The sequence below is a fragment of the Microtus pennsylvanicus genome, chromosome 5, assembly GCF_037038515.1.
Source record: "Microtus pennsylvanicus isolate mMicPen1 chromosome 5, mMicPen1.hap1, whole genome shotgun sequence".
NCBI classification, from domain to species: domain Eukaryota; kingdom Metazoa; phylum Chordata; class Mammalia; order Rodentia; family Cricetidae; genus Microtus; species Microtus pennsylvanicus.
In genome coordinates, this window is record NC_134583.1 from 62,039,444 (window position 1) to 62,181,159 (window position 141,716).

General features: G+C 46.7%; 3 protein-coding genes, 1 non-coding gene and 1 pseudogene across 9 annotated transcripts; 4 read left to right on the top strand and 1 right to left on the bottom strand.

Moving 5' to 3' along the window:
- The first annotated feature begins 1,153 nt into the window (after nt 1-1,153).
- On the top strand, nt 1,154-59,094 carry Eef2k (eukaryotic elongation factor 2 kinase). Of its 3 annotated transcripts, none has more exons than XM_075972076.1 (18): nt 1,154-1,424; nt 15,232-15,547; nt 32,061-32,161; nt 34,865-34,925; nt 37,896-37,933; nt 38,334-38,505; nt 42,463-42,612; nt 43,378-43,510; nt 43,711-43,838; nt 44,303-44,504; nt 46,607-46,674; nt 47,823-47,900; nt 48,788-48,850; nt 51,165-51,299; nt 51,445-51,633; nt 53,000-53,124; nt 54,939-55,117; nt 57,927-59,094. In XM_075972076.1, the coding sequence occupies exons 2-18, from the start codon at nt 15,308-15,310 to the stop codon at nt 58,034-58,036; spliced, it is 2,172 nt and encodes a 723-aa protein (XP_075828191.1). In that variant the 5' UTR covers nt 1,154-1,424; nt 15,232-15,307; the 3' UTR covers nt 58,037-59,094. The 3 variants fall into 3 exon arrangements, with proteins under 3 accessions (XP_075828191.1, XP_075828193.1, XP_075828192.1); XM_075972077.1 differs by lacking the exon at nt 1,154-1,424 and adding an exon at nt 1,437-1,748; XM_075972078.1 differs by lacking the exon at nt 34,865-34,925 and having other exon boundaries at nt 1,177-1,424.
- A 6,020-nt stretch (nt 59,095-65,114) lies between these two features.
- LOC142851326 (1-acyl-sn-glycerol-3-phosphate acyltransferase beta pseudogene) lies at nt 65,115-66,403 on the top strand (annotated as a pseudogene).
- A 5,096-nt stretch (nt 66,404-71,499) lies between these two features.
- On the top strand, nt 71,500-71,581 carry Trnal-aag (transfer RNA leucine (anticodon AAG)). The gene has a single exon. It is a non-coding gene; the product is annotated as a tRNA-Leu (tRNA).
- A 153-nt stretch (nt 71,582-71,734) lies between these two features.
- Nucleotides 71,735-99,929, top strand: Polr3e (RNA polymerase III subunit E). 3 transcript variants are annotated; one of them, XM_075972079.1, is made up of 21 exons: nt 71,747-71,874; nt 76,756-76,825; nt 78,218-78,268; nt 81,625-81,702; nt 82,323-82,438; nt 82,807-82,889; nt 84,926-85,033; nt 85,353-85,402; nt 86,226-86,345; nt 87,140-87,225; nt 87,502-87,546; nt 87,628-87,719; nt 88,555-88,675; nt 91,767-91,848; nt 93,078-93,137; nt 93,227-93,384; nt 93,864-93,925; nt 94,408-94,928; nt 96,632-96,709; nt 98,573-98,698; nt 99,585-99,929. In XM_075972079.1, exons 2-21 carry the CDS (start codon nt 76,790-76,792, stop codon nt 99,639-99,641), a joined length of 2,130 nt encoding a protein of 709 aa, XP_075828194.1. In that variant the 5' UTR covers nt 71,747-71,874; nt 76,756-76,789; the 3' UTR covers nt 99,642-99,929. The 3 variants fall into 3 exon arrangements, with proteins under 3 accessions (XP_075828196.1, XP_075828194.1, XP_075828195.1); XM_075972080.1 differs by having other exon boundaries at nt 85,356-85,402; XM_075972081.1 differs by lacking the exon at nt 78,218-78,268 and having other exon boundaries at nt 71,735-71,874.
- Nucleotides 99,930-112,534: 12,605 nt separating this feature from the next.
- Nucleotides 112,535-136,378, bottom strand: Cdr2 (cerebellar degeneration related protein 2). Of its 2 annotated transcripts, none has more exons than XM_075972082.1 (5): nt 136,029-136,378; nt 123,412-123,540; nt 116,490-116,638; nt 116,081-116,245; nt 112,535-114,368 (listed from the first exon to the last, which is right to left on the bottom strand). In XM_075972082.1, exons 1-5 carry the CDS (start codon nt 136,062-136,064, stop codon nt 113,507-113,509), a joined length of 1,341 nt encoding a protein of 446 aa, XP_075828197.1. In that variant the 5' UTR covers nt 136,065-136,378; the 3' UTR covers nt 112,535-113,506. The 2 variants fall into 2 exon arrangements, with proteins under 2 accessions (XP_075828197.1, XP_075828198.1); XM_075972083.1 differs by having other exon boundaries at nt 112,552-114,368; nt 123,412-123,524; nt 136,029-136,313.
- Between the last annotated feature and the right edge of the window lie 5,338 nt (nt 136,379-141,716).

The following is a 141,716-nucleotide window of genomic DNA, read 5'->3' on the forward strand; positions in this document are numbered from 1 at the left end:
GTAGCCTCAGTGTTCTATGTACAAAGTGGAGTCCGATAAGGTTGTGATGAGAATTCTAAGGGGGTACTTCTACCTGTGTTTCAGGTCCCTTTCCGTTACCAGTACCGCAATACCTCAGGCTGCCCTAGGTGGATTTCTGCAGCTGTAATAAAATACTATGACCAAAAGCAACCTGGGGAGGAAAGGGTTTATTTCAGCTTACAGCATCAGTCCATCATGAAGGGAATTCAGGGCAGGAACCTGGAGGCAGGAACTGAAGCTGAAGCCACAGAGTAATGTAGCCCAGTGCTCTCTCTGCCAGGCTTCTCAGCCTGCTTTCTTAAAGCACCAGACCACCTGCCTAGGGGTAACACTGCCCAAAAGGAACCGGGCCCTTCCAAATCAATCATTTAATTAAGAAAATGATCTACAGGCCATCCGGTGCAGGTATTTTCTCCGTTGCGGGCTCCTCTTTCAGAAGAAGCATGTTTGTGTTGAATAGACAAATCTAAACAGCACACACTAGGTGATTAACAAAGACAGAAAGTTTATCCAGACGGCAGCTTGGCACACAGAGGTAGGAAGTTTACTGGGAGATAGAGGCCAGGGTGTCTCAAATAACAACAAAATAAGTCTATGTGGGGTGGGTGGAGAGATGGCTCAGCAGTTAAGAGTATTGGCTGAGCTTCCAGAGGACCTGGATTTGATTCCCAGCATCCACACTGCAGCTCACAGCTGTCTTGTAACTCCAGTTCCGGAGGATCAGAAATTCTTAGGCACACACAGAGACAAAACAACCGCTGTCCACGGTCGCAAGGATCCCGAGTTACCTACCACACATTTGGATTCATCGTGGCATTTTTCAACAAAATTTTTGTTTCTCCCCCTTCTTCACACCCCCCCCCCAGCCTTGTGAAGTGTCTGAAGTTTCTTCAAAGCAGAAGAAAACCTAAAGATTATTTGATAAAAGTATTTTAAGTTATGCTCGGCACGCTCTGCCACCGAGCCCTGTCCTGGGCCTGAAAGACAAAAAGAGACTCACACAGCTGAGTAACCGGCTTTAGACCCAGACTCTCGGGAAGCGTTTAACAGGCGGGAAGCCAGGAGACTAGCAGCAGCTAAAGGGAGGTGGTGGCCACCCCGAGGCGGTCACGTGAGCCCTGGCGTGCGGCCCGTGCGTCACCCCGCCCCTACTCGGGTCCTCGCTCCGGCTCCAGCCCCACTTCCAGCTGCAGCCCCATCCCTAGCTCCAGCTCGCGCTCCGCTCCTGAGCTCGGACGTCTCCACGCGTCCCACTGCGACTCCCGGAGCGTGGCTCTCAGTTGCCTGCGCTCGTGCCCCGGGATCATCCACAGCCCTGCACTCTGGAGCGCCCGGCCGCGAGCCTCTACTCGGGATCCTTGAGACAGTGGGCAGCGGCTGCCGCGCCTGTCCCCCTGTGGGAGGTAGGTGACGCTGTGGTGCGGGGCTGGATGGGGAGCCGGGCCTGGGCGCCCCTCTGTAGCGGCGCCCCGAAAGGCGATTGGGGAGCTTCTCTGGTTGCCAAGCTCCTTTGGGGCACAGTGTTTGCGCCTGTAAAGTAAGGGGTGAAAGACTGGCAAGTGACGGGCTCCGTTCTGGCTGCACCAGGCAGTGCATGCGGGCCTCAACCCTGGTCTCCTCTATGTCCCGGGGAGCCTACCTGTCCCCGGCAGCACCCAAGCGGCATTCCGCTCACCCGTTTCCCTACACTGGAGGCCTGTGCAGTTCTCAATTCCCAGAACGTCCAGGTTTGTGCAGTGTATGTCCTTGCTGGTTGGAGGAGTTGGGGTGTTGGCAGGCGTTGGAGACATGTGTGCCAAGGGGCTGAACGTTAATATGCAGTTGGTGGCGCGGGGGCGGGGACCTCCCGGGTAAGCCCCGCCAAGATTAGCTAGTGTTAGCCAGGGAGGTTGGGGGAAACCTGCCTAGTTGCGCCCTGAGTGTGACCGATCGCGTGTGTTGCGGAGGAGTGAGATCTGACTTGGGGATGCTGTTCCCTGGGGACGTATTTATGGTTCCTCCGTGATGGGGCACTCCCTGTCTTGGGGCCACAGAACTAAGAAAGCTTATTTTTCGGAGGAGAAAACCGAGGTCCGGAGAGGTCTCTAGACCTCCAAAGGCTAGGTGGGGAAAGTAGAATGGGTAGACAAGGACTGTGCGTGTAGGGGATTAAAAATGAAGTTTTGGGAAGACTTCCCGAGGAGGTGGCGTTTGAGCTATGTGGAGAAAGGAGAGGGCCCAGGCTGTCTTCAAAGCTCAACTTTAAACACTGATCTTCTTTCTCTGCAGGGCCAAGAGATACTCAGAGAGGAAGGCAAGCGGTAGTTGTTGGGGGAGGGGGGGAAGACGGGACGCTCCCATTTATCCTGGGGGTCTTTGTTCCAAAGAATGAGGCCCCACTCAGTTCTTAGAGTCTGAGCGCCTTGCCTGTGCCTTTCCTCAATGGCCCTGCCACGCCGTCCACACACAGGATATTTTTCAGCCTCTTATCTTGCCCTGGTCAGACTAAGAACCAGAAGGTCTTGACTTCACCGGGCTGGCGGCTGTTAATTCCCACTTGGGAACTGCATGGAGGAACTTGGGGGTGCGCAGTAGGATCGAGGCTCAGGCTCCATTTCTGCTCTAATTCCTGTTGTGAAGGAGTAAAACTTCAGGATCCGGGCAGAGAAACCAAGTAGTAACAGCTGGACAGATTGATAAAGAAGGAAGGCTTCAGGTGCAGATGAGGCCTCCTGTCTAGGCAGCTGCAGGAATCAGTTGAACCCAGGAGGATCCCGGGTTACCATAGGCTCTACACCTGGGATGACCTTGGGTTTGAGCCCTAAAGCTTGTTGGAGTTGGAGAGGACCTGTGTGGGGGAGGGGAGCACGGCTGGCTCAGGTTGAGAGCACTTGCCCCTGAAATTAGGGGGGGGGAGGAGCTGCTGGACCATGAGGACTAGGTCGCCTTCACCACACATCTGGTGGCTCACCCATGCCTGTGGCACCATCTCCAGGGGATCCAGTGCTCTCCTTTGGCTTCCACAGTCACCTGTATACACACACACGCATGCATGCATGCACACACACACCACATACATATATACATGAATTAAAGAGTATTTGATTAAACTCTTGCAGCCAGGACCTATAGGTCCAGACTACGAGGCTCCAGAGGAAGGGAAGGGTGAGTCACTAACACAGTACGGTAGTAAAACGCAGAGAAGCATTTCACAGGCTGGAGAATCGGAGGTGAATGTAGGCTGTGAATCTAACCACTGGGCACATCATTGGCCCTCTGCAGGGCTCGCCTGCCTCTGATTGCTGGACCACACTGGAGTTTCATTTAGCAGGTCTGGAGTGAGGGTCCCAGTTTGCGTTTTTTTTCCCAGGGGTGGCTGCTAGCCGCTGCTGCTGGTTGAGGAAATGAAGAGTACATCAAAAGTCCCTGAATCTGGCCAGCATTGGTTTTAAACCCAGCTTCCCGGCTTTCTGGCTGTGTGATTATAGGCTAAATCTCTCTGTCTCTCAGCTTTCTCACCTGCCACCTGGGAGTCGGAGGCAGCGCTGAGGAGGGGCTATATTCTTAGATCTGATAGAATAGTGTATCGCTTGGCCAGGAGTCAAGTTGGTGAAGGATTGCATAAGGAGAAGAGCTTGGGACAGTTGCCTGATGGAAATCAAGTGTGCTGTGCAATTGTGCAATTCTAGTGTGCTAGAATTCTGTGTGGGGAGGGAACCGGTGTCCTCCCTGAAGCTCAGAGAAGGTATACAGCAGACGCTCTGTAATGGCACAGAAGTGAGTGAGCAGCTGAGTGGGCCTGGACCCGGTGCAAAGTTATTTAGGCTACCTTTCATTGGCCCGAATGCTATCATGTGGTCTCACCAAGGTGCAGCAGATGCTGGGAGACACGGTCACTGGACGGGCCAATCAAGGCTGCGCTAGGCAGCACCCAGTTTGTCCATGATGTCTTGAGCACTGGGCTCATTTCTCAGTTTCTTTGGAACAGAAAAAAAAAAACAAAAACAAAACAAAATACAGGCCTAGGGAGGTAGCCCAGTTGGTAGAGTGCTTGCCAAACAGACACAAAGTCCTTAGCCCTGATAAAACCAAGTATGATGGTGCATTAATCCCAGAATCCAGGAGACAGAGGCAGAAGAATCAGAAGTTCAAAGTCAATCTCCTTCATAGGGGACTGTAGGCCAGTCTCACTACAAAGGACCCTGTCTCAAAAGAAAAACAAACCACAGGCAGAGCCATAATTGGAAGCCCAAGATAGGCTGCGCTGTGTATGCCTTGGCCAGGGCTTGGCAGCGGAGTTCTGCCTGTAGGAGTGGACCTTGTCCTAAACAAGAGACTTAATGGAGGAGGCTATGATGGCCTGTGCCTGGACCCCTGTGGCACCTTTACTCTGTTGTACCTGCCGTGACTCAGACACATTTCTGCATTGTTCTATTTCTGAGTAGGGGAAGGGGGTAGGATCAGGAACCAGAAGTGAAGCATCAAATGAGGGTCTCGTTAATATCCAGAGCCTTGGCATGCACTAAGGACTCGCAGACGAACTGTTAACTATTAAGAGCAACAGTGCTTTATGTCAGAGTAAAAGGACCAGGACGTCCACACTGGCTTCCTCCATCGGATTGCCAAGACGTCCACACTGGCTTCCTCCATCGGATTGCCAAGATGTCCAGACTGGCTTCCTCCATCGGATTGCCAAGATGTCCACACTGGCTTCCTCCATCGGATTGCCAAGATGTCCACACTGGCTTCCTCCATCGGATTGCCAAGATGTCCACACTGGTTTCCTCCATCGGATTGCCAAGATGTCCAGACTGGCTTCCTCCATCAGATTGCTTGTCTCCCACTTTCCAGGCCCAGATCAGTTAGCTTCCACAGGAGTTTGCCTTCTCCCTGATCTCACACCTCCATAGGTTCGGCTGCTTGGAGTGCCTTGCCCACAGGGCCCAGAGCTGTCTGTCCCCTTCAGGATCGGGCTCACCACTCTCATCTCCCCCAGAGGGCCTCCTTTCCTGAAAATCAGCAGATAACAAACAGTAGGGGTGACCAGCCCCCAGCCCCACCATGCCTAGCATAGGATTGGTGCTGGGAAATACCAGCTGCTGTTCCATTCTGACCACCCCCACTCTCCTCGTCACCCCCACCCTGCACTTCTTCCCAGGTCCCATTACACCCAGGAGCCCAACAATAACAACCCCTCTAAAAGTGTCCATATCCTCACCCTGGGAAGCTGAGTATGTGTGGCCTTATACAGCAAGAGGGCCTCCTGAGAGACGAGTAGTGGGGACATTGTCCTGAGTCTTCTTTATTATACTGCAGGGTCCTCATAAAGAAGAGGTAGAAGCCAGGCATGGTCACACACACCTTTAGTCTCAGCACTTTGGAGGCAGAGGCAGGTGGACCCCCAAGTTTGAGGCCAGTCTGGTCTATAGAGCAAGTTCCAGGAAAACCAGAACTACACAGAGAGACCCTGTCTCAAAAACAACAGCAACAACAAAAATGATAGATAGATAAAGAAAGGAAGGAAGAGAGAGAGAGGAAGGAAGGAGACATGAACAAGGAAGCAGAAATATTTAGGGTTAGGTGTTAGCTCAGGGTTAGAACTCCATTCTCACCACTGGGAAGGAAGGAGTGAGGAAGAAGAATAGAAGGATGAGGAGGAAAAGGGAGGAGAGGAAAGAAGTCTGGGAAGACAAGAAAGAAAGGAAGCAGGCATAGACCCTTGATGCCAGGCTGTTGGTTGTGGAGCCCTTAGGACCCTGCCCCCCAGCTATGAGACAGGAGCTTGGGTCCTTTGCAGCAGCAGCTACCAGTTGCCACGTGACTGGAACAGGCTCCAGCCTGGGGCTGTTCCACTCCATCCTGGCTCATGGCAACATCTGGAGTTTCAGTTGTTCTGATTCAAATGCAATTGACATTTAGTAGGTGGAGACCACTGATGCTGCTAAACGTTTGACTTCCCACATGACGTGTTGCCCCTGTGAGTAAGAATTGTACTAGCTCATTGTCAGTAGCACAGGGGCAGAGAAGCCCGTACTTCCTGGGGAAGAGAGCGTGCTGTGTAAGCATGAGGACTGAGTTCAGGTCCCAGCACCTACCCTGGGATGTAGCCAGGCATGACAGGAGTATTCCTGGGACTTGCTGGCAGCTGGCCCTGTTCCAGCCTCATTGAGAGACCCCATCTCAAAGGAATAAGGTGGTGTATGATAGAGCAGGAGACTCAATATATATATGTAAAAAACACAGGGGCACAGGCATCAGCTTCCTGGCTGGCAGGCACAGCAGCCTGTTTGGAAAGCCAAGGGCTAAGTTAACATTCGTTCTGCTGAAATACAAGCGCTGCAGCCTGGACCCTGCTCACACAGATTTGTCCTTGTGCAAGAGTTTCTTTGTTTAAAACTCAGCAAATGACATTTTAGAGTACAAAGCAGAGAAAGATTGTCCTTATAGCTTCAATGAACAACATGCACAAGGGGGCTTTGGGTTTGGGTTTTAGTGTTTAATCATCTTCTTTGCACTGGCTCGGTGTCCCCAGGACTTGGTGTACTCCTGGCTGGTCACACCAGGGCTACAGTGAGCCTCACTTCTCAGGACATGCTCTGTGTTTACTCTGGCCAGACTGTGTGAATGTTCACACAACAGGAATGGTGTCTCACTCTTCCAACTACCGCCCAGAGAGAGTGCCAAGCCTGGCACAAACCATCTGTGCAGGTCGCAGGAATGAACTACAGAAAAAGGCAGCCATCTCCGGCTGGCGTATGGGACACTGAGGTGTTACCACCCGGGAAGTCAGTGGCCTGGTGACATGGGTGAAACCCCAAGAAGGAAAACCAAGTCACGAAAAAATCAAAAAAGACTATAAGGTGACCTGACGAGACCTTTGAGACAAACAGATCTAAGTTCAAGTCCTAATTTTGCCATGGCCAGCTGAACAACCTTGGGCTAGTTACTAAATTCTTCTGATCCTCATTTTCTCTGTGAAATTTATTCACTTCCTAGAGGGAAGCAGAGCAGGGTGGGAAAGGGGTGACAGTGGCTCCTGTCATCGTCACACACATGCAAACATGCTGAGTGGAGCACCTGGCATGCAGCCAGCCCTTCAAATGTCTGGTTTGTCTTGTTTCTAGAAAAATCCTCTCAGGATTTTTTTCTTTGCATCTTACCCATCTGCAACAGCAAAGTCCCATTATCCCGCTGTCTCTTGGTGGCAGGAACTCACGCTAGACTCTGAGGAAGGTGCTGACAATTCTGCTGGGCAGAAAGTTCCTGCCTGGTACCTGATGGATCAGGCAGAGCCACCAGTGGGGGTGGAGCGGGGGTAAGCCCTGATGATCATACCAAGAAACCCACGCTGAAAGATCTTAGGACGTAGAAGTCGGGTGTGATAGTACAGCCCCAAGCCCAGCACTGAGAACCCGGTCAGGCAGGGTGATACAGAGTTCGAGAAATAGATTTAATAGGAAACAACAAGGACCGGAAAGTATGTGATTGTAACTTAGGTGGTACCCAGCAAGAGGGCCCCTGGGATAGTGGGAAACATTGTAGCAACATCTGAGTGTGGGAAGCTTCGCTCTAAGCACAGTTGCAAAGGTTGTTCACAAGAGTTGAGAAATACGTGATGACCTGTGGCATTACAAGTGGCCCTGACAGGAAAGGGGGTGTATTTTTTAACCATGTGCTTTCCTTTTTTCTAGTGTTGGGATGGAGCCCAGGCCTTGCATATACTAACTAGGCGAGGGTTCTGTCACTGAGCTACAGCCCAGCACTCCCCTTTGCCACTGGTGTCAGGCCCACATTATACACAGTAGGTGGATACTATATCCCCAGCTCTGCCTTGTATGTTTAGGGATTTGTTATTGTTTATTAGTACTTTGTTCATGCATACATGTATGTGTCTCGTGCCCTTGGAGGTCAGAAGAGGGTGTCAGATCCCCTGGAACTGGAGTTATAGACAGTTAACGAGTCACATGACCTTTGAAACAATCACTGTGATTGAGCCATAATGATGCTAACCAATGACGATCAATCATAGAATCCAGAAGCAAGTGCAGGTATGCTGGAAAAGCTTTGATCCCAGCTCCTCTAACCACGTGTTCCTGGGTAGAAGCGAGTACATCTTGAGAGCAGGTGTTTATAGTTGTCTGCATACCCTGGGCTGTGGGCAAAGGTTCCTAGACATATCCTACATGGGCAGTAGTCAGACCAGGACAGTAGTAGCAGTGGCTCTGGGGTGCTGCCCCAGAACGGCAACCCCAAGCACTGAGGGTGAGCCCCAAGGAGATCCAGCTGCCACTGTGGTTTGCCCCTTGACCTGTAGGCCTTGCTTTGGGCATTCCAAGCATAGTCTCTTACGTCCACGGCTGTTTGCTGTAGACCCCTGAGGAAGCCTGGTTTTGCTGCTTCCCAGACATCCAGGTCCCCATCTGGCTGGGACTTAAGGCTCAGCCTCCCAATTTACACAGATGAAGATGATTGTCGTCCCTGCGTCTTGGCCTGTACTAGTGTGCTGACCGACGGTTACGATTCTGCACCCCAGGTTGATGGCGGTAAGAGAGGCAGGAACAAAATCTGAGCCAGCTACTTCTCTGCAGACACTTCTCCCCAGGTGTGTCAGGCTGGGAGGGGATGTTGTGAGTACCTAAGTGAGCAGCTTCTAGAAAATTCTCATGTCGTGTGAACTAGGGTCTTTCTCCTTCCTTGGATTTGGAAGCCCATAATAGATTGAGTTTGCTATGGGACTGGGGGCCAGAACTGGAGTTGGAAGCTGAGGTCAGGCCTGCTGGAGTTTCTTAATATCTGGAGAAATCTGACTTGCCCCAGGTGCCTGTCTTCATGTGCCGAGGGGAGATGAAGCCACCAAGTTCCAACTTTGCACTGTGGCTAGTTTTCCTCAAGTGTCCCCAGCCAGGCATCTAGGCATATGGAAGTGTGGTTGGAACCAATACAATTAGCAGCTTGTAAGGGGAAAAGGAACAGCGAGTGCAATAGATTATGATCTTACAGGTTCTGATATCAAAGTACGGTGTGCACGAGCCCATGACTAGGATGCTGTCCCACGATATGAGACCTGTGTGTTGTGTCTGTCAACCTTGGGGTGTGGCTTGTACCTCATGGCCTAACAGAGCTGCCTAAACTCAAGCAACCACACCTGCATTCTAGCCAGAATTCTAGCCTTTAAACATCTTTCCCTAAGGGGCCAAGGAGAAGGCTCATAATGTAGAGGGCCTGCAGCCAAGCCTAATGGCCTGTGTTTGGTCCCTGGAACCCGCGTGGTAAAGGAGACTCCCGCTAGTCTCTGACTTCCCCATGAACTTTGTAGCGTGCCCCCAACCCCAGCTAAGCAAATCAAATAAATGTTAAAAACAGCAACCAACCCTTCCCTAAAGTTGTATACGGCCTTCTGCTTCTGAGTCAGTAAGCTCAGCCTGGGTGTATGGTGTTGTGAAAACATTTCCACAGAACGGAAACTTCCCCTCTGGAGGGAGAAGCTCAGAAAGACTAATCGGGCTCCTCCTGCAGATGTATAGACAGCGAGCAGTTGCTGGGGAACAGACACTCTGCAGCCAGGAGAGCTGCCCACAAGGTAGGCACGGAGCTCCAGGTTGCAGCTTTCTGAGTTCTCACCGTGCTGGGGCAGGCTGTAGACGATGAGCTGCCTCTGAGTCACCCCTGTTCCTGGTAGTGAGTAACCCCTTTGGTCCGCTTGGAGGGACATTTCTTTTGTCTGTCATCACCGCCCTGTTAGGAGAGAAAGGACAGTTGTTCGTGTCTCCCCAGGAGAAGTCTCACAGCTCATGGTCTTGCCTGGCTGTAAAGTAGTCTGGAAAATGCAGCCCTTGTCTGAGAGACTATGTGCTTAGCTCTGTAGGAGCAAACAGCTTTGACAGTTGACAGGTGCTGTCTCAGCTTCCTTTAAGAGCAGATTCGTAACACATTGAAACTCAGCAACACCAGGTTCTCTCGGTTCTGGATGCGTACCAAGCGCCTGCTGGGTATAAGGCATAGTGCCAGGCAGTCACAGCTGCTGTCAGCAGCGGTTCCTGGTCCCCGGGGTCAGGAGGGTGTTTATCTGTGGTTCTGTCTCAAGGCTTCTGTGAGCTAGCTGTGGAGGCAGACGGACCACTTCCCCTCACAGCGCTGCCGCTGTCAAGCAGTGGGGGAGGGGTGGGCAGGTAGGGGCTGGGAGCTGAGTATGACCACAGAGCCCTGATCTGTGCCAGTGCCCACGTTCCGCATCTCAGCTCCAAGCCACACTTCTTGGTGTCACAGCTGACGCTGTGGGTGTGGCACCATCCTAGCTCCCAGGGCCACTGACCTGGTTGAGTCTGTTGGCTTTATGGGCACCACACTGTCCCAGTCTGTAAGGCTGACTGGGGACACAGCAGGCTCTGGGTTTAGGAGCTTCAAGCCCCAAAGAGGATCAGGTGGCTCTGGCATCTGTCCCAGGCTGGTGACTCTCCTGCTCTGAGGGTAAGAAACAAACTTGGCAGCTGACATGAAGTTTCAAACTGGGAGCAGAGAAATCAGTGTGTGGCCAGCATGCTAAGGAATCGAATAAAAAGATAAATAGAAGATCACTGAATGCATTTTATCAAGGAAGGCTAAGTACAGGGTTTTAAGATTCTAATTTCCATTTTAGGAGTTTGTACTGAGTTGTTAGAATGTAAATGTATGTCCTGTTTCAGTAGCTGCCAAGAAAGTGTCAAGGCCTCGGAAGAAAGAAATGGCTGAAACAAAACTAAACACTACGCCGGACGTAGGGACACTAGGAACATTTGTGTAAGGTTTTAAACATTTGCTTAATTGTGCGCGTACATACATAGTGTGTATGCGAGGACACACGTGCCATGGTGTGCTTGTGGCGGTCAGAGGACTCTTTGAGGAATCAGTTCTCTTTCCGTCATATGGGTTCTGATGAATTCTCATTGCCAGGCTTGTGCAGCAAGCACCTTTACCCACTAAGTCTCTTGGCAACCCCTCTCCCCTTCTGTGTGCATGTGACAGGGTCTTCCTGTGTAGCCTAGGTGGGTCTGTCTGGAACTCACTATGTAGTCCAGGCTGGACTCGAACTTGCAATCCTCTCACCTCAGCCTTCAGAATGCTAGAATTACAGACGTGAGCCACAAGCCCAGCTTGTTTGCAAGTGGCTGTAAGGACATATTTTCATTTCTTTTGAGCTGCATCCTGGGAGCAGAATTGCTGGACCATAAGGAATTGTCCGGCTTTTCTGTAGCAGGTGCACCATTTTGCGGTTTCACTAGCAACTGTGGGTTCCAGTTCCTGGACGTCCTTGCTGACTTTTATTATGGCCCAGCTTTAAAATTATATCCTAGTGGGGTATGACTTTCACTTGCATTTTTCCCTAATGATACCTTTTCATGTGTACACCAGCTATTTGTGTGTGCGTTTAAAATTCTTTTTGCTTTCTCTCTCTCTCTCTGCATATGTGTAGGTGTATATACGTATATGTGCATGTATATACATATGACTGTGGAGGCCAGATAAGGTCAGATCACTGAATCTGGAGTTACAGACAACTGTGAGCCACCCAAGAACTCAAGTCCTCCAAGAGAGATTGTTGCTTTTTTTTTTTTTTTTTTTTTGGTTTCTCGAGACAGGGTTTCTCTGTGGTTTTGGAGCCTGTCCTGGAACTAGCTCTTGTAGACCAGGCTGGTCTCGAACTCAAGAGATCCACTTGCCTCTACCTCCCGAGTGCTGGGATTAAAAGCGTGCACCACCACCGCCCGGCTTGGCCCAGCTAATCTTAAGCCTATGATCTCATTGCCTCAGTTTCTAGAGATATTTCCAGAGGCATGCCCTAGCCAAATGAGTGTCCAAATCCTTTGGCTGTTTTTATTGTGTTTATTGATTGTAAGAGTTCTTTGTTGAGTCCCTTATCATATGAGTTCATGATTTGAAAACCTTTTTTCTCATTTTCTAGGTTGTTTCTTTTTTTTTTTAGGTTTATTTATTTATTATGTATACAGTGTTCTGTCTGCATGTGTGCTTACAGACCAGAAGAGGGCACCAGATCTCATTACAGATGGTTGTGAGCCACCATGTGGTTGCTGGGAATTGAACTCAGGACCTCTGGAAGAACAGTCAGTGCTCTTAACCTCTGAACCATCTCTTTAGCCCTGTAGGTTGTTTCTTTATTTTTGTTATTTGTATGTGTGTGTCTCTTCTGTGTTTGTCTCTGCCATGACAACCCAACATAGGCCGGAGAAGAACGTGGGGGCCTTTGTGTTCTCTCTCTCTCTCTCTCTCTCTCTCTCTCTCTCTCTCTCTCTCTCTCTCTCTCTCTGTCTCTGTCTCTGTCTCTGATTTCATTTATTTATTTATTCAGTTTTGAGACCGGGCTTATCTAGCTCTCAGAGTCTGTCCTAGAACTCAGTCTGTAGACCAGGCTGGCCTCGAACTCACAGAGATCCGCCTGCCTCTGCCTCCCAAGTGCTGGAACTAAAGACATGTGCCCCACTGCCTGGCTACTTTTTATGAGTATTTTGCCTGCCTGTGAGTATGCATACCCCATGTGTGTCTGGCCAGAAGAGAGTGTCAGGTCCCCTGGAATTGGAATCATGAATGCTTGTGAGCTACTGTGTGGGTGCCTGGTGCTCTGAAGGAGCAAGAAATGCTCTTACCCACTGAGCTGTCTCTCCAACTCCCCTCTTATATGACAGTATCCTTCATCACACACAAGCTTTTTATTTTAACTATTTATTCTTTTGTTACTGGTACTTTGGATTTGTTGAAGAAATCCTGTTGAGTATGGCCACAAATTACATATAATCTAGGCACCTGAGAGATGGTGACAGCAGGGACATTGTGAGTTAAAGGCCAGCTCGGGTACACAGAAAGTTAAAGGACACTATATAAAATAAAACTTATGTCAAAGAAAACCGAAACACCCGAGGGCTAGGCTGGAGCTCGTGCCTAGCATTTGCAAGTCCCTGGGCGCCATCCCCAGTACCACCCCTACTGCCTGCACCCAAGTCTCTGTTTATTATGAAGATTCTGAAGGTGTCCTGTATTTCCTGAGTTTGGCTCTTATGCCTTAGTCTGTTTCCATGGAACATTTGCATACACTGTAAGGAAGGGATTCAGGGTCTCTCCAGCCCCATGTGTTGAAGATCATTCTTGATGAATTCAGTCATTTTAGTATCTGGCTGGAAGTCAGCCCTGCAAGTATAAGACTTCCTTCTTTACAGTCTTGCCGCACTGTCCCCTGGCCGTGTTGGTGTGTCCCTGGGTGCTGGACCTCCCCACTTCTAGCCATCACATAGTACCTTATTTCGTAGAAATACTATAATTTATATAACAGGCCTTCGCTGATGGATATTTGGGGACACTAGCAATTTCTTGCTGTTATTGAGTTATTGGAGTTCCAGGGGACAATTGCAGGGGTGTTCATTTACTGAGGGGAAACACATCAAATGCCTTGTCTGTGCCAGGCACTTCTAGGCCAATCAGTGGGCATGTGGCTAACAGAAGGAAAAGGGCCTGCAAGATGGCTCAGCAGGTTAAGTCATCCGCTGCAAAGGCTGATGGGAGTCCGTCAGCCTTTGCGCCTGCTCTGTGACGGGCACATAGCTGTACATGTACACATATGCACACACAAAATAAGTAAAAGACTTATTCCATGAGGTGGAACCCATACCCTTCACTGCTTGGGTGACCAAGAACCTGAGACTAGGTAGCCCAGGGACCTAGAGCAAAGCCAAATACTACTATTCTTTAAAAAAAGACGATTCCTAATGACATTCTGCTATACTCATGGGTCAGTGCCCTGCTCAGCCATCATCAGAGAAGCTTCCTCCAGCAGCAGATGGGAATAAATACAGAGACCCACAGCCAGACATGCAGAGTGAGAGACCTTGGGACACTCAGCCCTAAATGGGATGTCTCCATCATATCCCTCCCCTCAGGGCTTGGGGAACCCCACCAGTAGCAGTAAGAGCCAGAGGATAGAGGACACCAAGAAAACAAGGCCCTCTGGATCAGCGTGAGCTCATAGAGTGAGGCAGCATGCCCAGGGCCTGCAATGGTCTGCAAGGGTCTGCACCAGGTACTCAGTGTATAGATTATGTAATGCGTGAAACAATCCCCCATCAGTTTGGATTTAAAGAGGTATTTATTTTAGGGGTAAAATTTACAAAACACCAACCATCAGGAAAGGAGTCTAGTCGCTGGAGCAAGAGCTGGAACCAAGAGAGCTAGCCAAGGCTTGCCACTCTTTTTTAAAGAACCCCCCAGTGGGCTGGTATTTCAGCCGCTATTGGCTGAAGGAGCAGAAGGCGCTCCCGCAGCAATTATGGCTTCCATATTAGTGATTCTATGGGATTGATGGGTGTGCGAGTGAGTGTCTCTGATTCTTATGCCTTCTTTTGGGCCCTTTTCCTTCTGTTTGTCTTGTCCAACTTTTATGTAATAGTTTTGTTATATTGTATTTTATCTTGTTATATTTTGTTATTATCCCTTAGAAACATTTTCTTTCCTAATGAGAGACAGAAAGGAAGTGAATCCACGTAGGAGGGGAGGTGGGAAGGAACTGGCGGAGTAGAGGGAGGGGAAGCCTGTAATCAGGATATATTATGTAAAAAAAAAAAATCTATTTTCAATAGGAAAAAAAGTGTAAGAAAAGAAAGTACAGAGGACGGTTTAAACTCAGGATGATCACTGAGAAGACAACAGGGAATCTGGAGTTTTCTCTGAAGTGTCATCCTTTGGACTACAGCCCCCATAACGAAAAATGAGACAGACGGCTGTTCCAGGCTCAGGGAAAGAGTCCAAAGGCCTTGGGGTGGGGACGCCCTCGATGTGCTCACTGAGTGGAAAGAAACCAGTGTCCCAGGAAGAGCGGCTAAGGCCTGAGGATGATGGGCGGGGTTCCAGGGGCCCAGCTGGTGTAGCTTAGAAGGATTTGAGTTCTAGTCCTTCTGTGAGGGGAGTTGCTGGAGGGTGGGTAAGAGGAGAGATTCGATATGGTTTATGTCCTTAAAGGAAGATAGCTGTGACTCTTTGCGAGGCACTTCTGGTTCCCAAGCGTTCAGAGTTCTCTGAAGTGAAGGGACTGGGCTAGCAGGTGTGGACATTTGAAATGTTCCCACCTTATTGCCAGCTTGTTGCTAACAGCCTTACCACATGATTGCTCTGGGTTTCTGCTGGCGTGGCCATCTTCAGCATCATGCAGGTACCCCGACCACCCTCATGCCCTCCACTCTGCTTTCCCCGCAGGACTGTCCTTGCTGCTCCTGCACAGTAACTCTGGCTGCACAGCAGACCCCTCGAGTAACACAGGCTCCCCTGAAACATGGCAGACGAAGACCTCATCTTCCGCCTGGAAGGTGTTGACCGTGGCAGGTCCTCCCGAGCCGGCCACAATGGAGAGTCTGACAAAGACAGTGACGATGATGAGGACTACTTCATCTGCCCCATCACTGATGACCGCATGTCCAACCAGAATGTCAGCTCCAAGGCCCAGAACTACAGCAACCGAGTGAAACCAGAGTGTAGCTCCATAGGGTCACCGGCCAGTTCCTTCCACTTCAAGGTGAGTGGCCACCTGTTCTGCGCCTGTGTCCAGCTCACCTATTATGAGGGATGGGGAGCTGGGGTCTCTAACTGATGTCATAATCGTCTTCAAACCCTGGCAGTGCATCTCATTCCATGGACATTATACCTGTGTGCATGAATCTGGTGAGTTTATTAATAGCTTAGGGACAGCATCTCAGCATTCAAGAAAGAATGGAGCAGGGTACAGTGAAAAACATGGAAGAGCGTTAGGAAGTATAAGGATCTTATGTTATAGTTCATGGTTTGCTGTTGTTGCTGAGACAGGGTCTCACTAAGTAGTCAAGCTGATAATGAACTCATCATGATCTTCCTGCCTCAGCTTTAGGAGTTCTGGGATTACAGTCTGTGCCTGGCTCAAGATTATTTCTCTCCTTCCTTCCTTCCTTCCTTCCTTCCTTCCTTCCTTCCTTCCTTCCTTCCTTCCTTCCTTCCTTCCTTCCTTCCTCTCTTTCTTCATTATGATTTATTGAGACAGAGTCTCATGAAAATCAGCCTCATTATGTTGCCAAGGATAACTCTGAACTCCTTTTGTTGTTGTTGTTGTTTTGTTTTGTCTTTTGAGGCAGGGTTTCTTTCCTCTGTGAAACAGTCCTGACTGTCTTGGAACTCACTTTGTAGATCAGGCTGGCCGTGAACTCACAGAGATCCTGCTGGCCTCTCCCTCCCAAGTGTTGGGATTAAAGGCATGTACCACCACTGCCTCACAACTCTGAACTCTTTATCCTCCCACTTCCATCTCCAAAATGCTGAGCTCATAGAGCCACCAGGCTTGGCTAAGATCTTTCTTAGAACATATGTACAGGAATCCATTCTTATCCATGAGCAGTGTGTTCTAAGCTGCCCAGGATGTGTGAGACATGACTAGTGCCTAATCTTCTGTGTGCTATTTCCCTTTGTACACACGTGCGTATAATAAAGTTTTAACTCTTAAATTAGACACATTAAAGACTAACAGTCACTAATACTGTAACAATAAAAGCTGTGTGCTGGGAGATGTGGCTCAGTGGTAAGTTCTTGCTGCCCATACACAAGGCCCTGGGCACCCTTTCCAGCACTGCAAAGAACCAAACCGGAACAAACAAACTGTAAAGTTGTGGAAGTGGGATCTCGCTCCTTCTCAAGATAACATACTGTGTACATGTAGATACGTCCGTGCTCTTTCTCATTGGCCACACGTAACTGAAACCACAGAATGGGAAGCCACAGATAAGGGGACCACTGGCCCCACGCTTCACAAATACAACAATACAGTGGCTTGGTTTTGGTCTGTGCTTCCAGTAAAGCACTCGTTATTTTTTTCAAGTCTGGAGAGACAGCTCTGTTGGTAGAGTGCTTGCTGGCACACATCAGGCCCCAGGGGCCATCCCTGGCATCAGGAAACATCCCAGCACCTGTGATGTGGTGGCGGTGGCAGCAGGATGGTCAGAAGTTCAAGGTTACCAGCCTGGGATAAGAGACCCTGTCTTTAAAAAGACAAGCAGGCTGGAAAAGTAGCTCACCCGGTGAGAGCGCATACAGCTCTTGCAAACAACTCAGGTTTGAGTCCTGGCACCCTCTTCAGCTGGCTCATTACCATTACTGTCTGTAACTCCAGCTCTAAGGGATGTCATGCTGTCTTCTGACTTCCCTGGTCACCCTTATCCACACATGGCATACACACACATGCACACGTGCACACACACACACACACACATACACATATGTGTCTATATATATGAAATTTTTGAAAATCTTAAAAGATACATTTTTTAAGACAGAACAGAAAAACTTGTATCGAACCTCATGCTTTTATTGAGGTATTATTTAAACAGGTATGAACTTAGATACTGAATTACGTGTTTTAATTCAGTTGCACTTGTATATGGCCTACTAGCATTTCTGATAATAAGTAACCACGGAGGACAGCGAGGCAAACTGTTGTGTGCCATTCTCTTTGTGACTTCACCTGTGAGGGGCAGGCTGAGTTCTTGTTAACCATTGTTTTTGGAACAGCACCAGAGATTGTGTGCACACTGGAGGTGTTTAGTAAGTACCACTCAGCTTTGGGATGTGACAGCCACATCCCAGCATATGGCCTTAGCTGTTTACTACTGATGGAAAAATAAAGGCTTTTGTAAAAGAACTTTTACATGCTGGAGGTAGAGCGCATGCTGGGCACGTCCAGGGTCCATTCCCAGCACCACCACCTACTCAGAAAAAAAATCCTTTGCAGTGATTAACGCCCCCTCCCCTACGTTTGCTCTCTGCCTTGGATATTGTTGGTGTTTGAGGGTCCAGGGAGCTACACTTCCACTGTCACTCTTGGCCTCAGGGATCCCCTGATCCTTAAGGACCTTAACTCATGAGTCATGGCTTCAACACAGAGCGGAATGTCAGGACTAACCAGTTCATGAAGCAGAGTGGTTTGTTTCCTTGTCTTTAGAGAGGGTCTCACCATGTAGCTCTGGCTGGTCTAGAATTTACTGTGGAGACCAGGCTGGCCTCAAAATCACAGATCTCAGACCGCCTGTGCCTTTCCCATGTTGGGTTTAAAGGTGTGCCCCCACCATGGTTTTTTGTGTTGTTTTGCATATATATGTGCTGTTTACATGTTCTCATGTGTTTTGTTTGTTTGTTTGTTTGTTTATTTATTTATTTATTTATTTATTGGGGGTGGTGGTGTTTGAGACAGCATAACAGCCCTGGATGTCCTGGAACTCACTCAATAAACCAGGCTGGCTTTGAACTCGCAGAGATCCACCTGTCTCTGCCTCCGGTGTGCTGGAATTAAAGGCACGTGTCACCACTGCCCAGCACATATGTGTGATTGTATGTGTGTGTAGTGTGTGGAAACCAGAAGTTGATGTCTTCCTCCATCACTGGCCACTTTATCTATTGAGGCAGGGTCTCTTTATGCAGTCTGCTGATTTCTGGCTAGCCCAGTGGCCCTGAGGATCCTGAGTTCTGAGATTACAGGTGGTGGCCATGCCTGCATGATCTTTGACGTGGGTGCCGGGGGTCCAGCTCTAGGTTCCTGCACTTAGTCTCTGAGTCATTGAGAGCATGCATGTGGGCGTGCTTCTTAGAACAGATCAGACAGATGGGGTGCACACCCTGCTGCAGGCATCAGCTGCTTGGCTCCCGGTTTTGTTTTTTTACTTGTTTTGTGTATTTTTCACAACAGTGATCATATGTTGGATTTTGGCGAGGTTTGAAGGGTGCTGAGCATTGGAGGTTCCTGGGTGTTCCCTCAGGGGTACCTGCAGGATTACAGGTGATAATGTAGAAGTGTCTCACAGGGGTACAGAAGACGGGCATCATTGTAAACAAAGTTTTCTTGGGGATCTTTAGGTGATGGTTGGGGAGGAATGGAGGCACTAGCCAAGATTCTCTGCGTTCAGGCCTAAGCTTGGGACATTGTTATTTACCATAAAATATCTATGGAGGCCGGGCGGTGGTGGCGCACGCCTTTAATCCCAGCCAGCACTTGGGAGGCAGAGGCAGGCAGATCTCTGTGAGTTCGAGGCCAGCCTGGTCTAAAAGAGCTAGTTCCAGGACAGACACCAAAGCTACACAGAGAAATCCTGACTCGAAAAACAAACAACAACAAAAATCTATGGAAGGAAAATTAACCCTGTGAGCAACTTGTATAGGAAATGTTTATTGTTGGGGAGGAGGTTCATGGCTCTCAGTTGATGAGTGGCTTTATTTTTTTGTTTTGGTTTGTTTTTTGTTTTTCCGAGACAGGGTTTCTCTGTATAACAGCCCTCATTGCCCTGGAACTCCCTCTGTAGACCAGGCTGGTCTCACACTCAAAGAGATCTGCTTTCCTCTGCCTCCCAAGTGCTGGGATTAAAGGTGTGAGCCATTACCAACCGACCTGAGCGGCTTTATTTTAACCTAACTCCTGAGTGAGGGCTCCTTTCCCTTCCCATGTCCCATAGTTTCCCTGTCTTTCTAGAATGCCTCAAAATCTGTATTTGTCTAGTTTTTAAAAAGTACTTTAATAACATGTTACATGTGCGTATTTAGGTGAGGGGATTTGTTTTTTATTTTATTTTATTTTATTTTTTGAGACAGGTTTTTCTCTGTAGCCCTGGCTGTCCTTGAACTCACTCTGAACACCAGGCTGGCCTCTAACTCAGAGATCCGCCTGCCTCTGCCTCCTGATGCTGGCATTAAAGGCGTGCGCCACCACACTCGGCTGGGTGAGCAGATTTGTGATGTCAGATGTAGTTCTTTGTTTGTTTTGCTCAGAAAGTCATCACCTTAGGGGTTGGCTGAGGAAGGGAGAGCGTTTGTCTCAGGGGCTCTGCACACCCTGGCAGTGCAGTTGCAAAGGAGAGGGAGGAAGGTGAGCGTTACTGGGCTTTGTCTAATAACATGGAGGGAAAGTAAAAACACTGTTATCCTTGTTTAATTTGGGCTTTACAGACAGTGACTTAGCATTATAAACAAAATACCTGTTACTGTATCAAGATTTAATATTAAAGCCATCCTCCATGCCTTCAGAATTTGTCTTAGAAAATTAATAATTTTAGTTATTACAGACACTGGGTTATGTTGGGGTTTTGGTTTTTTTTTTTCCTTCCCAGGCTAGAGTTCTAGCTTATCTTGTTCTCCATCACCTAACTCCAGAAATAACTCAGTCTCTTCTGGGTCTGTGGGGACCCTGAAGGGCAGGTTCCAGTTTATCCTGCTTGCCATGGAGAAGCAGCTTTGGAGCATACTCCAGGACCCTGAGCTCCCTCTTTTCCCAGCTTTCATCTCCAGAGACAGCTAGAAGGGCTCAGTATGCAAACAGTTCCAAAGCCCATGCAGAGATCTCTTTAAATGGCACATTGTGATTCTAACAAAAACATTTCTACACTAAATGAGTGATGTTGCTAGGTAATTGTACTTAAAAAAAAAAAAGTCTAACTATTCCAGGGCCTGGGGATATGGCTCAAAGGAAGACTGCTTTCCTAGTATGGCTCGGCCCTGGATTTCATTTCCAGCACCACACACTGTCTCATGAGCTCGACAGGTTAGGCTAAGCCACAATCCATTCTTGATACACCAGTTAGAAAAGTAATAACAAAAAACCAAGGAAAGATAGTCACTCTGTGTGGCCACAGAGTACAGAGGAACAAATTAGAGGTCCAGCGCCCCCCAAGTCTACCTCTGGGGCACTGACACATGAGGCTGGGTTTAAACAGAAGGCTAGAGGTAGGCATAACAGCAGTCTTGGTCAGGTCAAGGGTCACCCCTCCCATCACTGGCCCACTGTGTCTCATCAAGCCAATCTGACGTCAGAGCTGTTGGAACTCTCTTCCTGGGAAGCAGCCCCTCCCCCGGCTGGCACCTGGAATTTAACCTTTCCCTTTTCCCAGCGTGGGATTCCTGGGAAGTTTTAATTCTTTGGAGTTCATTGTTTAGATAATCTGAAAGCCCAGCGTCTCCCCGTGAATTATCTTCCCTCCCCCAGGACAGAGCCTCAAGCTTGGCTTAGGAAGCACTCTGCCGCTGAGTTCTGGCCTCAGTCCCCAAATGCAGTGTCACCAGGTCACATACAAATCTCCACACAGCCTAAAGCTCCTCACTTCTTCAAGGCTGAGCTCAAAGCCCTGGTAGAGGAGCTGGGAGCAGCTCCTGGCATAGGCAGCCTCCCTTCGCATGCCTCTGCCTAAAGCTTCTTCCCATTGAAGCCTTGCTCAAGGAAACCTCCAGTCTAAACTCTGCGGGGGCTCCCTCTGTATTCCTTTGGGCTCTGAGCAGATTCCTCAGGTACCTGTCACTGCTCAATGTCACTCCATGAGCCAGCTCCTCGCTGCAGGCTGGGGGCTGTCGATGACCCCACCATTCCTTAAATTACATGTAAGTAAGAAGCAGTTGGTAAAATATTGAACCAGGCATGAGGTGGTTCAAGTCTTCATTGCTCACCGTCGGACCTCGTTGAAAGCAGGCTCTGATTTTATGTGTGTGTGTATGTGTGTGTGTGTGTGTGTGTGTGTGTGTGTGTGTGTGTATGTATGTGTGTATGTATATATAATTTACTGTTGACATGGTAACCTGGGTTGTTGAACCAAAATGGCCATCTCGCCTTCCTCCAAATAACAGGCCCCAGCAGGTGCTGGGTATGTATTGTGAAATGTCTGGTTCTGCCAGCACCCATGTTCCCAAGGAATTGGGCAGAATCACTGAGAAGGGTCTCAGTAGCTACCATCCTTCCCCTCAAGGGAAGTTTGCCCTATGTGAGGAAAGGCCTCAGTAAAGTGTTGAAACCATGACAGGGAGAGAGGTTTTGAGATGGATTGACTAAGGAAGAGTGTCACTATCAGGGATCGATTTAGGGCAGGATCAGATGGGGTGACTGACTGTTCTTTTCTTTTCTTTTTTTTTTTTTTTTTTTTTTTTGGTTTTTCAAGACAGGGTTTCTCTGTGGTTTTGGAGCCTGTCCTGGAACTAGCTCTTGTAGACCAGGCTGGTCTCGAACTCAGAGATCCGCCTGCCTCTGCCTCCCTAGTGCTGGGATTAAAGGCATGCGCCACCTCCGCCCGGCTTGACTGTTCTTTTCTTATACCTTGGACAGTTCTATAGTTTTTGGTTTGTTTGGTTGATTTGGTTTTGAACTTTTCATTCTTTGAGAATTTCATGCATATCAATAATTTTGGTCATATTTATGCCCACTCCCCCTACCATCTCCTTCCAGATAAATCTCTTCTGCCATACCTCCCCACAGTGGTTTGAGCTTTTATTTTTGTTGTTTTTTTCAAGACAGGGTTTCTATGTGTGGCCCTAGCTGTCCTGGGACTCACTCTGTAGACCAGGCTGGCCTTGAACTCAGAGATCTGCCTGCCTCTGCCTCCTGAGTGCTGGGATTAAAGGCGTGCGCCACCACTGCCCTGCTTCGAGCTAGTTTTGAGCTACCATGCACATGCTGGGAATCAAACATGGGTCCATTGCAAGTGCAGCCAGTGATCCTAACCGCTGAGCCTGTCTCTGCAGCTCCTACTATATAAACTTAAAAAGTCAATCTTTATAATATATATAATCTGTGCTTAGTGTACGTACAGATAAAACAAATCTGAACTGTAGACAAATGAAAATGTGCCCCCCCCATCTCAGCGCAGAGCATGCCCTCCAGAAAGGTCTGTTGCTTAGGCCAGGCTATGTTCACACGCCCTGATTTTCTTCCCTTAGTTTTCGTGGAGACGTTATAGGCTGGTTTCCACCCTTATCCATCATCCCTTATCCCCTTGGGAGCTGACATGAACTCTAGCTTCCGTAGCTTGGCTGTGGTCTGGGCAGGCTCTGCCGAACGTGGCTCACTCAGTACGGTGTACACAATGATCCCGATAGCCCCAGACAGTGGGCAGTTTGCCAGATGGTAAATTGAAGTCGTGTTCCTGCGAAGCAACAGGACTGTGTTCCCTCCCTGGAGATCCTGTCTCCGAGTGGTGGTGTTAATGCCTGCAGTTTGGATCTCACTATATTTTGTGGGTTTTTTTTTTTTCATTGTTTCTGACCAAGCCCAGGGCCTTGTGCTTACGATCTTTTATTTGTTTGTTTGTTGTCTTTAAAAGCTGAATTTCTCTCATTGGAGGACAGTTTCCTTGTACATACGGCTTTGCCTGTGCGGGGATACACTTGCCCGAGAATGTCTTAACTAGCAATGGAGTGGCTTGGGTAGAACCTGGAATTTAAAATCTTGTTGTATGGCTGATTGCACCAACAAACTGCCCTGCTGTATGGGGTACCTGGCTTCCCACGTCCCATATTCAGTTGCGTAAGTGCTGTTCATGCTGTTAATGTTCTAACAGCTTGGTTTAAAAACACAAAAAACTAGTCACTCCAGAATGAGACTGGAGAGCCAAGGTGTGATGACTCACTGAACAGAGACGTGTCCCTGCCTCCTGAGCCTATGAGGCTCCACCCTGGCACCTCAGGCTTCAGACCCATGACCATAGGAAGCCAGAGGCAGTTAACTGTGTTTTGTGCTTTGAGAATGCAATCAGAAAGCAAAATTTGCAGGCTTGATCTGGCTTGATCGGTGGCTCAGTGGCTAGAGTTTTCCTAGCAAGCCTGAGGACCTGGGTTCAGTCTCTAGCATCTTAAAATAATAAAAAGAAGGATACCTAAGACTCTTTGATCTCCTGCAAGATGAAAGCCTGTTGGCCAGTTGAAAAAAAGTCCTGCTGGCATAGGAAGGGAAGCTGTCTGGTGACGTAGGTGCCCCACAGGAGGAGTTTAAGAAGGTTGTAACCCTGTTGCAGGGGCTCACGCTACCAAGGAATGTGCTGCAATGTCTTGGTGCAGTGTGCAAGGGTGTTGATTGACAAGGGCTTCCTCCTCCCCTGCTTTCTCTTAGTTTCATTTTTTTCCTAGCAATTTTACGAAAATATAACCCACATACCGTATAGCTTACCCATTTAAATGTACCATCCAGTGTCTTTCAGTATATTCATAAAATTATGCATCCATCTCAATAGCTGGCTTTGTCGAAAGCTGTACCTCACAAGCACCGCCTCCATCTCTGCTCTACCCAGCCCTCAGGACCACTAATCTACTCTCTGTCTCCATGAGTTTGCCTTTTTTAGACTGAAGAAGTTTTTGTTTGTATATCACACTATGCATACAGAAGTTGGAGGACAGCTTGCGGAAATTGGTAGAAGGAGGGATCCTAAGGTCAAACTCAGGTCGTCAAAGTGAATGCAAATGCCTTTAGCCCCCCCCCCCCCCCCGCCCAGCCATCTCATTGTCCCATAGACACTTTGTGTGCATAGACCCATTCTGAGGGGTGGCCTAAGAAGGTCTCATAGTGGCCATGTTTAACTCCTTTTGCCAGCCAGGGCAAAGCTTCCTTTCCACATATCCAAAGTTTTCCTGTTCTCTGAACCTGGACCTCTCCTACTTATCTCTCTGTCCTCCCAAATTGCCATGAGATGCCAGTAGAATGCAGTGTGGGCCTTGATTTTTATTATTCCCATCTTTACCTTTCTTCCTAACCAGGGCTTTGAACGCCCTAAGGTTACAGTTGTAGCTACTTCTGCAAACAGAATTTTCTTTTTTTTTTTTTAAATATTTATTTATTATGCATACAATATTCTGTCTGTGTGTATGTCTGCAGGCCAGAAGAGGGCACCAGACCTCATTACAGATGGTTGTGAGCCACCATGTGGTTGCCGGGAATTGAACTCAGGACCTTTGGAAGAGCAGGCAATGCTCTTAACCACTGAGCCATCTCTCCAGCCCCTGCAAACAGAATTTTCTTATGGATTTTTGGTTTGATTGCTTTATCCTGAGACAGGACCTCTCTATGTAGCATTGACTGGCCATGAGCTTGCTATGTAAACCAAGCTATCCTTGAACTCCCAGCCTTTTGAGTGATGGAATTAAAGGCATCTGCTACCACATCCAATTATTTTACTTTTCAAACATTGTTTATATATAAACATGCATATTTGTTTATATATATTTTGTGTATGTATATATATATATATTTGTATGTATATGTTGTGGGGGAGAGCACACACTGTGGCACGGGTATGAGGTCAGAGAATAACTTGACTCATTTCTTCCCTTCTACCACACGGGTCCCGGGAATGACACTCCTATTGGCAGGCTTGAGCAAGGACACAGAGAGAAGGCTAGGGAGATAGTTCAGTGGCAGGATGCTTCCCTAGCACACAGGAAGCCCCAGGTTCAATCCCCAGTACTGGAAGAAGAAAAAGTCACCTTTCTGCTCTGTGGTGGCCTGTCACATGGATGTGCTTTAATATTGTAGTTTCTTCAGTTTCTTGGGATTTGTGTGCTGCTTTGATGGTCTCCAGTATTTCATGGAGTGCTGGAATCCACGGATGCACATAGAAAGCTGCTGAGTGTGTGTGTGGCAGGGTGTGAGGCGGCCACACAACACTGTGGGTCTCCTCCCAACCGTGCTTCCTGCTTTTCACGTTTTCTCACAGAGTCTGGTATGAACCCTCTGTTTTCTCCAGGAAGGAAAGCCTGGACTGCCTCAAAATTGAATTTCTTGGACTCTCCAGAACAACAGAGAGACAAAACATTTATAATGGAACAGTTGGTCATGGAAGGAAGGCTCGTTTGGTCCCTGGATGCTTCATAAAAGGCTACAATAGCTGTGATCATGGAAATAATAATAATGTTAAAACAAAGGCTGCAACTCAGGAGGCAGAGTACTTGCCTAGCACCCGTGAAGTCCTGGCTTCAAGCCCTGCATTAACCCAGTGTGGTGGTGTACACTGTAATCCCAGCACTTGGGGAGGTAGAGATGAGATGGTCAGAAGTTTAAGGTCATCCTGGACTATAACAAGTTGGAGCTTAGCCTGGGTTACACGAGATTCTGTCTCAAAAACCAAACCAAAACAAGAACAAAAAACCTAACACCGTTGTCACTTGTACCAAGGGCCTCAAAGACACTTTACATTTTTTCTAGTGTTACCCCCGCATCTTCCAGGAAATGTGTTCATATTTTGAGATTCTGTTTATTTATTTTATTTTGTATTCTTTGACTTAGAAGAATCAACCCTCTCTATTCCCTTTTTAGCTTTGCTCTGTGTGGGCTTGGGCATGCTCTGTGTGTGTATATGTGTGTGGGCTTGGGCAAGCTCTGTGTGTGTATATGTGTGTGGGCTTGGGTGTTCTGTCATCACACGCATGTGGAGGCCAGAGGATAGTTTGTGGGAATCTGTTTTCCCCTTCTTCAGTGTGGGTCCCAGAGATTGAACCTACATTGTCAGACTTGGGGTCAAGTACCTTCTTCACCCATTGAGCCATCTCTCCTCAGCCCTCTAAGATTTATGCTATTTATGTGTATGGGTGTTATGTCTATTGTACATCTGCACCATATGCTTGCCTTGCCTGCAGAGGTCTAAAAAAAAGCATTGGATCCCCTTGGAACTGGAGTCACAGATGGGTGTGAGAGCTACCAATGTGGGTGCTGAGAATCGAGCCAAGACCTCGGGAAGAGGTCTCTGAGCCTCTCTGTCCCTTTTCTGAGACAAGGACTTGCCATACCGCTAGCTGTCTCCTGCTAAGGCTGGAGCTACGTTTGTCTGCCACGGTTCCTGGCTCTTTACTCCCGTTTAAGACAAACCTGCAAAATCAACTCACCTGCTCAGCAGCTGAGATTTAAGATCATTTGAACTAGAGACTATTAGAGCTGATTTAAGAATCTTCTAACTGCTGGGAGTGTCACTCAGTGGTAGAGCATGTGCCAGCATGTATGAGGCCCTAGCAGTATCAACAAAGACTCCTTTAATAGTGACTTTGGTTTACACTTTTCAGGGCTGAGAATATAGTTCAGTGGTAGAATACTTGCCTAGCTTGCATGAGAACCTAAGTTCAATCTCCAGCACCACACACACACACACACACGCACACACGCACGCACGCACACACACGCACGCAATCCTGGAGTATGTTCTCATTGTAAGACATATGTAGGTAGTTTTCCTGACCTGATGGTAAAATATCACAGCAGTGACAGTGAGCTCAAATGGAGTCACCCCTGATCTGTATTGCCATCTCAAAGAGCTACTTTCTGGTGAGAGCATCTGTCCTGTGTGCAGAGTCCCCAAAACCTTTATTCTTACTTGTCAGCAAAAGCATGAATTCCAAAAACCAGCAGTAATGGGACCAAGATTAAGGGGCCCAGATGTTAGTGCTAGATCTCATTCATTCATTTGTTTGTTTTGGTTTTTAAAGACAAGGTTCTTTTTGTTTTGTTTTGCTAAACAGGGTTTCTCTGTGTAGCCACAGCCACCCTGGAAATCACTCTGTAGATCAGGCTGGCCGGTGCTATCACCACCCAGCAGGATTTTTTTTTTATTTAATATTCATTTATTTATTTTGTGTGTACCTAGCATTTATGTGGAGGTGAGAAGACAGTTTGCCAACTTGAGGGAGCTGTTTCTCTCCTTCTAGCAGGTGGGTCCCAGGGATCGAACTCCGGTTGTCAGAATTGGCAGTAGTAGCTCCTGCTCAACTATCACCCCAGCCCAATATTAGACTTTTTATACTGTGCTTTAAAAAGGAAAAGCCAGTTGCAGCTACATATGGTGGTGAGCAACTATAATCCCAGCCCATGAGAGGCTGAGGCAGGAGGATAGCGAGCTTGGGACCAGCTTTACGTAGCGAGACCCTGTCTTAGAAACAAGCCAGTTGTGCTAAAGCCATCTGTAGCTGGTGTGGAGTGACTCCTGAGATTGGAAAAGGTGATTTTTGTCCCCCTGCCCCCATGCCATTCCCGCACCTATAAAGTACTTTCTTCCTCGTTTGCTGTTTGTTTTTGTTCTTGGTGGTATTGGGATGGAACTTGGAACCTCGTGTGTGCTAGGCAAGCTGTGTACCGATTATCCGCAGCCCCAACCCTTTAACTGTGGTTTTGGTTGTAGCTACTGAGTCTAGCCAGATGACTTCTGTTGATAATCCATGCCCCCCCCCCCGACAGCCCTTGTCGCTGGCACTGTAGGCAGTGGTAGAGTCATTCTTCAAGACAGACACAGCCAGAGAACCATGTCTCCACAGGTATAGACATGTGCGGAAGGACAGGCAGCCTCCACCTCCCCAGACAGACAGATGAGCCATTCCCAGCTGGAGTATAAGACAGTGATGTGCCTCTTGACGTACAGGGATTGAGTTTCAGAAGCTATTTTGGATGTCCGCTTATCTGCTGGGGAGTCATTCATAAGAGGGGGAAAGATGAGCGCAAGCCAGTTCTGTAGTAATAAACTCAGATAGTTTATTACTCTGTACAGTTGCAAATGTGTAAATTCTATACTTCCTTGGCATAATCTCCCACTAAAATTTGAATGACATATTTACTGCGGCTTGGAGCATAACTTATAAGAACATTCTGGGGCAATTTCTGATTTTTTTGTTTCACTGCTGAGGACTGAACCCAGGGCCGAGCCCTCTGCCACACTGACCTGTTTCCCAGGCCCCTAGACTTTAAATCTGGCTCAGCAATTACATTGAAAAAAAAAAAAAGAAAGAAACAACAATTTCTCCTACTGAGATCTTGCACAGTATGCAGAGTTGTAGAGACAAAAATACTAGAGTCAGCACTGTGTGTTCTGGGACGGACTGGAAGGCATCCAAGTACGATCTCCTGGGGGCACATGAGTAGGGTATACCTACACAGTTCTCTATCCCACGGCCCTGGGAAGGATGCGGTCTGTACACACAAGCCAGAGGGCCGTCGAAGACCGAGAGTTACGTGCAGAAGAGAAGCAGGGCATGCCGCTCGTGAAGCACATCTTTTAACAAAGGCAAAGAAAACTTGCTCAATGTCTGCATCAAGCATCAGCCCAGGAAGGGCTGTTGGGAGGACTCCGCTTTCTCGTTCAGAATTCTGCAGTGTGCGTGATTTTCATGTGAAGCAGATGATCCTTTTGGAGTGTGGGGAGGGTGGTGGTTAGGACCACTAAAGCATGAAGTCCCAGGGATCTGCTCCCCCAAAAGGATGTAATGTGTGTTCGCTGTCTGTTTCCAACCATATTTTAAAAAGTGTATGGAATGGAACTCACTGAAGGCATGCACGGTCAGTGGCTGCTGGGGTCTTTTCTGTGTTGGCCTAGTAGGTTCACTAATCATAAATTAGCTTCCATGCTGGAAGAAAAAAAAAAACATGGGCTTTGCAGACATTGGAGAGCCTCATTCTTTCTGTCTCTGTCTCTTTGTGTGTGTGTGTGTGTGTGTGTGTAAGGCGGGGGGTGGGGGTGGGGTGTCTTAGCTCCTTTCCCTGATGACTTCTATTTTTAACAGGGTCCCAGTGAGGGGTCCATGCTAGGAGGGTGGGCACTGGGCAGCTCTGCTGAGGCCTGGTAAGCTGGACTTTTTCTAAGGTTAGCTGGGGCACTGAAGGAACTAGTGGTACAAAGCTGATCTGAAATTGCTGTCCCTCGACTGCCCCTTCCCTGATCCAGAACTCCTCCTGGCCTGTCTCACCCAGATGATGCCCAGTCCCCTACCAATTATCTTCCCCACAGGAGAAGATCTACAGGTCTGGAAGGGAGTTTGGATCTTGGTGATTCTGGAGCAAAGATTTAAGTTCCTTTGGGGCAAAGATTTGAGTTTCTTAGGAAGAGAGCAAAAGGGTAGTGAAGATTCAGAGTGCCGTGGACTAAGGATATTGGTTCGGAAAGGGCAGGGAAGTTTCTGCTGTGGTCTCCTCAAAGCATACAACAGACTGAAGACAGCTAAAATGGGAAGCTGCTGAGTCGGTCTGTTTTCTGTTGCTGTGACAACACAAACAAGAATGGATGGTTCATGAAGAATAGTTGCTGGATGGGTGTCTTGGCATACACCTCTAATCGCAGTCCTCGGGAGGATCTTTGTGAGTTTGAGGCCAGCCTAATCTGCATAGTGAATTCTAGAACAGCAAGGACTATACTATGAAACCCTGACTCAAAAGGAAAAAGGGGGGGGTGATGGCAAATATAACTGAAAAATTCTTATTAAATAGAAGCTTATTTAGTTTATAAGAACGGATCCTGTGTAGTCCAAGAGCACTATCTGGTATCTTCCTGACATCTGGTGAGAGCCTCATCCGGCTGAGTCATAGCAAGGCAGAGGGCATCACATGATGTGATACAGTGACTGTATTAACCCTGTTCTCATCTCGTAACACCGCCGGTGCCATCGTGGGGCTGGGAGGGGGCTCCATCTCCCTGGCCTCCTCTGCTCCTAGTCAGCTCCCAAGGATCCCATCTCTGAATACCATCTGCATGGGAGTCTAGGGATTGAGTTTCCAACACATGAGGCTTGAGGGACTCAGACCAAAAGCACCTACCATAAAACCATTTAGCAATGTTCCTTCCTCTCCCTCCTCTTCCTCTTCCTTCCCTTCTCTTCCTCCTCCTCCTCCTCCTCCTCATTCTTCATTCTTCCTTGCTTTGAGCCAGATCTATGTATTCCTGTCCATCCTGACACGTTCTGTGTAACCCAGGCTGACCTCAAACTCTTGGTAATCCACCTGCCTCAGCCTCCCAAGGCTGGGACTACAGGTTGTACCACGATGCCCAGCTTCCTTAGCCTTCTGCATGAAGATAAGAACATGATTAAGCAGTCCTTGCCTTCGTGCTTAGGTTGAGTTCATTTTTGCCAGATCGTAGGATGAATCTTGAATTAGTATGAGAGTGAACTTAGTTCTCTTTCTGTGGGGTTGGTTCCTGGATGCAGGAGCTGCTGGGTGAAGTTAAGGAATGAGGGTTTGTTGTTGGTTTGCCCCCATTCTAGCTTTTTAGTGGGTTGCTGTGTGCACAAAGTGTTTGCAGTGGGGCTGGAGAGATGGCTCAGTGGTTAAGAGCATTGCCTGCTCTTCCAAAGGTCCTGAGTTCAATTCCCAGCAACCACATGGTGGCTCACAACCATCTGTAATGAGGTCTGGTGTCCTCTTCTGGCCTGCAGACATACACACAGACAGAATATTGTATACATAATAAATAAATAAACATTAAAAAAAAAAGAAAGTGTTTGCAGTGGTACTGCATTAGGAGGTCAGGGTCCTGGTAGGCACTCACTAAAAAACGCTTAAACTTGTTTAAATGGGAGAAAGGAGCATTTCTGGGGGCCAGAGCTAGGGCCTTGTGTATACCAGGCAAGCACCCTATCACTGAGCTATACTCCCAGTCCAATATCATGTTTTATTTTTTAATATTTTTGAGACGGGGTCTTAACTGTGTCCTGTAACTGTGATGGCCAGGCTGATGGCAAACTCACAGAAGTCTGCCTACGCAACACTCATATTTTTTAATGTTTGTTTGTTTGTTTGTTTTTCAAGACCGTGTTTCTCTGTCGCTTTGGAGCCTGTCCTGGAACTAGCTCTTGTAGACCAGGCTGGCCTCAAACTCACACAGATCCATCTGCCTCTGCTTCCTGAGCACTGGGATTAAAGGCACGTTACACCACTGCCTGGCTCAAAAAATTGTGTGTGTGTGTGTGTGTGCGCGCGTGTGTGTATGTGCGCGTGTGTGTGTGTGTGTGCACATGTGTGTGTGTGCGCGCGTGTGTGTATGTGCGCGCGTGTGTGTGTGTGTGCGCATGTGTGTGTGTGCGCGTGTGTGTATGTGCGCATGCACATGTACACACACACAGGCTTCAGTGCCTGAAGAAGCAGGGAGAGGGCAACAGATCTCGTGGAGCTGGAGTTACAGGCAGCTGTAATCTGTGTAATGTGGGTGTGGCTGTTCATCAAACCAAACTCAGGCCCTCTGCAAGAACAGTACATGCTCTTGACCACTGAACCATCTCTCCATCCCTCAAAAGTCTTATTTTCACTTTCAGCTTTTTGGCAGCAAGTGAAGAAATCTATAATTAACATGTCAGTGACTTCTATCTTTAGGCGAAGCCCATGAGAATTCTCTGGGTCCCTCCAGGACTGTTCTTGGGAGGACAGCGGATGGGAATCCTTTCTTTTGGATGCTGTGGTCTTCCCCTGGGGACATAACTGGGAAAGAGGCAGCTGGCTGCCCCTGACCTGGGCCTAACGCTCCCTTTGCCTTCTGCAGGAAACCTGGAAACAGGCGATTCAGAAAGCCAAGGGTATGCCTGACCCCTGGGCCAAGTTCCATCTTGAGAACATCGCCACGGAACACGCTACCCGGCACAGGTTAGCAGTTTGTCCCAGGGGCTTTGAGGAGTCCTTGTGGGTTTGGGGATGGGAGGTGTCATGAGTCCTGCTTCTGGCTAAAGAAAGAGAACCAAAACAGTGTCTGGAGCAGGTAGGATTGTCAGAGAGGCCCAACCAGCTAAGTCTGTACTAACATTCAAAACTGGGAACAATCTGAACCGTGGAAAACTTTTGGTCCTGGATATCTTAGATAAGGAGAGGGGGACATTTCATGCAGCAAAGGTGTGTCTGTCATCCATCTGAAGTAGGTTGAGAGTTGAGCAGCTCCTTAAGGCAGCTCAGGGACCCAGGCTCCTCCTGACTTGTGACACCATCCTCCCAACACTGTCCTTGCAAACAGTAGTAGAGGCAGACAGTATCGAGAAGAGCAGCCGGTTTGATGCATGGTCACTGGCTGTGACATTTTTCTCTGGCTAACACATTCTGCCCTCTTCTATGTTTCTACTCCTGTCCTTCAAGGAGATGGCTGCAGAGCCCCTCGTGTGCCTCCTCTCCTCAGCCGGAGGTTTACCTTCCAGGGCGGGGGCAGGATAGCTCAGCATGGTCTGGTTCCCAGTCTGTGAGGTCTAAGTAGAGACTAGGTTAGTAAGCTGATGACACTGCCCAGATCCTCGAGTTAGCCAGGGAAAGAGGGGCCCTACGCTGAGCTGGCTCTGTGTCTTGAAGCCCAGCTGGGGTCTTAGACCAGGCTGAACTATTTATTTCTCATGGCTGAGTTTATTCTACCCAGGCTGCCAGGAAGAGGATGCCAAGCATGGCTGTCTAGAACATTCTGATTGCTGGAGGCCAAGCGTGGCCGTCTGAAATCTGAAACATTCTGATTCCTGGAAGCCAAACTTGGCTGTCTGAAACATTCTGAATTTTCTAAACCTGACACTTCTTTCTCTGGCCATCGCCTTTTAAGATTAAAAGCCTTGCTACAAGCTGGCCGTCTGTTTAGGGCAGTTTTTCCTGTCCCTCTGAACTTTCCAGGGTGGTTAAGAGCTAGATTCTGCTTTAATCATACCTGAGTTTGAATCCCCATGCTCAGGCAGGAGACCTCACCCCTGAGCCGGTTTCTGTAAAACAGGCACAGTAATTGTCACCATCTTAGGGTCTCTGTAAAGATTAAATGAAGCCGTCTGCTTAAGAGCCCAGCATATAGTGAACTCTGTGAACTTTGGGCACACTAGGCATTCAGTCATTTATTCATTTTCTTACCATGTTACTGGGGACTGAGCCCAGGGCTTCCTAGATACTAGACGAATGTTCTGCCTGTGAGTTACGTTCCCAGCCTTCATATGAGATAGAGTTCCCCCCAGGTTGGCCTAGGCTGACTTTGAACTTACTATGCAGCCCAGACAGTCCTCCAGCTTGGCTATTCTTCTGCCTCACCTTTGAAAGTGGCTGGGGTTACAGGTCTGTGTCACCAGTTCTGGCTGGCTGGCTCTTACCTTTATGGTGTTGGTGGTTGCTAGCAGCAAGCAAGACCCTTTCAAGGTTGCACACTGACCCCCTGCCCCAGCCTCTGAGTGCCTCTCAGAATGGAGGTGAGGGAGTGGTCCATCTCTCTATGTAGAACATAGTGCTTGCCTCCCACTGGCTGCAGCCAAACTGACTGCCTGGCAGAGCCCTCGTCCTCCTCTGAGCCTGGGGAGGTAACCTGCCAGGCTTCTGTTGGTTCCTGACAAACCTGTTTTCCCAGGTCTGGTGTTCTGAGAGAGAAGGCTGCTGGCCAGAGATAAGGGTTGATTCCTGCTGTAGTGACTCACTACAGGCCTGGGGCTGCGAGAGGTGCTCTGGAAAGAGGGTGGGGGGTACTCTGGGACCACCCCTCCCCCACCTCTTCTGTCATCTGTAGTTCTACTTCTCCGTCTTTCTGTCTTTCCTTACCGTTCTCTCTTCATCTCCCTCTCTCCTGCAACCCGTCTCCCCCTTTTCCTCTCCATCTCTCCATATCACTCTCTTACACTCTCCCTCTCTCTCTTAGCCTCTCTCCACCCCATCACTTCCTCCACGTTTCCTCCACACTCTTTCTTATCTCACCTCAGAGGCAGCTCTTCCCTTCCCTGCCCCCTACGTGCACTGTGACAGTCCTTACCTCTTGGGAGCTGTGTATCCACCTGTGTGGGCTGTGCCTGGTCCAAGTACTTGGCAAAGTTGAGACTGCTACCTCCCTCCCTCCCTCGCTCTCTGGGACCTGCTGTTTGCTACTGTTAGGTCTCAGGCAGCCCATATATCCAGAGATCCTGCTATAGCTCTATAGGGTATATGGACTGCCTGAGACTTAAGTTATAGATCAATTATAAGGATATATATATCTTCAGTCACCCACTCACTGTGTGTTTATTAAGCATCCACACACACTAGGCCCTGTGGTGAACAAGACAGACACGGGCCTGCTTTGTGGAGCTGTGGCCTGATAACAGAGCAGAGCAAGTCAGACAAGAGTCCAGTAGGGAGTGCTGGTCTTGGCAAGACCACACAGAAGGAATAAGTGTATCTGAGGAAAACCAAGGGGAGGGAGGGAGGGAAGGAAGGAAGGAGGGAGGGAGGGAGATGTCCACAGCCCACCCCAAGACTCAGCAAGCTGTTGGCCCAGGTGCCGAACAGGTGGGTCCTGAGGCCTATAAAGAGCCCAGGAGTGTTTGAGCTAGTGAGGGGCAGGACCAAGATGCTCTAGGTGGGCTCTGCTCTCTGTAGGTACAACGCTGTCACCGGGGAATGGCTGCAAGATGAGGTTTTCATCAAGATGGCACCTGAGGTAAGCAGAAGCTCTGAGGGGCCAGGGCCGAGTAGGGACTTTCCCAAACCACTCTTACTGCCCTCTTCCCATTTCTGTTTAATTTAATTTTGTCTTTTATTTTCACTCATTTATTTATTTATTTATTTGTTTATTTTTTTATTTATTTATTGTGTGTTTGAAAGACAGACAGACAGACAGAGTCATCCTTTGCAGGCCAGGCTAAGCAGCATCATGCTCACTGTGGCTGGCCTCCAACTTACAACTTCTTGCCCCGGCCTCCTGCATGCTGTGAATCCACTTTAATTGTGTGTGTGTGTGTTTGTGGAGGTCAGAAGACAACTTGTTTTCTTTCTTTTCATCATGTGGATCCCAGGGGTCAAATTCATGTTGTTAGGCTAGGTGACAAGCACTTTTCCTTGCAGAGCCAACCACTGGCCCTATATTATATTTTTAAATTATTATTATTATTGCATTTATTTATTTTTTTTATTTGTGAGGACGTGCATGCTGCAGTGCACCTGATGGGTCTGAGGACAACTTGTGGTATTTGGTTTTGTTTTCGCCACATGGGTCCTGGATGCTCATTTTTCAGGCTCGGCGGCAAGCTGTGTTGCTCACTGAGCCATCTCACCAGCCCATGTTTTGTATTTTTAAATACTCGCTTATTAACATGTATCTCACATAGCATACACATTGCTCACTGCATTTACATAGGCCAGGCTTGGGATGCAGGTCAGTGGTAGCATGCTTGCCTAGCATGCACAAGACCTTGGGATGCAGGTCAGTGGTAGCATGCTCGCCCAGCATGCACAAGACCTTGGTATCCACCCTCAGCACTGCAAAAAGAAAGAAAAACGCATACAATGCAGTGACTTTTAGCTGTTTAACAGTCACCATTCAGTTCCAGAACTCCCCCACTCCCGGTTTAAAATTTATTGTTTTAGAATTTCATATATGCACATACATGTTTTGGTCATCACCCCGCATACAGGCACAGCTTCATACCCTCTGTTTAAATCCGTGGAGTCCGCACGTCCTGCTCAAGGTCAAGCCAACCCAGATCCTGGCCCTAGCTGTTGTCAGAACATTCCTTCATCACCCTAACTCCTGGAAACCCCTGACCCACTTTCTATAATGTAGATTGCTCACCTCTAGGCACGTCCTACACAAAGAGGTCATGAAGACTTCTCAGTGGGTCACCACCAATGTCCTGATTGGCTTGGCACTACCCTCTGGGTTTTGTTTGTTTTCTTTTCGCTACTAAACACATTCAGTGTCTGCAGCCAGCATCCTGCAAACAAAAAAGAGAGCAGGAGCGGAAAAGGGGACTCTTCCCGCAGAGTGAGGGGACCTTTTACAATGTAACACACTCACAGAAGAACAGGAAAGGAGCTGTTGAGTTCCATCCCCACACCAGGCAGCAAGCAAAGCATACATCTTGATGAGTGTCCCCAAGGCGGGCACACGGGCGTGGACCCAGAGAGGCAGAACATAGCCAGCGTTCCCACAGACTCTCACTGCTCACCCACCCCAGCGCGACACTGTCCCAGACCCTGTCCTAAGACTTTCATTCATCTGTCATTGTGTCCTTTGAGTGTGGCTTCTTTTACTTGACATTTTTCATTTTTTTAAATAATTTAAAAAATTATTTTATGTGCATTAGTGTTTTGACATGGATTTGGGGTTCCTTGGAACTAGAGTTATACACAGTTAGGAGCAGCCATGTGGGTGCTGGGAATTAAACCCAGGTCCTCTAGAAAAACAGACAGTGCTCTTAACCTCTGAGCCATCTCTCCAGCCCCAACATTTTTCTTTTTTTTTCCCCCTTTTGCTGTGTAAATACTTCATTGAACAAATGGACCTTGTGCTTTGTGTGGCAAATTACTGATGGATGTTTAGGTGGCCTCCTCTCTCTTCCCTTCTTTCAGTTTTTACTGTTTTTCTTTTTCCTTTCTTTATCTTTGTTTTTGAGGTTTTTTGTTTTGTTCTATGTTTTTGGTTTTTTGAGACAGGGTTTTTCTGTGTAGTCTTGTCTGTCCTGGAACCACTCTGTAGACCAGACTGGCCTCAAACTTATGGAGCTCCATCTGCCTCTGCCTCCTGAGTGCTGGGATTAAAGGTCACCACTGTCTGGCTTATCTTCATATTTTTAGTGTGTGTGTGTGTGTGCGCACACACACACAGAGATGAGTACAGTGCTTCCAGAGGCCCAAAGAGGGCCCTGGAGCTGGAGCTCCAGGTGGTTGTAAGCCCGACATGTATGATGCAAGCTGAACTCAGGTTCTCTCAAGGCAGAAAGTGTTCTTAAGTAACTGCTGAGCCATTTTTTCCTTTCTTCTGTTTTGAGACAGCATTATTCAGCTTTTCATACCTGTGACACAAATTCCCTATACAGTCATCTTTTTGTTGTTTTGAGACAGAGTCTTTCTAGCCCTAGCTGTCCTGAAGCTCAGTGTATATGCTGGGCTGGCCTTGAACTCACAGAGATCCTCCTGCCTTTGTTCTAGGGCCTAGACAGTGCTGGGATCAAAGGCAGGGGTCACCACACCCACCTTTCATAGTCACCTTAAAAAGAAAAGGTTTATTTTGGCTCGTGGTTTCGGAACTTTGAGTTGGTGGTCTGTTAGCCCTGTTGCTTTGGGCCTGTGTGGGTGGAGCACATCCCAGCAGGAGCATGTGGCAGAGGAGGCCTGTTAACCTGATGGTGGCCAGGAAGCAGAGACTGAAAAACAACCTTTGCCGTGCACTGCCCCTCCCAGCATCATGGCCCCACAATGGCTCGTCCATGGGTTTGAGATGAGGTATGGAGTCCCCCTCATCCCAGCAGTCTCCAGGCTGAAAAGTCTGTCTGACTTTGATGCTGAGGCCCAGGAGGGACAGCCTAGGGCTGTTAGGATTGAGGTGTAATGTATGGGACACCTTGCTGGGTGGGCAGCAACAGAGGGGCTCATGGGTTGCAGGTACTGATGACTCTATCCTTTCTTTCAGCCCTTCGGCCGCGGAGCAATGAGGGAATGCTTCAGGACGTAAGTGACTTGGCTCGAGGCTTCTGCCAAGACTCCTAACAGCTAGGACATTAGGGTATTTTCAACTAAAGGCTCATGACAAGTAATCTGTGCCTCCAAGTAGCCAGGTTCCTTTCCACCCAGTGCTGGACCCCAGCTGACCCAGTTGTAGGGGTCTGAAAGGAAAGGGAATGGCCACTCACCTGCTTGAATAGGATGGGAGGCCACGGACATCGATCCTTAGCCCTTCTGGCTCTGGCTGGAGGAGTGGGCTTGTTGCCTTTCCTCCAGCTCCTGTACCCTGCTCCTTCTCCATCTAGCCATCCGTGCCAGACAGGCGTGGTTGTTCTGAGATCTCACAGTTGTGTCTGCCATGAACCTGCTGAGTTGTAGACGGGCTCCCCCTTGTCTTTCTCCCCAGGAAGAAACTCTCCAACTTTTTGCACGCCCAGCAATGGAAGGGCGCCTCCAACTATGTGGCCAAGCGCTACCTCGAGCCGGTGGACAGGAGCGTGTACTTTGAGGATGTCCAGCTCCAGATGGAGGCGAAGCTCTGGGGGGAGGAGTACAATCGGCACAAGCCCCCCAAGCAGGTGCGTGTGCCTCCTTCCTGCACCACTGGCCAGCTGTAAGAGGGATGGGGAAACATGGAGTCCTGTCTCCACCTCTTCTTTGCAGTACTGGGGACTAAAACCAGAGCTTTGCCTATGGAGCACACCTCAAGCCCCTGATGTTTTGAGACAGGGTCTTTCTTGCTCTGGCATTGAACTTATGCTCCTCCTCCCCCAGGCTCTGGAATTTGGGGATTAAAGGTTTTCACCACCATGTCTAGCCCTTTACCGTCTTACCAGTTGCCAGTAAGGATCACTTTTTTTTTTTTTTGACATGGTAAGCCGTGTACTTCATATGCAGTGAATTTATTCCTAAAAACCAGGAGCTCTGTGATTGGCGTGTTCTTCTGTCTGTTGATAAATGGGATCTGTTGTTATGATCTTTATGGAGTGGCTGGTACACACACGCCGTATCACATGTATGGAGGTCAGATGACAGCCTTGGATAGTTGGTGCTCTCCCTTTGCTGTGCAGGGCCCAGGGACTGAACTCAAGTCATCAGCTTGGTGGCAAGCTCCTTCATCTGCCGAGCCATCTCATTGTCCCCTTCATGAGTTTTGTTTGCAGGTGATAGAATCCCATCTAGACTGGCTTGATCCAAAAAGGGAAGTCCTTGTTTCATGCACTTGACAGCTAGATCCTGCTCTAGGCACGCTGGCACTGGCCATGCTGCGGTTATTAGGAATCGTCTACTCTGGCCTGAGTATCTGGGTTGGTACCACTCTTCCGGGTGCCCTTTTAGTCCCAGTAGCTACAGGCTCATTTCTCACCAGCCTTATTGGGACGACCATGCCTTGTTTCTTTTCTTTTTGTTTGTTTGTTTGTTTTTGGATATATGGTTTCTCATTGTAGTAGCCCTGGATGTCCTGGAACTCACTTTGTAGACCAGGCTGTCCTCAAACTCACAGAGATCTGCCTGCCTCTGCCTCCTGGGTGCTGGGATTAAAGGTGTGTGCCACCACTGCCCAGCTAACAGTTCTGATGAAAGTGTCAGAACTAGGTGTCATTGGCTCTAATTATCAAGTGCCTATGTCTGAACCAAAGTATTCGGGGGCAGGGGGAGTATGTAGATGGGGGAGCCTGAGCCCTGTGCTGGCCTTTGCAGTCAGGATTAAAAGGCCTTCCACCCAGGCCATATGGACGATAGCTCCAAACAGTAGCAGTAGGTGTGGGGATGGATGTGGGCTTCCAGGGTTCTGGGCTCAGTGAGGTTAACCAGCCTGACCACCCAGGCAGGGATGGAGCCTGTCCTCCACCAAACTGCCTCCTCCTCTTGACCTCTGTGATATTATATGACCTGGTGCTAGCCAAAACCTCTTATCTGTGGGCATTTGAGCAAATCGGCTCTCCGCCTCTGTCCCAAATACCTGGTTCCTCAGGAAAGCCGTCCTTCCAGGCCGCCAAAGAATTTGTCAGTCGTCTGCTCATAAGGCCCTTGGTTACACACGCTCAAGAGACCAGAGTCTGCTGGATGTGGTGCCACACACCTTTCATCCCAGCACTCAGGAGGCAGAGGCAGGTGAATCTGTAAAAGTTTTAGGCCAGCCTGGTCTACATAGCAAGTTCCAGACCAGCCTCAAAGACAACAACAAAAGAGGCTCCAGCCCCCAGAGCCTCAGCAATTTAACTCACTCTGGTCTGGCTTCCCTTCTCTTGCTTCCTGGCTTATTTCCTGCCCCAGGATCTTTGTTCCGGCTGTGCCCTCAAATCTTTATCATTTCCATAATCTTTATATGGCGAGCTTCTTCTCGCAGTCCAGGCCTCAGCTTACACATCACCTCCAGAGCAAGGCCATCATCCCGTCGGACATCAGATCTCCCTTCTACCCAGTCAACCTTTGTCATGTTATTCTGTGCTGTTTCCCCTTCTTGGAAGTGATGTGATCTAATAAGGACCTATCCACTTAGTTAATATTTTAATGCCCCCACCCCCACCCCAGGGATTTTGTGTCTTGCCTGTTTCTGTCCCCTAGTTCCTGGGTATCAAGTAAGTAATGACAAAGCTAAATTGAAGACAGCAAAAGAATATGATTATCTGAGCAGGTGCTGGTGGCCCGCTCAACTGTGCACTGTCCGCTTACCCAGCAAGCCCTCTAGCTAGCCCTGCCAGCCACTCTGTCTGCGTGGAGACATGACTTTTCCCGGGACTGTCCGCTCTTCCCCCCAAGTTCGTTCTCAGAACTGCAGCTGTCTTTGCTAAAGGTCTCAGCTGTCACCTTTGGGCTCAGGTTGCTTCTGCAGTTGCTGCCTGCCTGTCTGGTGACCCTCTTCCCTAGAGGGTCATTGCTTTTGAAGTTCAAACCTGGTTCTTTCCATGTTTTGGGTCATACTGAGAGAGACAGGTGCCATGCAGAACCCTCGGGAGTTAAAAGCCACACAGGTCTGTTACTGCAGTTTAGAAACCATACATAGTATTTATATTAGCACCTGAGTATAACATGCCATACATAGGGCCTATATTAGCACCTGAGTATAACATGCCATACATAGTATTTATATTAGCACCTGTGTATAACATGCCATACATAGTATTTATATTAGCACCTGTGTATAACATGCCATACATAGGGCCTATATTAGACCTGTGTATAACATGCCATACATAGAGCCTAAATTAGCACCTGTGTATAACATGCCATACATACGCTATAAAAATCTAGCCAGGCACAGTAGCATGCGCCTTTAATTCCAGCACTCAGGAGACAGAGGCAGGCGGATCTCTGTAAGTTTGAGGCCAACCTGGTCTACATAGTTCCGGGACAGTCAGAACTACACAGTAAGACCCTATCTCGAAATCCCCAACCAAAATAAATTAATTTTTAAGAAATTCAAAAAATGTTGGCATTTCTTGTAATTCCCCATTGCAAAGAAAAAAAAACTACTTTTCTTGTCCGGGCCAAACTTAGAGAAAAGGGTTAATTTTTGTTCACAGTTCATAGGAAAGGCCTGTCAGTAGGAACATAAGGCAGATGGTCAAGCAGACAGATAGTGGACCAGGCTATAAAACCCCAAGGGCTGCCTCAGTGATTCATTTCCTTTGGTGAGACTTCACTTCCTAAAGGTTCATCGGCATCACCAGTTTAGGACACATGTCTAACCACAACTTAATAATAGCATGAACAACGACTCCTTTGTGTATCAATAAATTTTATCTTGGTGCTGAGCCCGACATCCCTCTATTTGCATCAAGAAAACTAAAACACAGTGACATGAAATAACTTGCTCAAACTTACAATATTAGTGCCAGGCCCAGTCTGAGTTGGTAGCAAAGAGATCCATAAGTTTACACAGACATAAAATGGTCCCTTTCTGATTTATATAAAGATTGTTCTGCCGGGCGATGGTGGCGCACGCCTTTAATCCCAGCACTCGGGAGGCAGAGGCAGGCGGATCTCTGTGAGTTCGAGACCAGCCTGGTCTATAGAGCTAGTTCCAGGACAGGCTCCAAAGCCACAGAGAAACCCTGTCTCGAAAAAAACAAAAAAAAACAAAAAAAAACAAAAAAAAAGATTGTTCTGAGCAGGCTGATAATCAGTGTCTTTGAAGACATCCAGAGACCTGGTTCCTTCTGTCCTGTAACTCTCTCGCCTCCTAGGATCACAATGACCATGGTTCCAGTGAGGGTTCCCAAGCCATCCACCTCACAGGGCATGCTGCAGTAATGGCATTGCTGGTGGTCATTTCCCATTGGCTAGGTGTGGTCACATGGTCACACCTAGCTGCAAGAGAGTCCAATCAGTGTGATTCCCTTTGTGATCCTGCCTATGTATCCTGCCACAATCCAGAGATGGGGATCTTCATATTTAAAGGAAAGGAGGAGAGTGAATTCCAGGTTCAGTTAGCAGTTCTACTGGCTGGTGAGAGCCAGGTCTGTGCCCTAAGACTAGTATGCACCCAGCCCAGCCCTTCCTCTTGACCATGCTCCCTGCTCTTCCACCAGGTGGATATCATGCAGATGTGCATCATTGAGCTAAAGGACAGACAAGGCCAGCCCCTCTTCCACCTGGAGCACTACATTGAGGGCAAGTACATCAAGTATAATTCCAACTCAGGCTTTGTCCGTGATGACAACATCCGACTAACACCACAGGTGAGATGCTGAGCTTGCTCTGCTCACATTTTCGTCCTCCACCCACTTGGGAAGGCTCAACCCTAGACAGGGAGATTCCTGTGGGTGGAGTCTTACCTCCTCACATCCCTGGGAATGTGTGTGAACCCAGGGCTCCAACACGCTAGGCACCTGTCCCACCACACAGCAGTATTCCCAGTCTCCCACCCCTTTCCGTGTGTTTCCGTGTCTGCAGTGTGTAAGTGTGTGTGTGTACCTTTGTGTGTCTGCACCCGTGTGTGTCCCTATACGATGTTGGGGATCATCCTTGATCATTCTTCTGCCTTACTCAGAGTCTCTCATTCAAACCCAGGGCTCACTGATAAAGCTAGTCTTTCTAGCCAGCTTGCTCTGGGAATCCCATCTCCACCTTCTAAAACTGGACTTAAAAGCAGACCTACATCTGCACCCAACATTTACATGAGTTCTGTGGAATCCAAGTTCTGGTTCTCATCTTTGCATAGACATTGTCTATGCAAACCACCAAGTCATCTCCCAAGGTTTTTTTTTTAAAGCAATACACCTGCCACCCTGTGCTGGTTTCCTTCAGCAGCCCTAAGATGACAGTAAGCTGTAACCCTAAGGGCTCTGCAGAGCTGAGCATACCCTTCTTTTGTCTTTTACTCTACAAAACTCTGCTTGAAGAGACTACCTTTATCAGGGCGACCCAAGTCTTACAGCCTCCTGCCCAGCATCAGGCCAGCAATCTGGCCTGCTACAACTTCTTCTCTTCCTGCCCTGACACAGGCCTTCAGCCACTTCACATTTGAGCGTTCTGGTCATCAGCTGATTGTGGTGGACATCCAGGGTGTGGGGGACCTTTACACTGACCCACAGATACACACTGAGAAAGGCACCGACTTTGGAGACGGCAATCTCGGTAAGTGGGGAGAGCCAGCCCATGTCCACAGAGACCGTCCGTGCTCCCCTGAAATCTTAGGGAACACACTGAGACACTGTTGGGCCTTCCCTGAGGTGATGGGGCGGGAACTTGTTTTGTCTGATCTACCACCCCTCCAGTTGAGCGTCCTTCGTCACTAGGCAGAAATAAGACCCCAGACACCCTTGTTCTGCCTGCAGGTGTCCGGGGAATGGCTCTCTTCTTCTATTCTCATGCCTGCAACCGGATTTGCCAGAGCATGGGTCTTGCGCCCTTTGACCTCTCACCACGGGAGCAGGCTGTGGTAAATCAGAGCACCAAGCTGTTGGTGAGTACCCAGCGCTGATCAGGCTCTGCTTCCTGGGGGATGGCATTTGCTTGGCTTTGGCCTATTTGTGACCAGAGTGAAGAAAACGGAACTGACAGGAATCATGTGTGCCCAGGTACACGAACAGGCCTCTGGGCCTGCCAAGTGTGGACAGTGGGACCAGCCAGCTCACTCTTTTTAGGAACCAATTCAGGAGACAATTGGCAAAAACAAATTTTGGCCTCTGGGTGTGCATTGGGGTGTACTTCCAGCTCAAACTGGAAATACAGACTAGCAGCCCCTTTGAGCTCCATCCATGTACCCCTTCTTGGACACCATAGGGTTAATCCTGAACTGATTTCTCAATAAGATTCTGTCTTAGGCGTGTATAAAAGCCATGGATGGAGAGGTTTCAGGGTTCAAAGGAACCCTCCATTCCCTACAGAGTGCTTGCTTGACGTGACTATTCCCATTAATGTCCCCAGCAATCAGCCAAGACCACCCTGAGGGGGACAGAGGAGAAGTGTGGGAGTCCCCGCATAAGGACGTTCTCTGGCAGCCGGCCTCCCTTGCCCCCTCGCCTTTCAGAGAACTCCGGGGATGAGAACATGAGCGATGTGACTTTTGACTCTCTGCCTTCCTCCCCGTCTTCAGCCACACCACACAGCCAGAAATTGGACCCCCTCCGTAAGTCCTGGATATAGAGATCACAGGGGCAGGCACCAGGTAGAGCAGAACTAAACCAGTTTCATTCGTGGTAGAAAATGAGACAGTTTTGCCGGGGTGGCGTTCCTGGCGAATTCATAGGACAGACTTCCAAGATGCAGCCAATCGGTATATGGAAATAGACTCTGTGGTAGAAAACGAGGCAACCCACCTCGGTGTGGTCTGTGACGCTAGCAAAGCTAGCATCTGACAGAACACAAAAGAGGACATTCCATCTCAGCGTCCTTAGTCCTTATAGTCACAGTTTACAAACTGTGAATAAGTCAGTGATGGTGGTCCATGCAGAGGCAGAGGCAGGGAGAGCTCTGAATTGGAGGCCAGCCTGATTTATTCCAGGCCAGCCAGGGCTACCTAGTCAGTCAGTCTCTCTCTCTCTCTCTCTCTCTCTCTCTCTCTCTCTCTCTCTCTCTCTCAAAAACTAAAACAAAACAATTACACCTCCCATAAGACAATCTTTTTTTTTACAAAAAAAAAATAAAGTACTAGCAAATAAAAACTACCGGCCCATTTTGGTCGAATCTGAGAATCATTCAGCATTAGGAAACCTGTCAATATCATAGCAATAAGTCAAGAGAGCAAAGCTGAGGCTGGCAGGATGGCTCACTGGATAGAGGCACTTGCCATAAAATAACTTCATTTTTTTGAGAGAGGGTTTCTTTGTGTACCTTTGGAGCCTGACCTGGGACTGGCTCTGTAGACCAGGCTGGCCTCGAACTCACAGAGATCACCTACCTCTGCCTCATGAGTGCTGGGATTAAAGGTGTGTACCACCACAACCCAGCAAACCGTGAAATACTTTTTAAAAAATATTAAAAGCTATTTAAAAATGTGAAAACCGTTTTTATGAACTGTGTTGATGTGGATGTATGCTGGGGTTGAACACAGGCTTCATTCTTGGTTAGCTTATTCTCTACCACTGAGATCTCCCCAGCCCGCACTATTACAGACTTAATAAAGCTGGTCTTGAGTATGGGGGACCACCTGTTTATTTCAGCGCTCAGGAGACTGAAGCAGGTGGATCTCTGTGAGGTCAAGACCAGCCTGGTCTACAGAGTGAGTTCCACAGCAGCCAGGGCTACATAATGAGATCTTATCTGAAATAGCAGCAACAAAAGGTCAGCCAGATGGGTCAGGCTGCAGCTTGCTTAGGACAGGAGAGAGATGACTGCCAGGAGACAGCTGGCTTGGAAGCCACATTGTGGCCCACACTGTGGGCCCCCCATGGACAGGTGGCTTCTCTTCCGTCAAGTCTGCACTTTCTTCAGAGCTACTCAGCCCGTTAATTACATGTACTGCTCACGTTAGTTACATGTACTGCTCACGTTAGTTACATGTACTGCTCACGTTAGTTACATGTGCTGCTCACGTTAGTTACATGTGCTGCTCACGTTAGTTACATGTACTGCTCACGTTAATTACATGTACTGCTCACGTTAGTTACATGTACTGCTCACGTTAGTTACATGTACTGCTCACGTTAATTACATGTACTGCTCACGTTAATTACATGTACTGCTATCTGTGTATGTGATAGACAGACACATCCATGGCTATCAAGTGGCGGACTTGGAAAGAATTGAGAAAGAAGTGTAGCTCTTCAGGGTGACAGTATCTTTTCCCCATGTGGTGCTTCTCTTTAAGAATTAAAAGTAACCAGGTAGTGGTGGTGCACACCTTTAATCCCAACACTCGGGAGGCAGAGGCAGGCGGATCTCTGTGAGTTCGAGGCCAGCCTGGTCTACAGCGCTAGTTCCAGGACAGCCAAGGCTTTATAGTCAACCCCTACCTCAAAATAAATAAATATTTAATTAATAATTTATAGTATATATTAAATAATATATATTGTTAGTGGTGAATATATATATATATATATATATTTAAAAGTAAAATGCTGGGCATGATAGTACACAACTGTAACCCTGGCTCTTGGGAGCCTGAGGCAGCAGGATTGCCAGCAGTTGGCTGCAGGGTGAGGTTTGGTGTGGGTTCCGTGTGCTGTAGGCAGGATATGTGTGGCTCTTTGATATGTCCTACATCAATCACCTTTGCTTGTCCCTGCTCAGATTGGCCAGTGTTTGGTGATCTTGATAACATGGGCCCTAGAGACCATGACCACATGGACAATCACCGGGTGAGTGGAAAGGAGGGAGGTTGCCGGCTGCCATCCCCCAGGGTGGTGTGAAAGAGGGTGTTAGGTTGAGGGAGGCAGGCAGCCCAGCCCAGGTCTGCTTGGAACACCTCTCAGATTGTCCCGCAGGTTCAAGTTCACTTTTGGCTGCTGTTTGGGATCATCATCTTGGCCAGATGGTATTTTAAAGAGCTTTACTTTCTCACTTAACTCTCAAGATGTACGAGGTAGAATTTTTCTTACAATAGATTTTATTTTAGAGCTTGAATGGGGGCTGGGGATGGTAGAGTGCTTGCCTAGCATCCATGAAGCCCTGAGTTCAGTTCCCAGAACCACAGAAACTGGGTATAGCAGTGCACACCTGAAATCCTAACACTTGTGGATGCAAGAGGATCAAGATCATCCCTGGGAATACAGTGAGTGTGAGGCCAGCCTGGGCTACATGAACCCTTGTCTCAAAACAAAAGCAGACTATCTAAATACGCGAGGGAAGACGTATTACACTCACTGTTTCCTAAGTTTCAGCCCTGTGTTATTGGCTTCTTTAGTAATGTGTAATGAGGCAGAACCTAATAGCAGAAGGGTGTGACTGAAGCTGCTCGCCTCGTGTGTTCTGCAAACGGGGCAGCAAGGAGACCAGAGGGTCTGGGGATAAAAGCTATTCAAAGATGTGCTCCAGTAACCTGCTTCCTCCAGCCAGGCCCCACGTCCTGATAACCCAGTCAGCTATGAACTCATTGCTGGGTTACCACATGGATGAAGTTAGCACTCTTGTGATACACTCACCTCTCATAAGTACAACTGACTGGGAACCTTTGGGGGTGTGGGGTGCATTTTGTACCAAACTGTAACAGTCCTTCAGGTACCAGAATGGCTCCCACAGCTAAGAGAAGCTCAGATAAGTTGAGTCGTTATCTAATAACTGATACTCAGCAGATGAGTATAAAGCCAGGGGTTGTGTCTGGGCATCCGGTTCCAGGGCCTAAGTTCTTTGCCACTACTTTGTACTGCTTTCTGGTCTCTCGACCAGCAGGAGGCAGGAAGACTGTTGAGTGAGGTGATAAATCAAAGGAGAGAACAGATGGCTAGGATGTCCAGATGTCACCACCACCGTACTGGGATCACCACTAGAACTATTGTCCTCTCTTCAGGACTCCGAGAACAGTGGGGACAGCGGATACCCAAGTGAGAAGCGAAGTGACCTGGATGATCCTGAGCCCCGAGAACGCGTGAGCACCCCGAGACCCTAAGACTGGAGACCTTTGTTCCTTCATCTGTTATCCGTTGGGATAGGAAGCTAATAGGCAGATAAGAACTGGTCCTGAAAACAAGAAAGATTAAGACAACAAACTAGACTTCAGACGGCGGCAAATGCAGGAGAGACAGTGAAGCAGACAGGGATGAGGAAGGGGAAGAGAGAGAGGATTGGCTGTAAGGTTGAACATAACAAGCAGGCTGGATGTGGTGATACACTTGAGAGGGTTATGTTCAGGGCCAGCCTGGGCTAAGGATACCCTGTCTCTAAGAGAACAACCACCATAGAACAAAGACAAGAAAATGGCAGGGAAACCTTTGAAGCTGGAACCTTTGGCTGCTGAGCAGGAGGATGCTGGATAATGGTTTCGCTGATGTGGCTGGGAGGGCTCAGGGTACAACCCTGGTAGCCCTGGGAGGGTCTCAAGCCTGCTTCCTCAGTCTCCCTCCCAGCACTCTCTGGGTGGAGGTGGCTTCCATGCTCTCAGCCCTTCAGAAACTTCCCCGTGCACTGAGATAGAACTAGCGCAGTAAGGCCTGTTACATGGAAGGCCCTGGTCTCATCGTATAATTATGAACATGAAGCATAAAGGAGGAAGCTAGGCCAGAGGAAGAACTAACCACCGTTTCTCCAGTGGCTTCATGCCAACTCTGGTACCCTGGGGTCAGTTCAGTCTGTTCACACAGGCTTCTGTGTGACTGTGAACTCATCAGCTCTGCGGACGATGGTTCCAGCTTCACCTAGGGAGTGGTAAACTGGTGTCCCTAGAGCAGGGACCCCGGGAGGCCTGGTCCTGCTCCCCGGGAATTGGTTTCTGGAAGGAAAGTCTCCCCTTACAATACATTTTCTGTTCCCTCGCAGGGCCACTCCAATGGCAACCGAATGCCTGAATCTGATGAGGACAGCCTGGGCAGCTATGGACGGGTATGTGCCCATAGGAACAGGCGGGCAGCTATGGACGGGTATGTGCCCATGGGAACAGGCGGGCAGCTATGGATGGGTATGTGCCCATGGGAACAGGCGGGCAGCTATGAATGGGTATGTGCCCATAGGAATAGGCGGGCAGCTATGGACGGGTATGTGCCCATAAGAACAGGCCTGCCTCTTTTGGCTCTTGTGTTCTGCCCTCCTCCTGGCACACAGCCCACCCCTCCACCTTCTGCATGTCCATTTTGCAAAGGGCAGGTTGGAGGTGATGTCCTGGGCAGGGTGCCAAGAGACTCCTGGGGAAGGGGAAAGAGATGGTCCTGGATAAAGGTCACCAGGACAGCCTCATGTTAGAGAGTTTGACCAGAAGGTCACAGCATCGGCCGCTTCTCCTTGCCACCACCCAGTGAGACATTTGCTAAGTTGCTCATCACCGCTTTTATGTGAGAAAACTGGAATCCTGGGCAACTTTTCCCACTTACCTGGCTACTCCAGGGTGTGTGTGTTCCTTATTTGAAATGCTTGGGCTCAGAAATACTTTGAATTTCAGATTATTCCTCCATTTTTTTTTTCTGTGTGTGTGCATGCAAGTGTGTGGGTATGCGTGTTTGGCCATGCACGTGGAACCCAAGGTTGATAATGGGATCATCCTTTATTGTTCTTATACCTTAGTCTTCAAGGCAGGGCCTCTCAATCAAACCCAGAGCACACTGATCTGGCTCATTCTACTGGTCAGCTTGCTCTGGGGATCACGCCTCTGCCTTCTAGGGCTGTAATTACGGGCTGGCTGCCGTTCCTATCAGGCTTCTGGGGATAGGAACCTCACCCTCATGCTTGTATAGCAGATGTTTTAACCACTAAGCCAGCATCCCAGTCTCACAGTTAGATTAAAAGAAAAAAATGGGGGGATACTCTTGGCATATACACAATTTGAGAGGGACCCAAAGTCTAACCGTGAGATTCATCATGTATGTTTCATATACACTTAACATGAGCCGAGGGTAATTTTACCTGCTGCTTTGAATGTGCTTGTCCTTTGGCCACCGTGTGAATGACAAGTGTCTGAGTGGTGGCAGCTGTCAGGCATGCTTAGGAAAGGCTGACCCTACTGCCTCATTATTCTCCGATTCTCAAACACAAGTATGAACGCCACACCTCTCACTGTTTGCTAAGTGGGTCCCTCCTGCCTGCAGAGTCCCCCCCCCCCCCCCCCTGAAGCCTGGTGCCCATATCTGGAGCCCAGAGGCACTTTCTAACCCGGCCACCCCAGCTGGCTGGATTCTTTTTCCTCAGCTGGTGGTCAGATGAAGGCTTCTCAGCCTGGAGCAGGACAGAGTTGCCAGGCTGAGAAACTGCGGGCGCTCTGGGCTGGGTCCTTCTTGCTCCAGGGCTGCAGAGAGTTTAGCTGCCTGTGCTCCTGAAATACCTCCTGGCGTTGCTCACTTTATCTTGGTTGAGTCACAGAGAAAGCCAGCGTGTTTGTGGGAGTCAGTCTTTGCTGGGGCCAGGCGTGAAGAAGCTAGGAGAGAAGGCTTAGCGTCGAACCTCAGCTGCAGCTTCAGGCAATAAATGAGGGGAAGTGTTTCTTGGGGCCACTGTGGTCTGTTCCGCGGGTCATTGTGTCCTGTGGCTGCCCTCTGTCAGTACCCATGAGCTGGTGGCAACGGAGTATGAGTTTAAGGCCAGACTGATAGTCAAGGCTACACAGATAAACTGTATCTTAAAAACAAAAACAAGGGGGCTGGAGAGATGGCTCAGAGGTTAAGAGCATTGCCTGCTCTTCCAAAGGTCCTGAGTTCAATTCCTGGCAACCACATGTTGGCTCACAACCATCTGTAATGAAGTCTGGTGCCCTCTTCTGGCCTGCAGACATACATGCAGACAGAATATTGTACACATAATAAATAAATATTTTAAAAAAAAACAAAAACAAAAGCGAAAAGAAAAAGAAAAAATTGGAGCCCTGGGGATGGGGCCAGAGGATTGGGGGGGGGGGGTGCTTCATTGTAATCCTAGCACTTGATAGTCTGAGGAAGGGAGTTGGGGAGATCATGGTGCAAAGCAGCCTAAGTACATAGTGAGTTCAGAGTCTTTCTGGACTACATAACAAGGCTCTTGTTCAAATTGTCAGGAACAAATCAAAAGAATTGGGGGCCACTCTTGTCCAGTAAAGTTAGATGCCACTGGGGTTCCTTCCCCTCGCCTGCCAACCTGCCTCCCGTTTTTATGATGACTTCTTTGACAGCACACCCAGCCCCAGCCCCTCACTTCTCTGGCCTTTAAACTCCATCCACCTGGTCTCTCCCATCAGGTCTCTGTGGAGACGTGGAACCTGCTCAATTCCTCCCGTCTGCATCTGCCAAGGCCCTCGGCTGTAGCCCTCGAAGTGCAAAGGCTAAACGCTCTGGACCTCGAAAGGAAAATCGGGAAGTCTGTCTTGGGGAAGGTATGGGGGATGCCCGTTCCAGAGCCCGCGCAGGGCTCGCTCCACTCCTCCACTAATTGCTTCTTCTTGCAGGCTGGCTGGGCTGCCCTTAGGCATGGCTTTGACCTCCTAGGGAGCCAGAACAACAATGCCGTCTCTGTGGCAGGTCCATCTGGCCATGGTACGATACCACGAGGGTGGGCGCTTCTGTGAGAAGGATGAGGAATGGGACCGAGAGTCAGCCATCTTCCACCTGGAGCATGCAGCTGACCTGGGAGAACTGGAGGCCATCGTGGGCCTGGGACTTATGTACTCTCAGCTGCCCCACCACATCCTGGCTGATGTCTCTCTGAAGGTGAGGGGATGTGTGTCCCTGACCTAAAGTGGAGTACTCAGCCAGTCCATCACTTACTACCCCCATTCCGGTGGTCACCTCCTGGAGGATTCGTTTTGTTTGCTTTTTTCAAAACAGGGCCTGACTATGTAGCTCTGGCTGCCCTGGAACTCACTCTTGTAGACTAGGCTGGTCTCAAACTCAGAGATCCGCCTGCCTCTGCCTCCCAAATGCTGGCATTAAAGGCGTGCGCCACCACCACCTCGCTCTCATTTTCTAAATAGTAAGTTAACTATTTTGAATGGCTACTCAGATGTAGTTTCAGAAATGTACCAGTTACCTGAGACCCTCATAACAAATTCCCACATCCTGGTAAATTACCACAGTTGTCTTTTGGAGGCCCTGGGGAGATTCCTTCTTTGTCTCTTACAGTCTCCACGAAACAAACAAAACATCTAAAGCCAGGCATGGTGATGTCCCTGTCATCCCGGTGCTCAGAAGGCTGTGGCAGGATTGTGAATTCCAGGCCAGCCTGAGCTACAGGCTACGATCCTGTCTGAAACAGCCAGCTGGTATCCGCATGTATGTGTGCGTGTGTGCACATGAACGTCACAGCAGCAGTCCCTCTCTCGGGTGTGAATAGAGACAGGTGGAGCAGTGTTTGATCAGGAGAATGAAGCACAGGCATGTGCTCCAACCTGTGTGACAGAGCCAGACAAAATGCCACATGTTAAATCACTCTAGTCCATGTATATGACACATTCAGAGCCCACAGAGGCAGAGAGTGGACGGGTCATTGCCTCTAGACGGGGTAGGCCGGAGAGATAAGTGTATAGAGAAAATCTGTGGTTTGTGGAGTCTGGTGCTTCTTTTTTGGATTGTTTAAGATATTTTGAAATTGGGCCAGCATGATGACTCGGTGGGTAAGAGCCCCTGCTGCAAAGTCTGAGATCCTGAGTTCAATCCCTGGGTCCCACATGGTGGAAAGAAAGAGCCAACTCCTACCTTAATACATAGACTGTGGCACATGCAAGCTGACACACACAATAAATAAATAAGCAAACACAATACAAACGTAGGGTTTTGTTTTGTTGTGACCAGGTTTCTCTGTGTAGCCCTGGCTGTCTTAGAACTAGCTCCAGACTGGCCTCAAACTACCTCTGCCTCTTCCTGAGTGCTGGAATTAAAGGTGCCTACCACAAAGCCTGGCAAGCATTTAGTTTCCTAAACCCATGGTGGGGTAGCTAAACAAGCTCATCGATATACTGACAGCCGTGGACGTGAACTTCCCAGCCCAGAACTCTCACAACGACTTAAGAAACTGGAGGTTGACAAAGGAGCCCTTGCGGTCTCCCTCAGACACTCAGGTGCTGTTTGTGTTTGACAGGACACAGAGGAGAACAAGACAAAAGGCTTTGATTACTTACTGAAGGCGGCAGAAGCTGGTGATAGGCAGTCCATGATCCTAGTGGCCCGAGCTTTTGACACCGGCTTGAACCTCAGCCCAGACAGGTACTATGGCTGTCGTGTGATTGATGTTGGGATAATCTGGGCCACACAGGTTGCTTTTTCTTTTTTTTTTTTAAATAATTCATTATGTATAGTGTACTGCCTGTGTGTATGCTTGGACACCAGAAGAGGGCACCGGATCTCATTACAGATGGTTGTGAGCCACCTTGTAGTTCCTTGGAATTGAACTCAGGACCTCTGGAAGAGAAGCCAGTGCTCCCAACCTCTGAGCCCACCCCCTGTTGGCAGGTCACTTTTCTTTGGTTCAGGACAAACAGACATGGGTTCTAGCCTTAGCTCTGCTTAGCTCTGAGTCCACCTCAGTTACTTTCAGCAAGTCACTTTACCTCTCTGGCCTCAGTTTCTTCTTTTGGTGAAATAGGAATAATGATGATAGTATCTCTCTAATGGCGCACCCATGAAGATCAAATACCTTTCCCACAGTGCCTCACACATAAAATATACAATAGATGGAAGTCTTTACAGCATATGTAAAGATTTGATTGGAGCAGGGGGGAACCAGAAAAGGTTATGCAGTTCAGTATGATTGTCTATCGAAAATAGAATTTTGGGTGATTGTGACTGCTTTTCCCTACTCTTGTTTTAATTTGTATTCTTATGATGATGCAGTGTTTAAACTTAAGATTAAACCTAGGACTTCAGCCTGGTCTACAGAGCTAGTTCCAGTACAGCCAGGGCTACATAGAGAAACCCTGTTCCAAAAAACCAAGGGGGACTGGGAGATACATTCTTCAGCAGGCACCTTCTCTTTAGTATCAAGAATTCATCTCCTTTGCTGGGGAGATAGCTTGGTCAATAAATTATTTGCCTGGCACATGAAGACTTGACTTTGGTTCCCAGAACTCATTTAGAAAAAGTTGAACAGAAATCAGCGGGGCCCTGGGGTTGTTGGCAAGTTTCAGATGAGTGAGAGACCCTGTCTCAAGAAGAAAAAAAAACAAAGTGGCTGGCACCTAAGGAATGACACTCATTTGTCCTCTGCCATCTGGCTCTCCTCACACCTTCCCCAAGGAATTCTCCTTCCACTGGTGAAGGGTTTTTCACACTGTGCCAATTTTGGGTGTTTTTTTGAGACAGGGTTTCTCTGTGGCTTTGGAGCCTGTCCTGGAACTAGCTCTGTAGACCAGGCTGGTCTCGAACTCACAGAGATCCGCCTGCCTCTGCCTCCCGAGTGCTGGGATTAAAGGCGTGCGCCACCATCGCCCGGCTACTGTGCCAATTTCGCTAAGGAGAGATCCCTTCGAAATAAAAATAGAAACTGAGCCAGGCGGTGGCGACGCACGCCTTTAATCCCAGCACTCGGGAGGCAGAGGCAGAGGCTTTCTGAGTTTGAAGCCAGAACAGCCAGGATGACACAGAGAAACCCTGTCTTGGTTTGGGTGGGAAAGAGATTATCTATATAGGGGCTGGAGAGATCACTCAGGGGTGAAGCACTCTTGCTGCTCTTCCAAAGGACCCGAGTTCAGTTCCCAGCACCCGCAACAAGGAATTCACAACCACTTGTAGCTCCAGCTCCGTGGATCCCTTTCCTCCTTTGGCCTCCTTGTACATCTGCACACATGCAGCATACACACTCACGGACACATAAATTAAATTTTTCAGAAATGAAACAGAAACATAGAAAGTCTGCAACATGAAGGTGTCCCTTATATGATGTGGCCATTGGTGCTGTAGTTTGTGGACCAGAGGTGGTGGTCCCACTGGAGTCCCAGGCTTGCCTCTCCAACTCAGTGGTCCTCTGCCTCCCCACACCTTGCCATAGTAACATCCTTCTCCCCTCCGTATCGCCTGGCAAGGTGCCGAGACTGGTCAGAGGCTCTACACTGGTACAACACGGCCCTGGAGACAACGGACTGCGACGAGAGTGGGGAGTACGACGGAGTACAGGACGAGCCCCAGTACGCGCTGCTGGCCAGGCAGGCTGAGATGCTGCTCACCGGAGGGTTCGGGCTGGACAAGAACCCCCAAAGATCAGGTGAGGCCCACAGACCTTCCCTGGGGTAGGATGGGGCTGGGGAAGGTCTATAGTTCCCAGATGAGCCACTTTCACCAATAGGGGTCTTTATAGAGATGGTACGCAGACAAATATTTTATTTTTACTTTATCACATGTTATTTTTATATGTATGAGTGTTTACCTACATGCGTGTATACCGTGTGTGCCTGGTACTCTCAGAGGCCAGAAGAGAGTTGGATCTCATGGAACTGCAGTACAGCTGGTCGTGAGCTACTATGAAGGTGCTGGGGATTTTACTTTATTATTAGTTGTGTGTGTGTGTGTGTGTGTGTGTGTGTGTGTGTGTGTGTGTGTGTGTGTGTGTGTGTGAGAGAGAGAGAGAGAGAGAGAGAGAGAGAACACCGAGGAGGCCAGAAGAGTATGTCGGATCCCTGGAGCTGAGGTTACAGGAGGAGGTTGGGAGCTGCCCAGCATGGCTCCTGGGAACTGAACTCTAGTCCTTTACTGTTAACCCCCGAATCATTTTTCCAGTCCCTCACATTTTTGTTTTAATTTTATATTATTCTCTGTTTCCTTTTTAACTATTTATTTACTTTTAAAAGCAGGATGTGATATTCATACGTATAATCCCCATCTTGGGATGGCAAAGACAGTGGCTCCTAAGGGCTTGCTGGTCGGCCAGTCCAGCTGAAATAATAATTTCTAGGTTCAGTGGGAGAGACCCTGCCTCAGAAAATAAGGGGACAGCAAAAAGGGGGTTCCTAGGCCACCCTGATAAGCTAAGTTTGATTATCAGAACCCATGTAAAGGTAGAAGAGACCCCACAGAGTTGCCCTCTGACCTCCACACCTCTGCCCTGGTACATGCACCCCCTCCCAGTACTTTAAAAAAATAAGGGGGGGGGGTAGCGAGACAGAAGAAGACATCAAAATTTATGTATATAAATCAAATAAGGATGCAGCCAGTCTTCCCAATTTACGAGTTTTGTGTTCATACACAAGAAGGCTTACTATCTTTACTTATGTTGTGTGTTTGTGAATGCGTGCACACACCATTGCATATGTGGGAGTCGGTTCTTTTTTTAATATTTATTTATTTATTATGTATACAATATTCTGTCTGTATGCCTTCAGGCCAGAAGAGGGCACCAGACCCCATTACAGATGTTGTGAGCCACCATGTGGTTGCTGGGAATTGAACTCAGGACCTTTGGAAGGGCAGGCAATGCTCTTAACCTCTGCGCCATCTCTCCAGCCCCCCCCCCCCCCCCCCCCGGTTCTTTCTTCTACTACGTGGAACCCAGCCATCAGGCTCGGGTCAGCAGATTTGGCAGGAAATGCCTCTACCTGCTGAGCCCTCTCACCGGACTCCCCCATTGCACCTGTAAAGCTGTTGTGATGGTGTACACCTGTGACCCCAGCATTGAGGAGGCTGATAAGGAAATTCCAAGTTTCAGGCTAGTCTGGGCTACATAGACCCTGTCTCAAGGAAACATATTTGCCTCTGTCACTGAGTAGTCTTCTCCATGTTTGTTACTTTTCTGTTGCTGTGATAAGAGTTCCCCAACAAAAGATAACTTAAAGAAGGAAGAATTGATTTTGGTTTACTAATCCAGAGAGGATTTGGGATTAAGAGTCCGTTATGGTGGGAAAGCTTGGCATCAAGAGCCAGAGCCTGACGCAGCAGGGAAGCAAGAGGACCAGATTTCACCCCCACACAGTGTTTGGTCAGGGTTTCTACTGCTGTGAGGAGACACCATGACCACGGCAACTCTTAGAAAGGAAAACATTTAATTGGGGCTGACTGTCAGTTTCAGAGGTTTAGTTCATTACTGATGGCAGGAAACATGGCAGCCTGCAGGCAGAGATGGTGCTGGCCTGCCTCCCGAGTGCTGGGTTAAAGATGTGCACCCCTGCGCCCAGCTAAAAGAAAATATTTTTATCATCTATGTATGCGTGCATGTGGAGATTAGAGGACAACCTTTGAGGATTGGTTCTCTTGTTCCACCATGTCACTCCTAGGGATGGAACTTATGTCATCAGTGTCTTTACACATTGAGCCTCTTCATTTCTTTTATTATTAAATAATATGTCACTGAGTGATTATATCACTTTTTTCTACTATAATCTGATGGATATGGAAGATTTCTTAAAACTTTAAAAATGTTATTATTTTTTATGTATGTATATGTGTGAATGTATGCTGTGTGTATATATACCTGTGGAGGCCAGAAGAGGGTGCTGGATCCCCAGGTGTTACAGGCAGTTGTGAGCTGCCCAGTGTGGATATTGGGAACTGAGCTAGGATCCTCTTGAAAAGGATCACTTTTTCTTTTTTTAAAGAATAATTTATTATGTATATAGTGTTCTACTTACATGTATGCCTGCACACCAGAATAGGGCACCAGGTCTCATTACAGATGGTTGTGAGCCACCATGCGGTTGCTGGGAATTGAACTCAGGACCTCTAGAAGAGCAGCCAGTGCTCTTAACCTCTGAGCCATCTCTCTAGCCCCCAATTTAGATACTTCTTATCAGTTTTGAGTCTGTCATATAGACTGGTTGCCTTGGACTTCAGAGTGGGGGTGTGGCTCAGCGGTAGAACTCTTGCCTGGCATGCAAGCTCTTGAGTTTCACAGCAATACCAGAGAATTGAAGAGCACTCTTGACTGGCCAGGTTTAACCATATGCTACCCTGAGCGACTTGAATCATACCGTACAGGCCAGGTTGCTATAGAAACCTCAGATGCTCTTTTGAGTGAGATGAAATTTGCTTGCTTGATGAAGACAAATGGCTCACCTCCTTGTGCCCGCTTTGCTGTCTTTCAGGAGACTTGTACACCCAAGCTGCCGAAGCCGCGATGGAAGCCATGAAGGGCCGGCTAGCCAACCAGTACTATGAAAAGGCAGAAGAGGCCTGGGCCCAGATGGAGGAATAACTGTCCCATAAGATCACTGCCGACTGGTCCCAAGCAAAAAGGCTGGGAGAATGGGCTGATTTTTTTTTTTTTTGGAAGGGGAAAAGCAGTTTTAACTATGCTATAAATTCACTTTTGTATTTGACTCTTGACAAAGTCTTTGCACCTGGCAGAGACATTTTAACTGCCCTTTAGGGGTGATACCTTGAGGGAGTGGGGGTTGACTATGCAGCCAAATGAATCACCTTAATTTTTTGAGGTTCCGTTTTCTTTCTTTTTTTCCCCCATTTTTTGTCATGAGATCTAAGAACATGTCTTTCTGTCGGAATGAACAGACAGTATCAGGGCTGAGCCTGTGCAGTCTGGACTCACCCCAATGTCTCCAGGCCCTGCGTTAGGAATCTGCGTAGAGAACATTCTGTTAACTTCCCATGGATGTCTGTCATTAGGTTTGGGGAAGTGTATGGACTTTTTTTTTCAGCAGGTGAGAGATCACTCAAACCCAGGTTCCTCCACACCCTAGGGAGATTATAAGGTTTTTCATTTGATGGCCTCCCACAGTGTACCTGATTTCTTGGTGTCCACCAAATTCCGTTTTTTAAAAGCATGCTTCCTACTGTAGACTTTACAAAACAGGTTTGGTTTTTTGTACACACATATTTGCTACCTCTGAGTCCTGCATTGGTGGATGCGGAAGCAGATGAACCTCAGAGCTTTCACAGGAAGACCTTGGCTTAGGAGCTGGGCAGCTTTCCTCCCAACAGAAGTGCCTCTGCGCCCCCCATGGCCACATCCACGACGGGACTGAAGCATCCTTGTGCAGATTCCACGGTCATTTCTTGATGTGGTGACGTTTTATAAACTCTGCCCTCAGCCTACTGTCCTTGGCATTTTCTGCCTGAAGCTGGATTTTTCTGGTCGATTGCAGCAAGTGGCCTTCAGCTACAGCCCTTTAGGAAATGTCTTAAGATGTCTGAGAACAAGAAGGCAAGAGTGTAAACACTCATTAGTTTTGGGTGTTTCCCCAGGGCCGGGTTGTGACTTAATGAGCTTTTTCTATAAAAGGAGTTCCGATTTAATGTGTGTATGATTTCTGTTTGGGTTCCAAATCGCCAAGGGAACGGCCTGCTGTGGTCCACCACAGATGTTAGAGCACCCTCTATCTTTGCTTTAAAGAACAGAAAAGCAGGGCACAACATACAAGTCATTCTCACCTCTCCTTAAAACAGGCCTTTTTAGCCCGGTGGTGGTGGTGGTGCTCACCTTTAATCCCAGCACTCGGGAGGGGGAGGAGGCAGAGGCAGGTGGATCTCTGAAGTTCCAACTGCTCTACAAAGCGAGTTCCAGGACAGCCAGGGCTACATAGAGAAACAGGCGGGGGGGGGGGGGGGGGCGGGGAGGACACACGACAAAACAATAACAGCAACCCAGGCCTTTTTAGGATTTTCTCATTGAGCCTGTCCAGTGAGGAGCTTGTAGAAGCACTAGTTTCTAAAGTCAAGAGTGTAGGTACTTTGAGGGCTAAGCAGAACCAATTTAACCCTGTGAGCTCAGACTGATGGTGCACATCTGTAGTCCCAGCATCCAAGTGGTAGTGGGCAGAGGTGATCCAGGTTTGAGGTTAGCCTCGGCTGTATAGTGAGACCTTGACCCAAAACAAAAAATCAAAAACCAAACAAGAACCAAAACAGAGCTGGTGCTGGTGTGGTACTAGCATGGCTTAGTGGGTAAAGGTTCCTGCCCAGCCTAGCCCAATAACCGAAGGCCAGTTTCAGGGAGCCAACTCCTGTAAGTTATCATCTGCTCTTCACTTGTGTGGTGTGGCACGGGCGAGCGCACGCAAACATCGATGAAAGTGTAAAAGAAATGAAAAAGCAAGAATTATCCTCGACAGCTCCTTTTCACCCACCGCAGGTCGTGAAGCCCTGGGGTTTGCATTTGACACCATCACAGCTGGTTTTCTCTGAGAGGCTGGTGCTCATCAGTTTCTTGTCAATACCAGAACAGTCTCTGGCTTGCCCCATCCTGCGGATGTTTTAAACTGGTGCATTTGTTAGCTAGGAGAAGCAGTTTACTGTGACAGTCTCTCAGGGTAACTGTCCTGGAGTCTGGAGTGTGTGTGTTGGTTAGCAGACGACCTCGGATTACTCAGATGCTAGCCACCTTTTTCTTTTGGGATGGGGCCTCTCGCTGGCCTAGAACTTGCCAAATAGGCTATGCTGGCTGGCCAGTGAACTCCAGGTATCTATCTGTCTTACCCTTCCTAATTCTGGGATTTCAAACTCACATCCTCTATCCATTGATTGGTCCCTGTCTGGACACTTACAGCCTCAGGCCTGCAAGTTGCTCCACCCACGTGGCCTTAATGCCTGGAAGTGGTCTCTTTTTCTCCTGGAGGCTGAGCTAGCCTGGAACACAGCTGAGCAAATGCTCTAAGGCCTTGTGAATGGAAAGTGAGCTGTGAGAGCCTGGTGTGTAACACGTGCACTTGGAGACTGCGGCCAGAAGATTATGAGTTTGAGACCAGCCTGAACTATGTACTAAGACTCTTGTCTCTTAAAAAAAAAAAAAGGCTATCTGTGACTCCAGTTCTAGGGGATCCAACACCCTCACACACAAACATGCAAACACCAATGCACATAAAAAAAAATAAATTGTTTACAGGTTTGAGCCACTTTTTTTTTTTTTAATCATAGCACAGCTTAGGAGGTTGAGGTGGAAGGACCGGTCACTGTGAGTCTCATGCCAGCTTGGGCTACATGATGACTTCCAGTCCAGCCTGGGTTACAGAATAAATTTAAAAAAAAAATAATAAAGTGATAGCTAGTGCCTTTAACTGTAGGCCCATATTTCTGTATGGCACAAGAGCCGTGAGCCCCGGTCTGAGGTGGTCACGAACTCTGCAGACAAGCTGTCTGTTTAACAATAGCCAGGATGTGCTGCTCCTAATTTCTTTTGTTATAAATGTAGATCACCTGAGAAGAGGTGTTGGCTGAAGCTGATGACTTAGGAGGTTTGGTGCTTCCTTCCTTTGTAATTTGGAGGATGTCTTATGGAGATGCTAATTCATGGCCTACCTGACTGCTAGCATACAGAGGCGGAGGTGACTAAGGCCCATTCCCCTGGTTGCCTAGGAGACAGCCTGATGTGTGTCATTGTCCCCCCCCACACTCAGTTTATGTGAGGATATATAAACTGCTTGAATAATATAAACAAGGGAGAGAGCCGGGCGGTGGTGGCGCACGCCTTTAATCCCAGCAGATTAAAGGCGCACACCCGAGATCCAAGGTGGAGGCAGAGGCAGGCGGATCTCTGGGAGTTCAAGGCCAGCCTGGTCTACAAGAGCTAGTTCCGGGACAGGCACCAAAGCTACAGAGAAACCCTGTCTCGAAAAAAAAAAAAAAAAGAAAGAAAAAATAAATGAGGGAGATCTTGCCCTTGAAGGATGACCGTGTAAGCTGCGTCTGATTATTCCTCGCAACTCCGTTCCAGTCCAGTTAGGGAATCTGTGTTGGACCCACATGGGCTTCAACATTTAACCCAAGCACTCGTGAGGCAGAGGCAGGTGGTGGATCTCTGTGGGTTCGAAGCCAGCCTGACCTACAGAGGAAGTTCCAGGAAGGTTCTAAAGCTACACAGAGAAACCCTGTCTTGAAAAACCAAAATAAAATAATAAAAATAAAAGACAACTTGCAGAAATGGTTATTTCTCCTCCCAAGCCCACTCGTATGTCTTCAAAAGCTGGTAAGGGTACCTTCTCTCCCCATGTGCTGGGTCCAGCTCAGGGAGGGTAACAGCAGTGCCTGGCACTTGTAGTCAGTTCTGTCTAGATCAACTGAACAGATTCCAGTGGCACTGCTAGCTAGAGGCTCAGCTGGAGCTAGGGCCCAGAGAGCTGCTGTTTTCCAGAGGGTCCTGGGAATAAAAGCATTTAACTGATGTGACAGTCCACTCAGTCTTACTACAGGTGACAGAGACGTAAATCAAACAGGGTTGGGGTGAGTATGAATATAGCATGTAGTTGAGGTCTTGGGTTTGGGCCCCAGCACTGCAAATCATACATAATGCAGGCTTCATGGATGTAAGAAAGAACATCCTCAGGCTTCAGTGCTTCAAAATAATCCCACTCCCTGCCCTCTAGACCAGCACACCCACTGAGCTAATTCCCCTCCAATCTTTGCTGTCCCTCATCCCAGCACCTTTGAATCACTAAGTGTGGTGTGAAAATTCACAAGTGTTTACACAAGTGTGTGCAGCTTGAGATGAATGGGAAGCAGGGAAGCGAGACCACGCCATTCCCTGCTTGGATTTGCGCCTCTTACTTCATCTCTGACCGTCTCAAGGCAACTGGCCGGAGCTACAGGTGCAGTTTGGGGTACACTCCAGGTTCCAGCTCGCCTCTCTCAATATTTTTTTCCCTACTATGTCAAATTCACACTCACTCTCAAATTTTCCCTCCCTATAAAAAAAACATACAAATCAAAAATTAGCCACACGGAGGCTGAAGCAAGCCACAGGCTTACTGAAGGAAGGACAGCTCTCTTCCACCTTCAACATGAGCTGCATCGCCTGGAATGTGGGCCCAACGTGACCCTGGGCCGGCTTTTCACACAGCGGAAAAAAATGTGATCGATCCTGATTTTTAACTTTTGTAATAAATTCTAATAAAGCAAGCTTTCCCAGATCTGGCCCTTACACTGTCAGTTTGTTTTAGATAAAATCTATGAATGCTTTTGATTTGCCCATCTGTCAAACAATGATCATTGCCCCTCAGAGTTGACTGAGAAGACCATGTGAATTGGGGCTCTTTTATGTAGGGCTTTAGAAGTGTCTGGTGTGAGCATTTGGACTCGAGATCATAGTGTTTTGGTTTTAAAATTTTTGAATGTTAGCTGGGCAGTGGTGGCACATGCCTTTAACCCCAGCACTTGGGAAGCAGAGGCAGGTATATCTCTGTGAGTTCAAGGCCACCCTGATCTACAAAGCAAGTTTCAGGACAGTCAGGGTTGTTACACAGAGAAACCCTGTCTCAAAAAAACAATATTTTGAACTTTATCCTAACACTGCATTGGCAGTAGGTTGATCAGGTATATGTAAGTCATCCTGACTCTTCATCTACAATGATAGGGAACTTTTTTTTTCTAAATATTTATTTATTTATTATGTATACAATATTCTGTCTGTGTGTATGCCTGCAGGCCAGCAGAGGGCACCAGACCTCATTACAGATGGTTGTGAGCCACCATGTGGTTGCTGGGAATTGAACTCAGGACCTTCGGAAGAGCAGGCAATGCTCTTAACCTCTGAGCCATCTCTCCAGCCCGATAGGGAACTTTTAAAAGTTTTATTGTATGTTTTTGCGACGAGCTCATAAGGACAGTGACAAAGGAGTCAACAGCAAGAAGTCTGGAGATTGGGAAATGTATGGATTGCCACCAAGTCAGCAGACCCAAGGAGCCTGGATCCCAAATCCACAGGCTGGATATGGTGGTTCATGTATGTAACCCCAGCACTTGAGAAGCTGGGGCAAGAGGATTCTGAGTTTAAAGCCAACCTCAACCACACAGAATTTGTCACAAAAGCCCTTTAAAAATGACTAAGCCGAGCTGGGCGGTGGTGGCGCACGCCTTTAATCCCAGCACTCGGGAGGCAGAGACAGGCGGATCTCTGTGAGTTCGAGGCCAGCCTGGTCTACAAGAGCTAGTTCCGGGACAGGCTCCAAAACTACAGTGAAACCCTGTCTCGAAAAACCAAACCAAAAAAAAAAAAAAAACAAAAAATGACCATTAAAGCAATGGACCAGCAGAATGAACGCAATCATCAAATCATCATCAGCCAGACCTGTTGGCCTGTAGCCTTTGTGTTGAGGGCCAGTGTCCTCAGTATCCTGCTGGGATACCAGGCACAGCAAAGTGAAGTCCTTTACTGTGGAGAATTGTAGTTGAAATGTGTTTGGCACCCATAAAATCATAGGGAGGGACACTATTAGGGGTGTATTAGGGGTGTAGCCTTTCGGAGAAATGTGGTCCTGATAGAGGAGGCTGGATGATACATGCCTTTAATCCAGATTTTGACTCTAGAGGGCACACCTTTCATCTGAGCCATGCCTTCTGTTGGAAGTGTGTCACTGTGGGGGACAGGCTTTGAAGTATTTTTCTCAAGCTTCTCTCCATGCAACAGTTGACTTCTTGTTGCTTTGGAGTCAAGGTGTAGTGCTCTCCACCCCAGCACCACGTCTGCCTGCTTGCTGCTGTGCTCCCCGTCATGATCATAATGGACTGAACCCCTGACTGTAAACGAGTTCCCCTCAATCCTCAATTACAAGTTTTCTTTATAAGAGTTGCTGTGGTCATATTGTCTCTTCGCAGCAATAAAAGCCTAAGACAGAAATTAATAGAAATTTCCAGAGTTAATATAAAAAATGCTCTACCAGCCTTTTCTGCATGCTAGGCATTGTGTAATGTCCAACTTAATGACAGAAAGCAACTGTAAGAACCTGTAAGGGTATCTGACTAATTAAAATTAATGAATGTTCTGACCCCTAAGGAAGGCCACAGCCACAACCCTCCCACACTCAGAACTCCCCAGACAATTTAGAACCCTGTTCTCAATCTCTCTGTGTGTGTTTTTGTTTTTGTTTTGCTTTTTGAGACAGGTTTCTCTGTAGTTTTGGAGCCTGTCCTGGAACTAGCTCTTGTAGACCAGGCTGGCCTTGAACGCACAGAGATCCGTCTGCCTCTGCCTCCCAAATGCTGGGATTAAAAGCGTGCACCACCAACCGGCGAAAGCCCCATTCTCAACCTGAACAGATAGCTAAAGACCAACATGTGAAAGTCGCACTGAAGAGCTGGACAGTGGCTCCTCAGTCAAGAGCATCTGTTGCTTTTGCAGAGGACCCAGATTCAATACCCAGCACTCACTGATGGCTCACAAGTATCTATAACTCTAATTCCACAGAATTCAAGGCCGCTTGGGCACCAGGCACACGTGTGATGCACATGCTTGGAAAACACTCAAACATATAAAATACATCTTTAAAAAGTGTTTTTTAGGGCAGATGGCAACACGATCCGGGCTGGGGTGCGAATATTATGGAGCTATGGCCATGGCTGTCAGCAGCGCTGCTGCTGTTGTTGCTGCTGCTTGTGCAGCTGAGCCACACCACCAGGTTCTATGGCAAGGTCAGCCTCTACTGTGTCCATGCGTCATCATTTCTAGTAACCAGAATATCCTGTGTTGGACTCAGGAGTCCAAGCTTCAGGGGGGAGTTGCTCCAGACACCACTCACACAACCACAATTGATGCAAAAGCAAGAGGATTTTTATTCTGTCATGACAGGGCCCTTCAGGTTCAGGATATGAAGGACCTCGATAGCTGTTATAGCCCATCTTTAAAAGCAAAAGAGCCATAGAAACAAGGAGGGAGCCTGAGGGTTGTTTTCCAACTCTTTGGATTGACTTATTCAATGGGCTACTAGCAGTGATTGGTCTGTGCCAGGGCAGGAGAATAGCTGCGTGATCTGGTGAGGTAAGGGGGAGCATCCGTGGGTCATCCTGACCTTGCTCCGGTGACTGAATCAATACATCAGGAACTGAGTCAACCTCCATGGTTGTCTTGCCTCAATAGAGTTATGTTTGGAGAACATCCATGAGAACACAGGGAGATGGAAAGTCCAACATTCGTGTGTGGGCGACTGTCACATCTGTGTAATGCTGAGAGGCCTCAGAAATGCATTTAGAGTCTTTCACCTGGACTTCATGGGCATCATGGAGATACTCCCTAAACGCTGTGAGCAGATCACCAAGCGTAAGCTGCCGTTCACGGGGGCCTAATCAGTAAGTACCACTGGGGTGTCTACTTTATCAACCGCCAACATGGTGCCAGAACTGCCATGATCCTGGTGGTCGACCTGGGTGACCTCATGGTCAAGGACAATCTCAAAGTGTGGATCTACCCAGAGGGTACACGTAACAACAATGGGGACCTGTAGCCCTTTTAAAAAGGTGCCTTCCACTTGGCCATCCAGGCCCAGGTGCCCATCATCCCCCGTGTGTACTCATCCTTTTCTTCCTCCTACAATGTCAAGGCTAAACTTTTCACCTCAGGAACAATCAGGGTACAAGTGCTAGATGCTGTTCCTACCAACGGCCTTCCAGAAGCTTATGTCACCATGCTTGTGAACGCTTGCTACCAGTCCATGAGGGACACCTTTCTACAAAATGCCCAGATGCCTCAGAACTCTGCCATTAAGGATCTTGGGGTTGTGCCAGCCTAGTAGCCCAGTCCACAGAGGCAGGGGAGCTGGGGGAGGGCGGGTGAGAAGCCGAGGCTGGAGGATGGACAGAAGGCCATACCCTCTCACCTACCAAACATCATCTTGTCATATTCCCCTGCTGGCCTGGCTCTCATTGGGGCCTGGAAACAGGAAGCCCTTTCTGTCACAGGCCTTAGACCCCATGCAACATCCCACCTCATGCCTGTGTCTCCAGAATGTGGCCATTTGGCAGGTGGGCTGACCTGCAAGACCAGGAGGCAGCTAAGCATGGGCAACACAGTGCAGGATCAACACTCAGGAACCTGGTCATGGCTTGCATCAGGCCATCAGGAAGAGGAGGAATTTGGTTCCCAGTCTCAAGGAAACCTGGGTCCCACAGCACCGGAGGGCAGAGCCTGCCATCCTCACTGACCGATAGTCTCAGGCACAAATCACTGCTGTACTTGGCTCCTTTTTTTTTTAAATAAGTGAACTCTAAGAAGTGAAAAGACGATGTTTTTAAAAGAAGCATTGAATGTGAAAGAGCAGACAGCATTGGAGAACATTTCAGAGGAAACTGCATTAGGAATGAAGTACAGGGCTCGCACATTTAATACAGGCTAAAGCAGTGAACCTCAACCTTCTTAATGCTGTGACCCTTTCATACAGTTCCTCATCCTCTGGTGACTCCAACCATAAAATTTTTATTATTATTATTATTTATTATTATTATTATTTGGTTTTTCAAGACAGGGTTTGTCTGTGTAACAGCTCTAGCTGTCCTGGAACTCACTCTTGTAAACCAGGCTGGCCTCGAACTCATGGAGATCTGCCTGCCTCTGCCTCCAAGTGCTGGGATTAAAGACGTGCGCCACCACCTCCTGCTACAAAATTGTTTTGTTGCTACTTCATAACTGTGTAAATTTTCTCCTATTATGAATTATAATGTAAATATCTGGGTCTTAGGTAACCCCTGTGAATGGTTCATTTGATCCTGCAAGGAGTCAAGACTCATAGGTTAAGAACCACTGAACTAAATGATTAATTTAGGGAGGGCAGGTTTAGCTTTTTAACTTTCTTTTATTATCTGAGATTATAATGATATAATTGTGTTGTAATCTTAAATGACCAATTTTAAAACTTGTTGTGTCCATGGAAAAAACTCACTTTAAAGGTAAGAGTTATTTTTTATTATTTAAGCAAAGTTATTGCTTATTGTTGTAGACAATCTTTGGTCACACCCTTTGGTGTATGGCAAAAGATTGTTTAATCTGGAGCTAAATATGAGTGACCATGAACACAGGTGTAGGTGTAGGCCATCCCAAATCCCAGCACTCGGGAGGCAGAGGCAAGCAGGTCTCTGTGAGTTCGAAACCAGCCTGGTCTACATAGTGAATTCCAGGCCAGCCAGGACGAGGGGGGGGGAGAAGGAGGGAGGGAGGGAGGGAAATAAAGAGGGAGAGAGAGAAAGAAAAAGAGAGAGATTATAAAATTTAAGGGCTGGGCTGGAAAAATGGCTCAGAGGTTAAGAATAAGAACACTTGTTCTTCCAAAAACAAAAGAAGCAAAAACTTAGCTGAGTTGATGGAGTATTTGTATAGCACAAATCAAGCCCATAGTTTGATTCCCAGTAACAAAGAGGTGGGTGAAGTGACACATGTCTTTAATCCCAGCACTCGGGAGACAGTTGCAGGAGGATCTCTGTGAGTTCAAGAACAGTTTGGTCTATGTAGAGAGTTCCAGAACATTCAGGACTTCATAGAGAGACCCTGTCTCAACCACCCCTCACAAAAGAAAACAGGTGCTGGGCAGTGGTGGCACACGCCCTTTATCCCAGCACTCGGGAGGCAGAGGCAGGCGGATCTCTGTGAGTTCGAGGCCAGCCTGGTCTACAAGAGCTAGTTCCAGGACAGGAACCAAAAAGCTATGGAGAAACCCTGTCTCAAAAATCAAAAACACAAAACAAAACAAAACAAAACAAAAACAAAAAAACAAAACAGGTGTAGTGGAGACAGGGAGATCAAAGGTCATTCTTTCTTTCTTTTTTTTTTTTTTTTTTTTTTTTGGTTTTTTGAGACAGGTTTCTCTGTAGTTTTGGAGCCTGTCCTGGAACTAGCTCTTGTAGACCAAGCTGGCCTCAAACTCACAGAGATCCGCCTGCCTCTACCTCCTGAGTGTGAGTGCTGGGATTAAAGGCGTGCACCACCACTGCCTGGCTAAGAAATGTTAAACTTTGCAGGTATACTTTATTGCATACATCAAAATTCTATTACAGCCGGGCGGTGGTGGCGCACGCCTTTAATCCCAGCACTCGGGAGGCAGAGGCAGGCGGATCTCTGTGAGTTCGAGGCCAGCCTGGTCTACAAGAGCTAGTTCCAGGACAGGAACCAAAAGCTACGGAGGAACCCTGTCTCGAAAAATCAAAAAAAAAATTCTATTACAGTTTTGCTGCAAGTGAGAAAACAATTCAATGAGAACCACCGAGGAAACCAACCTCTGGGCTTGTCTGTGAGCGAGAGCCTAGATAGGTATTGTAGAACTTGGTCCTCCAAGCAAAGCGGCCGCCATCATCCTCAGATCAGCTGTACTTGCTTCTAAGAGGGACTATTGACTGACGTCCCTTCCCTCGGAAGATGGAGCAGATGGAGAAGGTCTTGAACCCTGGCATAAGATTCCAGGCTCTCAACCCAGCAATTTGTATGCAATTCTGTCCTCATTGCTAGTGGTCTTGGGGTCTGGGGAGGTGCTAGAGCTTACAGACTGGGGGAGGTTAGCGGAGGAGGCAGTTATGGGAAACCCATCATCTCTTTGGGGTGAAGACTTTCTGCCGTGGCAACCCCAGACTTACCAAAACTCTTCAGAGCAATCCCTCACCCTTGCTCTGTAAGTTATGCCCAATAAACTCCCTGATTCCCAGTGTGAGCTTTGGTGAAATTATACTTCGGTTTGTTCTTCTAAGAGTTGGGAGATTGAGTCGGGAATATTCATCCTAACTGTGGGCAGCACCCTCCCATGGGCTGGGGTCCTGGGCTGAATAACAACTCCTTCACCTGCCTCCAGCCAAGAAAAGAAAATGTACATATGATTCAACAATTTCAATTCTGGGAGAAAACACGGAGGAAAGTCTATCTAGAAGCCATGTACAGAGATAGTTCCCATAATACTGCCCAGAAAACTTAAAAACAAATATTGCATATTTATAGTATGGGATGAGTTAGTATAATAGATCTCAAAAACACAGTAATGGGGTGGAAAAGGCAATGGCGTTGGTATCCTTCGAGAACACAGAAGAGCACTCTGTATATTTCTCATGGATTTACAAATGTAAAAGCTTGAGACGTTATTGGAAGGATACATATTAAATTTATATTAGTTATAAGCTGGAGTGATATTTGTAAGAGGACACCCAGTGTAACAGATCTGGCTGTCCTGGAAGTTGATTTGTGCACCAGGCTGGCCTCGAACTCACAGAGATCCAGATCTGCCTGCCTCTGCCTCCCGAGTGCTAGGATTAAAGGTGTGCGCCACGACACCTGCCTGAGAGGGCCTTCTAAATGTAGTGCTTTTAACTCCTCATAGTCCAATATATTTTTTAATATTTTAATCATTTTGTTTTGAGACAGAGTATCCCTATGTAGTCCAGGCTGTCCTGAAACCTGCTCTGTCACCGTGTAGACCAGGCTGGCCTTAAAGCTGTGAATATTCCTGCATTTGCCTCCTGAGTACTGGGGCCACGAATGTGCACCATTATGCTCAGCCCATATTTTAAGATATAGTTTTACACTCGGTAGGCAGAAGCAGGTGGATCTTTGTGAGTTCAAGGCCAGCCTGGTCTACATAGTGAGTTCCAGGACAGACAGGATTATTACACAGAGAAACCCTCTTGAAAAACAAAAAGTATATTAAATTATATTAACTTAAATTTATTCATTTATTTATTGTATGGGTATGTGTGTCAGAGGACAACTTGTGGGATTATTTTCTTCTACCTTGTGGGTTCCAGGGATTGAACTCAGGTTCTCAGACTTAGCGACAAGCACCCCCACCCGCTGAGGCATCTAAGAGACCTTACCTGTTTAACTTTTAATAAAAATTATATACATGAGAAAATAATTAGAAGCAATATTAACAGTAATTAGCAAGAATCAGATGGGACCAGTAGAATCAGAAGTTCAAACACATCTTTAGCAAGATAGCACATTCAAAACCAGCCTGAGCCCAATGAGCCTTGACTCAAAACAACAAATACATGTGTATGTGGGTACAAATGTATATGCAGAAATGAGTTTAATTCTAGATGACGGAAATATGGGTCTTTTTCACTGTGCTTTTTTCAGTCTTTTACAGTATCTGGGCTGGTGAGATGTTTCAGTGGGTAAAGACTACTTGCCTTCAAGGCTGACAATCTAAGCTGCCCCCACGTGGTGGAAAGAGAGAATAGACTCCAGTAAATTGTCCTCTGACCTCCGCGACATGCCGCCCCCATAAACAAATAAATAAAATAAATGTAAAAGTCTATATGTATTCATTAGCGTACACAGATACTTAAAAAACAAAGCCTGGTAAAAGCAAAAGAAAAATAAAAAGTCTGGTGAAAAAGCTAGCCAGCTGTGTATACGTTAGCATGTTAATAAATATTTATATACCAACCCATACACAATATGAACGAAATTATTTTTCATGGACATAAACATCCATAGGAATTGACAGCAAAAGATCTGAAAGGATGTATAATCGGCCGATAATAGAGGTTACGAGGGAACTAGTGCGAGTGAAAGGTTAAAGAACATTATTTGAAATATTACAAAGATTTTATTGTTTTATCTGCAAAGTTTTTATAGGAGTTGTGTACTAAAAATTTAAGCATGTGACTTTTCAGCTAGACCTGGGCAGACCTGGGATCATGGTTCGGCTCTCGGAGCTCGGGTGAGAGCTACTTTTAGGATCAGTCACCTAATTCGGGTTATGTGGGTAACGGAGAGGCTTAACGGAACGCCTTAACCCTCTTGACTCTGAACGCAAATTAAACTGTTTGTTGCTTTAAAACTTATTTGGAACAAGCTTGGATTTAAATAATTTTCTTTCAATAGTTGGCGTTTTAACAATATTGTTTAAGACGATCTCTGTTAGGGGTAGAGGAGATACAAATCCAACTCCAGAAAAAATTCGAAGGACGATATACATATGTAACAGCATTAAGTAGCTTCTTAGAAAGCCTCGCCGACATCTGGGTAGCGTGGCCGAGCGGTCTAAGGCGCTGGATTAAGGCTCCAGTCTCTTCGGGGGCGTGGGTTCGAATCCCACCGCTGCCAGGATCAGTGTTCCTTTTAGCCTTCGCTCTTGGTTCCCTTTTGCGACCCCTGCAGTCCGTCTCCGCTCTCTGCACTACGAGCAGCGAAGGGGCGGGCCTGCGCGCGCCGGGGCGGGGCATTGTGGGTAAGAGGAAGCGCGAGGCGAGGGCCGGCCCCGCTCCCCCCACGTGTCCGCCGGAGTTTCTCCAGGAGCAACATGGCTGCTGCCTAATAGAAGACCCGGCCGCCACCGTCTCCGCAGCCCACCGGTCCCCGGGCCGTTGCTGCCGCTCGCGCGCGGCCCTGGCGGAGAGGTGAGTGCCGACTCTCCAGCCCCTGGATTCCGGCCGCGGCCGTCGCCCTCGCCCGGGGGTCTGGGCCGCTCTGCCGAGTAGGCCGGAGAGGCCCGCGCCGCTGCGTGCCGGGGGCCCGCAGCTTCCCGGTTCCCGGGCGGGGCGTACGGGCTACCGCCCGGCTTTCCCAGCCTCCCCCCGGGCCCGGGTCGCTCCGCACGGCTGGTCATCGGGGAGGCGACGGCCGTGGGGCCCACGCTGACTCAGGCCTCGGCCGCGCTGCCCCGCCCGGGCCTGGCTCCGGAGCCGCACCTGCGAGGGCACTGGTGCCCGGTGGCGAGGCGGCTCTCGGAGGTGCGGGAAGGGCGCTTGAGCACCGGCGACGCCGGGGCTGCCCGCATGGCGGGCCCTAACTGTGCCCTAGCCGAACCGGATCAATTCTTCCTGGTCCTGCCGGGCCGGGGGTACCTCATTCATTGATCTGTGCTTGACCAGGGTCGGCGTCTCCTGCGCGAACCCTGGGACCCATTAGTCACGGGAGCGGCGGTACATAGCCCAGGTGGTCCTGGAATTCTACCTTTAGGGTTGCTGGGTTTTGGAGCGAAAAGATAAGATTTTCTTCCCCTTATCCATGAAATAAGGATAATAGGATTCCTGTTACTAGGTTTAAAGAGTTTCTTTCATTTGTGGTTGTCATCGTCCCATCTTATGTTGGAAGAAAACATGTTGCCACGTAGCAACAGCCCTTCCTATAGGTTCCACTTACCCCCTTTGAAGTCGGTGCTTTTTTTTTTTTTTTAATTGTCGGTTTAGGGATGAAAATAGGAAAGGACACAAGGTTATGCAATTGATGCTTCTAATCATGGTACATTGCAGAGGTGGGATTTGAACCTGTAAGGTTTCGCACGGGAGTCCAACCTCTTACCCACTATACCATACTGCCTTTTATCAAGGATGTGTGCAGCGTAGTGGTTAAGAATAAAAATGAAGGTTCTTTGACATCAACTAGACAGATTTCTTGATTATACGCTTCCCTGGGGCTGTGCCCTTGGGCAAATCATTTCTAAGTTGGGCGCTAAATTTTGACTTGCAGAGCTAATGAGAAGGTTAAATATTTTTTTGGTACTATATTGGTGCCAGGCGGCATTAGGGGTTAGAAGAGCCGTGAAGTTTTTAATTTTAAAAGCAATGCTCCTAGAACATCGATGAAGTATAATTACCATGTCCACTTTATGGTTGAGGACTCTGAACCATAGAGAAGCCTTCCTGGAGTTTAAAGTCTAGTGCAGAGGACCGCCAACACCTGAGCCGCAGATGGAGAAGTTCCAGGTTAGGAGCATTTGGGAAACAAGGACTTGTGCTAATGATGGAAGGCGGTGGAAGCAGCTGCTCATGTTGGGTTTTCGGGGAAGCTTGTCTAGTCCTGGAGGAAGTGGCAATGGTTATGTCTAAAGAAAATGAGCATCCCAGGAATGACCTGGGGTTCTTGTGCAGAGGTTCAAGGTGCTAGTGGCTTGGCCTGTTGGAGGCTCAGTGATAGATTCATAGGAGTTGGTTATGTAGAGGCAGGGGCAAGATCATGTGAGGTCTTAGACGCCAATGGAAGGGAGTTTGGATTTTGTTTTATGGGGCAGTTGAAGGGTTGGGCGAAGGCAACATTGTGAGTAGTTGTCGTCTCTGGAGAATTGGAGATGAAAGAGTGACTCTGGAGAAGCATTTTTGTTTGTTTTGTGTCTGTTAGTTTTTTCAGATGAGGCCTTGCTATATAATAGCCAGGGATGGCCTCAAACTTACCTTACTCCCTCATCCTTACTAGAGCTGGTATTGTAGGCATGGGCCTCTACAGCTGCCTCAGGAAGCTTCTTGGATTGTTGACTATGAAGATCGCAGGTCAAGATTTATTAGTGAATGATGGATTGGCTTGAGGGGGGGGGGTCTTGTCACCAGCATTTTTATTTTGCACCGGTTAGGGTGGAAAACATGACTGTGTGGCATGTAACAATCATGTCACACTAAGAACTGCTTCAGTTGTGGCATTTCATGTGTCTTCTGCATCATTGATGGGAAAAGGTTATTGTTGGGCATAGGCCTTTGAAAGCCACTGAATCGGATCCTGTTGGCTGGGAGGTAACCCAGTCAGGTGTGGTGTCCAGAGGGAGGAGCCTCTGTCATTCCCCAGAGAGGGCCTGATTCCAGGACTGGGCAGAATCTCAGCCATGAAAGAGTAACTAGGACTTGAGACTCTCTTAGGCCATAGCCTCCTTTTGCATGCGCTGTGAAGTCCTGTTTCAGTTGGTCACCAAGTAGGGCAGGTACTTGATGGACACATAGACCTGTGACACTTGACAGCCAGTGCAGGTGCACGGTGGCAGCTGCTGGGAACTTAAATGGTTCACACCGACTCTCCTCCATGGCCCCCATTATGTTGTGATGGCCCATTTCCTACCAGCCTGTCTTTCTCTCCACCTCAGCTCTTTGCTCGGAACCCTTCCGGAGCCCCTGTTCCACAGAATCCTTGCAGTGCACATGTTTAGGTGCCAAGAGGCTAAACTGTACCTTCTGAGTTCTAGGGGGCAGGGGTACAGCAAGGCACAAAGTAGTAGCTTTGTGTGTAGCTTACAGTTTAATGGCAGGAAGGACAGATACAGCAGAAACTTTCCCATAAACTGTGATAATGTGCTGTGGAGGCCAGAGAAAGGAAAGGAGTTGGGGGGTGGGGCTTTTCAACTTTGAAAAGTAGGAAGAGAGTCCATTTTAGAAATGAGGTAACATTTGAACAAAACCCTGAAAAGGGCACAGGGCGGAACCTGAAGTTAGGTAGAACAGTCCCAGATGGATTGGGAAGAGACAGGAAGGTCAGAGGTGGCGGGGAATGGGGTCAAAGGTTAAGAGTTGGGTCTGATTATGTTCACTGGAAGGCTGAAGACTCTCTGAAGAAGATGAAGTATCACTTAGCATGGTGGCATCTGAGGTTTGAACAGTGATTGTGGGGCAGGAAGGACCCAGGAAATCAGCCTGGAGACTGAGCTGACCCAGAAGGTCAGGTTCTGGCTTCTTTTGAAGGCAGAACCAACAGGATTAGAGGTAAGAAGTAAGAAGAGAGATACCAGATGCCAAGGATAGGGCATGTGTTGGTACCCGGACAGTTCAAGTGTGGGCTGTGTCTGCAGCAAGCAATGGGGCCTGGGCTGAAGGAACTGTTATGTACCTTTAAATCTTTGTGATTTTTTTTGTTTAATTAAAAAAAAAAAACAACCCAGAGTTTTACTGTATTGCCCTAGCTGGCCCAGAATTTGCTTTATAGGCCAGGCTGGCCTTGAACTCATTGAGATCTTCCTGCCTCTGCTCCCAAATGCTCACATTAAAGGCACCACCATGCCCAGCTAAGTCTTTTTTTTTGAGACAGGGTATCCAGACTTGCCACCAACTTTGTGAAGCTGAGGTTGGCCTTGAACTAATGATTCTCCTGCCTCTACCTCCCAAGTGCTAGGATCACAGTCATTCATTGGCTCACCTAGAATCTTTTTAAATCTTAAGTCATTCAATATGAGATGGATTGGTGTGGGACAATGGTCTGTATTCTGTCAATTATATTTTAAATAAATGCTGATTGGCCATTAGCCAGGCAGGAAGTATAGACAGGGCAACCAGGTGGGAAGTAGAGGCAGGGTGACAAGAACAGGAGAATTCTGGGAAGAGGAAAGCTTATTCTGCAGTCCTGATCCAGTCACAGAGCAAGCAAGATGTGACTGCCTTGCCAAAAAAGGTGCCAAGCCACATGGCTAGCATAGACAAGAATAATGGGCTAATATAAGTTATAATAGTTAATAAGAAGCCTGAGCTAAAGGCCAATCAGGGGACCAGGTGGGACAGAAACTTCAGTCAACAATGGATAAAGTTGGGGTGCTCTTACCCAGGAGTAGAGGAGTGGGAACAGCTGGAGTCTGGGTGCTCAGCTCTTTTCTTAGCCATGAGCACCTCTGCCCTTGGGTGCAGAAGAGCTGGAAGACTGCAGGTGTTCCTCTCAATACCCCCCATACACATACGTTGTCAGGCTTCTGTTCTTTCCATCCTTTAACCACACCCACACAACTGGGGGGTCTCACCCTCCACTGAACTTCCCCAGTCATAACTGTCACCCAAATCCCAAGGCCTGGGTTTGAAGTCCAGTGTTGTCTCGATGTGGTGTGACTTTCGGTAAGGCCCTATAACCTGTCTCTGAATTCTGTCTCTTTTTGTAAGATGGGGACAGTCATATCACTCAGAGCCTAATGCCTTGTAAACCCGAGGGAAAAATACTCAAATAGGGTCATTTTGTCACCAGAGCACAGAAAATGAGCTCACGGGATTAGGATGAGAGCCTGACAATCTGAAGAGACGCCTGGGAAGTCTTTGGATCTTGTGACAGCTGGCTTTCATCTTATTGCAGGACCCTCAGGACGCCGGTGTTTTAGCTGTGGCTGGGAGGTCTTTATTTTTTTGCTTTTTTGAGACAGGGTTTCTCTGTGGTTTTGGAGCCTGTCCTGGAACTAGCTCTTGTAGACCAGGCTGGTCTCAAACTCACAGAGATCCGCCTGTCTCTGCCTCCCAAGTGCTGGGATTAAAGGCATGTGCCACCACCGCCTGGCTGCTGGGAGTTCTTTTTGAGTGGGCAAGAAGTCTATAAAACTGCTCACTAACTTTCCCCCAGCGGTGCAGTTGACATGTGTTGGCTTGGGTCGCTTGCTTGGCACCCTTTGCCAGCTTTGCCTCCCCCCTCACTGCTGCCTTCACCACAGACACAGAAAGCAGGTTATGTCTTCCTCTTGGGCTCCCCTTCCTCGCACCTGTGGAGGAATAGGTGCCTCAGAAAGGTTGATTGAATGGCTTGCTGATTGCCCAGGTCTCTTGCTGTCTTTGCAGATCGAGTTGAGGACTGTGACAGGCTCTCCCTAGTATGGCCAATGAAGAAGATGACCCAGTCATACAGGAGGTAACTGCCGCTGTCAACTCTCTATTGCACCACAAGCCACAGGTCTTTGTACAAGACCAAGACCTTTCTATGTGTCTATAGGCCAGTCTAGGGCCTGTCGATGATCTAGGGGCTCTAGACCTTGCCTCTGTTGTCCCCCAGATACCTGTGACTTTCTCCTTCAGGGCTGTGACCTAGCGGCCCCTGATTTTGAGACCTTACCCAATGTTCCTAGATTTCAGCTATTTGTTCTCTCTCTGTCCCACTCTCTGTAAAGCCAACTGCAGGGCTGGACACTGAACAGATGCGAGTGACTGAAAGGAGATTGATGGCTCCCCTGTGTGGGCTTACCAGATTGTGTCATTCAGCAGTTCTTCACTCCGTTCACTGCACCAGGGGCAATGGCATAGTAGCAACCAGGCTGTGTCCTTGTCTCTAGACAGCCTCTGGCCTATGGAGGAGATGGACTAGGAGCCTCAAAATATAAACAGGAAGACAAAATTGTTCATTATTATAATTACTCCTCAGGATCCTTCCAGTCCAGGCCCTAGAGCTTTTGGAAAGCAAATGGTGAAACTTGATGTTTTGGCCCCTGGCCTTCTTAGGTGTATTTGGAACCCACCCTAAGTCTGAAGGGCATGGGCCACGAGACTATCCCTAGACAGGCAGAGTAGTTCCTGTTTTGTGGGGTACTGAGTTATTTAAATATACTTAAGCTATAGCTGTACCAGAGATACTAAGTTACCACAGAGGGGATTGGAGACAGCACAGAGGGAGCCCCCCTCTGCAGCCAGGAAGCCCCAGCCAGCTTCTGCTCAAGTGGTGAGCAGAGCCCCTGAGTCCCTAAGGCTGAGTTTGTTGTCAGATGCATATGTGAAGGACATTCCAGGTAGAAGAAAGCACCTGTGCAAAGGCCCATGGGCAGGAGGGAGCACAGTTTGTGTGCAGAGTAGTCAGCATCAGGAGGGAAAAAGGAGACAGGTAGGTCACATAGAGCCTTGCAGATCTTAAAATAGGGTGACATGTAGGTGCCAGAGTGGCAAGGTGGAAGAAAGCACAGAGAAGAAACGTAAGTAGGTAGAGGGAATCCTCCCTCCCCTCTCTCCCAGAGAGCACTTTCCCTAGCTTTGGGAGGCATCCCAATCTCAGTGCCCAGGCACCACATGTGCTCTTTCCAGGTTAGAGTGACCTTACGGGCCAAGCAGGTTCCCTGTCTTGGTTCCCTGGTATCTGTTGAGAGGGAGTACTAGATGTGCCTGACTTGGAGGCCTGCCCTGCTTACCTCTGTTCTTAGTATAAGCTGAGCTTTTCTTCTTCCCTAAGCTGCCTCTGTGACCTACTGATCCTATCTGAGTGCCTGGGCCTGGTTTAAGTGTCTTGTGTCCTGGTTAAGTCTTCTCCCCTTGTTCCCAGATCGACGTATACTTGGCCAAAAGTCTGGCAGAGAAGCTGTATCTGTTTCAGGTAATGACGGGACTTGCAGGTAAAGGGGAAAGCCAATGTTGAGGGAGTGGTGGAGCTGGGTAGGAGGCAGGCAGAGCTTACCTACTAAGATGAACAAGCAGGACAACATATGGGATGCAGAGTGAGCAGCTGGAGTGCTGGACCAGACCAGCCAGTTCAGCTCCATCAAACTCAGCTTCCAGCCCCTGAGTACTTCATGTCTATGCCTCAGTTTTCTGATAGCCACACTGCCTGCCTCATAAGAGATTCCGTGAAGGTTGAATGGTCCACATTGAAAGGCCTAGGTCACTGCCTAGGGAAGAGTTAGTGCTGGCAGGGGCCACTGCTGCTGGGTGGAACTCAAGGATGCTTCCAGAACATCCTTGTGGTCATGTGCAAGCCTGGGCCTGTTCCTTGTGCACTTCAAGTTGTTAGCCTTTCACTGCCCTCCTTGCTATGACTAGCATGAATTGAGCACTTCCTGTGTTCCAGCACTGCTCTCCTAAGTTAGCAATCCTGTAACAATACTGCACTGTGCTGTACTATACTTCTACATCAGATTTACTGAAGTACAGTTCATACACTTTTAAGTGAACCCTGCTCAAGACCTATTTAGGGGCTGTACAGCCAGCGCCACAATCTATTTTAGTATGTTTTTGTCCCTCTGAAAGAAATCTTATGTTTAGTCACTCAGCACTGACTCTATTCTCATAGAGCCTTAGGCAACCATTACTTTTGTTTCTATGGATTTCCCTATTTGGGATCTCTCATGTAGATAAAATAGCATGTGTGGGCATTAGTACTGCTCTTTTTTTTTTTATGTAGATCCCATTCATGTTTTAGCCTGGATCAGTGTTTCATTTTTATAGCTAATGAATATCTCTGTGGGACTAGAGAGAGCTCAGTCAGTAAAGTGATTGCCTGTGTAGGTTTGAAGACCTAAGTTTGGTCCCCAGAACCCACCTCAAAAGCTGAATGTGGCCGGGCGGTGGTGGCGCACGCCTTTAATCCCAGCACTTTGGAGGCAGAGGCAGGAGGATCTTTGTGAGTTCGAGGCCAGCCTGGTCTACAAGAGCTAGTTCCAGGACAGGCACCAAAAACTACAGAGAAACCTTGTCTCGAAAATCCAAAAAAAAACAAAAACAAAAAAAAAGCTGAATGTGATGATGTGTGCTTGTAAGTGGTTGTAATCCCAGTACTGGGGAGGCAGAGACAAGTGGATAACCTGGGCCAGCCTAACCTACTTAGTGAGTGTCTTAGTTTGAGTTTTTATTGCTGCAAAGAAACACCATGACCACAGCAACTCTTTTTTTTTTTTTTTTTTTTTTTTTGCTTTTTCGAGACAGGGTTTCTCTGTGGCTTTGGAGCCTGTCCTGGAACTAGCTCTGTAGACCAGGCTGGTCTCGAACTCATAGAGATCCACCTGCCTCTGCCTCCCGAGTGCTGGGATTAAAGGCGTGCGCCACCATTGCCCTGCCACAGCAACTCTTATAAAGGAAAAACATTTAATTGGGGTGGTGGCTTACAGTTCAGAGGTTTAGTCCATTATCATCATGGTGTGGAGCTTGGTGGCCTGCAGGCAGATGTGGTACCAGAGTTGAGAGTGCTATATCTTGCAGGCAACAGGAAGTCAACCGAAAGTCAAACTAAGGGAGGCTTGGGCAAAAGAGACCTCAAAGCCAGCCCCCACTATGACACAGTTCCTCCAGTGATACCACACCTCCTAATAGTGCCACTCCCTTTTGGAGGCCATTTTCTTTGAGCTCCAGGCCAGTGAGAGACCCTGTTTCAAAAAACGAAGTGGACGGCTCCTGAGGATGACATTGAGGTTGTTCTCTGGCTGGCATAGGCACATACAGCCGTACATACAAAAGTACCCGTGGTGGATGCAGTACACTTTGTTCACCCATTCATCAGTTGATGGCATTTAGGTTGTCTACACTTTGGCTATTGTACTGGATAATGCTCTTTAGACATCTATGTTTGTGTTTGTATGAACCTGTGTTTTCACGTCTTGGATGTACATTTAGGAATAGATTGGCTGGATCATACTGCATTTAACTTTTTGAGGACAACTGGACTGTTTTATACCACTCTACGTTCTCAATAGAAGGTAGTTATTAGAAGCACTTTAATTTTGTGTTGCACATAAGAAAGTGAGTTGGAGACTTCTGAGCTCTCCAGGGCCTGGGGTTAGTGGAGGGGCAGCAGCAGTGTTCACACTTGTGCAGAGAAGAGGCTGTCCGCAGGGTTACCTGCATCCTTGACTGACTACAGAGTCTCTCTCACAGTGGATCCGTGTGTGCCCCTGTGTGCTAGGCTCTGCTGGTGCCCATTCTGTCTGCTTTGTTGATAGTGTTGGCGGCTTTGGAAGGATGTGGCAGAGTCAGTACTATTGCCCAGATCTGTAGCTCACTGCCAACCCTCTCAGCCTGGAGTAGGGCAAGTTCAGAGCTCTGGGTCTTAGCACAGGCACCTCAGTGCTTTGTGAGCTATTGCAGGACAGTCTCACCTAGTGGAGCAGTTGTGTTCCAGGCTGGTTCACTGCTACTACGGAGGAGTTTTTAGAAAGTGACTGCTTACTTCCTGGGCTAATTGTAGCTGACCTGAAGCGGTTCCAGAAGTTGAGCTTCAGCCCAAGCTGCTGCACCCTGCAAGTACACTGTAGAGGCTGTTGGATACTAGGCATTTATGGCTTGAGCTGAGGATTCGGGGGACCAATTTGGGGTTTATTCATCAGCAGTTTTCATGGAAGACGAGAGAAAAGGCTTTTCTGTAGGAACTCTAAGGAAAGGTGCTGTGTGTTGAGAGCCAGGACTAGGCTTTCAAAAGAGGCCTATAGTTAAAGTAGCATATCCAGGAGGGACCTACCTCCCTGGCCCCTCTCCAGAGGATGTGTGGAAAGGACAGACACATTGCTAATGAGAAAGAACGGAGTCACACATTTCTGTATCTGATGTCCAGATCAGCCTCTAGCATTCTTAGGCCAGCCCTGTTTCCCTCTTGGCCTCCTCTTGTCTTATTTCTCACCTCAGTGACCTTCAGAGCGTCAATGTGTCCTTGGACCCCCACTGCTCTAAATTCCCATAGCCCTGCTTTAGAGCTTCAGGGTGCTAAGGGACTTAGCCATCCCTCCTCGAAAGGCAAGACATCCTGAAGTGGTCCAACAGCATGAGGCTCAAAGAGGACCCAGGGTGAAACAGACTAGAGATGAAAGCTGTGGGGTACCTCTTGGTAGAGTAGATTGGGGCCTGGGTACTCTGCTCTCTGGTGGGGTGGGAACAGTATGAATGGGCTGAGTCTTTCAATGGAACCCTTGATGCCTGCTTCAACTTGTATTGGGCACGGTGGACTGATGGATGCCTTTCTGTCTCTAGTACCCTGTGCGTCCAGCTTCGATGACCTATGATGACATTCCACATCTCTCAGCCAAGATCAAGCCCAAGCAGCAGAAGGTGGGGCTATCCTCCAAGGTGGAAGTGGGGTACAGAGGGTAAATGGGGGTTGAGGGAAGCAAGAAGACAGATACTTTTGGGAGCAGAAGCCCCGAGAAGGAGCAATGCAGGGATTAGGATAAGAGCAGCACATGGGTCTTGAAAGTCAAGGAAAGAAAGCATTTCCAGGTTCAGGGTTGCTTGAAAGGTAGGTTGGGGAAGCCTGGGTACTGAGGTGTGGGCAGGGGTGAACTTAAAGCAGGGTTAGATAGAGGAAGATCTAGTACCTATACAGGATGGGGTGGGAGGATAAGGAGAAACCAAGACAAATTTCCCATCTGTCTCGATCTCTGTAATCACAGGGAGATGCTGAAGTTGGAGATGACATTTCAGTTTCAAGATTTCTCGTTTTGATTTTGGGGTGTGGAGGAGTAGGGGACAAATATGACTGTGTCTGTACCTAAAACACATTGTGACTTTTCTGTTGGAAATTTCATTGGTGACCTCAGTGTGGCCTTAAACCCAGGGTCCCAGAGGGAGGGACACTGATCAGTCTTGCTGCTGGGTAGGGACCTGGCTGGGAGTGTTCCTGGGAGTGTGCCATGGCACCTTCTGAGTTGGGTGATACTTTGTACCTCCAGGTAGAGCTTGAGATGGCCATCGACACTCTGAATCCCAACTACTGCCGCAGCAAAGGGGAACAGATTGCATTGAACGTGGACGGTGCCTGTGCTGATGAGACTAGCACATATTCCTCGTGAGTCCCTGCCCCTAAGTTTCCACTGCAGGTAAAGGTTAAGAGGATCTCCAGAGGCCTCAGGGGCACTGGCCCTCTCTGTTCTGTTACTGGGATCCCCATCATGTCAGATCTCTACCTTAAACCAAGAGTGTTGTAGACCTTTCCTCCCAAGTTGGCCTCTCATGCCAGGTACTTCTGGGCTGCAGGGGAAACAGGCCTCTGGAGCCCCTTGTCCATTATTCATTTCCTGCTGCACAGACAAAGCTATGAATATTTTCATCCCTTAACCCTAGCTAGTGTAGTTTGAGGATGTTGGGATGGGATGGGGTTGGTTAGCTTCTCCGGAGCTTCCTAGCCCTTCACACTAGCTCTCCTTGTGCACCTAGGAAGCTGATGGACAAGCAGACCTTCTGCTCCTCCCAGACCACCAGCAACACGGCCCGTTACGCAGCTGCACTCTACAGGCAAGGTACCTGGGTCTGGCTATACCCTTGGGGAGAGCACAAGGTGGGCTGGGCCTGGGGATCTCACCCAGCCTAGGTCTCCTCAGCTTTATGTGTGGTTTTGGCCTCTACTGAACACCTAACCATGCAGCATCAAGGCAGTGTGGAAATGACAGAGTATGGAGACACAGCACCACAACGGGGACTTTGTTGGGCACTCCCAAGTTAGAGTTGGACCTTCAAGTCAGTTTGCTCCTGGGAGCACATATACAATGTAGCATAGTACTGGGGACAGGTGGCAGAATTTTGTCCTTTAAAGTACAGGATACTTAGAGTCCAGCAATCCTATTCATAGGCAGCACCTACTGAGGACAGATGAGAATATGTCCACATAAAATTTTGGGCACAGATGTCCATAGGGCCTTTATTTATGAGAGCTAAAGAATGTCAACAATCCACAGCCCATTAAGTGATGTTGCATAAACAAAATGTGACATATCCATGCAACAACCTCACCTGGTTGTATGGAGGAGTGTGCTTCCGCAAGGATGACCCTTATAAGATCATGGAAGAAACCAGGCTCAAAAGACTACAAATGGCCAGGCATGGTGCACACTTTTAATCTCAGCACACCTTTAATCCCAGTGCTTGGGAGCAGATAAAGGTGGATCTCTGAGTTGTGGGTTAGCTTCGTCTACATAGTAAGTTCCAGGGTCATCAGGGCTATTTAGAGAGAGACCTTGACTCGAAAAATAAATAAAAAGACTGCGTGCTTCCATGTTTTAGTTGTCTCTCTGTTGCTGTGATAAAACACCCCAGCAAAAGCAACCGAGAAGAGAAAAGGTTTATTTGGTTCCAGACCATCATTTTGGGGGGTCGCAGCAGCCGGAAGTAATCCCTTTACATTCACAGTCAAGATGAGAACAGTGAATGATGTACACATGCCAGTGCTCAGCTTGCTTTTGCCAGTCCAGGATCCCTGGCTCGCAGTGGGTGGGTCTCCGCATAGTCAAGACAAAACCCCACAGCCGCTCCCACTGATAACTTAATCTAGACAGTCCCTCACTGAGACTTTTTCTAGGTGTTTCCAAACTGTCAGATTGACAGAACTAACTATTGTACCACATGATCCCATTTTATGAGCTTCAGAATAAGCACATCTGTAGAGGCATAGAGCTGTGTCATGTTCTCAAGGCTGTATCTCTTTGAAGCTACATTTCTTTTTCTTTGTTTCTTTGTTTTTCTGTTTTTTGTTTGTTTTGTTTTGTTTAGTGACAGATTTCTCTGTAGTTTTGGTGCCTGTCCTGGAACTAGCTCTTATAGACCAGGCTGGCCTTGAACTCACAGAGATCTGCCAGTCTCTTTCTCTTGAGTGCTGGGATTAAATGTGTGCACTGCCACCACCTGGCTCAAAGCTACATTTCTTTTACACTTTTTTTTAGATTTATAAGTCTGACTGTTTTGTCTGCATGTGTTTATGTGCATTGTGTATATGTCTGGTGCCTGAGGAGGTCAGAAGAGGGCATTGAATCCCCTGCAGCTAGAGTTACAGATGGTTGTCTGGCTACCATGTGGATGCTGGGGATCAGACTGGGGTCCTCTTCGATAGCAACAAGTGCTCTTAACCACTGAGCTTGCTCTCCAGCCCTAGAGCTATAATTCTTAGAGCCAGAGGCAGGTCACAGAGATTGTCTTCTGATGAACTCAGTGGGGCTTCTGGCAACAGCAGTGTGGCAGAGGGGAAGAGGGTGAGCTGTTGATTGTGGCTGGAGGAACAGTAGCCGTGAGGAGAGGAGACCTGACTTGGGTGCTGGGGGAGTGTAGGGAGGTGAGTCTGAAGTGTCTGAGCAGAGTTAGGCTCCTGTTCTGGGGTGTGCTTGCAGTGCCTGGCAGGATCAGATAAGAGTTAGAAATAACTCCTGGCCTGATATTCCTGAAGCATCTAGATTGGGACTGGAGTAGAATTGGTGGTTTGTCGGGGGATTTGGGGATTCCTTTGAGTAAGCTGGCTGTGGCAGCTTCGGCTCATAGGGGCAGGATCAAGCCCTTCTTCCTTTGCCAGGTGAACTCCACCTGACACCTTTACATGGCATCCTACAGCTTCGACCCAGCTTCTCCTACCTGGACAAGGCAGATGCCAAGCATCGAGAGAGGGAGGCAGCCAATGAGGGTGAGCCTGCTAACTGACTGACTGTCTGGGTGTGGTCTGGGTGGGTCATCCTGAGAAAAATGGTCAGATTATGGCATGATTATGGGATGATTACTGGCATCCTAGGCTCCTCCTACCTACTAAATGCTCCTAACTTCACATTTGGGACAACCGAAAAATGTCCTCACAGATTGCTAAGCATTGCCTGAGGGTTAAATTGGCCCAGTTGGTACCACTGTCCTTAAGTCACAGGCCCCATGTTGGCCTTCCTGAGGAGAGGGTGGTGTTGGGGCGGAATGAGCAGTTCGAGCAGAGGCTGTACTGACAGCTTGCTTTGCAGCAGGCGATTCTTCGCAGGATGAGGCAGAAGAGGACGTTAAGCAGATCACGGTGAGCTCTGGCCCTGGGCAGGAGGGAGCAGCGTGGATGGCAAAAGACAGCAAGGGCTGCAGGGTCTGCGCAGAAAGGGCTTTTCCATATTTAAGAGTAACAGATGCAGAGTATGGTTGAGCATCCCCCCCCCCCCATCCAGCCTGACTCCTGTTGTAAATGGGATAGCCTTGTTCTGTGTAACAGCTGGGATCCTGGGGTGTGGCAGGTGGTGCCTGGGAACAGGGAGGTGCAGCCCAGGAGCCCCATGAAGCCACACAAGCTCACAAAGTTCCTTGTTAATTACCTGTGTGATTCTACCTTTTTGATGCGTACAGAAGAGTGGTTAGCATGCTAATCTTGATTTTGAAAGATTTAGAAGAATGTTATCTTTCCACTCCTGATTATGCATTATTTATGCATATGTAGTTGACAATGAACAGGGAAAGAAAAAGGCTACAGTGTCACAGCAGGCATGGAAATGGCTGTAGTCTGTACATCCTAGTGGACTGTCCTCTCCTCAAGTGATGTGGCAGACTTTAAGTCTCAGAGACTTGTCCTCTCCTCTGCAGCTTGTTGGGTAGCCTTTAAAACTTCCTGGGTAAATACTCTTGTCTGAAAAGGTGTGCTTTGGTACCCTTGGGCCCAGGTGGAAGCCTTGGCCAGAGTTGGCCAAAGCAAGAAAACACCACTTTCAGCTTGCAGAGTGAAGACTGAATTTCAGAAGTGGAGAGGGAGGTGGAGTGCAAGTGCTGTCCCGCATGCACGCACACACACAAGCTGTTGATCTGGCAAAAACTGTGGGGTCACAGGCCTGAGGGTGTGACCTTTCCCCTCTCCACAGGTGCGGTTCTCACGGCCAGAGTCGGAGCAGGCCCGCCAGCGCCGCGTGCAGTCCTATGAGTTCCTGCAGAAGAAGCATGCAGAGGAACCCTGGGTCCACCTGCACTACTATGGCGTGAGGGTGAGCCAGGGCAGGATTTGGGAAGAGCCCTGAGGCCTGGAAACTGCTCGCCTCACCTCTAGCTTCACAGTGATACTGTAGAGAGCATGAAGGCCTTGTGAGCAGAGCTCCACTGTTAGAATTTAGGGGTCTTAGTCCACTAAGCTGTGCGTGCAGTGGGGCTGGTGTTTGGTAGTTTTGCACACTCCATGAATGTTGATTGCAGACTAGACTCTTCGTCTGGGGTTGCACTGGAGAATCTGCTGTCATGCTCTGCCTCGCCAGACTGGTTTTTAGGGCTTTGCAGCCTAGTACCTGATGATACACTGAATAAAGGAAACAGTTGGACATTAACTCCCTGGTGCCTGGACTAGAATTCCCTGGTGTTTGCAGGAAGGACCAGCTGAAACCTTCCAGGAAGAGATTAGTATTGGGGAGCCTTAGATTCAGGGTCAGACTTACAGATATACTACAGCTTCTTCCCATGTGACCTTGGGTTGAAAATTGCCTTTCCTTTCTGAGTCTCAGTTTTCTTGTCTATGAAACAAGAATAGTAAGAGCCCTATAGACTTAGTTACTGTGTAGATAAGCATTGGTACAGAGCCTGGCACATGGCGGGTGCTTGGTGAATGCTAGCTCACTTCTCGTCCTGGCTGGTGTTTCTGCACCATAGACAGCACGAGGGCTGGGGTCCTAAAGCCAGGGGGTAGGTGGTTGAGACCACAATGCAGAGGCTTTGTGTGTGCTGTTTTCAAGACACTGCAAGTGAGCCTGTGGCTGGAGTGGGGGTCATCTGTCCTGCCTTTTCCCCACAGGATAGCCGCTCAGAGCACGAACGCCAGTACCTGCTGTGCCAGGGATCCGGTGGGGTGGAGAACACAGAGCTCGTCAAGTCACCCAGGTGGGACTGGCTGGTGCTGACTAGAGGCTCCGGGAAAGTGCCTGTTAAGACTGTGGACAGGGTGAAGGAGGGACACTGCCCCTGCCCCTGGAGAGGGATAGGTGACTCATGTTCTATAGGGCTGTTGTCTGGGAGCGGGGGACTATTGGGGATGGGGAGGGTGGGCCCCTGCTTATACCTCCCCAAGTTTCAATCTGGTTGTGGTCTGAGCTCACATGCAGGAGTGAGGCAGAGCCCTCAGAGCCTCTGATACCCCTCCACCCCTACCTCTTACAGCGAATACCTCATGATGCTCATGCCACCCAGCCCGGAGGAGGAGAAGTGAGTAAGGGCTGTCCCCCACAGTACCTCCCACTATCTCCCACTGGCTTCCTCTAACTACTCACCCCCTGCTTCCAACAGAGACAAGCCTGTGGCTCCCAGCAATGTCCTGTCCATGGCTCAGCTGCGTACGTTGCCCCTGGCTGATCAGATTAAGGTCCTCATGAAGAATGGTGAGTGCTGCTCTCTGTCTCCAGGACCAAAGGCAGCAGCCGCTGCTCCCCAGAGTCTGCTCAGCTCTGTAGCTCCATTCTTGTCTGGGCAGATCAGATAATGCACGGCTGTGTCAGGTCACCCAGGTGGTACTGCCCCTTCAGGTGGACTTTTGCAGCCCTCCGCCGCAGGAGCCTGAGCAGGTTGGCCTATCTTTGGTCTGGCTTTAAAAGACTAGTGGGGTTCCTGGACACTGACAGGGCTGAGCAGTCTCTTGATGCCTTACTGGGCTACATACAGTAAGGACTAGCTCCTTTTTCTCTTAGGCAGAGGCAGAGAGCCTTTGAAGACTAGTCGAGTCCCAAGCTCTGGGCTTCTCTGAGAAGTTAATGTTAAAGCCTTAGGCCTGGATTGGGTGGGAGCTCTCTGCTGTGCCATACTTGCCTTGTTCCTGGATTTGCCTTGTTCCTGGACTTCTATTGGGGACTCTGGGCCTTCCCTAGGCTTCACCCTGGGCTCCCTGATGTATCACAGGTGGTCTAGGTTCAAATCCTGACTCTACCTTTTGTAACCAGCTGAAAGTGAGGAATTTTCAACTCTTTTTGGACCTAGTAGTGACAGAATTTTCTCCATGCTCCTTGGATATGTAGTTGAACATGTAGTTCCTCATGTTTGTTCAGTGAGAGACACAGGTCTGGTATATAGTCTGCTACCAGCTAAACTACAGCAGGCGCTGTTGTTACTACTCCCATTCCAGGAGCTGGGAGCTTGATGCTGTGCGAGTACGTGGTGGGGAAGATAGAAAGGTCAGGCCTCTTCACTTGACCAGTGAGTTGTGTCTGTTGTCCCCCTCAGTGAAAGTCATGCCTTTTGCCAATCTCATGAGCCTCCTGGGCCCCTCCGTGGACTCTGTGGCTGTTCTGCGTGGAATCCAGAAGGTGGCGATGTTAGTTCAAGGGAACTGGGTGGTGAAAAGGTAAGCAGCTTGAGTCTGTAAATTTAATTACATTATTGATGTTGTTCTGCCTAGTTGCATTTTACGTTTTGCAGGACTCTGTTTCTCTTTTTTCATACTTATTTGGAGGTTAGTGTCTTGACTCTGCCGGTTCCCCATGGTTTGGGCGTGCACCTGTGACAGCTCAGCTGCGCATGGATTGTCTTTTATTCCCTTCAGAGACAGTTCAAAGTCTTAGAATATTTTAGTTATTTCCTCCCATGTGTATATTTTAATTCTGTCTATATTTTCAGGCCCATAAGACTTTGTTCAGTGTTCTTAGACTTATTCACATGTCTGCCTTTTGTATCATGCTTTCTTTCCTGTGTGTATCTGAGTTCCCATCTGGGGTAACTTCAGTCTTCCTAATGAGTGCGTTTAATGCAGATCTGCAAGGAATAGTTTTTAAGTTGGTGATTATTCTCCCTTCATACATTGGTATGATTCTCTGGTTATCTGTTATACATGCATGTGTGTGTTCTTGTGTGGGTACAGGCCCAATGTTGATGTCAAGTGTCTTTCTTGATTGGTCTTCACTTTACTTATTGAGGCAGGATCTCCGCTGAACCTGGAGTTCCCCATTCTTGTTAATTTAGCCAGCCACCTTGCCATGGGGGTCTCTTATCTGCCTCCCAAGTGCTGGGATTATACATGGTTGTCCGTGTGCGCGCGCGCGCACGCGCGCGCGCGCGTGTGTGTGTGTGTGTGTGTGTGTGTGTGTGTGTGTAGTTGTAGGTGAGAGTGCAGGTACCTCGGAGGCCAGAGGCTGGGAAACAAACTCGGATCCTCCTCTACAACAGTGTATGCTTTGACTTTTCATTTACTTATTTTAGTTTTGGGGTTTTTTTTGACAGGGTTTCTCTGTAGATTTGGAGCATGTCCTGGAACTCTATCAGACTGGCCTCGAACTCACAGAGATCAGCCTGCCTCTACCTCCCTGCTTTTTTTGTGTGAGCTGTAAGGATCTGAATTCTGGTGCACTGCTTGTGCGGCAGGGGCTTTATTTTATGACCATCTCCCTAGCCTGACTTGGCTGTGTTCTGACGTTAGTTGTGATTGAAGAGTTGCCTGTCGGCCTGGTTCTTATTCCTCGATTGTATTCTTTGTTTTCCTCTGGCTGCTCTGAAGCACTTCTCTTTGTTTTGACTTTCCTCTGTAGCATTACGAAATGTCTAAGTGGGGTTTTCTTTGTACATTGCCTGTTGGGGTTCACAGGTCATGGCTTTGCGACTCAGTGTGTTCAGTAGCTTCTTTTCTCCTGATTCTTCTGCCAGACTCCTGACTGTCAGTTCTGAGGGAGGAAAGAACAGACTTGTTCTTTTATCCCATAAGTTCCTAGCTCTCAGTGCAATGCCTGGAACATGTCAAGCCAACTCTGGTAATGCATACTTTAATTAGAATAAGATGATGTAGATACATTAGCAAAACCCACCCTGTGAGCAGTGTAGTGTGAAGTGAATAATATGAAATATGAATAGCTCTAAAACTCAAAATATTTTTTTTTTGCATTAATGTCATTACTTAATTGCCGACCTGATGGTAAAGTATTTTCCTTTTACTGCCACCTGGTGGCGCCCTTCGCTGGATAATAGACCTTGCTGTTGGGTTATCCAGTTTTATTTTCAAAACAATCTTATTTTACATACTAATCTCAGTTCCCTCTCCCTCCTGTCCTCCCTCTCCTCCCACCTTCTACCCGCTCCACCCCCCATCCATTCCTCAGAGAGGGTGAGACCTCCCATGGGAGTCAACAAAGTGTCATAACACTTAAGCCAGAACCAATCCCCCCTCTCCCCCCGAGTAAGGTATCCCTCCACAGGGAATGGGCTCCAAAGAGCCAGATCATATGCACTAGGGATGAATACTGGTTTCACTGCCAGTGGCCCCACAGACTGTCCATGCCACACAACTGTCACCCACATTCAGAGGGCCTAGTTTGGTCTTAAGCAGGTTCCCCAGCTGTCAGTTTGGGGTCAGTGAGCCCCCACCAGCTCGAGTCAGCTGTTTCTGTGGGTGTCCCCACCATGGTCTTGGCCCCCTGGCTCATGAGATCACTCCTCCCTCTCTGACTGGACTCCAGCCCAGTTTTCTTTATGGAAGAGTTGATCACAGCACATTGCTTGTTCAGTGTGAGCATGAGTACTGTGTGTATTTGGACTGTGAACACGCAGGAGCCAGGAGGGGCTGTCAATCACACACACACCTGAAGACACTAAGAGGCTGAGAGCTGTTTTGAATGGGAGCTTTGGCTCAGCCTGGCTTCTGCCTGTTCTGTTGTGGCCTTGGGAGGCCTAGCTGTGGTATGGCCCGTCTTATCTTGGGCTTTTTAAAAGCCTTCTCTCGGGTTTTGAGGCCTCTATGGGGTTATGATTCTTCCAGCCAGGTCTGTCTTTTGTGTCTGTGTAAGATTAAAAAAACTCACTGTGATTCGAACATGTCTTATTTGTGTGTTGTGTGCTCCACCATTCAGTGTCTCTCTCTCTCTCTGTCCTCAAAGCACAGGGGTCCACAGCATGTGCCTGACAAGGTTCAGTTCACAGTGGGACCTTTCTCTGTGTGGCAGCCAAGAACACTTTGCCAGGTCTATGCCCATGGAGCCTAACCTTGGAGCACGAGTTGCTCAGGACTAGCAGATATGAAGGGAGGGCCTCCAGCCTCCAGCAGGGGAGCCGTAAAACTGGCCTGGGGCTGTGGCGGGAGGTAGGGTGGGAGTCACGTTGTGGGAACTGCATTGTATGCCTAGGTAGTACTCCGGTCTCTTCAAACCATAGACATCTAACCTGTGGAATACTGGTCTTCTCAAGAGACTTGGGCTCCGTGAGGTCCCAAACTTATGTGCCTTTGAGACCCTAACTCCTCCTTGGGTTAGGTTAGTATGGGATAAGGTGATTTGGGAAGGGTTGCTCTTCTCCACACGTCTTCCTGGGCCTGGGAGGAGGGCTACAGACTCAAGCCTATTGCCTTGAAAGGTGACCTGGCCTGGCTCGACTGAGTGCTGGGCTCCCAGAGTCGGGTGTGGTGGTGATAGGACTACAGGCAGGGACTGACCAGTTGTCTCTGCTTGACTTGTCAGTGATATCCTGTATCCCAAGGATTCTTCTAGTCCTCACAGTGGCATGCCTGCCGAGGTGCTCTGCAGGGGCCGGGACTTTGTTGTAAGTATCTAGGCTCTGGCCACAGCTGGGGGTGGAGGGATGGGATCCAGAGCAGGTGTTGACTTTGGACAGGGAAGTCTTTGTGAGCAGGCCGCCAGGGGTTCCACATAGTCATCGTTCTCTGGGCATTCTGGGCTGATAACATCCTGCTGTGTCTCCATAGTGCTCTGCTGATCCCATGGGTGGTGCTCATGTGGTTGAGTGATGTATTACAAAGCTCATGGTGGTTACAGACTTAAATCAGGATTTTTAGTTGTCGTGAATGACTGACAGTCCTTGGCCCTGCCCAGCGCCTACTTTGGATGGGCCCAGTAGTTCCCTTTTACCATAGTCTGGTATTTATTACATATTTAGAGTTTGTGACTTCTGAGCCAGCTCATCCCTCCTTCCTCTCACCCTGTTTATATCCAGAGCTTAAGTCTCTCCCATGTCTCTGGAGTCTGCACTGCCCCATAAACCTTGGCATTTACACTTTAAATTGCTTAATGTGGCTGCTTAGATCTGTCCATGATGGCCCATTGTGCTTGCGCACAAGTTTGTCATGAAAAGACCGGGCCTTAGATTGAAGACAGCTGTGTTTGCTCGTCTGATTAGTTAGTCTTAGCTTTTTGGGGAAGTTAGTGTTGAGGGGCCTCAGCAGTATGTTTGATCTGGGGCATCAGAATGTTGCTCCCACCTGGCCGCATTCACTTGTGCCCAGGTGTTGACATCTAGGTCTGTGTTGGATGTACCATTGTGTTGGTGTCTGCTAGATCTGTGTAAGACGTGTTGCTATAGATGACAACCAGTCATCCTTTCTTCTTGGCTCTCAGTCATTCACACTCTCTTCTTTTGAGTACTCCTGTGGAGTAGTTCAGGGTAATGAGAGACTTGGAGCCCTGCCAACTATTGGCAGCCACCACAGTGGAGCGCTGCCATCTGTAGAGCAGCACCCTGTTGCTGAATCCTCATAGCACTCTTAGGAGGCCCTGGGGATGCAGTAGTAAACCACAGGAGAAAGGCTCTGTCCGTTGAACACTTTCCTTTGGATAGAATGGTGTCGCCAGCCATTCTGAAGGAGAGAACACGTCTGTAAAGGCTAAAAGAGGCTGCCCAGTGCACATACTAATAGTAGAGCAGGAGCCCCATTTTGGCCTGTTGCCCAGGCTCTGTGCCCCCTTTTGTACCTTCGCCCAGGCCTCTTAGAGGCCTGTTGCTGCCTCCTAGAACATGTCTCTTTTCTTCCTCAGATGTGGAAGTTCACACAGAGCCGATGGGTGGTAAGGAAGGAGGTGGCAGCGGTGACCAAAGTAAGTGGTGTTCTTCATGACCCTTGCCCAGGGCTTGCTACAGGAGGGAGCTTGGGGTTGGTGAGGCCTTACCCCCCTCCTCCCTTCAGCTCTGTGCAGAGGATGTGAAGGACTTTCTGGAGCACATGGCTGTAGTGAGGATCAACAAAGGCTGGGAGTTCTTACTCCCCTACGACCTGGAGTTTATCAAGAAGCATCCAGATGTGGTCCAGCGGCAACACATGCTGTGGTCAGGCATTCAGGCCAAGTAAGGGCTTGTTGGGTGAAGGGTGTAGTAGGTGGCCCTGGACCTACCTACCTACCTCCTGGGAGCAGCACAGTTGGGCTGGATCTGGGCAGTGAGGAACACTTGGGGTGGGGCTGTGTGCACTTCTGTACTGCTTTTCACCAAGATGGGTATCGCTAAATGACCCCAAGTCCTCCACAGGTCTTGATGGCAGCGACACCCACTGCTTGCCAGAGCTACTCTGTTGAGGGGCTAGAGAGGAGAAAGGCACATAGTCTAGCAAGAAAGACAGGATGGTCGCTCTCCTCACACTGCCTCTTCTGGTCTCTAGCTGGGGGCATGTGTACAACCAGAGGGCTCAGAGGGGAGAAGGCCTGGCTAAACCCTGTGTGCATGATGTTTCAGTGACCCAGTGTCCTGTCCTTGGGGGCTTGTTCCTATGGCGAGGTAGGCGGTACAGCATATAGGTCAGAGTTTAAAGGGTTTGTTCTTTTTTTCAGATTAGAAAAAGTCTATAATCTCGTAAAAGAAACTATGCCAAAGAAGCCGGATGGACAATCAGGTGTGTGACTTCAGCCTGGTCCCTGGCCCAAGAGGGGTCCTTTTCAGGAATCAAGCCCAGAGAAGGACCATGTGGTTCTTACAGTTCACGTTTTCTGTGGTGTCCTTCCTTCCACCCCACCCGTCCCTCAGGCCCCCAAGTTTGCCTAATGCTTGTGCAGCAGGACAGCATCAGAGCCCCCCACACCCACCCGGGGAGGGGCTGTGTCTTTCAGGGCAGAGTGGATTCTGAGACCTGATGGCTCAGCAAGTGATGTGAGAGGAGTTGCTAGCAGGTACTCAGCAGGGCTTAAATTCTGTTGTGCCCAGTTTGATGTCTTCCCTCAGTATTTGGTAGCCAAGCTCCACTGCAGCCAGGAAGGGTGGAAGACCGCACTTGTTTCTTGCTTCAGGAGCTGTCTTGGTCTCCTCTGCTTGGCCTCTGTTTTCATGCTTTCTGCCTGGGACCTCTGCTGTTCTGAGCCATACTGCCTCTCCACACAGGGTCTGCTGGACTGCTCTCTGGGGAACAGCGGGTCCAGACAGCCAAAACCAAGGCCCAGCAGAACCATGCTTTCCTGGAGCGGGAGCTGCAGCGACGGAAGGAACAGATGCGGACAGCTACAGTCCTGCCCAGTGTGCAGATCAAGGAGGAACCCCTGAGCGAGGAGGAAGCAGATGGGGAAGAGCTGGAGGCTGAGGAGGAGCCCATGGACACTGCACCCAGCAGCTGCCTCAGCACCAAGTTGGCCAATGGGCTGCCTGCTGGGCGGGCAGTGGGTGGGGACAACCTAAATGGGCACCCAATACCAGGCTGTGCCAGCAGCCCTGCGGCCCGAGAACTGAAGGCTTTCGTGGAAGCCACCTTTCAGAGACAGTTTGTGCTCACGCTGAGCGAACTCAAGCGCCTCTTCAACCTGCACCTGGCAGGCCTGCCCCCCGGCCACACACTCTTCAGCGGCATCTCAGACCGCATGCTACAGGATACGGTGCTGGCCGCTGGCTGCAAGCAGATACTGGTGCCTGTAAGTAAAGCCTGCGCCTGCCAGGACAAGCAGAGTCCCTCAGAGCCCTTCAGGAGGGCTTCTCAGAAATCAAGAAGCATGAGACTCCGTGTGCCTTTGCAACCGCCCCAGCTGACTGCATGTGGATAGGAGTATGTTACATCGGATGTCTGTGAGCCCTCGGGCTCCCTGTCATCATCTCAAGTGGATGTATTGAGTTTTCTACCACAGGAAAGAAAGATACCTAAGGGCTCTAACCAATATACCAAGGCCCCAGTAAACACAAGCCCTCTACTTGGTTAATATTTAGTTCCTATGACATAAATGGTACAGCTGGAATTTGAACCTTAGTATAGAGACTATCAGGTCTGCTTTCACAGAGATCAGCTGAGCACTTCCCCACAGTTTGGGGATTGGTGACTTCCCTGGCTTTTGGGCCAGTTGACTGTATACTCTCTGGCCTCTGCACATTTCTGGCACTAGGCGTGCCGGTGGAACGAGCCTCTTCTACCTCAGTTCTTTCCTACTCGTGGAGTAGGCTCCACAGTGGGAGCAGACTGTTGCCCTCTTCTGGGAAGGGGTACCTGGCTATGGCCTGAGAGAAGCGGTTAGGGCTCTTTCCTAGACTCTGCCCAGCCTGGGAAGCAAAATGGGGTGGGAGAGGCTGCAGCTGTGCTGGCTCTTAACTAGGGAGTATGCCATGTGCATTGCCAAGCTCATTACCTGTGGCCTAGGGTGATGCCAGGGCCCTTGCCTCTGTATGTAAGGAACGGGACAGGAAGCCCTGTGTTCTCTGCTGGCAGAGCCTACTTTCTGAGGTCTGCTTTAGAAGGTGCTGGGATTAGGTCCCTGGCCACTCAGCAAGTGGGGCCAGTTTTCTGCAAGCCTGCTTTTCTGTGTACGTACAGGTGGTAGTGAGATTGCTTAGGCCATCTGCATGGACAGGGCTGAGGGGTCTACTGGATGCCCATGCTCCTTTCTCATGGAAGTGCTGGCATCTAGAGGACATCTGAAGCCCTGTCTGGAGCACTTTGACTCAGGGACCATATTCATAGCATGTCCAAGACAAAAAAAGGCCTTGAGTCATCCTGCTGTCTGTGTCTTCATACAAAGGAGATGAGGCTTAGGAACAGCAAGTAGATTTATAGTCTCAAGTTCAACTTGTGGCTTGCTGCTATGAGCTGAGTAGCTGTAAACCGTGAGTGAACGGCTCTGAACGTGCTTTTCCTTTTGGCAAATGGGCAGAGCAATACCTCAGTGTTGCTCAGTTTCCCATGATCAGGTGACATCAAGTCCCATTTCAGATGTAGGATAGATGGACGCCCACAATGCTGGCCTCTTCCCTGACCTCCTTTCCAGCTATCAGGGTTGTGTCATCTCTTCCGGCTGACCTCTGAAGCTAGTGGCTTGGAAAGCTTGGGAATCTGGCAAGGTCTGGCTTGAGCCACAGTTTATATGCTGTCCTTGTGGGAAGCTCTAAAGAGAGCCTGGGGCGGGGAGCTTTAGAACATAAGCCCCGGTGGACACCTCAGGGCAGCAGTCCACTAATGCTCTCCCAAACACCTGTTTAACAGGCGTCTTGGAGCCCTCTCCAGAGCTGCTGAGTGGGAGGAACTAGGCTTGGACCACATTTTCCTAGGGACTGGGCTACAGGCAGGGTGGGGTGAAGTGGGCAGGGCAATGGGTTTACAAGACAGAAAATGACCAACTCATGCTTGGGCCAGTTTCCCCCACAGACTGCTGCTTCTCCGGACGAGCAGAAGGTGTTTGCCCTCTGGGAGTCTGGTGACATAAGCGACCAGGTGAGGTCCTTGTTCTGTTTGTGTCTTTCTCAGGAGGGGAGTCCTGGAGGGTTGAGGCCATTAGTAGCTGGGCACTGGAGTATATACTTGGACACCTCAGGTTCCAACTACTCCACACCCACCAAGACAGACAGGGTGTGTCAGGTTTGAGCCTGAACTTGGGGGTTTGCTTGCATCAAACAGAGTCACCATTGGAAAGATGACTGGTTTCCAGAGTATAGTGGCGTCACTATGCGGTTTCTGTCGAGTTTCCATAGGGATAGACATGCCAGGCAGGCTTACAGACCGTGTACAGAGTCGATTCTCAGTGTCCCTGACAGCAGGAATCAAAAGGTTTTCTTACTAGCTGTCTCAGCCCTGGATTTTGGGTTATTTTGTCCAGTCACCCTCTGGCAGACAGGGTACCAGGTCTCCTGTGCTTGTGTAGTTATGGTAGCTGAGATCCAGATGCTTTTAAATCATGAACTTGCCTGAACTCCAAAGTTGGGTTTTATTTGTTTGTTTTTTTAAGCAGAAGTGACAGTTAGGCTCAGACAAGGAATAGACCCTACTGAAGTCTCCCTTTTCCCTGCAGAGGGGACAGGAAGGCTGAGAGCAAGAGTGGGTGTGGAACCTAGCTTCCACCAGGACTCCTGAGTGACCCTGTTCTCTTGGCTAGGAAAGGTGCTTCAGGCTTTCCTACTTAGCTTCTTTGATTACTGAGGAGAAAAAGGTAGTATGTTCAATTTAAAATCAAAATAAAATTCAAGACCAAAAACCTTTGTGGGGCATTTGACTCCACTCTGCTGGACCCACTTGTCCTCCTTGGAGGTGATGGCTTACAGCGTTGATCTGTTGAGTTCCATCACTAAGGCACAGGTGTGCCCATCCTGGAGTCGATTCCGTCCTCTCCTTCCCCCAACTCAGGTTCTCAGGTGCTGAGCCATCTCAGTGGCTCTCTTCCTCTTTGCACTAGTATGTTCTGAACTTAGACGCTGAATGGGACCCTCCTGAAGCCTGTGCCACTGCTTCTCCAGATGACTGGCTCTTCCCTGTGTCTAGAATCTTGTCATTTTAGCCTTTAGTGGGACGGAGTTGTCTCCATCTGTTCATATTTGGAAATGGTTTGTTTTCCACCAGAGCAGATCATTTCCCCTGTAGGTGGAGGGTATCTTAACTATTTCAGAGCTGAAATTCAATGACTTTCTTCTTGTGAGGTCTTTAAGACATATTCTTCCCTTCAGTGCAACTGGAGAGTTTTATAGTATCCTGTACATAGTGGACTGACGGTGCATCCTCAAGTCTTCATTCACTAGACAGTGGGTTCTCAGAGTCCTGTAGGCTGACACATTCCTTTACCTTTTCCTATCTGTAGCGATGTGAGACAGTAAATATCCTGGATGCTCTCTTTCCATTTTTTGAGACAAGTGGTTTTCTCTCTAGCCCAGGCTGGCCTTTTAAAACTTTATATTTGGGGAAGATCTCATCTATCCTTCATGCTGTTTAATTTCTCTTTAAGAATATAATGCGCCGGGAGGTGGTGGCGCACTCCTTTAATCCCAGCACTCGGGAGGCAGAGGCAGGCGGATCTCTGTGAGTTCGAGGCCAGCCTGGTCTACAAGAGCTAGTTCCAGGACAGGCTCCAAAGCTACAGAGAAACCCTGTCTCAAGAAAAAAAAGATTTTGAACCAATTTGGACACTTTCCCCCACCTAGTTTAAACTGCTGCTTAATTCCAGTATGTCCAAACTGCTCATCCTGAGATCCTTCCTTGCAGTCTGAAACACTGAAGGTGGGGTGAGGCCATCATTTTGGGTCTTTTGTTTGGGGATAGTTCACATTTGGATACTATTTCTCATAGTAATGCATTGTTTTTCTATTAAAGCATCGGCAAGTTTTGCTTGAAATATTTTCCAAAAATTACCGAGTACGCCGGAACATGATCCAGTCTCGGCTGACTCAGGAATGTGGAGAAGAGCTAAGCAAACAGGATGTAGACAAAGTGCTAAAGGTATGTCCATTATGCACAGGACCCCACCCAGAGCATGCATTTAGGATGTGCTTCTGACCTGTCTTATTAAGGATGCTCATGTGTGTGGAAAGGACTTGGGTCTGGTACCTTTATTCTTGCTCTATAAATGCATAGCAGTAAATCACCAGTCTGATGGGCACTGTCTGGTAATGACTAGCATTGGTATATTGGCAAGAGAGTGAACCTTTTCACACACTAGAGTTTGGGTGGAGTGGTTGTGGGGAGGTGTGCATCATCTTCACCTAATAAAAGACAGGCTTAAACTAGATCCTGCCTCAGGTGAATCTTGTGCCACTTATGCAACTTTCAGTACAATCCATTTTTTAATTTAAAAAGGAGTACTATTTGCTTAATGTGAAAATACTTTAAATGCTTTTCTAAACTGTGGTACATCTGTAGAATTGAGCACAGAAAGCCACCGACATGTTCCCTGTTATCTTAGTCATGTAGGTGAAGGCTTTATTAATCCCTTTGTCTTGGTCAACTTGAAAAATATTTATGTTTTCTGTTTATGCAACACATCTATTTTATAATACCTCTTAAATGGCCAGGCGGTGGTGGCGTACGCCTTTAATCCCAGCACTTGGGAGGCAGAAGCAGGCGGATCTCTGTGAGTTCAAGGCCAGCCTGGTCTACAAGAGCTAGTTCCTGGACAGGCTCCCAAGCCACAGAGAAATCCTGTCTCGAAAAAACCAAAAATAATAATAATAATACCTCTTAAATTGTTCTAGAGGGATTGTGGCTCAACCCTTTAGGGACCAACAGCTACTCAGTAGCATACTCAGTTTCTGATGAACTATTTGTATTTTCTTGTAAACCAAATTGTGATAGTAACAGTTATCTTTCCTGTTTTCTTAATTTCTAGGACTGTTGTGTAAGCTATGGTGGCATGTGGTACCTTAAGGGGACAGTACAATCTTGACAATAGTAGCAAACCACTAATTCAGCGAATCTAAGCCCAGGGAAGGATGGCAGAGCCAGTAGTCTCGACTTGCCTCAAGACAGAGCAAGAGGATCTGCCCACCTCGTGGCCTGTGGCACTGCCTGGCCCAGAGGACAGAGGGGCTCATACTCGGCCAGTGACAGGGTCAGCGTAAGTGAGATCGCTCCCAGCAGAGACCAGCCGGGCCTTCTTTGAAGTACAATTTGAAATTCCTGATGTATTTTGCTTATTTGGTTTCATTCTCATAATAAAGAGAGTGTACACTGACATGGGCAGGATTATGAAAATCATGGTTTAATATTTTCCTTTTTAAAAAGAATGCCAACAAAGTTATGTTTACATGATGAAGAGAACCTTACGGTTTTTAATATTTTAAATGCCTACAAGCCAATAACTAGTCTTAGAGTCTCTCTATGCTAAGACTTCTGCCAATTTTACTAAACCAAATTGAATTCTTTTACTGTTGGGTTTCTGAGGCCACTTTACCTTTTACAACAGTCTACTTTCTACAGTGGTCTCAACTGTTTACACGAACCATAACAAAACATTAGATCAACTCCATCTTCTCCTAATGTTCGCATAAAGGTGCAAACTGAACCAGGTAAGTGTGGAACAGTGTGAAAGCGAGGTTATCACTGTTTGATGAATTGATGTAAAAAAATTATATTTTGTGTATTTTTAAAATAAATGCTAACACTAAACTGGCATCATGGTGCTACTGTCCTCAAATAGTTGCAGCAAGAAAATGTCATCTGTGCTCTCAAAATGTTAAGTACTAAAGAGAGAAGGAAGTCCATGACGCCGTCACGGCAGCTCATGAACTCACCTTGACGTGTGAGGCTGGTCTCACAGAGTTCCTGCAGGTCCTGAAGACTGGGCTTCCGCTCATACTGCTCAGGCTGCCAAGCTGATAGGTACAGCCACTGAGTGGTCTTAGCTGAAGACATGGAAGCAAAAGGAAAGAAGGATGGAGAGTGAACACAGCTTTTTAAGGAGGGAAGGGAGCGGGATGGGGGGGACTCCTTCCATGGGATGTGAGCACTTAAGGTTTTAGTGGCGACTTTAAAATAGTTTTAAAAATATGTACTTCAGACCCAAATATTTAAAATCAAAATGTAATAAAAGTATTTTTTTTTTGTACTAAGTCTTCAGAATGTGGTACTTTACACCTCACCTACCCTCTGGAGCTAGGATTTACATGCTGAGTTGCAGCATGTAGCTTGTGAACATGGCAGGCACTATCGCCCCAGAAGATGGGGAAAGGTGATCTAGGCTGGGTGAGATGTGACTTTTGCTGTCTAGTTGAGACTTGTTGCTGTAGTGCATCTTCTGCATAAGGTTGACATGATGCTCTGTGCTGTCCTCTCTTCAGGAAATGAAGTATTAAATACTTCAGTGTGGTCAGTAAGGGATCATTCAGGGATGTTTATAACACTGTTTAACGGGGTGGCTCATGCTCTTGGTAATCGTTGACACATGTGAGGGGTTAACAGATCAGATAAAGTTTTCGGGAGGCAGAGATGGGCGGATTCTGTGAATTCGAGGCTAGCCTAGTTTACAGAACAGCTAGGGCTACATAGAGAAATCCTGTGTTGAAAAACAACACAAAAGTTAACAGAACTAATGAGGAATATGTCCTTATCATTGTATACCAGGATCTCTTTGCCCTGTGGAAAGGGGAAGCCTTCATATGGGTTGGCACAGAGCTATGACAGATCCCCATTTAGAAAGAATTTACTCAGTCCCATCTCAGGAAGGCCATGCTTTAAATTATTTAAAAAAAAAAAAGAAGGGGGGGGGAGGAGGAGGAGGAGGAAGAGGAGGAGAAGGAGGAGGAGGAGGAGGAGGAGAAGAAGAAGAAGAAGAAGAAGAAGAAGAAGAAGAAGAAGAAGAAGAAGAAGAAGAAGAAGAAGAAGAAGAAGAAGAAGAAGAAGAAGAAGAGAAAAAAAGGATGGAATGCTAAAGAAAAGCAGCAATTGGGACATGAGGGAGATCTTAGCACCTATATGTAGCCAACATAAGGCACTTAATAAAGAGGAAGTCAGCTTTATAACACTCTTCCCCAAACCCAATCTGTGTTGAGAGACAGTGTTGCAGGAAGAACTGGGAAATGAGCACCAGCCTCTGCTTTGGCCCCCATTCCACACACTGTAGGAAGAGTACCCATGGCCTGACTCTTTGGGCCTACTCATTTTATGACTTAACCCCAGAATTTGACCGATTCCTAAGGACTTAGGATTTAAGCCCACCTCAAGGTTATAGTGGACCAGGGTTTTAGACCACTTCTGGCGTCACTTGGCCCCCGTTGCCTAAGGCTTCAAATGTGTATCCAACGCATGCTCCTATTACCTTACCCATTCCTCTGTAGCTCCAGGCCTAAGCAGACCCAAGGTTTAGTTATATCCCAGTAAATCCTAGCACTAGAGTGACCTCAGTTAATCCAGGCCAACCCTATGAGCACAGTATCTCGACTATCCCCTGTAACTCTATGGTCTATGCCTACTCCAGGGCACCTAGCCAGCTGGAGGTCCGATCGTAGGGACACGGACTTCAGCCATTAACTGGTATACTCGAGCAGATCTTCAGGTTCCAGAGAAGCCTCCTAATCCTAGGTGTGCGGCTCATGTACCTGCAGAATCAGTCTGCTGAGGACTCTGGCAACAAGCTTGCTTAAACAGATGGCTTAATTAGAACTTCTGGATAGGCTGATGGGTGAAGTATTTTGCCAGATATTCAATCTGATAAACCTGAATCAAGTTTCTACTTCAAACATACATTAACACACAGCTGCAAGGGTCAAGTACAATTATGGGAACATAAAACTAAGCACCAGTAACAGACCATAAAAAGATGTCAATTTAAACTCCGCAAAACAATAAAATACCAAGTTCCATCAAGTCAGGAAACTAAATGGTCAAAGTGGAAAAGTAAAAGAACCCAATCCCATGCCCCTGTTGCCAAAAAAAGGGGGAAGGGTTAGGTGTGTGGTCACACGACTTTAATTCCAGTACTCAGGAGGCAGAGGCCAGCCTTATCTACAGAGTGAGGTCCAGGAAAGCCAGAGTTACAGGAAGTTGGGGGGGGGGGTGTCAGTTCTGAAGGCGAAAGACACATAAAGAATGTAGCTGTGTCAACTGCAGAACCAACCAAGAGAGAGCAAAGGAAAATGGATGAAGAAAGTTTATAGGGTTTGCAGAACAAACACAGTTTCCAGTCCAAACAAGATTATATCAGGGTCTATCAGTAACTCAAAATTCAGGCCGTGGAGCCTGGAAAGATGGTACAGTGGCTAAGAGCACAGACAGCTCCTGCCAAGGACCTGAGCTACGTTTCCAGTGCCGGTTTTGGATACTGCTCAATTGCCTGTAACTCCAGATCCAAGGGGTTTCTGTGCCTCTGGCCTCCTCAGACACTTAAGTGTACACACACAGGCAGGTAAAGGTACTTGTCACCCTTGATGGCCTGATACCATGTAGATTGAATGAAGGCCTAAACTCCAGAACCACAGGGTTGACAGAACCAACTCCTGCTAAGTTTTCCTCTGATATCCACCTAGCACCTTGCTTCCTACTCCCAAATAAATGAATTTTTTTAAATTTAAAGCTGGCTACAAAGGAATCTACAACATCAATTAATGAATAAAGCATAGATAGATATTATGCTTATATCTCATCTTTAAAACACTATTAGGGTTAAATGTGAGCACCCCAATTTCTTACCAAGCAGTGATTGAACTTACAAGTTCCTCTGACACTAGTAGACTAGCAACATATCAAATTACCATAGTTAGGCACAGAGGCTGTAAAACAAGGACCATGATAGGAATGTAAGCCTTAAAACCATAAAATCAAAACTAGCTTGATGTAGCAAGAACCTGGGAGGGAGGGAAGGAATGAAGCAAGGCAGAGAGATTGAGATTATTTATAGGGCACCTATTTAATCCAGTTTATGTTATATGAATAGGTCAAATGTGGAAAATCGCCATCTCCAATCAAGATGTGCAACTCAACACACGGAGAAGATCTCAAGTGAGATTTGACGGTGGAATTTAAGAATGTTGAAGCAAACATAAATCAAGTGTGATGTAACATCTTAGCAGAATGAAGGACAGAGCGACTATCTCAATAGATGCAGAAAAAGCAATGGACAAAATTAAGGCTGTTTTCATACTGCAAACTCTTAAAACATTAGGTGAAGCAGAGCTCCCATAAGCTGTGTACAACAAAGGCCACAAGTACTGCATGCAGTGATGTGAACGGAAAGCTTCCTAAGTTCAAGGACAGTGAGACCCATTCATCGCTTTAATTCAGTAGTACTCGAAGTCTTGGCCAGAGCAATTAGACAAGAAAAATAAAAGCATCTGGAATGGAAAGAAGTCAAATTGTCTTGTTTGCAGATGACATGGCTTTAGATATAGGGAACTCTGAAGAATGCAACAAAAGGAAGAAACCTGTTCTCGTATATATTCAGTAAAGTTACAGCAAAAACAGATTAGTACAGTGGAGTTTCTCCAAAAAACCCACATGACGGCATCATAGTAAACTTAGCTAAGGAAGTGAACAACGTTGGTAAGAATTCAAGATAAATCAAAAGTGGAGGGAAACTGTATTCACAGGCTGAACACTTAAAATCTATAAAGTAGTTTATGGGTTAAAAGCACCCCTACCAAAATTTCAGTGGCATTTTTCACAGGCGCACAGAAGATAATCCTAAAACTCAGTACCTGGTTTTAAAGTCTATAATAGACAGCTTGGTGCTGGCATAAAAAGACACATCATTGAGAAGGGTTATATGTTCAATGAGTTGTAATGGGAAAAATGTGTAACCAGCTGTCACTGTAATAACCACCTGGAACAACTTGGAAAGTTATTTCAACATAGAGCTCTTACAGATCTTAATTCATGATCTGTTGGCCCCATTGTTTTTGGCCAGAGATAACACAGCATAGCATGGTAGAAGTGCCTGGTGGAACAAAATGACTTACTTCAGGACCAGAAGCATCCTCACCCCCACCCCCACCACACATACCGAGATAGAAAGCATGGTGGGCGAGAGAAGGGATCCCCCTGTTCTTCAATGGTACATGCTTAATGACATAAAACCATCCCCAAGCTTCCCACCACCTCTTTCCCCATAGCACCAGGCAGTGACTAAGCCTTTAAACTGTGGATTTGGAATTCAGATCCAAACTACAGCAACATCTACCTGGAGGAGAATGAAACTGGACCTTCATCTAATGTGTATGCACATATCAACTTAAGGGCCTGGAGAGATGACTTAATCACTGTTAAGTGCTGGCTACTCTTCTAGAGGACCTGGGTTTAATTCCCAGTTCATATGGTAACTCACAACCATCTGTAACCCCAGTCCCAGAGGATCCAACACTCTCTGGCCTCCATGAGCATGGATGTTGACAGAGATATCTCTCCTGCCTAGTCCTGCAGCGGTTCAGTCCCAAAGAAACACACAGAGGTCTACATTAATTATAAACTGACTGGCCTATTAGCTCAGGCTTCTTGTTAACTTACTTTAGCCCATAATTCTTGTCTGTGTTAGCTACATGGCTTGGTACCTTTATCAGCAAGGCAGTCTCATCTTGCTGCTTCTGTGTCTGGATGACGACTGTAGACTCCACCTTTCCTTTTTCCCAGAATTCTCCTATTCTGGTTGCCCTATCTATACTTCCTGCCTGGCTACTGGCCAATCAGCATTTTATTAAAGCAGCACAAGTGATAAGTCTTCACAGAGTAGAAGACCATTGTCCCACAGCACATAGACAGGCAGATAAAACACTCATGTGCTTAAAATACTTAAAAATCAAAATTGATTAAAGATCTAAACATAAGACCTGTATGGCCATAAAACAAAACTGAAAAACAACTTGACCTTGGTATTGATAATGGATTTTTGGTCAAAACACAGGCAACAAAACATAAATGGGACTACTTATCAGACTCCAGAGCTCCTTTACAGGAAGGAAAACAGAACAAGAAGGGAACCTGTGGATTGGGAGAAAATATTTGCAAGCCACACACCTGGCAAGGGATTATTGCCAAACATAAGGAACTTAACCGAAAAAGCCAAGCAACCAACCAAACAGGAACCTACCACAAAAAAACCTGATTTTAACCAGGGCTACACAGGGAAACCAAACAAAAACAAAAGAACCTAGTTGTAGCCGGGTGGTGGTGCATGCCTTTAATCCCAGCACTCTGGAGGCAGAGGCAGGTGGATCTTTGTGAGTTCAAGGCCAGCCTGGTCTACAAGAGCTAGTTCCAGGACAATCTACAAAGCTACAGAGAAACCCTGTCTCAAAAAATGACAAAAAACAAAACAAAACAAAAAAACCAACACCTGAACGACACTTCTACAAGGATACCAAATATCAGCAGGTACATGTAGACGCCACTAAGAAGATGCAAATCCCAATGATGTGAGATGTCTTCTCATCTGCTCACATGGTAATTATCAAAAAGAAATGCTGAAGGTATGCAGAAATGATATTCTGATATCCTTATACATGATTAGCGGGAATAGAGACTGGTGATGCTACCATGGAAAACTATGGTTGTTAAATAAAGATGGACTTACTGTAGGATCCAGCAGTCCTCTTCCGGGCATATCCAAAGGCAAAAACCCAGCTATGAAAGGTACTTGCACTTCTTTATTCGTTAAAGCATTGTTCATGATATCCAAGATATGGAAACAGTCAAAGCACTCACCAACATGGATAGATTGTAGTATATAAACACATTCACATTGGGAATAGTATTTAGCATGAGAAAAAGGTTGGCACACACAGAAATATGTGATCTTACTTGTAGGTGCAATAGCAAAATAAAGTGCAGAGAAGTAATAATGTTATCAGGAGTGAGAGAAATATGTAAATATAGATCAGAGCACAAAACTGCAGTTATGTAGGGTGAGATAACCTGTTATAGAATGTTGTTTTAAGGTGTGTTACTTTTGTCTATGCTCTGGAACATATGTTTAATGATACAAGGATGTGTTTGATTAAATAAAATTTACCTATGACCCAGAGGCTGCATCAGCAACCAACTGACAGGAAGTAGTAGGGAGGAGCCAGGAGGAGAAGGGTTTATAAAGAGGGGTGAGCAAAAACACAAAGACTCCTTGGGAGACATGAGGAGGCAAGCTGGGTGAGCTGTTTGCTATTCAACCTCTCTGGGAAGCAGGATTCTATGAAAGAGGTGGTGCCTGAGGGAACAGAATCTCTTCAGGCTGCGGCTCTTGCAGACTAGCTGCTGCTAGTAACAGTGGAGTTGCAGTTGCTGACTAGAATAGCCATAGTTTAAAAGACAGATGATTAAAAAAAAGAGGGCAATAATTGGTACCCCATGTTGGGTACCAAAATGTGGTATGATGTTTTACTCTTGGCTTTTTGAGGGGCCCACCACCCAGCTCCCAAATAAATCAGAGGCTTATTTTTACTTATGAATGTTTGGCCTTGGCATGGCTTGTTTCTTTCCAGCTTTTCTTATGTTAATCCGACTACCTTTTTCCTCTGGGCTTTTATCTTTCCCTATTTCTGTATACCTTCTTCTCCATTTGGCTTGCTGTGTAGTTGGGTGGCTGGTCCCTGACATCCTCCTTTCCTTGCTTAGTTGTTCTTCCTTCTCTCCTCCTAGATTTCTCCTATTTATACTCTCTAGCCCTGCCAATCCTTGCTCCTGCCTTACTACTGGCCATTCAGCTCTTTATTAGACCATCAGGTGTTTTAGACAGGCAAAGAATCAGAGCTTCATAAAGTTAAACAAATGCATTGTAAACTAAAGTCACACACCTGAAAATTAATTATTCCCCAACAGTAACCTACAGCATCAGGACTGCTGAGAATGTAGTATGCTGAGAGTTTGCCAAGAGACATTTTAGGTATTATCATACAAAGTATAAGACAGTATGTTACGGGACGGGCGGTGGTGGCGCACGCCTTTAATCCCAGCACTTGGGAGGCAGAGGCAGGCGAATCTCTGTGAGTTCGAGACCAGCCTGGTCTACAAGAGCTAGTTCCAGGACAGGCTCCAAAATCACAGAGAAACCCTGTCTCGAAAAACCAAAAAAAAAAAAAAAAAAAAAAAAAGACAGTATGTTACTTTCTTTGACTAAAAGGGAAGGAAAGGGTATATACATATACACATTAAATGGAAATAAATGCTGCCTAATTAGATACAAATTTACTTGATATAAATTAAAATATAATTTCTTAAACAAATTCTTGAATGAGTAAAATCCCAGCATCATAACTGATGGAATAGTATACATATCCTTTAGTTGAAACTGAGAAATATGTTTACTGTCATCATAATTATGGTATTCTAGATAAACCAGTTAGTGAAACAAGAGTTAGATAGAAGTTGAAAAATTAATTAGTTAAAATTATTTTATCAGGGGCTGAAGAGATAGCTCAGAGGTTAAGAGCATTGGCTGCTCTCACAGAGGTCTTGAGTTCAATTCCCAGCACCCACATGGTGGCTCACAGTCATCTATAATGAGATCCGGTGCTCTCTTCTGGCGTGCAGGCATACATGGAGGCAGAATGTTGTATACATAATAAGTAAACCTTTAAAAATTATTTTTTCAGAACTCTCACGTAAAACTACTCCTAATTTTTCAACACATGGCCAGAATCACTAGCTTTTTCATATGCAGCAGCTACAAAGCCTACTGGAGAAACCTTCCAAGATATGCAGAATCTGAGCCAGGTGCCTGGGGTCAGGAGAATCCTGAGTTCAAGAACAGCCAGGGCTATACAGAGGAACCTTGTCTCAACAAACAAACAGTAAAACTGACCTCAGGCTGAAGAGATGGCTCAGCAGTTAAAAGCACCAGCTGCTCTCCAGAGGACTGGTGTTCAATTCCCAGCACATTTGTTACCCAGTTCTGGTGGTTGACACCATCTTGTGGTCTCCTTGGGCATCAAGCACACATGTCGTACAGACATATATACAGGCAAAATACACAAAATAGGCAAAACACACAAAATGATTTTTAAAACTGACTTCAGATCTGGTGGGTTTTCCACATGCTTGTAATCCGCAGCACTCAGGAGGTAGAGTAAGGTGGACCTCTGAGTTTGAGGCCAGCCTGTCCACAAAGTGAGTTCCAGAACAGCCAGAGCTGTTACAGACAAACCCAGTTGGGGTGTGGGGTGGGATGTGGGAGACAAAACAAAACTGACTTCAAGGGTCTGGAGAGATGGCTCAGAGCACGTGTTGCTCTTGCAGAGGACCCAGGTTCTTTTCCCAGCACCCACATGGTGGCGCACAGCAATGGGCAACAAGTTCTAGGACAGCCAGTCCCCTTTTGACCTCTGTGGACACTGTGCACATTGCAGATGAAATACCCATACATGTAAAATAAATATTTAATTGGGCATGGGTGGCAGACATGTCTTTAATCCCAGCACTCAGGAGGCAGAGACAGGCGGATCTCTGAATTGAGATCTTGATCTACATATGAAGTTCCAGAACCGCCAGGGCTACAAACAACAAAAAACCCCAAAATTTTAAAACAAACAAACAAAATTGGGGCTGGAGAGATGACTCAGAGGTTAAGAGCATGGCTGCTTTTCCAGAGGTCCTGAGTTCAATTCCCAGCAGCCACATAGTGGCTCACAATCATCTACAATGGGGTCTGGTGCCCTCTTCTGGCCTGCAGGCATATGTGCAGGCAGAACACTGTATGTAATAAATCTTTAAAACAAAAACCCCCCAAAAACCTGAGTCAAATAAATAAATAAAATACTTCTATCCAAGAACTAGACAAGTTTAGAGATAAACATGCCATCCCCCCAGCCAAATCTGGGAAAATTCTATGAAAGAAATTTCATTTTCCTTTTCAGTTGTAAAAATATAAATATCTGGACTGGAGAGATGGCTCAGAGGTTAAGAGTATTGCCTGCTCTTCCAAAGGTCCTGAGTTCAATTCCCAGCAACCACATGGTGGCTCACAACCATCTGTAATGGGGTTTGGTGTCCCCTTCTGTCCTGCAGGCTTACAAACAGACAGAATATTGTATATATAATAAATAAATGAATAAATAAACATTAAAATATATATATATCTAAATATAGCCATTAGGATTGATCTACACACATGGAAATCAGATCCCAGAGTATAAAATTGGTTCAAATTCATGAGTGGCATTTCAGTTGGTGGGGACTAGTTCAGATGGATGGATCTATCAAACAAAAGGGACAAATTGTTCAAGACCCTAGTCCAAAAACACGGTTATAAACTTGTTTGGCAAACTGCCATTAAAAGTAAAATAAGATATTCAAGGAAAATATTTGCAATCTTCCACTGCAAAAGTATACTTCCTAAGTGCTAATGCTCTTTACCAGGCAAAAGAGAATACAAACAGCTAACAGTAGGAACAGTCAACTCTTCAAGCAGTGGCATACATCCTAGGAATCATAGTACAGCAGAGGCCAGCCTGGTCTGCAGGCCAGCAAGGGCTACATGAGGAAGACCTGTCTCAAAAACAAACAACGAAGAAGCACAAATAAAAGCAAAAAAGTAAAGCCAAAGAATATACTTTATTAGTAAGATGAATATAAATGTTATTAGGAAAACATCCTCTCCTATTAGTTTAATGTGAAGTTTATTGAACAGCCTCAGCAACATCATGAGATCCTTTCTCAAAAGAGCAAAAGCTCACTGGCATGGGTGTGAGAAACCACGCAGCCTTATATGGAGTTAGCTGAAGCACGACAGTTCAGTGATGCCGAAGTGAGCCCATCTTTTCACCTTCACTTCTAAGTCATGTTCAAATGTGCGTACATATGTGGTCATTACATTTTCAGTAACTGAAGGGTAGAAACCATCTCCTTGAGGCTGTGACACTGTAGAGCTGCATTAAGATACAGTAGTTACAATACAGTATTGTTTTTAAATGTGGGTGGCAATCATTCCTGTGCTGGTTTGGGCATAGAACAGGTTGGCAGGAAAGAAAGCTGGAGGTAGCAGTACAAACATACCTGTAATCCCAGCACTTGAAAGGCTAAAGCAGCAAGATCACCAATTTGAGGTCAAACCCCACCTCAGGGGGCTGGAGAGATGGCTCAGGGGTTAAGAGCATTGCCTGCTCTTCCAAAGGTCCTGAGTTCAATTCCCAGCAACCACATGGTGGCTCACAACCATCTGTAATGAGGTCTGGTGCCCTCTTCTGGCCTGCAGGCATACAGGCAGACAGAACACTGTATACATAATGAGTAAATAAATAAATATATATATATATATTAAAAAAAAACCCACCTCAAAAAAAATCCAAAAATAAAAAACCCTGGAGCTGGTGTGGGTACTCAGATCCTAATATTTGACAGGTAGAAGGGCTGCAAACTCAGGGCCAGTCTGGTCTATAGTGAGTTTTAGGTTAGCCACAGCTATATAGTAAAACCTCATCTCAAACCAAGACAAAAATTGAAACTAAATTTTTTGCTTTTTACATTTTGTTTGTGTGTGTATATGTAGGGGCATGTAAATGCCACGAGTGTGGAGATCAGAGGGCAATTTATGGCACTTGGTTCTCTTCCACCATGTAGATTCTGGAGATTGGAGACTGAACTCGGGTCTTTTTTTTTTTTTTTTTTGGTTTTTTGAGACAGGGTCTCTCTGTAGCTTGGGAGTCTATTCTGGAACTAGCTCCTGTAGACCAGGCTAGCCTTGAACTCACAGAGATCTGCCTGTACTGTCTCTGCCTCCCAAGTGCTGGGACTAAAGGTGTCTGCCACAACTGCAGGTCATTTATCCATCTTTAAGATGCTAAACGTTAAGAGCTAATTCAAAGGCGGCTGGGTGGTGATGGTGCAGGCCTTTAATCCCAGCACTCAGGAGGCAGAGGTAGGTGGATCTCTGTGAGTTTGAGGCCAGCCTGGTCTACAAGAGCTAGTTCCAGGACAGCCTCTAAAGCTACAGAGAAATCCTGTCTCGAAAAACCGAAAAAAAAAAGGGAGCTAATTCAAAGGCACATGTAATTTAGCATCAATACTCATCATATCTGACTAATTTATGGGCCAGAGATTGACATCAAATGTCTTCCTTTATCATCACTCTTTTAAGAAAAAATATTCTGCCTGTTCTGGACTCACTCTGTAGACCAGGCTGGCCTCGAACTGACAGAGATCCGCCTGCCTCTGCCTTCCGAGTGCTGGGATTAAAAGCATGTGCCACCACCGCTGGGTAAGCAGTGTATTCTTAACCAATGAACCACTGAGACATTGCTCTAGCCCTTGCTCTCATTTTGTGAAACAGTTTCTCACTTAACTTGGACTTTACTGATTGGCTAGGGCCAGTGAGTCCAGGGGATCTGCTGGTGTCTGACTGCACAGTGGTATGCATTGCATGTGCATGCTGCCATGCTCCTATTTTACACGGCTGCTGTGGTGTGCACTCAAGTCTTAGTGCTTGCGCAAGTGCTTTACTCAACTGAGCCTTTGCTCCAGCCCAACAGTCACACATTTTTTAACCATTAGCTGATCACATGTTTTAACAATCAACTAGTTAAGTGCTATGAATTCAGAACTAAGCCAGAACTTCCGAAATAGTGAAAAATGCTTTCTTTTTTTTTTTGTTTTTGTTTTAAATATTTATTTATTTATTATGTATACAATATTCTGTCTGTGTGTATGTCTGCAGGCCAGAAGAGGGCACCAGACCTCATTACAGATGGTCGTGAGCCACCATGTGGTTGCTGGGAATTGAACCCAGGACCTTTGGAAGAGCAGGCAATACTCTTAACCTCTGAGCCATCTCTCCAGCCCCTGAAAAATGCTTTCAATCATAATATTTAACAACATGTACAGAATTTGTGTTAAGTAATACAATCCCTAGGATTTCCTGCTTAAAAGAAAATGAGTGGAAATCATTGTCAAATTCCCTAGAGTTATCTACTGGGAAAAGGCCAGTTGGCTTCATCTGTAAAAAGGCATTAAGCATAAAACAACAGGCAGTAGATCTGTTTGTTCACATTCATAGATAGCTTTATTCAGCTTCTAGAAAAATATATACAACAATCAGAACCATGGTTCTCTTAAATATTTTTAAATTAAAAGTATACAAGTGAGAGAAAGTTTCCACAGTCAGAACATCAATACTGTGTAATGAAGTAGACAGGAACGTCTGCAAGTCTAGGAATTAAGAACTGAGTAGGAGCAGCTTGTGGCTGCCAAGTGGTCAGCGCTGATCACATCTAAAAGATTTGAAAACAAAATACTACATGCCTGCCTCTGAGTAAAATAGCCGAATGCTGGGCACATACCAACAGGCATTCGTCAAACCAAAACTTGCCACTTCAACTGGTATTCATTTAAATTTTTAAGTATTAGGATTACCTGTCAGTCATTGTTCAACTGGTAGCAGACGCAACAAAACTCAGGGGTTTAAGAAGCTTGTTAATGCCATCTGCTTCAGATTAATTTCTGCTTTTCCAACATTCTTTGGAATGTCTGTGCAAAGCATTTTTACTTAAACAGACCTTGGAGTTCCAAGTAGTTTGAAAGCTGAGTATGGAAGCTATAGGAACAGCCTTAGTTTTGTTCCAATTCTGTCCTTTGCCCCACACTATAGGTACTGTAGCCTACCCCATTTACATGGATCCCTCCACTGGTTCCAGGGCTTTTCCTGGAAATCAGATAATCAGTGCACCAACCAAAGGCCAGTTTAATCATGAGATAAACACTGCCAGCCACCTCGCTTCCTGCTTTTGCCGATTAAGCAAAGCAATGAGGCAGATACCCTTAGCAACATCAAGCTTTTGAAATTGCGCTTATGTGTCTGAATGGGAGGTGGGAGAGAAAACAAGCAGATCAGAACTGGAGGTCTCGTTAAGAGTAAGAGGAGAGAGATGGGTATTTTGTTCTTTGTTCATCTATTTCCTGCTTTGTTTTCTTGATGCAACTAAATATCTCCTTAAATAGTGCTTTGTATTCTGGAGGTGTAGTGGTGGGGGAAGTGGTGGGCTCTGGGGTGACAGGGGTGGGTTCCCAGCCACTGGCTCCAGCCTCACACGGGGTCACCAGTCCTGTCAGGTCCCTGGCCAGCAGCCTAGAGGTCTGGACGGCCTTGTGTGACAGTGAGTCCTGCTCCTGCTGGCACTTCTTCAGTAGCTCTTCATACTTCACTTTCAGGGCACTGTACTGAGTGTCCACTTCATGCAGAAGGGAGATGCCCCTCTGCTTCACAGCCTTAGCTCTCCTGATGCAAGTCTCCTCGTGGCCCTTCACAATGTCACCCCCTGCCATGCTGCTGAGCACTGTCTCACTGCTGCTGCGCTTGAGCGGTTTCCTTTGTGCTTCTGGAGCGGCTAGGAACATCTCCTCCAGCAGGCTCTGGCTGGGCTCCTTGAAAGTGACAAACAAAGAGTCGGACACCAGCTTCTCAACCCCATTCACAAAAGGGTGCTCTGCCTGCAGCATCTGCCGCATCTCGGCCACCTCAGCCTCCAACTCCAGTGCCCGGGCTCGGAAGGCACCTGTGGCACCCAGCTGCTGCTCCAGCTCACTGTTCTCTTTCAGTACCACCTTATACTCTGCCTCCACGCTCACTCGCTTCTTCCTCTCTAGGCTCAGCTGGGCCTGCAACATCGTCACTGTCTTTTTCAGGTGCTTGTTTTCTTCTTCTTCGGGGCTTTGTTGGTTTTCCAAGGAAGTGATCTTCTCAGCAAACACGTGGTCATATACAAAGTGTCTATGAGGAAACATGGAAATATTTAAAGGTCAACTTATGGTGCGAAGGAGGCTGCTGGGGTTTTTCAACTAAATTTTTGTTTGTTTTGTTTTTTTGAGACAGGGTTTCTCTGTGTAACAGCCATAGGTGTCCTGGAACTAGCTCTGTAGACCAGACTGGTCTCAAACTCACAGAGATTTACCTGCTTCTGCCTCCCGAGTGCTGGGATTAAAAGTGTGCGCCACCACCGCCCAGCTCAACCAAATCTTTTAAAGGAGCAGTGACACCAATTTTTAGCCCATTCAATATTACAAACAGTGGCTAAAATGAAGCTATATAAGACTGGAAAATTCTTGAAAGCAGGGCTGGAGAGATGGCTCAGAGGTTAAGAGCACTGACTGCTCTTCCAGAGGTCCTGAGTTCAATTCCCAGCAACCACATGGTGGCTTACAGCCATCTATAATGAGACCTAGCGCCCCCTTCTGGCTTGCAGGCACACGTGGAAGGAATGTTATACACATAATATATAATAAGTAAATATTTTAAAAAAAATTGTTGAAAGCAAACACAGTTTTTGTGACTGATTTTCCCTCCCAATAGTAAAAGTAGGGTAGAAAACTCACTGGCAGATCAGAAGAATGATAGTGGCTTACTAGGAAATATAATGGACCAGAGAGTCTCATCTCTAGCTGCAGATCACGACCAGTGGGTGGTCTTAAAAACCTGGAGCTCACACCATTGATCCTCATTGGTCTGCTATCTGGACCTACAGGGTTTTAAATGTTCTCCATAATGTCAGACCAAGGTTATGGAACATGATGTTTGGACTTTTAACTTAGGATACACATCAGAACCACCAGAACAGCTTTAGGTTCATGCCAAGAAATTCTGACCTGAGAGAGACTTAGTATCCGTCTTTGGAAAACATTCATAGTGCTGGTGCACACACGTAATCTCAGCTCTTGGGAAGTGGAGGCAGGCGGATCAGCAGTTTGCGGCCAGATGGACTATATGAGACCTTATTTCAAACCCCTCAAATCTCCATAGGTAATGTTGACACAAAGTAAAGGACGAGAAACCTTAGCCGCCTCTCCTACTCAGGCTCAGACAGCTTGTGTATTTATTTCTTGGCTGTGGAGCATCTGAATTTATGAAAGGTCATAAACTCAAACTCATAACTACAAATTATATAGGCATTTCTTTAGGTGAAAATACTTGTTTGCCTTAATTTTTGTGCTATCAAAAACTTTTTTTTTGGTGACAGGTCTCTCTCTGTAGTGCTGGCTGTCCCAGAACTCGCTATGTTCTGTCCTGGAATTCACAGGGCATGCCCCTGCTTCCTGAGTGCTGGGAGTAGAGACATGCACCATCACACCCAGCGTCTAAAATTTCCATTTTTCTTTCATTCTAATGTGAAATATATCCCCCAAATCTGTACTGTAGCAGAAGTATTGCTAATTTTAAACTATTTTTTTATTATTATTTTTTCATGTTTTAAAAATTATTATTTAATATATATAGATCTTTAGTTTTTAAACTAATATTTAACAAATTAAAATGAAAAGAATGACTGATACCCATAAGCTTTCACTGTTATGTTTAAGTTCAGTGGCTTTGGGTTTAGCAGGCAAAGGGCACATCCTGAAATGGAGCTTTTCATCTCCTGTAATCCAGAATGTGTCACGCCATGGGATGTCCCCAGCTTGCAAACCCACAGAAAGGTAGGCTCTTACTGGCGGAGGTCATACAGCTCTTTCAGATAGGAGAAGCTGGGTGCTGGCTTCTCCTGGTCACATGTCTTCTGCCTCTCTCTTTCTTGGCTGGAAGATTTCAGCTCCTTCACTTGGTTCTGGAGGTGATCAATGTTGTTTTGTAGGCATTCAATTGTTTCCGTCAGGCTGTAAATAAGACACAAGCTGGTTGCTGCTTGTCACATTAAATTAAGATCAAAACCAACCAAAGAGGATTAGGTGTGAGCCACTCAAACTTGGCTTTCTTAATTGGAAAAGACTTACAGTTAATCCTCAGTCCCCTAAAATAATGAACCCTTATCCTATACGGCTCAATCCCTCTACAGACACATTCTTCTTCAAATTATACTAAATAACTCCTTTGTAGATTTCCCTCAGTAACAGATTTTACCTTAGGATTTTCTGTTGCGAGGCTTTGCTCTCAGCCACAAGCTTCTGGTTGGTCTCTTCCAGTTCTCTTGCTGTGACATCTAACTGCTCGTAAACTTTTGCATGCTGCTCATTCATTTGCCGCAGGAGCTCCACCTGTTTGGTCAGGTACTGTGAAAGAGTGACAGCAGGTCACACACACAGATAAGATGGCCCGCGTGCTTCAACACGCATTGTTGGGTTGTCGGGCTCACCAATACAGGGCTTCCACTTGTGGGCTCAGCATGCTCCTGGCATGGTGATGTTTGCCCAGTCCAGAGGCTCCCATAGCCTTGATGGTCTGCAGGCCCTCTTGGGGCCAGCCACTGCAGCCCTCTAGTGCCATTCCTCATCCTAGCATTCAGGACAGTAGTTAGAGGAGTTTTATACCAGAATGAGGGACAGAGACCAAATGTGAACTTTATATTATACCACAGTGTCATTGGTTTATTTAATGAAAAAGAGAAATTAAATTCCAATAAAAACTACCTGTTTTAATAAGAAACAGGCACAAGCTATCCTTGATGTGCTTAGCTCCATTACTGTTTGACAATACTCCTACATACACAAGGTTAGTCTGATTTTACAAAACATATGCTTAACATTCAAAAGCAAAACCTAAAGTGAAATATGATAATCCCACAATAAGAAAAGTTTGGGAAAACACAATAAAAATGTAAACAAAATATGTCTAATAGGGGCTGAAGAGATGGATTGGTGGTCAAGAGAACTTGTTCTTGCAGAGAACATGGGTTCGGTTCCCAGCACCCACTCAGCACCTAGGGACCCTGGTCTTGCTGACCTCTGCAGGTATCAGGAATACATACAGTGCCTGATATATTCAGTGCCATATATATTCAGGCATAAGATTCACACATATAAAAAATAATAAATATTTAGCCAGGCGATGGTGGCGCACGCCTTTAATCCCAGCACTCGGGAGGCAGAGGCAGGCGGATCTCTGTGAGTTCGAGACCAGCCTGGTCTACAGAGCTAGTTCCAGGACAGGCTCCAAAGCCACAGAAAAACCCTGTCTCGAAAAACCAAAACCAATAAATAAATAAATAATAATAATAATAAATATTTAGAGAACAGAAAAGTTTTAAAAAATGTTTAACTGAAAGGAAAAGAAAGAAAAGCTTAATGTGAAAAAATTTTTTGATGGCTTTCACTTGGGAAAAAAAAATCAGTCTTTTTTTCCTGGGTGAGATGTTTCAAACACTAGTGAAAATACATTAATTTTACCAGATATTTTAATAGATATCAAATCCTTGTTATTTCTACTCTATAAGAATGCCATCTCCACCATCTTTCTCAACTTACTTACCAGGTTATTTATTTTGATCCTACTAAGACTGCTTTCTGAAGACCAAGGCTAAAGGGAATAAGCACAATCTTAATGCCGGAGTTAGGTCACCTGGATTCCCTCCCTACTCAGTTCCACTCAACATACTGAAGTATAGCAGATATTCCAAACTGAACATTCCTACTGGATATGACCCGAAGAGGGAAAAAAAGAGGTTTTAAATATAATCCTATGGTAGCAGACTTGACTTTAAAAACCCTTCCTAGCCGGGCGGTGGTCGTGCACACCTTTAATTCCAGCACTTGGGAGTCAAAGACAGGCAGATCTCTATGAGTTTGAGGCCAGCCTGGTCTACAAGAGCTAGTTCCAGGACAGGCACCAGAGCTACAGAGAAACCCTGTCTTGAAAAAACAAAAACCAATCTCACATTCTTAGTGTCTACCAGGCTTCACCATTTCCCCAGCAATGTGTTAGCTATGGAGTCTCTGGGTTTTTTAATTTTTATTTATTTATTTTTGGTTTTTCAAGACTGGGTTTTATGGAGCCAGTCCTGGAACTTGCTCTGTAGACCAGGCTGCCCTTGAACTCACAGAGATCCGCCTGCCTCTGCCTCCCAAGTACTGGGATTAAAGGCGGGTGCTTTTTTTTTGTATCTCTTTTATTTTGTATGGGGCCAGAGAGATTGTTCAGCAGTTATGAGCACTGGCTGCTCTTCCAAATGACCTGGTGTTCAATTTCTAGTACCCATATGCCTGCTCACAACTGTCTGTAACTCCAGTCTGATGCCCTCTTCTGGCATCTCTGGGCACTGCATACATGTGGTGCACAGATAAACCCATACACATAAAAAAGATTTTTTAAAAACTTACTTTTATTATGTTTAATTGTGTGTGTGTGTGTGTGTGTGCAAACACATACCATATGGACACACAGATGCAGGATTTGTGGAGGCCAGAGGTGTCAGATTCCTCCTAGAGCCAGAGTTATAGTCAGCTGTAAGTTGCCTGATGTGGGAGCTGGGAGCCAAACTCCAGCCCTCTGCCAGGGCATCATACGCTGTTAAACTCTCAACAGCTGAGCCCTCTCCATGCTACTTCTGGATGGTTCCATCTAACCCAGCAGCTCTTCACCTGGGGCTCACAGACAGCCTTTAGAAAGGGTCTGTGAACACTGATGGGGAAGACAGCTATTTGAAAAGTTCTAACTGAAAACTGGAAGGCATTTCCTTTAATTATGAATGAAAGTCACAAACCACAGCAGTACCAGGGGCATTTGCCACCAATAGAAATCACAAGTATTTCATATCATACTGTAGGGTTTACAGAAATGTTGACATTTTCTTAGATATGTCACTATTTGAAATTATTATTTGAAATTACGATAGTTCTCAGAATGCCTATATATTCTGTATTAGTATATCATGAATTTGTTTCTACAATATTTTCTGGTTACCTAAATATGACATTTCATTTATAATTCAGTGTTTAGTTGAGATGGTGAAGTCTGGCTATGTAGGTTGGCCTTAAACTGACAATCCTCCTGCCTCAGCCCCTAAATGCTGAGATTCTGAGACTGAACCACTTTTGGTGCTATAGTGCATTTGAAAAGGCTCACCACAGACTTTGACAGACAGCTCACAGGATCTGTGGCATAAACGTGGCCAAGCACTTTAGTTATCCTTAGGCCTCATTTTCAGTGTAAGCTCTTTGCAACCTGCGCCGGGGCTGAAGCTGTTTAGCAATTAGCACCTGCCACTCTTGCGACCCAGCTTTAGTTCCCAGCACCCATGTGGTGGCTCACAACTGTCTAGGCCCTCCGGCACCCTCTCCTGACCTCTGCAGGCAAAGCATCCATACACACGAAATGCTTTGCCAGAGTACTTGCGCTCATCCACAGCAGCACCAAGGACCCGCATTCCTCTCAAGACAACACAGCAATCAACTCAACCGCTTGACTCTTCCTGTCCCTCTCTTTCTGGGATATTGTTCTCTAGCTAGCTCATTTCTTTTTTTTTTTTTCTTGAGACAGGGTTTCTCTGTGGTTTTGGAGCCTGGCCTGGAACTAGCTCTTGTAGACCAGGCTGGTCTCGAACTCACAGAGATCCACCTGCCTCTGCCTCCCAAATGCTGGGATTAAAGGCGTGCGCCACCACCGCCCGGCCGCTAGCTCATTTCTTACATATTTAGTAAGAATTACAATTTATTAACTAAATATTCGTTTCTAGACCTCTGTTTACAATAGCTGTGTTCAGTACCACAATTCAGAGTACACATGTCAATTAAAAAAGTCTAATTTGAAAGCTTCTGTGATGGGTTTGGCTCTAGACCTGGGAAAAGCCTATTAACCACCAATTCCCATTTTGACTCTCTATTCTCATGACCCCAGCATCACTCAGGCTCAGAAACCTGAAGGGGAAATATTTATAATACATACCACATATTGCACAGAGCCCAAGTTAAGCCTTTTTTTAAAAAAAATTGACAACTTAGGCTTGTGACCAACATACAAGAAATAAATCAACACGCAGATAAGTACAAAATGGCTACTAAAACCTACAAAAAGCCAGGCGATGGTGGCGCACGCCTTTAATCCCAGCACTCGGGAGGCAGAGGCAGGTGGATCTCTGTGAGTTCAAGACCAGCCTGGTCTACAGAGCTAGTTCCAGGACAGGCTCCAAAGCCACAGAGAAACCCTGTCTCGAAAAACCAAAAAAAAAAAAAAAAAAAAACCCTACAAAAAGTGCCTCTTGTTCGCTATATGAAAATCTGTGATTAAAAACACAAAGAAGCCATTGAAGAACTTGTGATATCTTAGCCTTAGACGGTTTGGCTTTGAGGATAACCCAAGTACACCAAGAAGCTTGTTTTCATGTGGTAGGAGTTTAATTATATTAAGCACCAATAATCAGAAAAGCCATTCATTCTTCAAGACGCAGTCACAGACAACCAACAAGGGAGTCTCATTTGTTCAGCAACTGCAAAGAAAAACTACTGTCTCCCTAAGTAAGTGCCGTGTATGGCAGACACCAAACTATGAGCTGTTAGCCTAGATCTCTAAATTAGTTCTTTTTCTTCACTTCATACAGAAGGAAATAGGTTATCTTTCCCACTATTCACCTCAAAGTCCATACATACTTCTAATATTCTCATTTTCTCAATTGAGAATCTGGGACATTACTTCAGGTCTGACTGCCACATTGGGGGGACACGAGAGTGTCAGCAAAGTAGACAAAAATGCCAACAAGAACATCAGGCTTGGGAAGACACTTCACTTTGCAAACATGAGGACTTGAGTTCAATCCCCAGAACTCACGTTTAAAAAAGCCAGGAGCCAGGCATAGCGGGACACGCCTTTATTCCCAGCCCCAGGAGACATAAACAAGTGGATCTCTGTGAGTCCCTGCCAGCCAGGTCTACACAGGGAGTTCCAGACCAGTCAGTACTACATAGAGAGACCCTGTCTCAAAACAACAACAAAGGAAATTTAGCTGCCCAGCAGTGTGAGCGTTAACCTTTAATCAAAGACTACAGCAAAGTCTTTTAAATTTAATATAAAAATAATTTTTAGTTATAGTGAAGAAATAATTCCTATTAAATGCTGAAAGTCCATTTTTCCTGATTATAGTAATATGTTTCTGCCATAGGACATACAGGGGTGGAGAAGTAGGAATATGAAACTAAAGGTCACATATCATGACACTATTAAAAGCTAACCAAGTTGGTTTGTGTTTATTATGTGGAGTACATGTATGTGTGGAGGCCAGAGGCTGACATTAGGTGTCTCCCTTTTATTGTGACAGGGTCTCTCTCTGAATCTGGAGTTCACCCATAGCTCTACAGACAGGTAGTCAGGGACCCAGCTGTCTCTGCTCCCACTGCATCACAGACGTACGCCATCATGATTGGCTTTCACGTGGGTGGGTTCTGGGGATACAAACTCAGGTTTTTGTGTTGTATGGTAGTCACTTTACCAACACAGCCATTTCCCAGCCCTAGCTTGCCAAGTCTTTAAGATTTACTGTCCACTAAATAGACAGGATTTTTTTTTTCAGAATTAAGACTGTTGCCCTATAAATATTCTGAAATGAGTAGATAATGATGTAGTAATTACAGAAATCCAAAACATATTCTTATGATCTCATCATCCCCTCAGAGCACCCTGTACCAATGTAGTGCCAACATTCGTCACCATTCCATGACGGAGCAGACAGTCTAAGAGATGATTTACATGGCTGAACTCTCTATTTGCAAATCTAATCAAGGGCTGATGCCCAAAGTCTCTGAAGACAAAGGCCAGTGCTCCTTCCTTACCTTCAAAAATATTAACCAGTTACTGACTACGTGTGAAAGACCATGAATAAACATAGCAACAGTCACTATGGAAATTGAGAAAGTAGAAAAAAGTCAACTAAAAAATAAGTACAATATAAAATATAACATCAATAAATGTAGTAAAAATACAAAATGCTTTAAAATTCCCAGGGAATGGGGGCTGAAGAAATGGCTCAATGGACAAAGTGCTTCCTATACCGCATGCAGAAAAAGACAACCACATGCATTAAAAAAAAAAAGAATGAAAGAAAAACTTTAAAAATGTACTTATTTTTGAGACAAAGTCTCTCTCAACTATGTAGCCCTGGCTGGCCCGGCACTCACTATGCCAACCCCCCTTCTCCGTGTTTTAATTACTTATCTAATGAGGAGTCAGTAAACACTGCGCAAAGCTTAGCATTGAGGAGTTGTAATTCAGCGGTAGAATGTGTAATCAACATGTGCAATGCACAGCACCAAATGACGCTGAAGAAAAAAAACTACAGTTTGTTCAAGTTATTCCACTCCTGTGAAGGTCCAACTGAGGCTTATCTAGGCCTCCGGGTGACAGCGGGCTCCTGCGGATGGGTGGATAACACTTTCACACCTTATCTGAGTGTTGGCTGCAGGGGTATGTTTACTTCATAAAAATTTGCAGGGGCTGAGGCAGGGGGACTGCAAGTCTGAAACCCACCCAGATTACAGAACAAACAAGTTCCCAAACAAACAAGAATTTAAATTCTTTGAGTGGCACAGGAGTTTAAATACACTATAAAATCAGATACTGCATCAAAACAAAACAAAACAAAACTTCTTACCTAACTCTAAATTGGAATGATGCTTGATAGCTGGAGGGAGGGAGGTGCCACAAGGAACAAACAGTCCAGGGCGGCAGTGTGGGTGGCTCTCTTCATTGAGCGTGGGCGTGTGCAGGGGTCTTTGTATGTGCAGTTCTGCACTGCTTTTCTGTATACCTGACATACTGCATAACTCATTTTTGAAAGAAAAAAGCTTAAGAAGCTAAGTACAGCTTCATTTTGCTTTTCATACTGACAAATACTAGATTGGTTTCTTCTTCTTTTCTTTTTCTTTTTTTGTTTTTTTGAGACAGGGTTTCTCTGTGGCTTTGGAGCCTGTCCTGGAACTAGCTCTTGTAGACCAGGCTGGACTTGAACACACTGAGATCCACCTGCCTCTGCCTCAGATTTAAAGGCACGCAGGATATGACTGGTTCAACATTAAAGTGCCACCCATCGGGGAGGATGTAACTCGCTCACTGAGTCAATTACCTCAATTTCCTGTAGCTGCTCCTGATTGGTTGTGTACATCTGCTGAAGAGACTCCTCCAACTCTGTGTTCCGATCCAGCAGCGTCTTTCCAAGTTCAGCAGCAAGCTGGAGATCTAGCACAACAAATATCTTAGAATGCGGCAAGTATGAGCTCACGTCAACGTTTTACATAACCCAGCTCTTAAAATAAACAAAGCAAGTCCCAACACGTGCAAGTCAGATCCTAATGGAATGCAGAATGGCCTAGAAAGAAATGTGAGTGCTATTTAAAATTCAGTTGAATTGGGGTCTGCTAGCAGGTGAAGTATTCGCTCATGCACCCTAGTCAGACATGAAAGAAAGCAGTCTACTTAGAGAGAAAGATGTGGGCATTAGTTTGGGAATGATCATTTAGTACTATAGCTCTACAACAGCATTTGGTAACAGACTGATTCAAACCCCGACACTAAGATGGATCCTTGAGCCAAAGCACAGGCAGGTCTCTCAGCAGCCTCTAAAATTCCCATCAAGCTACTGGGAATGCAACTGACAAAGCAGTTTGTTGTTTGTTCCCCCCACTCAAGACAGGGTTTCTCTGTCTAGTCCAGGCTGTCCTGGAACTCACTAAGTAGACCAGGATGGACTCGAATTCACAGAGAACCACCTGCCTCCCAGCCATGTCTGACTTTTTTTTTTTTTTAAATTTATGTGTATGTGTGTGTGCCTATGAGAGTTTGTGCAGCAGTAAAGTTCAGAAGCAGGCACTGGATCCTCTGGAACTGAAGTTACAAGCAGCTGTGAGCTGCTTGGTATAGGTGCTAAGAACCTAATCCAGGTCCTCCACAAAAGCAATATATGTTCTTAATGGCTGACCCATCTCTCCAGCACCCCTAGCCTTAAAGCAACTAAATATTAATGCAAGAAATGGAGAGTACACAGCAAGACACTTGCTTCACAAGTCTGTCTTTTGCTCTCATTCCCCCTAACCGAATTTTCCATCACATCTTTTAAGCAAAGCAGCAATATGGTTTAATTCACATGTCCCTTAAACATAGAGCCAGGAGCCAGGTAGTGGTGGTGCATGCCTTTAATCCCAGCACTCAGGAGGCAGAGGCAGGCAGATCTCTGTGAGTTTGAGGCCATCCTGGTCTACAAGACCTAGTTCCAGCACAGCTAAGGCTGTTAAACAGAGAAACTTTGTCTAGAAGAAAAAAAAAAAACCAAAAAACATAAAGCCAGATAATTCTTTCTTTTGAATCAGGGCTTTACTCCATTGCTTTGGCTGTCCTGGGTAGTCACAGCAATTCTTCTGCCTCAGCTTCCCAAATACTAGGATTACAAATATGAGTCACCACATCTGGCTTCCTGCTTTAAAGCTTACTTGTTAACTATCTTCTTAGGCATATGTGCAAATAAGACAGGTTTTGTTTATATTATATTATAATCACAGGATTAAAAGCTTAGTAATAACATAAAACCAAACCAAACCAAAAACCAAAAGAAAAAAATGCTGGCAATGTAAATACCCTGTCAGAAGAGGTATTCTCAGGAGACACCTGTGCCCATTTCTCAAATAATTAAACTCTCCCCAGGAACCCTCCACCAGGGAAAAGGAAAGGCTGTTTCACACATTCTGACAACTTATGAGCCCACCCTTCAGGACAGATCTGAGCCGAGACAACGGTAGGCAGGACCACATCATGACCAGCATTGCTTAACTATATACCTCTTGTACTCTATTTCACCCGCATCTCATGCTCATACCACTCCCTTAAATGGACATGGTGTAGTCACTAGCCCCTCATTTGTGTTCCTCTTCCCAGTGCAGCCACACTGAAGAAATCTCTTGCTTTTCACTATTACCTGTTCCCACCATCACTTTTCTCTTTAGGGTGTACTGGAGATAGGTAGCTGGGCTTAGCCTGCAGGTGTTGCCAGAGCACAAGTTTTTCCTTTAAAAATTCCAACATTTACAGTCACACAAGTAACTGACAATGGCCCAGCCCTATGACAGTGGGAAATGTGACTTATCTGGGCAGGAGGGTACGAGGTCCAGTTCTGATTAACGTTTTCTAGGACAGTGATTTTAAACGCTTTCATTTTGGTTTTGTATTGTGTGTCTCTGTCTCTGTGCGGAGGTATGTGAAAGGAGTGTGGCTGCCCACAGAAGCCAGAGTTGGAATTACAGGCGGTTTAAGCTGTCTCATATGGTGCTGGGAACTAACTTTGACTCTCTGCAAGAGCAGTACACCCTCTTAACTCCTGAGCCATCTTTCTAGTGCCCAAATAGCGATTTTAAAGGTCCCTACAGCTAACTGTCTCATCTGGAGAAGTGACTATTTTGTTAATATCACAGTGTAACAATAAAACTTTCCAAACTAAGTTGCAATACACAAAGCATGTCTAGCAGGTATTGGTTTAGATGCCTTTAGATATCTGTTGCTACAAAATACTACCAGAAACAGGTGAAGGTCTTGCTTTGTTGACTTCCCTAGGCTATTAGAGAAGCTAGGCAGCACCTAACACTACCCAGATTCTGCTTTGACGATTGTATTCACAGACACTCACATATATATTCAGTAGTATTGGATTATGTTTTAGGCACCAGGGATTATAGGGAATTCAGATTTTTTAAAATGGGGAGAAAGCAGCATGATAAAATATATAATAGAGGCTGGGCAGTGGTAGGACTAAACTACAGACATCGAAGTAGGTGGAGAGACCAGGGAGGCTTGGCAGGATCATTCTGGCTGCCTGCTGTGCAAACACACTGAACGGGACAAAGACAAAGCACAGTGGTAAGACACAGTAATTGTCTAGGAGAAAGAATAGTGGCTTGGACCAGATACTGGAAATGGAGAAAAGGAACAGACTTAAACATGACTTGAAAGGAAAAGCTGTAAGGATTTGTTGATTAATTTGATACTGACTATAAGAGGGGAAAAGTTAAATTATGTAAGGAGGAATCTAATTTTAGCTATGGCTTGAAAGATGGGAAGTCATCATGGGAGAGCCAGGAAATAACTCATCATATTCTACAATCTGGCAAGTAGCCGGTAAAAAGAAAGCAAGAAAAGAGAATGAATTGAGTTGAAATGGAGAAGCTGGGAAAGAGCAATCATATTAAGACGTTACAGCCATGGCAGAGAAATTTTAAATTGTATTCTCTGTGTTGGCAAGTCACTTCAGCTACTAAAATACAAATAATGTATCATAAAAAAGTCCCACAAGATTCTAAGCTTAATTTTTAAAGGTTGACAAATAAGATTTAATATCAGTCTATTAAACATTTACGCATCACTACTGGCAGTAAAAGTCAACCTAGAATAAATGATAATAGAAAAACAACAACTTTGTTATATAGTAATGCCCACCAAACAACATAATTAGTATTGTGCTTGGTTGATTTTTTTCCTCACCAAGGAAAACAAAAACAAAACACCAAAAGCAACAAAACCCACTACACACAGCTCAAAACTACAGTCAGCAGGTTCTAACTCACATGTACATGTGCAAACATATATGCTTTTTTTCATACAATATTGCTTGATAATGTTTCTTTCCTTCCCCAGCTTCTCCCCAGGATTGGAAAGAAGGGGAAAGGAGGAAACATGGGGAGGGACAACTAACACAAAGGCCATTTGAAAAACCATATGGAAATCAACTGTAGAAGCTTTTATACACAAACACATACAGACACACATACAAATATATATATATATGTAAATAAGTATATACAAAAATAAAAGGCATCTAAATGAATTCACCAAATAATAGGGGAAACAATTCCCCAACTAGACATCTTATGCCATTAAGTAAAACTTCCAGTACAGAGCTTGGGTTGCATCTTGAGTCATGGCCAAAAAGGGGTTTCTCAGAAGCCCCCAAACCTCACAGCCTATTGGCTGCTCTCCACAACCTAATGGTAAGGCACTATTGCTGAAGATAGTTATGTCACTGAACCTGAAATAAGAGCTGGTGCTTGAGGGGCTGGAGAGATGGCTCAGTGGTTAAGAGCATTGCCTGCTCTTCCAAAGGTCCTGAGTTCAGTTCCCAGCAACCACATGGTGGCTCACAACCATCCGTAATGGGGTCTGGTGCCCTCTTCTGGCCTGCAGGCATACACACAGACAGAACACTGTATACATAATTAATAAATAAATTAAACATTTTTTTAAAAAAAGAGCTGGTGCTTGACTAGACCATCCACCCCTACTGACTCGTGTCCATGGTAACGGAAGGTACTTTGAACATTACTTATTATCATCTAGCTATAAACTCTGTGACCTACAACAATGACCTGTCTGCAAGATAAACTGGTACAATAGTGGCACAAATGTTAAGGGGATAGCCAGTTACTTTTTTAAAAAATTGGATTTAAGCCGGGCGGTGGTGGCGCACGCCTTTAATCCCAGCACTTGGGAGGCAGAGGCAGGCGGATCTCTGTGAGTTCGAGACCAGCCTGGTCTACAAGAGCTAGTTCCAGAACAGGCTCCAAAACCACAGAGAAACCCTGTCTCAAAAAAACCAAAAAAAAAAAAAATTGGATTTAAGGTCCATTTCATGAGCTGGAATCTATATCTGACACTGTTAAAGTGGCCAAGAGCCTGAGACTGGATGGGCCATGGACCTAACTAAGGGAAACTTGATGAAGGTCCCACTGTTGACCTGGCTGACCTCTGATTCACAACCCTCTTACTCATCCTGCCAAGCAGTCAAGATTATTAAAATGAAGCAGTATTGATAGATGCCAAAATATATTCTTTGATGATTTCAATTCTAACAATATTAAACGTATATATTACTATTACTACATTAAGGCTAATAAAGAAGCCAATCAAATGCTATCTTGTATTCATAAGCTAGAACCTTTACCAACAACTCAAAGCATTTAAGACTCATCAATTTTGATATGTTTTTATAGGATACCAAACCTAGTTTTTCAGATGAGACACCCTGAAGCACAAAACTATTAATATCATCAACAAACTATACATGGTGAATCACAGGCAAGGCAGAAACTACAGTCAGCAGGTTCTAACTCACATCACTAGGACTCTCAATCACCTACATCTACATAATGTTTTCTTCCCATTGCTAGAGCCTTGCACACACAAGGCAAGTGTCCTAAGTAACATCCCTAACCACCTCCCTTCCCTCTCTTCCCCTCACATAGAGTCTCATCACATAACTCAGGCTGGTCTTAAACTCGATCTTTCTGCCTTATATTGTCAGTGGTAGAACAACAGGCACGTGCCCCCATGCCTGGCTGTGAAGTAAGTTGTTTTTCTCCCTTCTTTGGTGCTGGGGCTCAAAAACCCAGTGCTCTGTACATTCTAAACAAGCACTCAACCACTGAACTAAATCCTCAACCCATGCCTGTACAGGCTGAAGAAAGTGATGTCCATACACTAAGGAGGAGATCACAAAACTCCCTAATATAAGACTTTTAATCACTTGCAAGTGACAGCAAGGAGAAATGAAGGGTATCTGTGGCCAGTTCGGCCAACTGCAAGAACATCCACACTCAGCCAAGTTACCATCTTTTTTCACAGAATGAAAAAGAATTAAAACTGGACATGGTGAAGGACACCTGTAATTCCAGCACTCTGGAGACAGAGACAGGAGGATTGCCACAAGTTTAAAGCTAGCCTTAGTCTACAAAGCAAGTTCCAGGCCAGCCAGGATTATGTGTGTACAAAGCAAGATCCCATTTCAAAAGCAAAACAAGAACAAAAAGAACAACATTCACTGTGCATGAGTGGCAATGTATGACTTTAATCCCAACATGGAGGCAGAAGCAGGTGGTGGATCTTGGTGAGTTTGAGGACAGACTGGTCTACATGTGTTCCAATCCAGCTAGGCCTACATAGTGAGGCTTGCTTCAAAATAAATAAGTAAATAAATAGAATAGAATAAAAAAGTATAGATCTCTGTGAGTTCAAGACAGCCTGGTCTACCTAGTGAGTTTGAGGACAGACTGGTCTACATGTGTTCCAATCCAGCTGGGCCTACATGGTGAGGCTTGCCCCAAAATAAGTAAATAAATAGAATAAAAAATTAAAAAGGGCAGAGCTCTTTGAGTTCAAGGCAGCCTGGTTTACCTAGTGAGTTCCAGGACAGACAGGACTATTTAGAGAGACCCTGTCTCAAAAAATCAAAACAACAACAAAAAAAAACCCAAACAAACAACAAAAAAAAACTACATATGGTTAACAGTGCAATAGTTCTTTTCTTTTCTTTGTTCATTTGTTTTTTGATACAGGGTTTCTCTGTGTAACAGTCTTGGTTGTCCTGGAACTCAGACCTCCCGAGTACTAGGATTAAACTAGGATTAAAGGCATTGCCACCGCCGCCCAACACAATAATCATTTTCTACTCAAAGCATATGTACTGTATGTGTACAGCCCACATAGAAACCATCACACTATGAAAGACATCAGGAGGCTGGAAGATGGCTTCAGTGGTTTAAAGCACATGCTGCTCTTGTTGGGGACCCAGATTCAATTCCCAGGACCCACACTGTGGCCGGTAGCCATCCATAATTCCATTCCAGGGAATCCAAATACCTCTTCTGGCCTCCAGAGGCACTAGGCACACACATAGTGCATATACATGCAAGCAAAACATCCATACATAGAAAATAAAATAAATAAATCTAAAACACACAAATAACAAAAACAAAACTGAAAACACCCCAGCAAAGATATAGCATGAAAGATCAGCATCTCCTAAAAAGTCCCTAAGCCTTTCCTCTGGCCTGCTGTAGAGCAGCAATACCTCATTGGGATGGCCAGAAACTTAACCAACTCTTGAGCTGACACAGATACATAAAACCAGTATGTATGTATGTATGTATCTATGTATGTATGTATATCATAAAGTAGTAAGCAAAACTGTCTAAGGGAACAAAAAGGACTAACTGGGGGAGGGGACCAAAGGGTAGATAGGAGATATGGAGGGAATATTCTCATCATGCATTATATACTTATATGAGGCTGTCTGTATATAGCACAGCACCATATGCAATGAATATACATAATGGAATATATATAAAACAGAAAATAAAAATCCATTCTCACTAGGTGGTGGTGATGATGCCTTTAATCCCAGCACTCGGGAGGCAGAGGCAGGTGGATCTCTGTGAGTTCGAGGCCAGCCTGGTCTACAAGAGCTAGTTCCAGGACAGCTAGGACTGTTACAAAGAGAAATCCTGTCTCAAAAAACCAAAAGCAAAACAAACAAAGCAAACAAAAAAACCAATTCTCACAAAATAAAGGCCAATTCTTACTAACTTCAAACAATCAAACAATCAAACTGAACTAAGCCAACTGAAGCCACAAAACCACCCGTGCTGAAATGTCTTCAGGATTGAAATGTCTTGATCCTTGAGGGCCTCGTGCTCTCCCATGCAGCTTTGCACTGTGTAAGCCAGTCAACAGCCAGCAGCAAGTTTCCTGCTTCAGCAGAGGTCAAATATAGCCTATGTTTGTTCCCCATCAGCCAACAGCAAATAACAAGAACTTGAGACTCGTCTTTATCTCAATCCTTAGTTTCAGTTAAACAGAGTCCCCACCAGGCTCAGCAACCTGAAGCTTCAGTCTTTTGAATATTTCATGAAATGTTTAAAATTCTAGTGAGTCAAAGCTTAACTACAAGAAAGCACCTGTGAAGTCACACTGTATAAAAGGGACATTACTTCATCTGATAGTGTAAAGACAACAGACTGCTTCAGTCTTTTAAAAAGCGTCATTTCCTGTTGTGTAGCATCTCGCCTCTATAACCAAAAAGAGCCAAAAGCTGGCAGGAAGCCCAAGAAACATTTCTAAGTAATTGGTAGAGGGAAACAGGAGAATGCTGAATGTCCTTTAATTTTATTTTTTAATTAAGGCACAAAAGGAAAGGAAACCATATAGTTCCAAGGCCTTGCACACCTGCTTATCTCGCTATTACAGTAAGGATTTCCATTGTCTTTTCTAAATCCTACCCAATTGGTCTGGCTTAGGCAGTCACTATAAATATCATAGATTTACAATGTATCGGTGCTCTATACGTTTGATATTTTTTCATTGATCAGTTTTGTCAGGCAAATTTTTTTCTTAATTCTGGGATCAAACCCAGAACCTCATACAATAAGCAAGTGCTCTACCACTGAGTTATTTCCTTGGCCCTAATATGCTCTGCTTTCACAGTGTAGGTTGCTAGCTCTAAATAGATATTCACTCAGCCCTGTACTTGGGCAAAAACATGAGCAATAGTACCTGAGTGATACTTTCTTACAGAATTTATTACATTCTTCTCATTTTACTTGTTTCCAAACAGGAACTAACAAAAAAAGTTGAGGATAGCATTTTATTAGTTGCAGTCTGCAACAGTAATTCAGTAACATGAAGGCTGAAAGCTTTTCCTGTTACAAAGTCAAGTGTGTCATCTGGTGACGTTTCTGTTGCCAACATTGCTATAATAGAGAACACACAGACACACACTACCTCAACATAAACATCAAAAAAAGGATGGTGTCAATTTTAATGACTCTCTAAACAGTGATTCAGTAATTAAGTGCACATTAGGAATCCAGAGATGAGCTCATACTGAAATTTAGAAAGATGCTCATCTTGCAATGGAATTTCAGGATTCCTTTCAACTACGACTTCATTTGGTGATCTATACACCGTAACTCTGAACACTTATTCTAAACCTTGTGTCGCTCCACAAATGACAACTGTCACAACAGCTGGTCTAAAGGAAAACCAGTCTTTGAAGCCTTTCCACCTTGTTCTTGGGGGCACATTTCAAAGCAAGCACCATCATTACCTACACAGAAGGCTCCTGCTGTCCCAGAAAGACCGTGCCCAGGGATTACTGTCAGTATTCTTAGCGTGCCAACTCAGTCCTCCAACAAAAGTCTACTCGTCAAAGCATTTCTGTGTCTCCTCAGCTCTACACGTAACAAGAGCAGAGTTGACGGAGGTTAGAATGTTTTCATTATTTTAATTTGAATAGAAAGGAAGGCTCTAACAAACACTGACACAGCCTACTTTGATAGTGGCATACATTTATAAACAAAAAAATGTAATAGTCCTAATGCTTTAGAAAATGTTAGGAAAACTAGACACGGTGATCTAACTGATTATTCAGCAGGCTTAGGCATGAAGTCTGTCATGAGTTTGAGGTCAGCCTGGATTACACACCGAAATCCTGTCTCAAAAAGTAAGTAAGAACTGGTAAGATGGATCAGTGGGTAAGAGCACCAGCCATTAAGCCTGATAACCTGAGTCAAATTCCCAGGACCTACACGGTGGAACGAGAACTGACGTCTTCTGACCTCCATATTCACACCATGGTATGTCCCACCCCGCGCTACAAAAAAAAAGTTAGGCTCTATGGCTTACACATTTGAGCTTAATGGGAGGTTGAGTGTGCTGGCTAGTTTTTTGTCAGTTTGACATAAGGTAGAGACATCAGAGTGGAGGAAGCCTCTCGGCCTCAGCATCAGCTCCTGACTCCAGGTTCCAGCCCTGCCTGAGTTCCTGTCCTGAATTCCTTTAGTGATGGGCTATAATTATCAAAGTGCAAGCCAAACAAACCCTCTCCTCCCTAACTTGCTTTTGGTCATGGTGTTTCAGCATAGCAATCATAACCATAACTAGGATTCTGAGGTAAAAGGACTGCCATGAGTTCAAAGCTAGCTTGGGCTACAGAGCAAGAACTTACCTTAAACAAGTCTCAAATTTTTTGTAGAGTGTTTTAGGCCATCTATTCAATACAAATCTACCTAAGTTAACAATTAAGATGATAAAAATCTGACGAGAGGGCTGGAGAGATGGCTCAGAGGTTAAGAGCATTGTCTGCTCTTCCAAAGGTCCTGAGTTCAATTCCCGGCAACCACATGGTGGCTCACAACCATCTGTAATGGGGTCTGATGCCCTCTTATGGCCTGCAGGCATATGCACAGACAGAATATTGTATACATAATAAATAAATATTAAAAAAAAAATCTGACGAGAGCTCCTTAATCTACTCAAAGAGACAGTGCTGGTCCCAAACTACTTAGCATCAAATGCTGAGTGTCTCCATTTACTAGCATCTCCAGATGCCTCTAATGAATGGATTCATGAACAGCACCCCATGAGGGGAGTCCTGCCTTCCTAACAGATAGCTGGCTAGGGCAGTGGGCTGCTGCCTACATGAATACCTAGTATAGAGAAAGCAATATGTTCTTGAGAAACAGTTGTAAACTCTGTTCCAAGTTTAGTTCTTGGCTGGCTGAGGGGTACATTGCTTGCCTAGCATGCATTGAGGCCCTGGGATCAACCCCAGCACACCAAATACACAAAGCTGTTTATAACATGCAAGTCAGCAAACTGAAGAAAATATGCTCAAAAGAGCAGCCACCATTTTTTCAGGGACACACTGACAAGTGAACAGTTGGGATTTCACATCTTCCATTTGTACTCTATATGACTATTTATGATAGAAGCTATGGCAAAGTCTATTGTGATAACAGACATAAAAGTCTTCGGAAAGCCAGGCGGTGGTGGTGCATGCCTCTCAGGAGGCAGAGGCAGGCGACTCTCTGTGAGTCTGAGGCCAGCCTGGGCCACAAGAGCTAGTTCCAGAACAGGCTCCAAAGCTACAGAGAAACCCTGTCTTGAAAAACAAAACAACAAAAGTCTTTGGAAAATATAGAAGACATTCCAAGTGGAATTTGACAGTAAGTTCAGAGGTTAGGATTTGTTAAACTTGAAGATGTGACAACTTCATTTTGATCAGAAGTTAAGAATCTCACACACAGCCCCAAATGTGCTTTGTGTACTGCTCAGCAGATCGAGATATTACAATTGGTTGTCCTGATAAGCTCCAGGGGAGGTGGGTTTGGTTGTTAGGTGGACTAGGGCTCTGGAGAGAGGAGAGCTGTGAAAACTGTAATGAGAGAGAGAGAGCGAGAGCGAGAGCGAGAGACAGAGAGAGAGAGAGAGAGAGAGAGAGAGAGAGAGAGGAGAGAGCTTCAGATCAATCAACAAAAATGAAATCAAACCTTTATTATAAAGTGTTAAATATGAAGTTAGATATGGGAGACCAGGCTGCCCTTGAAGATTTTGGATGTTTCTTAAATATGGCAAAGAAAAATATCTTGCTTGGATAACATGAATTGCTTTCATATAGTAAAATGTTAACTCGCATGGTGATTGCTTCAGTCCTGAACTATCAAAGTAGGTCATCAGTCCTTATGGGACAAATCTGAAATAGGCTAATGTATGACAAACGTGTCTTCTGGACACGGGGAAATGTGATGGCCAACAGGCTCTGTAACTGCTAGGTAGCTTCGATTATAAAAGGACAGATAGCCATTTGGGCTTAAGTCATTGCACATTAAGGGATCAAGACTGACAGAAATAAATAACAAATTACCACCTCTCCAAAGAGGTATTTGTTTTCTTGTTCTCTTTTCTAAGTATGGGTCATTCAAGTCCACATTTTCTTTTTTCTTTCAAATTCAGTTGAATTGTGTTTAATAGCCAACTCAGATATTTTCACTGCAAGTTTAGAGTGAAAAAAATTCTATAGAGTAGCACAAACAGGATGCTTGAAAGAATTCCTGAAGATCACTCTGCATGGTGGTTAAGAATGCTTGCTTTGAAGTCTGCAGTGAAAACCGTTTCCCCAACAGTATCTACTTGAGTCAGAGGTAACCTATGGCAACATTTGATGTTACTGGGAGAATAAAAGGGCCTATCAGTGTCCTTAAGCGCAAAATCTTGCTACGAATGTGAAAGAAAACGTGCCACTGGCTTCTGACTGAGGGCATTCTGAGACTGTTCTCTGGAGATGCCGCAATCAATCAAGAAAACCAAGGCAGGGATAATTTTTAATTGAAAACCCAAAATGCAAAAAAAAAAGAAAGAAAGAAAGAAAGAAAAAGAAAGAGAAAAAAGAAAGAAGGGCATGCTAGAACTCTTCTCAAATAATTTCACCTGGCACCCGATGAACGATGCCTAAGTAATAAAACAGTTTGACACCCAACTGAGTAAGTTGTAAACCGGGATGCTAAGGTCTCAACAGTGTCTACAGGCTCCTCATCCCGAGTGTGTGGGATCAGAATTACTCGCTCCTATATTCGGCTTTAGGGAGTCCACTTAACTCTTTTAGCATCTGCTTTCTGGAAAACGGGATAACAAAACGTTACTCTCACAGAGTGATGGCGCGGGTACCGTACCGCAGTACTGCCCCCCCACCACCTGCAGCGGCTTGCAGACTCTGCGGGCCATGAAAAGCGAGCGGATGAAGGCGGGCAGGGCAGCAGGACCCGGAGCCCAGTCAGCAGCCTGCTTCTAGAGCGGGACACGCTGGTTCACCCCTGCCCACCTCAGAGGTCCCCGAAGGAGACTGATCCGCTCATCCTCCGAGGAAGCGCTTTCTTAAAGCGCCGACCATCATCAGCCAGTGTTGCGCATCCGCAGGGCCGTGGGCCGCGCGCTCGCTCCCGGACGCCGGGATGGGCTGATCTGCCGCCAGGTGAGCGTGAGGAGCCCCCGGCTGCGCGTCCCAGACCACCACCCTAAGGAACTTTCTAGCACTTTCCACACCAGCCGCCTCCCGGGCCTCCCACCCCCCACCCCTGGCGACCTCGCCCTCACCTTGCTGGAGGTCCCGGTGGTCGTACCACGGCTCATCCTCTATCTCAAACTCCTCCACCAGGTTATCTGCCAGCATGTCGCCGGGGGCGTCCGGGGGCAGCGGGCTCTGCTGCCGCCGTGCCGTCTCGGCCGCTGCCCCGGGCTGTCCCCCGGCCCCTCCGCCCTCAGCCAGAGCCGCCCTCGGGCGGGACGCACCGGCCCCGCCGCAGCTCCTGCTGCCGGCCCGCGGCCACCCCGCGCCGCCCAACGGCCAGCGCCCTAGCGAGCGCACCCCGGGGTGGCGCCCGGAGCCGGCTCCTCACGCCCGCTGCCCGGCCCAACGTGGCACTTTGGCAGAGCCCTCCCAGGCCGGGGAGACGATTCAAACCCGGGCGGCGACTTGACCAATTGCGAATGGGCCCCCGGCAGAGCGGCAGCGACTTCATCCAATAGCGTCTCAAAGAAGGTCGCGGGCCCGGGTATCATTAACCAATAGAGGCCCAGGAAGGAACAAAGGAGGCGGGTGAAGGCGGAGAGGGTGCGGCCGGCAGCCCCGCCCCTTTGTCAGCGTCGCGGCTCCTCAGTGAGTGCACTCCAGTTCCGGAGTGTGGAGTCGACTGCGGCGACCAGGTCGGCTTTCTGGCGTGTCTTGCACCTAACTGCGCACCCAACTGCGTACCCAACTGCGAAAGACTCTCCCGGCTCCGGGCAGTGGGCGTCATTTTCCCTCCCGAAGGTTTCGGAAGCAGGCCAGCCGTCGTCGGCTTTGCCCTCGGTGATGCGCGGAGGGAGATTCGGGGTCCGTCGCGAGGTTAAGGCCGGGAGAACTCTATTGAGCCCAATCTGCTCCTGAATGTCTGAGCCCTGGCCTCCCGGGGAAAGGAAATCAACTCCTAAAACGGCGGTCGCTAGCCCCACTTGACGTTCGGAGGCTGGGACTGGCCAATGGGAGCCGCCTCCCTTGGGAAAAGTTGCCAGCAGCTTTGCGTAGAATTTTGTTTAAAGGTTCATAGAGCCCAAGATAAACACCTGGGAGCTGGCGTTGCACTTGAGGCCAGTAGGGCAGGGTCCGCTTGTTGACACCGACTGCTGTTTCTTGGCTTGAGCTTTTAGCACCGTCGGGTACCTTACCTCACACGTGAAAACTCTCAGACGGGGAAAGGTCGGCGCAACTGTTAGGATGTTTGAGCTGATAAATACGGAGGACAGGAGAATTTTAACAAATGAGGAGAGAAAAGTACATGTTCAGCTTTGGCAGTAGTGCTAGAGATCTCCTGAAGTTTGTAACGCCTTCGTACAGATCCGGAGTGTCACCAGAACTAAAATGGAAAGCAGTCAAAAAAAAAAAAAAAAAAAAGAAAGAAAGAAAGAAAAGAAAGAAAAAGTCTATGTGGCCTTAAAAAGTGTACATAAATTATTATGGTTAAAAATAGGAAAAATTACCAGGAAGAAGTTACAGATCCTCAGTTACTTTAGTTTCTCCATATAAACGAATAAGACCTTGGGTAATTTAGAGGAAGGAAAACGTCACCCTAATTTCTTTTTTCAGTGCTATGGATGAACCTAGTGCCTCGCTCCAGCTCCAGCCGTCTGGAGTTATAAAATGCACCTTGCTCAACTCAGTTTCACTTTAAGCACCTGCTCCTGGGGTAGTGGTCTGGTGAAGGACAAGAAAGCCTCCCCGGTGTAAGGTTTGTTTTTGTTATTTGCACAGCATCTCACTGTGTAGCCCCAGCTGGCCTGGCACTTGCTATGTAGAACTCACAGAGATCCACCTGACTCAGTCTCTTGCTGGGATAAAAGTGACATATCACCACACCCTTACCCCACAGTGTGGTGGTTCTGCGAGGTTTTCCTCTTCGTTCCTTAAGGAAGTCTTCTTAATAGACTAGAAATACCAAGGACCTAGTGTTAGAAATCTGAGCTCCTAGCTCAGTCTGTACTAGCAAAGAAGGCTTTAGCGCACCACCTAGGGGAGAGATGACTTTTTTGCTCAACCGAGTTGTGAGAATCAAAGAAACCGTTCCCAATAAAGCTGTATTATTTCTAACACGTATTGTGAAGGTATTGTTAAGAACAACAGTTATCTTCAAAATACTCTTTCTTTTCTCTTTGCTTCCTCCTTCCTTCCTTTTCTTTTTTTCCCCTCATGGTACTGAGAGGCCACCCACATGCAAGGAAGGTACTGAGCCACAGTCCTAGCCCACTAGTATCTAAATAACTAGTAATAATAACAGATTGCAACCTGTTAATGATGAGTCCATGGTGATATAAAGAAACGAGAAAGTTTTTCTTTTTTTTCTTTTTTTTTAGATTTTTTTTTTTTATTTATTATGTATACAACATTCTGCCTCAATTTATGCTCGCACGCCAGAGGAGGGCGCCAGATCTTAGTACAGATGGTTGTGAGCCACCATGTGGTTGCTGGGAATTGAAGTCAGGACCTCTTGAAGAGCAGCCAGTGCTCTTAACCTCTGAGCCATCTCTCCAGAACCGAGAAAGTTTTTCTTGTAGGGGAATGCCAACTAAAAGTATAATATTAGCTGGGTAGGGCGGCAACCTCAGCAATGGGAATGTATAGACAGGAGGGTTGTACGTTTGATACCAGCCTTACCACATAACAAGACCCTGTCTCAGAAAACAAAACAGAGTAGGCAGATAGCTCAGTGGGTAAAGGTGCCTGCTTCCCTGCCTGACAAGCTGAGTCTGATACCAGGAGCCCACACGGTGCAAGGTAAGAACTGACTCCTACAAGTTGTCTTCTGACCTCCACATGAATATGGTGACACATACACATCCTTAACACAATAAGTAAATCTTAAGCAAGTAGTAATATTAACAGAAATGGTAGACTCACAAGTCCCTTCTCAATACAAGTACACTAAAAGGCAAGATGTCACTGGTCTGCTTTTCATTGCTATGTTTTTTAACCAGAAAACTAGGTCTCCTGTAAATCTTCTGCTTCCAGAAATGTCAGTATATCAGTCCAGACACAAAATGAGACAGTGTAGAACCAATTATCATAATCAGACAGAACCCTGTGGAAAGAAAGAAAATTCAATTTAGGGCTTGCAGATCTGTGGAAGCTGAAGGCCTGGAGTTATGCATATGACCTCGGTCACTGATCTGGAAGACCATGTGGTGGCTGTTTTCTCCAGGACAAACCCATACCATTTCCAAATTTGGGGGTGTATTAGAATGTTCTTTAACAATTTTTAGAAGAAATAAGGCGGTGGTGGCACATGTCTTTAATCCCAGCACTTTGGAGGCAGAGGCAGGCGGATCTCTGTGAGTTCGAGGCCAGCCTGGTCTATAAGAGCTAGTTCCAGGACGGGCTCCAAAGCCACAGAGAAACCCTCTCTTGAAAAAAACAAAAAAAAGAAGAAGAAAAGAAAAAAGAAGAAGAAGAAGAAGAAGAAGAAGAAGAAGAAGAAGAAGAAGAAGAAGAAGAAGGAACAAACCCTATGGACTTTATTTAGGGGTGGGTCTGTGGGTTCACTTTTAGGGGTGCTGTTCTCAGAGACCACCTTAGTGTATGTTCTGCAAAATCCTGAACAAAAAGTGTATTGAGAAAAGCCCTTGGAGCTAAAAACTCTGTCTTACAAGGGTTTCCACGAGACAATCATAAATAGCATCTGCAGTTATAACACTTAGCCTACAAGAGGGTTAGTGAATAACTATGCAAGTTGATGCTAAACAGAGGGTTTCGGAGTTTACTTAATAATTCGCCAGTGTACAGTATGCTCGTCCGACCTTATCATGACTGCATCCTGCTGCTTTTAATCTCTTCTGTAGAAACACTGTAGTAAAGACAAGCTGGCTTCTGGACTCCTTTGTTCTTGGCTGTAAAGATGAAGCACTCTGCATCATATGGTAAAATCACATTAGGGGAATGTTAGAAAGTAATAGCAGCTTCTAAAAGATGAGAAGTGATTTCCAGTTTGATGCTGAAATAAAGCATGACTAGATATAATTGAAAGGGAAATATTGATGTGATTTGTGTGTGTGTGTGAATTAAAGATGATGTTTTCTCTCAGTATTTATAAGTAAAGAGTTCAGAGTTTTTCTATAATGCTATTCAAACTTTGTACTCTTCACTTCAGACAGGCTGGATGTTCTTTGAAAAGTTCTTTTGATACTTATGATACTTTGCAGAAATTGAGGTCCGTGAATGTCTCCCTTCTGGCTTAATGGCAGAAGAACAGTTCAGAAAGGCACAGAGTGCTTGTACTAGAGAGCCTGGAATAAGAAAAAAATGCTTAGATTTCCGTGGGCTAAATTTGTATCTTGGCTTTGGGCTCTCCCAACTCCGCCCACCTTTTTTTTTTTTTTGACTAAGTAACAAGGTGACCTCTAGCCTCAGTTTTCATTTAAGCTTACACCAAAAGTAAATCCCTAGGGTGAAGCCTTCACCAGTTCTTCCAGATTTTCTAGTTTGAAAATTACCTTTTAAAGCCAAAAATGTTGGCTGACCTCATGACACTGTAGTACTTGGACTCCTTAAGCCTTGAGAACTGCATAATGATGAAATGAAAAACACATTTGTATATTTTATCATTAAGAAAGAACTTAGTGTATTTAAAAGATACAATTACATTGGCTAACTGCTACTCCGGTTGATCTGACAGCTAAGTCCTCCACAGGCACCTACGCTCATATGCACATACCAGCCCCACCCACCCCAGTAATTAAAAACAAAAACACACAACCAGGAGGTGGTGGCACAAGTCTTTAATCCCAGCAGTTGGCTGGCAGAGACCGGCAGATCTCCAGGTTCAAGGCCAGCCTGGTCTACAGAGTGAGTTCCAGGATGGCTAGGGCTACACAGGGTAACCCAGTCTCGAAAAAACAAAAACCAAACCAAACAAACAAACAAAAATCCTAAATACACACTGATAAACAATGTCATTGCTGTTATTGCAGTACTGGAGATTGTACCCAGGATCATCCTCATGTTATACAGGTGCTCTTCCAATGAGATGCAGGCTGAGCAAAACATTATTAATCAACTGATAGTGTTTCATATGGATTTATCAAGTGCTTTTTGTTAGTTTCTATCTGTGAGACAGGGCCTCAAGGTTTAGCCCAGGCTGGCTCTAAGCTCATGATCTTCCTTCTTCAGCCCCAGAGTGCTAGGATTACAGGTATGAACTAGCATGCCCAGTTTAATAGCCCTATGAAGCTCAATGGTGCACATAATTAAATTACTTCTTGGGTCTAGGTCTACCAGAATGTAAAGATTGGAAAACAACCATTGAAGGGGCAGATTGACACAAATTTTTACAGAACCTGGTCTGGTCTTAAATTCACTTCTTTGAACCTTCTACCTCAGCCCTCCAGAGTGATGGGGGTTACAAGTCTGCACCACCACGCCCAACTTTTATCAGTTTTGGTTTTCTCTGTATTTGTGGGGGACCAATAATTTCGTCATCTGTGATGCCAGTTCCCTTCCAAATTTGCTTTTTGTCTTCTAACAAATTGGGCACTGTAGACAGAGTTGTCTACTGTTGTTCCTGATCCTCTAAGGTTAAAATAGAAGCTCAAAGACTATTCAGTCAAGTCACATCCTCAGGTTATGCAGAAATCCATCTCTTCCCCAGGTCCGTAAGTCTATAGAGAGCTGGTGAAATTGCCTAGTAAGCCAAAGATATGAAGATCAGTAGGGTGCGATAGGACATCCCTCTAACTCTAGCATGCAGGAAGATGAGG

Coding starts and splice junctions, on each gene's coding strand:
- Polr3e (XM_075972079.1), top strand. CDS start 76,790: ATGGCCAATGAAGAAGATGACCCAGTCATACAGGAG. Junction 87,226..87,501: donor GAGCTCGTCAAGTCACCCAG/GTGGGACTGGCT, acceptor TACCTCTTACAG/CGAATACCTCATGATGCTCA. Junction 98,699..99,584: donor ATGTAGACAAAGTGCTAAAG/GTATGTCCATTA, acceptor CTTAATTTCTAG/GACTGTTGTGTAAGCTATGG.
- Cdr2 (XM_075972083.1), bottom strand. CDS start 136,104: ATGCTGGCAGATAACCTGGTGGAGGAGTTTGAGATAGAGGATGAGCCG. Junction 116,639..123,411: donor AGCAGCTACAGGAAATTGAG/GTAATTGACTCA, acceptor ACTCTTTCACAG/TACCTGACCAAACAGGTGGA. Junction 116,246..116,489: donor TCGCAACAGAAAATCCTAAG/GTAAAATCTGTT, acceptor TCTTATTTACAG/CCTGACGGAAACAATTGAAT.
- Eef2k (XM_075972076.1), top strand. CDS start 15,308: ATGGCAGACGAAGACCTCATCTTCCGCCTGGAAGGTGTTGACCGTGGC. Junction 43,511..43,710: donor CTTTGGAGACGGCAATCTCG/GTAAGTGGGGAG, acceptor TTCTGCCTGCAG/GTGTCCGGGGAATGGCTCTC. Junction 53,125..54,938: donor TTGAACCTCAGCCCAGACAG/GTACTATGGCTG, acceptor TCGCCTGGCAAG/GTGCCGAGACTGGTCAGAGG.